Genomic DNA, 144,179 nt, shown 5'->3' with positions numbered 1-144,179 from the left:
ATTCACCTGCATAAATAAAGGTTTGAAATTAAATGAAATTTCAAGAAGGGCTCAGAGTCAACGGCCCATTATCACAGGAGGACAGCCACACAGAGAGAAAAGAGAGAACAGAAGATGGCCTGAGGGGGAATAAACCCGCACAATGACATACACACACAAGCACATGCAGCGTTGCATCCTGGGTGCAGGGGTAGCCCGAGGGCTGCAGCTAAGTCGTTTCATTATGTTTCATCGGTTCATAATGTTGATGTGAAGAGCATCGGAGGGGCACAACGTCTCCTTTTTGTCTCTCAACAGAGGGGAAAGTCAAACCGTGGAGATGCTAAAGGACATCTCACAAATACATGTGGGGACTGCAACTGCGCCTATCATTGTAAAAGAGCTTTAATTACCGTCTGCTAGCCTTTCAAGTTAAATCATTCGTAATTTAGAGAGGAGGGGACTGGCTCCGTCTGTGATGTATGTATCACTTAACATGCTGAAATATACCTACATCCAGGCCTTTTCTTTCCTGCCTACATCTGGCACTATTTCTGGCACTTTGACTGTGCAAACCCCCATCTTAAAAGGGTATATGAAGAATAAATCACACACAGTATAGTGTGGCATGCAATTACATATTTTGGAAAGCTGACCCAGAAGATAGCATCGTAAGTGCTCCCTCGAAAAAAAGTGATAAACTCTGCCGCAAACACACGTTTTTTTATATGTACATTAAAACCACTTTACGATTTTTTTTAAAGCATAAATGCAATAGCCTAAATCCCCACGGCTAAGCTAAAGGCAAATTAGTTTCGGTGTGATGATGCTTATTCGTTTATTTACTTGTTGGTAACAACCGTTTTTAAGACACATTGAAGCTTCAGACATTCACGGTTGGGGTTAATTACTGATGTATTTTATGTTAAAACGTTAATATGTCTTAAGCCTGCATTAACCACAGATCATTTCCGACACCTAACGAAGACCTAGTCAAAAATCTATTGACTTTCGTAACGAGTAAACGTAAAATGCTAACTAATTTGCGATGTTCTTTTATTTATCATGTAGAACAGTGAGTTTTGATCTCAGTATACATTTACCCGTTGGCGGTTCTAGTGTTAACACTAGAACCGCCAACGGGTAAAATGCTAACTCAAATTTCACAGGTTTTAAGACTCATTCCTGTATCACTCTATGCTGCTTTTGCACTACACTCTGTGGCTTTAAATTCAACACCTTTCACTTCTGCCCGTATTGCAGGCAGTGGAAACAAGTGCTCTGCTCTTGACGCAGATGTTAAACACCTTGAAGAAATTCACTTTTATATCAGAAAGATTGATATACTGTATGTAAAATGTCTGAGCACGGCATTCTCTTAAGACTTACATGTATTTTTTTCCCCGTCTTTTGCCCGAATTATTTTACAGCTGTGTGATGAAGATGAAGTGACGTTCACATAAAGCACAGAACCTTCCAATAATTGCGATCACAGGGAATCAGGGGTTCATTTATTTCCAGGATTAAATATGTATTTTATTTTAAACAGAAGCTTCTTCCTTCAATATGCAATTCAATTCAAGGATCCAGTGGAAATAAATGAACAAAGGCACTTCGGGAAGCAGAGGGAACAAAGGATTAATGGAGTGAAGAAAGAACCAGGACTGGAGTTCCTTTTTTATGGATGTAATAAAGTGGAAGCTAATTACTCTCTATTAACCCACCGCCCAGATTACAAGGCTACAGGGCAAATTTCTGCCTGTTCTGACACTCGGAACAAGGACACACACAAGATGTATGCATAACAACACACCGGCAGGCATAATTCAGTATGTCCTGTGTGTAACAGGGTGAACTCAGAGGGAGTATTGTTAGGTGATGTGTCCTCTTGTTGACACCCAGGGCGATGAATCCCCGCTTGTTCAAAACAACTCAGCTCTTTGTGCTCGTTAGATAACTGAAGATAAGATTCTGCTTTTCCCGTAAAATAGAAAAAAAAAACTGCAAAAAAAACCCATAAAAAGAAAGCGTGAGCCCCTCTTAGCTTTAAATTGTAAATGTCAAAGGAGAGCAGTAACAATCGTTCACAAAAATGGGAGATAGTAAAGCATTGGTTTCAGTGACAGTTAACCCATTCATCTTAGGCTCATTTTAAGGTAGTAAACTGTTTCAGTCCCATAGGCCATTGTAAGCAGTTAATTAGAATACATCTAATTTCATTTTAGTCATTAGTATTCATTAATAGAAACATTCCACAGCAACAGCATTAGCCCCATTGCATGAAGTCCCGTCAAACATGGGTAGGCTATATCACACAAATGATATAGCGTTACAACGGAAATAAATTAGGGGCGAAAAATTAAAGGAGGAAGTGTTGACATTCTATTCTGAACATTTAGATTTATCCTCAAAATGTTTGATTTATCCTCGAAATGCAAAGGAGAAAAGATCATCCCCCTCTGGTCTATGGTAATGATATATGACTTTATTCTTAAAGAATATCTTCCTCCTAATGGTTTTACCCTTATTCCTGGCCCTATTTCCCTTCCATGCTTTACTTTGATTATAGAGGTAAAAGAACATGAAAAGGGACCAGGCTAATTTCTGGTCTTTCAGTTGTTACTCCACCCCTTTTAGCCCCTGGACTAATCTAGCATATTTCTAGTGGACATGTTAGACTTTTTCTGTCTTCAAATTATAATCTAGCACACTCAGTGTTACTGAAAGAAGTTATTGCAACGCATAACAACGTAATGCACTGCCGTCCAATTCTGCTCCAGGGTAAGTAACATTGAGCCCTTGATACCAAAACATGTATATGAAGTGTTTAAAAAAGCCCTTTTTACAGTATCCAACTCATTATTAGAAAAATAATAACAAACTGTTAACAACATTAGGTTTTTTGTCTCATTGGGTCCCATTACTGTTAACTCTATTAAACCCCTCTCACTCAATATCCCTTTGTTATGTTCCATTTGTTGGAGGTTTTTTGAGTCTGTATATGATCCCCAATAAAAAACGTTTCTGTCTCCATTGCAGACCAAACTTTTGGAGTCATGTAGGGTTTCAGTGTTCGATGTTTGATGCCTCCGGGGGCTTGAACATGAGCCAGAGGACTGTCTCAGTACTCACAAGGCTTGCCTACTGCTCCTCGTATCTTAGGCGTGATATTGAGATAGCTTTGCCATCACATGGCATGGGGAGCATTTCACAGTTCTACATGCCATTTTGGGAAGAGAGGCACACGTGTGGTTGACGGACAAATAGGGATATTGTTGTCGAAAGGAAGAAGGGCGGGTATGAGGGAACGTTTTTGACTAGCTGTGGGATGTAGTTGATCTACAAATTTTAAAAACTGAAGGATTAAATAAACTTCCAATACAATTACAACGTAATAGATTGTGAAGGGTCTGAAATCTTTCTCCATTTTTAAGCATTCAGCCACATTTCTGGGTTTAATCAGATAATTGAGTCTTCAGATTTGTTCGATAAACACCATTCAGATATCAATAGCTTACATCTATACTGTACTGTATATTAGACAATAGACTAGCAAGTGTTATAACATTTTATTTATTATTAATGCATGAGGAAGTACTGTAGTATGTTGTTGGTCTAGCCAGTGATAATCCTAATTAGTTTGTATACTGTTGGACAATTAAATCTATAACCTGTATGCATATTATAAAAAAAGTATTACATACTGTACTGCATATTCAAAATATATATTTCTTAAGGTACCAGTAAATACAGCTGTCAAAGGAATGTAATATATTCAACTTTTCTCGTAAAGTTGCAATTCATCTTTCCCTGCCCTTACATATTTTCACTGTTACATTACTTCCCCTTTTCTAACCCCGCAATCATTTTCATACAGTCCCTTCATTTATCACATCAGCTGTAGAGGGATCAAGTTGAGCATACCATGCAGTTCAAGTGAGTAGAACACCACTGTAACAACGATAAGAATCACTTTCCCCTGAACTCTCCTGCTGAAGTGCCAGACTGCAGTAAAACAGAAGAAAAATACATAATAGAAGTTTTTAGGGCTCCACTGAGATGGTAATCTATCACCAGAGAAACACATCTGGTGCTGAAGGCTGTCTGGCCTGTGAGTAAGAGTTTTCAGAGAAAATATGTGCCTCACAGGGAGGATCAGCACAATGCCAGCACAGGTGTGGTCCAGACAGCTTAAAGGACACACCTAAAATCATTAATATAAAGTTATAACAAATATTTGTAGCAGGATTACTGTCATAAGGCAAAAACAAAGGACTATAGGCAAGGGTGCTACTGTAATGTAAACTGAATTTTACACAGTGTGTCATTGGATCCATATGTGACCAGAAAATTGTAGAGAATGGATGTAGAGAATGGAAGAACTTAAAGGGTGACAGCAAAAACATACAAGTCATCCATAGGAATCCCGAACCCAATAAAATACCCAATATTAGCGGTGTGTGTGTCTGCCCAAGGACAATTTAAGGTAAAACCTAATAGAGGTGTCATACATAATAACCTAATAAAAGTAAATGTAACAACTACTACAGTGCAACAAAACAGGAAGATTAAATGTGGTCTCTTAAACATAAGATCTCTAGCATCTAAAGCAATATTGGTAAATGATTTAATATCAGATTATAATATTGATATATGCTGTCTCACTGAAACTTGGTTGAGACATGAAGAATATGTCAGCATAAATGAGGCCACTCCACCCAGCCATGTCAACACTCATATTGCTCGAGGCACGGGCCGAGGAGGTGGAGTTGCAGCAATCTTTGACTCAAGTTTACTTATCAATACTAAACCAAAATGTAATTATACCTCTTTTGAAAGCCTCGTTTTTAGTCTTATGCATCCGACCTGGAAAACTTTGCAGCCAATCTTATTTGTTACAGTGTATCGTGCACCAGGTCCTTATTCAGAATTCTTATCAGAATTCTCTGAGTTTTTATCAACTTTGGTTCTTAAAACAGACAAAGTAATTATCGTAGGTGACTTTAATATTCATGTTGACGATGATAAAAATAGCCTTACTGTTGCATTTAACTCTATATTAGATTCTGTTGGTTTCTGTCAGAGTGTAAATAAACCAACCCACTGTTATAATCACACTCTCGACCTTGTTCTGACTTATGGTATTGAAATTGAGCAACTATTAGTCGAACCGCATAATCCTGCTTTATCCGACCATTTCTTAGTAACTTTTGAAGTACTGTTACTAGACTACAAAGCATTAGTCAAAAGCTCTTGCAGCAGAAACCTATCTGTTAGTGCTATAGCCACATTTAAGGAAGAGATTCAACCAATACTTAACTCGATAGCATGTCTGCATGTAGGGGAGGAAACTTATACAAAATGTACACCACCCCAAATTGATCATGTTGTTGATAGTGCTATAGATGCGCTGCGAATAAAATTAGACTCTGTTGCTCCTTTGAAAAAGAAGAAAATAAAACAACATAGATTAGCTCCATGGCATAATGCCGAAACCCGCAAAATAAAGCAAAAGTCTAGACAACTTGAAAGGATATGGCGTTCCACTAAACTTGAAGAATCTCGTTTAATTTGGCATATTACTCTCAATGAATATAAGAAAGCACTGCGTAAAGCGAGAGCAGCCTACTACTCTTCATTAATAGATGAGAATAAGAATAATGCAAGATTTCTTTTCAGCACTGTAGCCAGGCTGACAGAGAGCCACAGCTCGATTGAGCCTTCTATTCCCATAGCACTCAGTAGTAATGATTTTATGTGCTTTTTTAACGATAAAATTGTTACTCTTAGAAACAAAATTAATGACCTCTTGCCTTTGACCAGTATAGTGTTATCAACAGCTCCCGGAATCGTAAGTTCTAATATTACACTAGATAGTAAACTAGAATGCTTTTCAGCCATTAACCTTGAACAATTACATTCAATGATTCTCTCTTCTAAACCATCCACGTGCATGTTAGACCCAATTCCAACTAAGCTGTTGAAGGAAGTTTTTCCATTAATTAGCACTTCTTTATTAAATATTATGAATATGTCTTTATTATCAGGCTATGTTCCACAATCATTCAAAGTAGCAGTGATACAACCGCTTCTTAAAAAGCACAACCTCGATCCAGAGGTGTTAGCCAACTATAGACCTATTTCTAATCTTCCGTTCCTCTCAAAAATTCTTGAGAAAGCGGTCGCAAAACAGTTGTGTGATTACTTAAAAAACAATGATTTATTTGAAGATTTTCAGTCTGGCTTTAGAACACATCATAGCACAGAGACAGCTCTGGTTAAAGTCACAAATGATATTCTAATAGCCTCAGACAAGGGACTTGTCTCTATTCTTGTTTTGCTCGATCTTAGTGCTGCATTTGATACTATCGACCATGATATCCTATTGCAAAGACTAGAGCACTTAGTTGGCATACAGGGAACTGCTTTAGGCTGGTTTAGGTCCTATCTATCTGAACGCTCTCAGTTTGTACGTGTTAACGATGAATCTTCCACGCAAACCAAAGTTAGCCATGGAGTGCCACAGGGCTCAGTGCTCGGACCTATTTTGTTCACATTATATATGCTTCCGTTAGGCAATATTATAAGGAATCATTCTGTAAACTTTCATTGTTATGCGGATGATACTCAACTATATTTATCAATCAAGCCTGATGAAATTAATCATCTAAATAAAATTCAAGACTGCCTTAAGGACTTAAAAACGTGGATGACCTTAAACTTTTTGATGTTAAACACGACCAAAACTGAAGTTATTGTACTTGGCCCGAAGAATCTACGAAACAAATTATCTAAAGACATACTAACTATGGATGGCATTAATTTGGCCTCCAGTGAGACTGTAAGGAATCTTGGTGTTATATTTGATCAGGATTTATCCTTTAACGCCCACATAAAATCAATTTCAAGGACCGCCTACTTCCATCTACGTAACATTGCAAAAATCAGGCATATCTTGCCTCAAAACGATGCAGAGAAACTAGTCCATGCATTTGTTACTTCTAGGCTGGATTATTGTAACTCTCTATTATCAGGGAGTACTAAGAAGTCAATCAAGTCGCTTCAGCTGATTCAAAATGCTGCGGCTCGTGTACTAACCAGAGTTAGGAAAAGGGACCACATTACTCCTATTCTGGCTGCCTTACACTGGCTCCCTATAGAACACAGGATAGAATTTAAAATTCTTCTTCTCGCCTACAAAGCCCTTAATGGGCAGGCGCCATCTTACCTTAAAGAACTCATTATACCCTACTGTCCTACTAGGGCATTGCGTTCCAAGAATGCAGGGTTGTTGGTTGTTCCTAGAATCTTTAAAAGTACAATGGGAGCCAGAGCCTTTTCTTATCAAGCTCCACATTTGTGGAATCAGCTTCCAGTTTGTGTTCGGGCGGCAGACACCCTATCCGTTTTTAAGAGTGCGCTTAAGACCTTCCTTTTTGATAAAGCTTATAGTTAGGGCTGATTAGATTCAGCCCCTAGTTTTGCTGATATAGGCTTAGTTTGTCGGGGGACATCTTACTTCTTCCTTCTCTCTGTCTATACCCGTGTACACTCATGTTCCGATTAACCCAGCTTCCCCAAATGTCTTTCTTTTTGGTGTCTATATACGCTGGGATCCGGAGTCATGGATGATCCTGCGGTCCTGTGTCCTGGATCGCGAGCGCTGGATCTTGAGTCGTGGCTGTGGTCCTGGATCATAGGTCCTGGATGGATATCCTCGTGGATTCATCTTCCTATTATACACACATGCATTTCCAAACATTTGGACTACCTATGTTGCAAATGTATTATCTTTTCAATTTACACACGGCATCTATTGCACGTCTGTCCGTCCTGGGAGAGGGATCCCTCCTCTGTTGCTCTCCCTGAGGTTTCTCCCATTTTTCCCTTTAAACTGGGTTTTCTTTGGAAGTTTTTCCTTGTGCGATGTGAGGGTCTAAGGACAGAGGGTGTCGTATTGTCATACTGATATTCTGTACACACTGTGAAGACCACTGAGACAAATGTAACATTTGTGATATTGGGCTATATAAATAAACATTGATTGATTGATTGACAAGCATGTTTACCATTGTCAGTCAAAGAGAGAAAAGAAATGCACGTGGAAAAGATCAGGGTGAAGAGAGGAGAAACCACCCTTAGGAATCGAAAGCCCTGATCATCTTAAACCAAAAGTAACAACGTCTAAAAATCCACCAGTTTGGTCCAGATTGAAATATCTCCAACAATATTGGATGGATTGCCATGATGAAAGTTTTGTAATGCTTATGGTCCTGTTGACTTTGAAATCCTTTCACTTTTTATAGAAATGATTATTTTTGACAATGTTTGGTTTTAAGTAATGTGTTTCAATGGCATGGAAATTGGATATAAACTCTCATTGTCCAGCAAAAAATTCTCCAAATGTAGCACCTAGGTTTACATATGTCAAATTTGGGTTCCTTTAGCTCAAGGTAAGTACAATTATAGAATTTGTTTTTTCTTAATGCCACTTGAAATCATATACATTTGTTATGGTAAATATTGCCTGAATGTTAATGGTAGCATAACTATAGGTTACTTACGTAACCCCAGTCTTCAGAGTAACATGAAGTGAGATGTCTCACTATGGGATGCGCTTCATCGCGGAGCAAACAGAAGCATCAATCTCATTACGCCAATCCTGATTGGCTGGTGACGTCAGGGAATTCACCCCCTATAAGTAGCTTGCGCCACGACGCATGCGTCATTCAAAATAAGCACCTCTTCTCACCATAGCAAGGAGGGCCGTCTGGTGAGACATCTCACTTCATGTTACTCTGAGGCCTGGGGTTACGTAAGTAACCTATAGTTCTCATTCATAACACTCCGTTCGATGTCTCACTATGGGAAATTGTAGCTCCTGTATTGCCAGACGAGCTTATCTTGAAAATCACCGATCAACCAGAACTTAACAGGTAGAGTCCCGACTCAACAAGCTGCCCAGCACTGCTCGGGCCACGCTTGGAGCGGAGACGTCTAGCCTGTAAAAGCAGACAACAGTGAGCGGCGAGGACCAGCTCGCCGCTGCACAGATGTCTTGGATGGAAACACCCTTGAACAAAGCCCAGGATGTAGCCAGGCCCCGAGTCGAGTGAGCCCGCAGACCCGAAGGTGCTTGCAAACTCTGACTCGTATAGGCCAAAGCAATTGCCTCCACAATCCAGTGGGAGAGCCGTTGCTTAGTAACAGGCTTACCCTTGTGAGGGTTAGACCAGGACACAAAGAGTTGGTCATTAAGACGAAGCTCCTTTGATCTGTCCATATATGTTTGTAAAGCCCGGACTGGACACAACAGATCCTGCTGCTGCTCCCCGGAGGAAACCAGCGGCGGAGGAAATGCCTCAATGTCAATTGGGGTACACGAACCAACCACCTTTGGTGTAAAGGCAGGGCTGGGCTTCAACAACACTCTCGTTTGCCCTGGGGCGAACTGAGTGCATGAGGGATGTACAGACAGTGCATGAATATCACTGACCCGCTTGGCGGATGCCAGGGCCAGTAACAGCACTGTCTTGAGTGACAGATGTTTCATGTCAGCTCCTTCCAGGGGTTCAAATGGGGTCATTCTGAGCCCATTCAAAACCACTGCCAGGTCCCATAAGGGCACCAGTGACCTGGAGACAGGGAGGAGCCTGCGAGTTCCCTTCATAAAACGGCAAACCAAAGGATGTTGGCTAGCCGTCTTACCCTCAAAGCCCACATGGCATGCAGCAATAGCAGCCAGGTATACCTTGATCGTGGAGAAAGCTCTGTGTTTATCGATCAAGTCCTGTAGAAATGATAAAATCACCCCGACAGGACATTGAAAAGAGATGTGCCCTTCTTGAAGGCACCACTCCTCAAACACCCTCCACTTACAGTCGTAAAGAGACCTGGTGGAGGAAGCTCTCGCACTCTGAGTAGTGTTTATCACCTTCTGAGGGAGCCCCACTGTATTCAGATTGTACCACTCACGGGTCAGGCCCATAGTGCCCCACGCTCTGGGCGTGGGTGAAGGATCGCCCCCCCCGCCTGAGACAATCTGTCCTTGCGTGGTGGGGGCTGCCATGGCTGCCCGCACAACAGCTGATATATCTCCGCCAGCCCGTACGTTGCGGGCTATGGCGGAGCCATCAGGATAAGTGTGTGGCGTTGCTCCTTCACTCTGGCCAGAGTTGGGGGTATCAGAGCCGGGGGTGGGAACGCGTACAGAAGACCCGGAGGTCAATCGTGTACGAGTGCGTCCCCGCCTAACAGTGCGTTTCAATCGTGCATTAAAGAGAACAGCTGTCATTGAGCATTTTTTCTTTATGCGAACAGATTTAACGCGGCTCTGCCGTAACGCACCCACAGCGGACTCACGATCCTTGGATGAGGAGTCCAGTCTGCATAGAGTGGTGCACCTCTGGACAGTAGTTCTGTCCCGAGGTGCATCACTCCCGGTACCTGTGTCGCTCTCAGAGAGAGGAGACGTCTGCCGCTCCAAGGGATCTGTGTGTGTGACTAGAGACAACGCAACCTCCCCTGGCGGTTCATACACGATATCGTGTTGTCTGTCCTCACGAGGACATGGTGTCCTCTGAGAGAAGGCAGGAAGCGTTTTAGGGTGGGGAACACCGCTAAAAGCTCCGGGTAGTTTACGTGCGCCCGCTGGAGGTCTCTGCTCCAGAGACCCCTCACCGGGCAACCTTCGTAAATACCCTATCAGCCTGTCTGACATGCGTCCGTGGTGACCACCTTCCGTGAAAGGACAGCACCCGTAGGCGCGTCCCGTATTAGAAAAGTTGGGTGTAGTGCCACTACGCATTACATAATAACCAATACTCTCCGCACGCCGTGGCGCGCGGGGTTTAGTTTTGTTATGAGACCCATGTTGAGCGGGTGTTTTACGAGGACATTTGTCTGCGTAATCTGACTCTGCTCGGCGGGCATTACAGATAAAACCCTCCTTTCTAGGAGAGAGAGAACCTCCCTCTCCAGAATATGGGTTGACTCTCTCCGGGCTTGTGAAAACAGATAGTGTGTAACTGTTTTGAGAAACCCAGGAAGATGTCGTGAGTATCTCCTGCTGTATGCTCCTTAGAGCCAGCTGAGATGTCACGCTTACGGCTCCAGCCGGCACTGCGCTCGGGAACGATGGGCATATCCAGCACATCCTCTTTTTCCCGGTCAGGGAGGTTGGTGAGGTTGAGCCATCTCGCTCTTTCCTGCACCACCATGATCCCCATTACCTTGCCTGTGGCCTGGACGGCGCAGCGTTGGACGCGGAGGCAAATGTCCGTGACCGCTGCCATCTCGTCCAGAGTGGCTGCCCCCGGGTTACCCAACAGGTCCTCGCAGAGCTCCGCTTGGTAGGCGGTTAGCAGCGAGGACACGTTCAGGGCCCTGGCGGACAACGCTGCAGCTTTGTAGGACTTTTCAGTCATTGTAGACTGAAAGCGGTCCGACTTTGCTGGCAGCGTGGGGTTTCTGCTCGGTGACGGGCCCACCTTCGGTAGGAGGTGGGCTGCTACCAGCGGTTCCATGGGCTGTATGCGGAGCAGGCCGAGCTTCTCCATTCCGTCGCAGTCTAGGGAGGAGGCACCCTGGATTGGGACCTTGTTGCTGAAGGGCCGGTCTCTCCACGAGACCGACACCTCATCTCCGGGAAGACCGGAAGGAGTTGCCTCTTTTTGCCCGCTGCTTGGGGAAGATGTTTTCCCTCGTAGCGGGACCTGGAGGTCTCCTTGGCCATTTCAGGCCACGGGACGTTGAGTCTGGACGCAGCGCGTTTGCACAGGGCCTGCAGGTCCATGCTCAGCCCGGGCGAAGCTGGTGTGCTATCGCCCGGGAGAGCAGCCCTCGCTCCAGGCTTTGCAGCCTGGGCCGATGACACGAAGGTGTCCTCTTCTTGTTCATCCGACTCGGACAGGAGGAACGCCAGGGCGTCCTCAGGTGTGCAACAGGTGTGCTGCTAGCTTGAAAAAATCGGACCTACCTTACTTTCTCGGGTAAGAGAAGGGCGAGGTCGATTTTAAATACTAACAGCGTTAGTACTACCGTCTTCCAGCAAAGCAGAAGGAGTAGCCGGCGAGCGCCCGTCGACCAAAATGGGTATTTGGGTTCAGTCTGTGGACAGTGAAGCTTGTCCGGCTACTATAGAGATGTGCTCTGAAGCGAGAAGAGGTGTTTGAATGACGCATGCGTCGTGGCACAAGCTACTTATAGGGGGTGAATTCCCTGACGCTGACGTCAAGATCACCAGCCAATCAGGATTGGCGTAATGAGATTGATGCTTCTGTTTGCTCCGCGATGAGGCGCATCCCATAGTGAGACATCGAACGGAGTGTTATGAATGAGAACAAATGTTTCCATGAACGTTGTAGCTAGCAGACAACCATTGCTGATCTTGTCACCAAAATGAAAATACTATTTTTGCTACCTACATTGTCTGGGCATTTTTAAGTTTGAAAGATTATTAACCATTATAGCCTTATTATAAGATTTTATGAATTCAATTACTTTTAAGGTTCCGCAGGAAGGAACTGCTCTATATGTGTAATTATGAAGCCCAATGCTTTTATAGGCGAGTTACAATGCTACGCAGGGCCAAGAATAGCAATGGGATTTATAATAACGCATACATTATGTAAAGTGCTAATTAGCTAACGTTAACTAGCTAACAAACAAACATTCTTGTAAACATTCAATCTAAATAAATATTAGCTTGTTAGCAACCACTGCTGTGGCAAAGTCCTAGCTAGCTTAGCGCTTGTTAAGGATTCAAGGTGCACCAATCTTCACAGCTTTATATTATAAATGAGTGGACAAAGACATTTATTTTTTCAAATGTGTTTCTTCCCTAAAATGTTCAACTGCCAAACCGTTACTTTTTGAGGTTGTATATTCAAAACTACTTTTCAAATATTTTACTTTGACTACTCAATTTATGTTGTGTGGTCTCTTTTCCAGACATTTGAAATACATTTTGATAACAATTATTTGCAAATACTTAAGACTTACCGGATGAAATGTTCTAGTGTAAAGACTAATGTGTTTTCTGCCGCTTTCTTGATGTGATTTTTCACATTACAATTAGTAACAGCTTGGCCTACATATTGCAACATCCTGCCTGCCTTCCTCTGTCTTCCTCCACCCCCTTCTCCCCATCAGACGAGGAGGGGGTGGAGGGCAGGGATCAAACTCAGCAGACTCTTGAGACTGTGTACACTGAGACAGTACCGGAGAGCAGTGAACTACGAGAGGCCGACTGGAGCAGAGAGCCGCAGCTTTTTCCCTTTGACACCAGTGGCAGAGAGGACAGCTGCTGGTGGAGATGACTGCACTGTCACTTCAGAAACAGCATCCCTCCAATTTGGGAACTTTTCTCTGTCCTAAGAGCTTGAAAGTTACTGGGAGTGTTTAAACGAAGAGGCACAATTATTGGAGGATTTCTACCTCAGCTTGGAGTTAGGTAAGTAAGAGTTTAAACGGCGAACTGGAGAACATTGATTGACTGGTTTGGGGACTCCAATAAAATGATTGAGTTGGTTAGGGGGGGCGGTTGTTTCAATTTAAAAAAGGTGTTTTCCCAAGTTACTTAACCTTCTTCAGGGTTATTGATGTTTACTTTAACCTGTATTGACTTGAAACTGCGAAACCCAACCTACATGTCAAGGACAATATAACAGTGGTTATGACTTCTTTAATCATGTACCTATCTTATTAGAACTTCTAATGAACGTCATCAGTGTAAACATTAATACAACTGTTATCAATACATTGAATTTGTTTCCTTTGAAAAGGTGCACCTTGACAAACTATATAAATGTGAAAATAAAATATTTGGATTTAATTTTTTACTTAGTGGGGAACCATTTACTAAGGGAAGTTAAAATAATGAAAATAAAGATCTTCCCCAACACTCCCAAAAAAGCCGAAACTCTAATAAGCATTCATTCACAAACCAGACTTACTCTATTTCAAATAGAGTAGGTCTGTCCAGCAGGGAATCGGCTCTATGGTATGCACCAAAACATTTGTCCATGGTGTTGTTTGTGCCTTACGGCTCTTAATTTAGCGTTTAAGTGAGTTTATATAAGAATGTCAGCTGCGTTGGCTGTACTCACATAATAAACCCTTGAGCCTAATATCCCTACAACAGATTCAATCGGTTTTTTTATGTTCCTGAAGACAAATTATAATAAAGTACTTTCTTGCAATTTGTGTTCCAGGCACACTCGAAGAGGGTCAGTTTCAGACGTGTTGGATAAAAACATATTGACAACCATCTTCCAGGATGAAGACTCATCTCCTCTGCTTGGAGGTGCTCCTCTTGGCGGGTTATGTCCTTGTGGTCAGTGGGCAGTTGAAGCCAAAGGAAGTAGCGCCCCAGGACCTTTTTGCTGTCACCCAAAGACCTGAGCTTGTGGAGAGAGATGCACAAGGTGTGGTGAGACCCAACATTACCATGCCCCGCCGCCGGCTACCTCCTATGTGCACCGGACCCACGGAAATCCGAGACACGTTCAAGTACATCAACACGTTGGTGTCCTGCCTGGTGTTTGTCGTGGGTATTATTGGCAATTCGACTCTGCTGAGAATCATCTATAAGAATAAGTGCATGCGTAATGGGCCGAACATCCTGATCGGCAGCCTGGCACTGGGAGACCTGTTGCACATCATCATCGCAATTCCCATTAATGTTTATAAGGTGAGCTGGGTTTATTATTTTGGCCTTAAAATGTTTTTTTAATCCAGTAAGTTCAAAAGTCCCTTGGATTTTCAATGGAATGTTGGTTATTTAATGTTCTTAAGTTCATTATAGTATATTTTAAAGTCATATGCAAATGATTGTGCTGCATATTGGATATTAAACCCTTAACAAACAGACACAACCTTTCCTAATGCACACAACATGTGGGTGCTCACACAGTCTTTGAAAGGGGGCTTTTGCAATGTTATTACTTTACTGGATTCTGAGCCCCTCCAGATCCCCTTATGTCTCCGGTATGTTATTATCTGTTGGGCTCATTTTGTGTGTGTGAGAGAAAAAGAGGGAGTGAGAGAGAAAAGTCCAAAGTATATTTGGGTAAGGGGGCAAGCATGTTAAAACAACTGGCTGCTGTTGCATACCAGAGCAGAGACAGGAGAGACACGGTGGTTTGGGGAGATACCACGCTACATATGATTCCAATTGATCTATACTCACATTCCAGTCGCTCATCCAAAGTAGACATGAAAAGTCTTAAGACTGTACGGGTTTAGCATTGTTTTGTTCTCGAGGACCTACTGCACCTGTCTGGGTTACCTTGCCTTGAGGCTAAACAGAGGCCTCACTTTGTTTTCATGAAAAGATCAGAAGTATGTAACCGAAAAACGAGGGGAAAAAAAGTGCGTGGTCAACACTGGATGCCTGAGGGATGGGGAGAACAGTGTGTAGGCCAGACAATTTGCTTCACTCCCTCTCATGGTTTCAATCCATCATCAACTATTCATGCCTCTTTCTTCAGCTCTTGGCAGAGGACTGGCCTTTTGGAGTGACTCTGTGCAAGCTGGTGCCGTTTGTCCAGAAAGCCTCAGTGGGGATCACAGTGCTGAGTCTGTGCGCTTTGAGTATTGACAGGTAATCATTACACATGATACTTCCTCAGGTGAAATCAACAGTAAGGAAACATTGTCAGACAAATTACTTTTGACCCGAGTTAACTTTGCTGTTTACATTGCCACTTATTTTATCGCATGTGTTAAGATTGTCTGTATTTAACTGCCAACTACATTCCTATAGAAGGCCTACTTTAGAAATAGCTGTAATGTACAGTACATATCAGTTTTGTCTGTGGAGAAGGATGTCTGATGCTATAATTACTTAAAGGGGACCTATCATGCAAAATGCACTTTTGTACGTCTTTTATACATGAATATGTGTCCCCGGTGTGTCAGGGAACTCACCAAGTGTCAGAAAACACAACCCTCTCTATTTTCCTCTATACCCAAATCTCTAAAAACGGGCCTGCAACGGAGCTGATACAGATTTGAATTCTTCTGATGTCAGAAAAGGGGTGCTCCGCCTATATGGGCAACTCACCTATCAGGGGAATGGGGGGTTGGGCCACGGCCATTGCCGCTCGAAAACGCTGGAGACGCTGTAGTACATATGCCAGGCCTGTAAGTTGCGCTGTAGTCTGCCACAAAAGCAGCGAAGAAGACTTCTCACAGAATCAGCCCTTGCAAAAACAGGGCTGGAAAAGAGCAAATAGAGCGAAATGAGGCATGGCTAAAATGCATGATCTGTTTGGTATTTTGTAAAAAAAACTTCACAGACATGTTTTATATAGGTATGGCCCTACAATATATTATTCAAATATAGCATGATAGGTCCACTTTAAAGAATTAGTGCAAACATTTTTTAAATACACAATACCTTTCCGACTACCCTCATGTCAGTATGGTACATTTAACGTTATCCTTTTTCGGAACATTGTCGATTGGTCTAAACGTTGCTGCTGCTAATAAACCATCACATTGTGAAAAAAAGGTCCAAGCCAAGACCACAAACTTGATATTCCCTTCACCCAGACAAAGGCCGCCTATACCAGATTCATCTCTTCCGTTCGTGCCTTTCACGAAAAAAAGCCCAAAACAAATAAACCACACAACTGTTTACCAGAGGGAGCTCAAATTCACTCATATTTGATATAGCTACAACAGTTAGCCTTGGACAGACTGCTCTGGGTCAATATGATTCTGCCAGTTGGTCTGAGCAAATCTATTTGATTGTTTCATTGAAGAAACTGTATGAACAGTTTTTTTTCGGGTTGCTTATTTGTCATGAAGTAATCAATCAATTCACAAATTGTATCTGGTTTCATAAGCAGGGGTCCAAAAAAAGGAATAAATAGCATGTAGTGGTTTTGGGTAGCTTGAATGTGCTAGTTAGCTCAGTTAAGCTAACTCACTGCTGGTTTATGAAACATTTAATGTACAGAAATGAAAGGGGCATCGATCTTCTGAGCTATCTCTCATGAATTAGCTCAGAAGAGCTGAAATGATTATTGTTTCCCAAAAAGTCAAACCATCCCTTTAACTTCTAATATTAGGAAGATTGACTGACTGCAAATGTTGAATATTCCAGGTATCGTGCAGTGGCCTCGTGGAACCGCATCAAAGGGATCGGAGTTCCAAAGTGGATGGCTATCGAGATCGCGCTTATCTGGATAATATCCATCATCCTAGCTGTGCCCGAGGCAATAGCCTTCGACATGATCACCATGGAATACAAAGGAGAACACTTGAGGATCTGTTTGCTGCACCCCATGCAGAACACGAATTTCATGAGGGTGAGCTGTGACACACAGACCCTATGAAGCTTATAATTCAGTGTGGGGAAAAAACGGTGTGTGTTGACACAGCTGTGTATGCCCCAAACCTGCACATGTAATACATACTGACACGTAAAAACGCAAGAGGAGAAGTGCAACCATGCTGATTTGTGTGTGAATATATGTGCATATTAACTATACTGGGAAGGAGTTCCTGGCTAGATCAGGGTTAGACTGAGTTGAAAGACAGTTAAGCTATGTAACATAAAATAATGTATTCCAGCAGTTATCGCTCTTTTGGCTGACATAAAACAGTGCAGTTCCTGTGAGGGTGCGTAATGTGTTCAAGAGGCTTCCATCCTAAAATAAGAACAATGATCCACTGAGGTACTTTAATGAATTGATTTTTGAATGCAAGTGAATTTAAGATACGCCCTTGAGTCCCTTAATGCGGCGCAGGACAGACTGGGGATACACGCTGTTACATTTTCCTCTGACATGTTTCACCTTATGCTCCCTCCTACAAATGCTTGTGTATAACTCATTGCTGTTCTCCTATTTCTTCCCTGTAGTTTTATAAATCAGCGAAGGACTGGTGGCTGTTCAGTGCATATTTCTGTCTGCCGTTGGTCTGCACGGCTATTTTCTACACCTTGATGACCTGTGAGATGCTGAGGAAGAAGAATGGAGTCCAGATTGCTCTCAGTGACCACCTCAAACAGGTTCGCTGATGGCTTTTTATCTCATTTAGTCACCATTTTAGTCATCACTAACAGTCTTCATATCTTGTGTTAAAATATTACATTTATCAACTATAGTGGAACAAAAACAATCTTTTGTGTTCAAAACTTGACAGAAGACCATTCATACACTCTCAGTGTGTTAAATTAGAGCTACAAAATACTGTTGTGTCTTTTTCACTACCCCAGCTTAAAACTTTAATGACCTTTAGGCAAAAATATCTCAACGATGTTAGACTTCTTTGTCCCTACATTTCACCATGTCCCCATCTGGCTTAGAGCTGTCAGGACAAACTGTACCGATTGATGTGTGTTTGTGTGTGTTCAGCGAAGGGAGGTGGCTAAGACCGTGTTTTGTCTGGTTCTGGTCTTCGCTCTGTGCTGGCTGCCGCTCCACCTCAGCCGTATCCTGAAGCTAACTATCTACGATGAAAAAGATCCAAACAGATGCGAACTGCTCAGGTATACAAGACAACACATAATCTGCAGTACACAAGAAAATATGGGACAGAGAAGACTGGAGAATTCAGTGGAATAATGATTCACCCTGCAGGAAGGCAGAGTTATGGTATACTAATTTGTCTCTGTAACCCTTTTAGTTTCTTTTTGGTGTTGGACTACATTGGCATCAACATGGCGTCTGTAAACTCCTGCATCAACCCAATCGCCCTCTACATTGTCAGCAAGCGCTTCAAGAACTGCTTCAGGGTAAGGGTGTACCATATGCAATGAGTCAAAACGTCCAAAAGAATAGATCGACATTTTGAGAAATAAACTCAAAACAGATTTCCTGCCAAGTTTGCCAACAGACACAGAAAAACAGAGGTGACTCTCTACTTTTGAGGCAGTCGTTAAGTCTGAATATGTTTCCATGAGAATCCTCTTTGTAAAATAATCAAGCCATTTTTTATAACATTTAATCCAAGTTGTGAACATTGTCATGTGAAGTCCATTTCTCTCAGCTGACTGAAAAAAATAAATTCTCATTCTAGTTCATTTTTTTAAGTATATTCTTTCAGATTTTTTAGCGATGGAAACACATTCAATTATTTCTATGCTAAGCTAAGCTAACCAATTGCATACCCTATATTTATTTTGAATTTTCTTGAAAAAACTAACAAAATACTTGTATTGGTACTTTTAGCTAACTTTAAGCTTTCAAACTATTTCAACTACCTCTAGGCCTCAAACCACCAAGACACACAAAGTGCGGTGGTGGTGTTTCGATGGTAGATGTGTTAGGTCTAGCCAGCAGCTAGCTTGTTAGCAGCTTGACCTCGCAAGAGCTACAGAGTATGAGATAGGTAATTATTATCTCATGTTGTGATAGTGTTGTTTGAGCCACTGTTGAGAAATAAAAGGAGGGAAAGATAGAGAGACAGAACATGTTAAAAAATTACGTTTGTAGTGACGCAAGTCGGAGTAAACAGCATCAAAAGAGAAAAAGGAACCACTTGCTTTTCTATTAGTTCTGAACAATGTATGCTAAATTATTTCTCTATCAACGTGGCTCCCTCCTCTAGTCATGCCTGTGCTGCTGGTGCCTACCAGCTGAGATGTTGATGGATGAGAAGCAGTCGTGCATGAAGCTGAAAGTCACCGATCGAGCCTCCGACCAGAGCCACTCCCGCATGACCAACAAGTCCACTACGGCCTGAGGAGGGAGGTAACGTAAAAGAGGAGTAGATATGATGACAAAAATAAGTATGGATGACTGAATGAGGATACATGCCTATTCTTGTCTCGTCAAAAACATCATATAAAGTCTCCTCCATTTTTAGAAGACATCCTTTGGAAATCAGAGAGGGGAAACTCCTTTAAACAAAAAACTCGGAACACTTGCCATTATGGACTGCTGCACACTCTCCCTGTTCAAGAAGAAACATGTGCTCTCCAAAAGCGGTATTTTTGGATATAAGCGTGAGATGTGTATGAAGCAGGCAAAAGAAGTGTTCGAAACGACAAAAATCGAAAACTAAATGGTGGGGGAAGTTCAGCACAAGTGTTGTGTAAAATGTGAGAATCAAGGGTCTATTAGCCAAGACAGCTCATCAGCCTTGCAGCTGAATATTACTTTGACGTTTTGAATCTTGCAATAACTTCTGCATTGTACGGATGACATTATAGTGTTACGCTGTGTTGCTACCACTCACTGCAGCAACTTTGAACATTTTAAACAGTGAAACTTTGCTCTTCTTCGAGATTTGTTTACGTTTTTGTTGTATTTCCTTTATATTGAATACTTTTCCGCATGTGACATTATTGCTTTTAAATGCATCGTATTTGTAATTTTTCCACCAGTTATTGAACTACTGATGTTGATGTGATTTGTGTGACCATTCCGCTATTGTATGATACTGTTCAATATTTGGCCTGTTCTTGAGGCTTCATGTGTTTTGTGATAGCATTTGCTCCACATTATCTTACTCTGACTCCTAAACTATAGCTGGTACAAGACATAAGGGTTTCTTTTTGGAATAAATTTACAACTGAATATAATAAAGTAAAAATTAGTCACTTGTCATTTTGAAATAAAGAAAAAACATACATTTTCAAGCAGATTTGTGTTCAGACACACCATCGTAATCATTGATGACTGTGATTGTTCTAGCTTTGTCTTTTATCTTGGCCTGACTCTGGTTGTGTATGAGAGGGTTTGATTTAAGTGTGACGGCAGGCGGCATCATGTGATGGTGCATGCTAACACAGAACATTACTGTGATCACTCCATTTTTTTCCCCACACACACACACACACACACACACACACACACACACACACACACACACACACACACACACACACACACACACACACACACACACACACACACACACAGCTCTGACCTGGGAATGTTCCTTCAGGCTAAACCAGTGTCACACATGTCACTTTAGCTCAAAGAAGCTCTCTGTCCTGTGATCTCTAACCACCTCGCCTCGGTTCATGTCTTCGTCCGCTTTCCATGCCTTCTCACTCTCTCCACATTGATGTCTTCACTCCTCCCAATAAACTCTGTTGCCTCCGTTCTTCCATTATGGTTTCAAACAATTCAGTGTGGTTGGACATCAAATCAAACCCAGTGCTGTAAGCAGACTTTAGTAAAATCAATCAAATTCAGTACATTCCTCCCTTAACTCACTCCTTTCTTCTCTCAACAGAGTTATTGATGTATCTGCTTGTGGGTACTGGCATCGGCTCTCTGCTTATGTGATTGATTTTCCTCTTACGATCCCTGCTACAAAAAGAAAAAGGCCTAGAAAGTTGCAAACGTTGCTTAGTGAGCTACTTACCGAACGGTCTATATTTCAAAGTGTAATTAGTTCAGAGTCAATTTAGAATCTCTTAATTTGCTTTACAAAATGTGTGACTGGTGATTTAGAAAGCAGTAAGAACAGTTAATCTATTATAAATTAATCTATGATAGAGTGCTAATGCTTACAGATTCATTGGGTCAATTTGCATTAAATAAATAATTAGACACGTTTACTAGAAATGTGCTTATTTGCTTTCCGGACGAGATAATACATCAGATAATGGATACCACAAATGTATGTTCTGCTACACCAGGGGTGCCCAACCTTTTTTGAACCGAGAGCTACTTTTAAAGTTGCCAGTCTGCAGAGATCTACCAGTCCAAATAGAGAGGCGTAGCCATTACTGACAGCCTACTGCCAGGTAAATACACACTTCTACTTGTATAAAACTGACCTTTGTACGATTAATACTTCATAAAATACTGCAGATTCTTTATTTCACCTCTTTCTAATCTACACACATACAAGTATTTAACTGAAGTTACACAACAGTGTTGTTGATACAGAATTGGAGTTTATTCACACGTCACATACTACAGTGGGTAATGTTTTCAAGAAACATTGAACAGTGCTGCCACATATGACACAGGAAAAAAAGAAAAGACTCTGAACCCTTTCTTTGCCATTATATAAAAACAGTGTTGCTACAAAAGTATACATTCGGCTTACTAATAAGACAACTCAGATCTGAAGCTACACAGGAATCTGCTGCCAAAGTGCAATAAAAAAGACAACATTAATAGAATCAAACCCTTTTTTGTTGCATTTTAGTCGAGTATAAAAAGAAATGCCTTTTTAAAATAGGATGCAAGCAACACTAGTTTCTTAACCTGAATTGATAATAGACTATAATCAATTTAAACAGAACAGATCTTAATGTTTGCATTCTTATACCATGTTGTACAATAATTATAATGAATAAGTTCAAACAAACTAAAACTTACAGCTGATTTAATAACGGTATCTAACTTGAGTTTTTATTATATCAAAAACCTGTTGAAATGCTACTGTTATTTTTACTGTCCCCCAAAAGTCCGTCGGCAGCCTCCAGGAAAGCTTCTTTCACAACTTCGCCGTCTTTGAAAGACTTCATGTGTTTCGCAAGAACGTGACTGACACGATAAGATGCTATAGAGAGGCGAAGTCCCTCCCTTTCCGGGAGCCTCCATGGGACCCCGGAAGCGTAAAATTATACATTGAAGTCAATGGAGAGAGAAAGGTTATCTTTTGATCCCGTTTGAATTGTGCCACGAATGACACATATGATGTTTGTCAATTTAAAAGAATATTTTGCAAGTCAAAAAAATTAAAATGTGTCGTAAAACTGTGAAGTTACACATTTTTTTGTGTGAAACCGCTGAGTGAACTACAGGTCTCTAGTCTCGCACAATACGCGTCACCATCACAAAGACGGCCGTCACGTTGGCAAATTTCACCTGTTTCTTTCAGAATGAGAATAAAAGTATAAAACGTGGTGAACATCACTACAAGTCTGGACACGTTGAGAGCAGGGTTTCCGTTAGCCGGTAATTACCGGTTTTTAGCTGGTAACATTTATAAAAAAAACGGTAAATTCAAAACCTGACGGTCAAAATGTCTGGTAATAATTAGGGAGGCTCCGATCGATCGGCCGCCGGTCATTATCGGCCGATATTCACTCTTAATAGTTTGATCGGTGCTCTCTATAAAGGCCGATCAGGAGAGCTGGATCTGATCGATATGGACATAAACGCGAGTGAAGTGTAACCGGAGCGAGAGAGAGATCAGATCAGCTGCTGAGTCTGACCGAGACACGCAGCTCTGCATAATCACCTGAAGCCCCGCCCTCTGTTTAGCGAGCTGCAGGAGCTGCTTGAGAAACTGACGTGCTGTCAGGAGAGAGAGGGAGGGAAAGAGAGGATCCGTTTCTCCCGTGTTATTATTCAAAGTTGATGTAAACTTCTGAATAATGTACGTTATCTACTACAAGTAGTTTGTTTGAATGTAATAATTATGTTGTTTGTGGAATCATTTATTGAAAAATGAATCAGAATTTTTCGATCTGTTACGATTATAAACTGAAACAATATACAAATGAGCCCCGTGAACTGAGTTTTAAACTGAAGCATATCTGCTCATAGTCCGGTAATTACCTGCTAACGGAAACTCTGCTACACAACTATTATTATTATTATTGAAATATGACCGGTAAGTTTCAAATTAGTCCGGTAAAATAAATTCTGCCCGGACATTTGACCGGCGAGAAAAAATCCTAGCGGAAACCCTGGTTGAGAGCTGTACATACACGAAAGGGGAGTTAGTCGGTTCTGTAAGAGCAGCGGGACCGGCTTTACAAGATGTTGGTGAGTAATATGAGTGCAATGTGTAACGTTAATGTCAGCGAGCTAACATTAGCTAACAAGGTACACTAACGTGTTTTGTTTCAGGAACTAGTTTTCTCCTTAAGAACTTCGTGGTCTCTGTGTGTATGCTGTGGATAACATTAGTGTTCACAAGAACAAGGTACACTCCCGTGTTTTGTTTTAGTTGCTCTTCAGATTGAAGCGGACAGTTTTATATCGACTATACTGTATGTGTGATCTCCTTTTACATCTCGTTGTGTCATTTGAGTTTATTTGCTGTGTGTAGATTCAAGGGTTTTGGTTATCTTGTCAATTTGTTTGGTTATCCAGGCACAGCTGTGTGTGACTCCCTCTGGTACACTGGTATGTGTTTTCCTAATGTAGAGAGCATTGATTAATTAATAAACTACACACTGAGTCTAGATCCTGACCAAATCCTTTTTTATTGTTGATCAAATGTTTTTCAAAAATGTATTCATACACATTTAGAAAAATACAATGTACAATCACAACCAGTACAACACACATTACAAAAAATACAGAAAAAACAAACAATAACAACAATCAGACAAGAGGACAAAATTATGGAAAAATAACCCCTCCCACCCCCAGATCCGGACCATCCTTGTATTATTGCTCATTCAAGCTATTATAGCATGCTAACAAACATGGTACTTACTTTATTTGTACAGATCTGCATGGGAGACGATGGCGCGATGCAGAGCGCTGTCTGTGATTGTGTACGGGGGATGTACAAATGCAGCCATGCTGCAGCATTGGCAATATGTGCCATGTGGCAGATCAGCTCCACAGACGTTGAGTGCCAGTGGAGGAAGCCTGGCACTTCCAAAGTAGTCCAGCCGGTGTCTCAACTCTACCAACAGTGAGAGGAGACATACAACCCACTGGCCAGAGACATCGCCACTCAGGATGTAGACTGGTTCAGGTCTGCACTGAGGGGCGCACAGTGTGGCATGGCATGGCTTTTGTCACCTGAGCCAGAGCCGCAGCCTCAACATCAGGCCATTGTCACCGTGCCGGAGCTGGTGAAGGGGCATGGGGGTCGGGGGCTTGAGGCAATGCTTGCCTCAATGCGACTGAGCAGAGACCAGCAAGCTGCCATCCAGACAGTGAAGTGTCCACCATCATTATACATGATGGTGTATATAGGATATATATATATATATATATATTTGTATACATATCTGTAAATTGTATAATTTTATTTGATTTAAAAGTCTTTTTGATCTCTCTGTCTATAAACACAAACTGAGTAAGATTGACAATAAAGTTGACTTTGAAAAATATATATATTCTTTATGAAAATAGTTGATTGTTGGAGAAATTAATTGATTTGATTTTCTGAAGTTAATTTAACTTTGGTGACCATGTAAGGTCATTATTAAAAAGGTACAATCAATTTGTTTAGGGTTGACTAAAATAATGATAAACATTTCATTTGGATAATTTACTGACAGAATAAGAAACTCAATAATGCTCTACTCACCTGTTCCTTTTTATAAAGTGAAACAGTTGAAACGATAGATTTTAGTAAACTTAAAAACAACCTTCTCCAAAAGCTATCAAGGAATATACCGAATACTTATTTTAGAACGTTATTACATATTATTTGTATATAGTTTGAATGATCCATAATTGACAGAAGCTTGTGTTTACACTGAACTGTTACTCATATATTAATGTCTTTGTAACTTCTGTAAACCACTACCTCACTCATTTCTTTCATTCATCACAGTTCACTAAACTAAGTGATACATGAACCAGTTTAATCATTATAATAACGTAGGATTGCAACTCTTTGAAACTGTAAGTGGCTCTTAAAAGAGCCGTTGTGTTTGGGTGTGCTGGTCTCAGGTCAGTCTAAGCCCTCTCTAGCGGATGCAGCGGGCCCTCTTTGCTTGGTTCATCTTACTGGGGGCAGCTACATGGATGTCGGTGCAGTCCACAGTCATTGTGCAGTTGAAGGCAGAATGGATTTATTATTGACTCCGAATGAAGCACAACTTCATGTCATACAATACATTGACTTTATTTGTAATTGTGTAAAAAAATAAAGCATTGATTAGCAAGCAGGACCTGCAGGAACAGAGCACGGTGATGGATGGAGCTGGGAAGAGAGAAGAATAAAGAAAACGGAACAACTTTATTATCGGATATTAAAAATTCAATTTCAAAACAAGTTGCCGCTCCTACAGTTTTCTAGTGTGTAAAGATGATTTCACATGACCTATGCACAATATCACACTCAATACATGTGTGTCTCTGGGGGGTGCATTGTGCCTTTGATGTATATAAATAATATACCATAACCAAATACTATTACGTACAGTGGAAATCAGGTTGCCAGAGCAGGTCAGTGTGCATGTTCCTCAGGGTCTCAGCAGTTACAGGTGAGGGAAAGGAAATAAAAGAGAAAAAGGTCAGTAACAACACTTTAAAGTAACAACACTTTGAATAATTATCTCTTCTAATAATTTTCTCTCAGTAATCACTCAACCCTTACTGTCATCACAATGAAACACGTCCAGAAGAATGTCATGCAAAGCTATCAGTACTTGAGATTATATTGGCCCCAAAAAGAACCTTGAAAAGGACATGTGTGTGTTTGGTAAGATGAAGTGTGTGTGTGCGTGTGCGTGTGTGTGTGTGTGTGTTGGTCAGGGAGTGTATTGTGTGTGTCAGGGTGTCTGGGAAAGTGTATGTGTGTGTGTGTTGATATCTTGGTCAGGGAGTGTTGTGTGTGTGTGTGTGTGTGTGTGTGTGTGTGTGTGTGTGTGTGTGTGTGTGTGTGTGTGTGTGTGTGTGTGTGTGTGTGTGTGTGTGTGTGTGTGTGTGTGTGTGTGTGTGTGTGTGTGTGTGTGTGTGTGTGTGTGTGTGTGTGTGTGTGTGTGTGTGTGTGTGTGTGTGTGTGTCAGGGTGTCTGGGAAAGTGTATGTAAGAAGGTTTATATATATAGGATTACTTTAAAACAGTCCCAAATAATACATGTTCACTTCAATACAGTTCAAGATAATACCGGTTTACTTTAATACAGTTTAGAACAATATCTGTTTGCTCTAGTTTACTTCATGTAATAAAATAATAATTTCATGGTAAGGCTACCATTACTAAAGTAATGTAATGCTAACTAACGTGCTCGCTACTCGTCGCTACTGGCTAGGTAGCTAACTTGACTGTGTTCCATGCACAACATGTGCATTACCTGATATGTCTGATCCGGCGACTCCTGGTCCTTTCATCAGACGGGAATCGATAGAACGAGCAAGTGGTATGATCACTTATGTGATTACAACCTGGTACAAAGCACACAGGCATCTTGTAAAAGTGAATTTATTTTTAGCAATCTCTTATTTATTGGAGGGAATAAATCAGTTATGAGATCTTCTTCTTCTTCTTCTTCTTCGCTTTAATTACGAGTCGCAACCACTTGGAGCATTATCGCCTGTGACATCACTTACGCGAGCCAGAATGGGATTTGGGATTTGTAGTCTTTGTAGTCGCGTATTTTTCATAGTCTTATATTTCAACAGTTTTACGACAAAATGTGACTTTTTTGACATGGAACTTATTGTTTAAGATTGACAAACATCATATGTGTAGTTCGTGGCACAATTCAAACGGGATCAAAAGATACGTTTTCTCTCTCCATTGAATTCAATGTAAATGTTTCGCTTCCGGGGTCCCATGGGCCGGAAGTAGATGGGCGTGACTTCGCCTCTCTATGGGAGCAGCCTTGCTCTTGTTGTTGGGCCTGGTGAAAATGGACTGCTGTGCATTTAGCTGTCCTCTCAGGCCCCTCCCCTTTTGGGAGCGTAGGGCAGAATTAGGAGGGAATTCCGTCTCGTAGCGTTTGTGCACTGTTTTGAAATGCCGCTCCTAAATTACCCTTCTTCGATAAAGCCACGCTCGCATTGCAGATGAGACAGATGGACTTTCAATTGGAATAGATACAAAAATAATCATCCTCCCACTCGGAGTGAACATTATATATTTTGGGCTTTTTTGCTTCTGCCATAATTGCGATATTGTGTGTGTGCGGACTGTCACTCCTGTTGGACAACAACGTCAGCGAAATAGTGCCCACTGCCCACCAGCCACGCCCCGACACATGGGGTCACGCCGGCCAATCACAAAGCTTTGATGCGTTCAAGTGCATTATTCTGGCACAGGAACATTATGTTACAGGACATTAACGATAAAACAGAATGTTGTTGTTCTATTTTTAGACACATCTCGCGATCGACTGAGAATCTCCTCGATTGGTTGGGCACCCCTGTGCTACACAGAGGAGCCATTAAGCCTATAAAGGTAACATATTTTTGCATTTCATACATTTGAACCCTGATTAATCTGTACTGAAGATATGAGTTTGTGGTTTTAATGAGTTATGTCACCATTTCTTGGATGGGTGCAGTAACTGACCCTGAGCCGCCGAATCCCTCTGAACATCATAAAATCCATTTTCAACGGTTTTCTGGTGAAAGATTAACTAGGCTACTGGATGAAATAATATGACTGGTATAGGTGCAAAAAATAAACACTTTTTGAAAAAAATATTATGATAAAATATTTGTATATATTTATAATTCTGCAAATATTACGATAAACTCACAGCTATTTTGCGGCCCGGCAGTAACACCTCCGCGGCCCGGTACCGGTCCGCGGACCGGGGGTTGGGAACCCCTAGAAGGCCCGCTAGTTAACTGGCTCGGGACAGAGGATCTACATGAATGCGACGAAGCAATTCATGCCATTTTATTGTTTTTAACGTTAAAGTGACAAGTGCAACAGGTGAAGATGAAGTTGTTGCGGAAGGGGGGGCGGGGTGTGTGTGTGTCTACAGAAGGTACAGTTGTGATAGACACGGTTCGCCACTGGTATACACTCTCCACAAATCAGCCAAAGCTAACATAATGTTACAGCAGTCTTTGTAGGGAGTTAATTTCACTTTTATTGCTATTGGGAGAAAATAGAGACGAGACCTTGCAGCGGATCAAAGCCAAAAGGTTAATGACATAAAGTGCTATATAATTAGCCATAAAAACTACTGTAAACTCCTCCCCACGGGTATAGAAGCTAGCATAAATCGCTCAAAAGGATTGGATGGTAGATAGTTGTGGGTTGTGTGTCTCAGGCGTTGGGGTGTGTACAGACCTGGTTTGGCCCTTTTCTCCTCTCTCTTCTCCAAATATTCTTTCATGTTATTGCACCACAAATAAATAATTTCTAATATTTGGCAGTATAGTTGCTCCTTCTCATGGAAAAATCCTGCATGGCAGACCCAGATATGCAGATATAAGACACGTATAGTTCTATCGGTTATTTAGGAAAATATCACATCCTCTCTTTTTACCTAATTTGAACTGTGCCTGCTAGAAATGTATGTTTTTAATCTTTTAGCACCATCTGGAGTCCTCATTTTTGTATTCATTTATTCTGGATTAATAGCACAAGGAGTCTGGATTAGCTTCGTTTTGGAAGGCCCAAAGAAAACATGCTTTAATAACATTGAAACAGAGTGTGTGTGTGTGTGTGTGTGTGTGTGTGTGTGTGTGTGTGTGTGTGTGTGTGTGTGTGTGTGTGTGTGTGTGTGTGTGTGTGTGTGTGTGTGTGTGTGTGTGTGTGTGTGTGTGTGTGTGTGTGTGTGTGTGTGTGTGTGTGTGTGTGTGTGTGTGTGTGTGTGTGTGTGTGTGTGTGTTTGGCCGTGTGTGTATTTGGCCATGAAAAATCTTCATGGGAAAATGTCAAACCAAACTGAAGTGAAGACCCTCATGCTGCCTACAAGAAAGCAAAACAAAACAAATGGTATGCGAGTGGGGGTCTCTGTATCAGTGCGTCACTGAGTGTGTGTCGACACCAAGGTCTCTGTGCATGCTTGTGTGCACGTTTGTGAAAAGCCTTTCTGCGTATTTGCCTCATTTGATGTACAGTTTATGGTCACATGCCATTGATTTCACACTTGAAGGAATGGCTGATAAATGACACAAAATCACGACTCCTCACTCACTTTCACAGATGTATAAATGTCACACGGTTGCATACATGGATAGAAAACACACCCACACTTGCACACACACATGGTGCAGCAGTAGAAGCAACAGAAGGTGAGCAGACGTGGCCAGCAGAAGGAATTTCTTTCATCTACTTCTCCCTCAGTTTTACATCCAAACATGGTGTCACAATCTTACACTGTTACTGTTCCTTCTATGTATTGCTTGTGGGACAGTATGATGACAAATATATGGAGCTGTGTAGCAGTGTGTCTGTTAGTCCTTATTTACCAGACTTTGATCAGTAAAATCTGTTGAATTCCGAAAAATTTAAATAGTTTCCCGTAAAAGAAAAGCACAGTTTGAATCGTACTCAAAACATTATAATGTATTTTTGATTATTAACAAAGCACTTTTTATTCTATTTATTTGTATCTAAAAATATTTAGTACGGAAGTTGAGGGAAATTATTTGTATTAAGAGTTTGGACGTAGCCCTTTGTAATATGTAGTATTTTGTAATATAATGTTGTCTTTTGGATGTTACAATCTAACCATTTACTTTATTGTAGGGAAGGTTAACCTGTTAAGCCCTGAGCCTGTTGTTCAGGTCCAACCCTGTCTCCTAAAAATTACGTTCCCACAGAACTAAACTGCATTCTCAATTACGTTTAGCTAGAAACGTATTTTCTCCTACGTCACATTTGTTATGAACGTATCTCAAATACGTTTATTTTCTACATATCTTTGCCATTTATTGTCTTGCTTATAATAATGATAATAGTCATTTATAAATATCATATTAGAGCACACATTTGAAATCGAGAATCGGGCTCGATATATGGTTAAATTAAAATCAGTAGGCGAGGCTGTAATTTCTCCAGCTGTTCCTCTCATGAGCGAGGCAGAAAATAATAGTTTTAACATGACAAAAATCTGCTGTGTCGTTTATTGCACCTCAAACATTAAAACAAATCCAGAGTTACGTGTTTCTGTATTTCCTCTATAGAAAGGACAGTAACAGAAGATCTCTGTGGATTCAGGCTTGATCGCCGTTCAAATGACAGCGTTGGTTTCCCCAAAAGTGGGCTGTAAAGTGACGTAGATTTTACTCTCATCTATTATTCAAAACCATTCTATTTATTCTAACGTAAATTACATGCCAGTGTTTTAACTTTTTATTTATTTGTTTTTATTTTAAATCGTATAATGTCGGACTTTTTTTCCCGTCTATGAGGAAAAGAAATGGCTCAGAGCCTCAAAATACTGAAATCTGTATTTTTTTTTAAATCTTTTCCTTCTAATTTGTTATTCTTTTCTAAATAACACACTGTTATTTACTCAACAATAACACACAATTATCCTTGTTTTTATTTATTCATTTAATTCTATAATCTTGGGCTTTTTAGCCGTAAATAAAGTCACCGGAAACAGACGGGACATTTCGAGCGATACACACCACAAACCCACCAAACTGATTACCCAAGATCCTCAGCTTGAAGCTCGTTGATTGGATGTTTTAGCCGCAATGCACGCTGGTATATGGTGTTAATAAGATATGATATCCGACAACGAAAAATAAAATAATATCTAATTCAGAGTGTTCTTGCTTTTCTCTTTGGAAGTCATCACATCACGGCATTGTAATACACGGTTCGGCTGCATTAAATATTACACATCTGCCGTAGTTCTTTATTTATAGAGCCCTGATGAGAATATTGCTTTCCTGCAATGTTAACTATGTTGAAGCACTTATTTTAACTGACATTATACACATTAATTATACTCTTATGTATGTAGTAGATAGTATAAAAAATGTGCAGAATATGACAGTTTAATGGTGGAGGTACACACATATTGATAGATGTCTTGTAATGCACTGTTGAGGAACCTGCGACCCAAGTTGTGTATAAGATCAATAAACCTTAGAAAATCTTGAAATCTTGAAAGGGATGTGCAAAATAGCCATTATACAGTTTTTAATGAACTATTAGTAGAGAATAACGAGTAATGAATATACTTTATAAAGATCTGAAGATAAATGTTTAGTCTTCTCAAGCACCAACTATCAAATATCTCTCCTGATTGTTGGCACTTGACAATCACCTTCCCTGCATTTTACTCAGGTGTAACTAAAGTCTGCTTTAAGGGTTGTTTATATTCCACATCATTAATCAGAATCTGCAAAGTAACTAAACTAAATGTAGTGAAGTAAAAATACCAGGTTAACCTCTGAATTGTAGTGGAGTAGAATTACAAAGTAACAATGAGCTGTCATGTGGGTATATATTAATGCTGCCCATTATGGATACAAGCGATTTTCACCCATTTAGTAATTACATGTTTTAAATGTGTACACACCAATGTGTTTCCTATCGCCTAAACCTCCAGGGCTGTACACCGTTTAATACTGTCAACTTCTAAATTTGGGAAAAACGTCTTTTAAAACTACAATTCCCAGTAGAGACGTGCCATAGAGAACATGTTGCGAAACACAATAGCCAGCATGTGTAGTTCTCGGGGGGCGTTCGAGTCCAGTTTTGAATAGGTTTCGTTCCATTTTCAAAGAGCTTGAAGCTCGGCGTAACCTTGGCGCAACATCACGGGGTTTGTCAACGGGACTAGGGGTCGACCGATTATCAGCCAGGCCGATTATCGGGGCCGATATTCCTCATTTGACCGATTATCGGTATCGGCCTTTTTTTTATAAAATTGCCGATAACACTTTGGCTCTGATGCGGCCGTTTCTCTGTCTGCAGTCACCACTCTCTGTACACGAGCAATGTCCCGCCCACAGCGCTATCTGATAGGCTATTACTGAAGTGTCAATCAACACTGAAGATTTTCCGGGCGGGAGCCAGCCATAGAGGCGGGACCTTCTCAGATTACAGGCAGGTGCGAAGAACGCAGACACAGACTGAGGCAAGCAGCAGCGCTGAGCGGCAGAGCCATACATGTGTTTTGAAGGTAAATCAGTTGAAAGCCGAAGTTCAATAAACATCCCAATCCCCTATGCTGAAGTTGCAAAAACAGCACGACGGGAAGTCAGTCAGCGTGCAGCGTCTCGCAGCGGAACTGTGGTGCGGAGGGGGGGCTGCGAGTGAAGCCTCGCAGTTTTTCAGGTTGATATGTGAAGCTCATTAGCTAGCCAACATGTATCTTGCTAATGTTTAGCAAAATATTAGAAGTGAGGCTACTAGTCTAACGTTAGGTCTACTGTAATAGCCTCACTTTTTTAGTTTGCAAAACATTAGCTAGCACTAGTGTTTTGCAGTTGCTAGCAGCTTATTGGGATTTTATGCTAGATAGACAGGCATTGGTTTGATATAATAAATTAAGCATTATTGTTAGTTAAGCATGTCAGCCTGCAGCCCTACTTCTTGTCTCTCTCTAACTCATAGCAGATGGCTGCACTAAAGAAAAGGGCACAGAGAGGAAACCAGTTGTAAGATGTTTAAAAGTTCATTAAACATAATATAGGCTATGCTTAAATGCATTTCAAAGAAGTTGTGTTGAGTTGTGTTGGAGTTTGTGTTATTCTACATTTTGACACCAAGATTTTCTGATTTTACTGCAAATGTATATCGGTTCCAAATATCGGTTATCGGTCTCCTTGATTACTAATAATCGGTATCGGTATCGGCTTTGAAAAAGCCATATCGGTCGATCCCTAAACGGGACCCAAACGAGAGCTGGGGATTATGGGTAGTGTAGTGTCTTCGGCCATCCTAAATCTTGAAATGTCCCGTCTGTTTCTGGTGACTTTATTTACAGCTAAAAAGCATGCTAAAAAGCATGCTAAAAAGCCCAAGATTATAGAATTAAACGAATAAATAAAAACAAGGATAATTGTGTGAAAGAGATTTAAAAAAATTCAGATTTCAGTATTTTGAGGCTCTAAACCCCATTTATTTTCCTCAAAGACGACAAAAAAAGTCCGACATTATACGATTTAAAATAAAAACAAATAAATAAAAAGATAAAACACTGGCATGTAATTTACGTTAGAATAAATAGAATGGTTTTGAATAATAGATGAGAGTAAAATCTACTTCACTTTACAGCCCCGCCCACTTTTGGGGAAACCAACGCTGTCATTTGAACAGCGATCAAATCTGAAGCCACAGAGATCTTCTGTTACTGTCCTTTCTTCTTAGAGGAAGTACAGAAACACGTAACTCTGGATTTGTTTTAATGTTTGAGGTGCAATAAACGACACAGCAGCTTTTTGTCATGTTAAAACTATTATTTTCTGCCTCGCTCATGAGAGTAACAGCTGGCGAAATTACAGCCTCGCCTACTGATTCTAATTTAACCATATATCGAGCCCGATTGTCGATTTCAAAGGTATGCTCTAAAATGATATTTATAAATGACTATTATCATTATTATAAGCAAGACAATAAATGGCAAAGATATGTAGAAAATAAACGTATTTAAGATACGTTCATAACGAACGTAACGTGGGAGTAAATAAGTTTCTAGCTAAACGTAATTCAGAATGCAGTTTAGTTCTGTGGGAACGTAATTTTTAGGAGACAGGGTTGTCAGGTCTCAGACTCGAAAATGACATTCCCAGAACAAATGACTATAACTTCACTTCTAAAAGGGGTAAATTAAAAATCTTTTTTCTCAAAGCAATGATAAACCTGTGAGTTGGATGTAGAAAAGTCAGAATCAATATAAATCTTTTTATTTTAAAGTAAATTCAGATTGAACATTTACAGATAGTAAACAAATAAAAATTATAGTGTCTGTCAAAAAACATTACTCATAGTGAAAACCACCCTTGAATGATGGAATAGTAGACTAAAAGCTTTAGGAATCCAAACTATAACATATAATAACCCTGTATCAAGATTGAAGCAAAACAAATTTGACCTTTTTAGAGAGATTTAGAAGAAGAAAAAAAACACTTTGGGGTCATTTGGGTGGATTTGCCATTTCTTTGGAACCCATTTGTCGATTTTGGTGATTGACATCTCTTTTGAACCGTTAGAGCCAATAGAATCGAAGGGGGAGTTCCACATACACACACACACATTACCATTGAGGAGTGAGAGTGACGCGCACGCAGTCGAAAGCTATGTTACACTCTGGAAAACTGAAACCTAGACTCAAACTAGTAAATATGAAGATGGATTATCAGTAATCATTATCAAGTGACACAGAGACATTGAATTAACCTTCAGCAGCGTTTTTATCGTTTTGATGCCATTGAACACAACTGTTGATCAGAAACAGCAAAAGGTAAGACAAATTGGCCGTGTTTGCTCCGTAAAGCTCCGTGTTGTGATGTCTGTATTTGCTTCCCCTGTCGCGATTCTGGAATCTGTGGAATCTTAGCTTGCTAATCAATATCTTATTTGTGCAGATCTGATATGTAATAAGGGTATTTATACCTAGAGTTCTGTGTTAAGTGTGTTAGCATTTTTCCGCTCAGGGCTCATTTAGACGCTTCTTGTGAGACTTGTGTTTTGTTTCGGTAAAAATGGTTCGTATCGTCAGTTCAATCAGGAGAGACGTGATGTATGAAATACATGTTTATTATCGGTCACATTATATAAATGAAACATAATGATGACAGTTTATAACAAGTGAATGAAATGTGTTTTGGCGACTAGGCCCAGGTTTTGTAGGACATCATTCGGGAAGGGAAAGAACCGTTTCCGATGAACCCCCCTGGGTCTAGACCTGGTGGTGGTGATAAGTGGTTAGGTCCGGTTGGAAGGGAGAAGGTTGAGCTTGGCCCTGAGTTGGAAGCAGGAGGCGAAGGGGTGGAGGAGGGTTGCGCGTTGACGCCTGAAAGACAGCTGATAGCAAAGGGGAGAGCATATATAGAGGGTTTAACAGGTGCGATAATTAGGCTTGTGAATGAAGGGAAGTGATATGTTGGCTAAGGAGTGGCGCTCCCTGTCATCCAGTGGAGGGAGCGAGTATTGCCATGACGAGCAATACGGAGTGTTAGGTCTTCCTGTCTGAACTTGCGCTCAGCTTCATTTCAATCAGGAGAGACGTGATGTATGGAATACATATTTATTATCGGTCACATTATATAAATGAAACATAATGATGACAGTTTATAACAAGTGAATGAAATGTGTTTTGGCGACTAGGCCCAGGTTTTGTAGGACATCATTCGGGAAGGGAAAGAACCGTTTCCGATGAACCCCCAAAAGAATGAAGTATGAAGTACTGAACGTGAAGACATCTTACCTTGTGGGATGCAGTGGAAATCTATGGATGAAAATGAGAGGTTAATACATGTGGGAATTTAGACGTACTGATGCCTCCCAGGCGTCCTTCCTGGCCGTACGGGGCATCCCGGCCGTACGGGCAATAATATTAAACATGAACACAGACCCGGAGGTCACAACCTGACGTGCAGGGTTAAACATGAACACGAACCCGGAGGTCACGACCTGACGTGCAGGGTTAAACATGAACACGAACCCGGAGGTCACGACCTGACGTGCAGGGTTAAACATGAACACGGACCCGGAGGTCACAACCTGACGTGCAGGGTTAAACATGAACACAGTGACACGTATGCTGACGTGCTATGAAACCACCACCACCAGTATAGGCATAATTACCATTCTTTTAGTGTTTGAGAGACCTTGGATAGCCAGCACGCGCTGATGTCCGGCGAATGTGGGATGTGAAGGCGGAGGAGGACCACCGCCCGAGTTGCAGGGATGAGGGAGAAATGCCTGATTGCAGCAGAGGTGCTGCGCCTATCTGAACGAAAGCCCTGATATGCTATTAAGACGCCACAACCAGTTATGCATTATTTACCATCGGTAAACTGAAGAGCTCTTAGATTGCAGCACGAGCCGATGTCCGGGCGAAGAGGGAGATGTAAATAAGTAAGCACGAGCTGTTAGCTGGAGTACAGTAATGCATGAATATCATAGCCTGGATTGATGCGAGCCAAGTGAGCAAACCCGAGAATATGAATGAAGTGCAGAATGCACGCAGAAAAGACGTACATTTAGTTAAATGCTGAGACATGACCCACGATATAGTATAGCTTAATAGCAGTTAAGTGCGCCAGGATGAGTCATAGATGCTGATAAACTGATTGAGTGATTAAGATTGTCTTCCATCATCTGAGTGAGGATGGTGGGAGGAAGGGGAGAGCAGATTTAAAGGGGTTAGCAGGTGCGATGATTGGCTACCCGGGGCGTAATGCCCCTGATCACTTATTGAGATAACGTGTGACGCCCGATGATGTTGTCTTCCTGATTGAACTTACGCTGAGCTACATTTCAACCAGAAGAGACGTGATGTATGAGTACATGTTTATTACCGGGACACATGATATGCGGGAATAGTGATGACGTATTACGATAAGTAACTGTAATGATGTTTTGGCGATTAGGCCCCGGGTTTGCAGGATGATCATTCAGGAGGGAAAGAACCGCTCTGATGAACCCCCAAAAGAAGTGAAGTATGAAGTACGGAGCTGTGAGCAATCCTTACCTTGCGGCTGGCTGCGGAGATCTATGGATGAAAAGGAGATTAACATGGGGACATGATGAGCGCCGGAATCGCTTCCGGGCTGCGGGGTTAGTCATGTGCGGGACCACTGCCCGAAACCTGCACGCAGGTTTAACATGGCGCAGACCCACTGGACGCAACCTGCGCCCACAGGGTTAAACCTAAGCGCGGACCTGTGTCCGCAACTTGGCTCAGACCCACGTTCGCGACCTGCACTTGCGGGATTAGCATACGCAGATCCGGAGTCATAGCCTGACAGATCCGGAACCGTAGACACGTATACATGCTGACGTGTTACCACACCAGTTATAGGTATATTTACCATCTTTTAGTGTGGATGGACCTTTGGATAGCCAGCACGGCACTGATGTCCGGGCGGATGTAGGATGTGAAGGCAGAGGAGGACCATCGTCCGAGTTGTTGCAGGGATGAGGACGAGACGCCTTGATTAGCAGCGGAGGTAGCTGCGCCTATCCTGAACGAATGCCCCGAGAATAATTTTAGTTAGAGTTAAGGGAATATCCCCTGAAATAAGAAATAGTGGTGAGAGAGGATTAATGAAAAAGGTCTAAAATGCAGAATTTGATCATGGATTTATAAGGGCAGAACGGGGAATCGTTGCGATTTTCGTTTTTTAGCAATATACATGACATGGCCTATTATAGATGTCTCCGGTACCGATAAAAGACCAATACGTTGGAGCTTAACGGCGCGTAAAACACACGTGATGACATCACCAATGAATCGACGACTGAATAAGTTGGCAACTAATTTGGTAATCAATTTTGATCGATTAAGACGATTAGTTGTTGCACCCCTACTGCCGAGGAGATGTTGTTGTAGCAGATTCAGCCGTTGGTGCACCGAGAAACGGAACATTATTATTATTATTTATTTATTTTTGGGGAAGAAAAAAGAGAAAAATACGATCATTTAGTCAATAATCATTAAATTAATATTGGGAGTGAATTCCTAATTAATTTAGTATCTGGTCGTGTCATAACCAGGATAATGTGCAGCGACTTGTCATTAAGGAGAAGAAGCCCTACGAAACACCATTCATTTCAGGTAATATTGTGTTGAAGCTTGAAACTGCGTTAGTTACTGAGCATTGTAATGGGTAGTAATTACCCGAACTGCATTAGTAATGCATTACGTTCTTCGTACGCAAGTAATACGTTACTGCAACTCCATACTGTAACACGTTACACCCAACACTGCCTGGAACTCACCTTAACTAAAGTAGAAATGTATAGTGTTGAATTTCCTGTCGGCTCCCAGACCGTAGTCGTGGAAACGGGGGGGGGATTGACTCTCTGTCGTCTCCCAGCAGAAGCAACACGCTTCGGGTTCAATAACCCATTTTATCGGAAAGACTGGAGAGAGGCGAGCTCTTCTTGGGAGGTCGTTGCATTTATTTAGCTCTTCTGTTTCGCGAGATAGATTCGCAAGATCACAGACCTATCCTTTTTCTGCTGCCTTGTTTACTAATAGAAAACATGTATCCCGCTCGCTCGCTCTACCATACCCACGCACACATGCACGCGTCACGCCCCTCTCTTAAAGGGGTAGCGATCTCGCTCTGCATGACCCTAATGTCATAACAATATAACGAAACATCTCGTGAATTTGTTGCAACTGCCTTTTGCCAGCGCTACCCTGACGCCTGTTTTAGAGGTGAGGCGCAGGAGGAAGTAACTTCAATGGGATGTAGCTTATAGTGATGGGAATTCCGATTCCCTTCGGGGACACGAATCTTTTGATTCAGTTCACTTGAAAGATTCGTTCACTGATTCGTTCACCGGTTCGCGAACGACATCTGGTGATTTGCACGTTCGCGAACGATTCGTCTTTGTACTTAGTGAGTCTTCACTACTGCCGAAGTCCGTACAAGAAGTTTGCTGGCGTAACATTTATGATATTAAAACACATTTTACACCTCACCTTGTTGCCCCATGAATTATGCTCTGGGAATAGGCTACATATTATTTAAGAAATATAATTGGCCATTGTTAAATCTCTCATAAATGTGTGCCTGACTATACGATGTATTACAGCAGGCTAGCACGTTATACTTTCAAACCCATGCATGGACTATGTGCTTAAATCCAAAAGCATTAAACTCCATTTGGGCGAGTTCAAAGTGAATACAAAAATATATCCTCTACATCGGTGACGATTTATTCATATTCTATAGTATGTACCCATCTATGTTTACCTTTAGCTAGCGGCTAAGCTAGTGGGACGCTACGGAGCCCAGATATCCGCCCTCTGAAGCTTTTAGGGCCGACAGGGAGAGGAGAATGTCCCGCTAACGCGGTGTGTGTGTTTCACATGAGCGGGACGCTATGGAGCTCAGGTATCCGCCATCTGAAGCTTTTAGGGCCGACAGGGGGAGGAGAATACAACGCTGTGTGTATTTATTGCTAAGCTAGCGGCTAAGCTAGCTGGACGCTACGGAGCCCAGCTATCCGCCCTCTGAAGCTTTTAGTGCCGACAGGGGGAGGAGAATGTCCCGCTAACGCTGTGTGTGTTTTTCACATTAGCGGGACGCTATGGAGCTCAGGTATCCACCATCTGAAGCTGTTAGGGCCGACAGGGGGAGGAGAATACAAAGATGTGTGTATTTATCGCTAAGCTAGCTGGACGCTACGGTTCAGGTATCCGTCCTCTTTATTGCGGACAGGTTGAGGAGGATGTCCCGCTTCTCTGTGTGTGTGTGTGTGTGTGTGTGTGTGTGTGTGTGTGTGTGTGTGTGTGTGTGTGTGTGTGTGTGTGTGTGTGTGTGTGTGTGTGTGTGTGTGTGTGTGTGTGTGTGTGTGTGTGTGTGTGTGTGTGTGTGTGTGTGTGTGTGTGTGTGTGTGTGTGTGTGTGTGTGTGTGTGTGTCGGAGCTCAGGCTCTGATTACAGTAGCTACACTGTAGGAAACAGTTCTGAACTGTTTCCGCCAGTTCTTTAAGTTCGTCGTTCGCGAAAAGCGAACGAATCGTTTTGTGGGAGGAATCAGTTCATCTCGTTCACTTCAAAGATTCGTTCAAAAAGAACGAATCGTTCGCGAACGACCCATCACTAGTAGCTTAACCCCTGCCTGCCTGCCTGCAGGAGGGGTTGTGGTTGAAGCCAGAATGGGTAAAGCTTCGCTTGCGATGAGGACCGTTCCGCGTGAAGCCGGAAGCGCCGCATTTGAGCCAGTGATGCCCTCTCGGGAGACTGAAGGCGTGCGTCAATTGTTTGCGTGAAGAAGCCCATTTCCATTAAGCCCGGAGGAACTTCCGTGGAGCCCGATTTCCTTGTTTTTTCCTCCCGCGTCCGGGTTTGCGGGGCGGCCGGCTGGACCCGCTAGCCGAACTGGGGAACGCCGTCTGTAGCTTAATCCGCCAGACTGCGGAGCTGATGAATAATGCCTGGAGCTGGGACGAAGCTCTGCTGCTGCTTGCGCGTTGACGCCTGAAAGACAGCTGATAGCAAAGGGGAGAGCATATATAGAGGGTTTAACAGGTGCGATAATTAGGCTTGTGAATGGAGGGAAGTGATATGTTGGCTGAGGAGTGGCGCTCCCTGTCATCCAGTGGAGGGAGCGAGTATTGCCATGACGAGCAATACGGAGTGTTAGGTCTTCCTGTCTGAACTTGCGCTCAGCTTCATTTAGCTGAGATTCTTCCCGTTAAGTGGGTGACACATTACATTACATGTTACTTGTTAGCAGGGGTTAAGTTGGGATTTGATATGTGGGGGGGCTGTGTTTTTTTTGGGGGGGGAGCAATATATGATGCCCAATCCTAAAGCAACTGCTCCTGTATTAGATGCACTATTTCATGCCACCAATCAAGAAAGTAAACATAGAAAGTATGTCAAATAGACCGTCTTTTTATTTGCATTATTTAACTGGAATGAATTTACATTTGAAATTATTAATATATACACAAACGTTTTTCACAAATTACAGACCTTTAAATTGCCATTTTAAGTCAACATTTATCTGCACACTTACTCAAAAACATTCAAAAACAACTATGTGAGTACAGAGCCATATTATCTGAATTGATTGAGGAATGAAAGTCCACATCAATATAAGCAGTTCAACAACATTACTGTATGTACGACCAGCTACTTCATCAAATCCCCGATGGGCTGATAGGGAGAAGCCTGTGTAGTCGTGCATCTTTGTCTACAGGCTAAATGGTCTGCAGACCTTCTGGTAGCTACCCACTTCCTCACATATTTTGTGGGGTCCCAAGAGGTAAGAGGAGGTCCAACCATTTGAATGAACATTAGAGCAGAGACATTTTGAGTTTTCAGTTGTGAGCGCATTGATGTTACAACTGCATTCATTTCTGAGAAACCCCTCTGACACTCTGCATTGCTCACAGCAATGGTTCACTTCATTCTTAAGCTTTAGAAGGGACATGTGCATCGGCACACTGGCATTCTCCTTAAAATCCTTAAAGTAAATATAGGATAATTAACAAAGGAACTTATGGTGAATAAATAAAAGATACAAATGGCTTTGACACGCGAAGTAGCAGTGATGTCTTGCATACCTTTTAAAGAAGTCTGTAAGTTTCCTCCTTTTTGCTTCACTCATTTCTGCATCATGCCTTACTTTAAACTCTGAAACTTTCAAAGAGAAAGGAAATAAATATATGCATATCTCAGCTTTATGCACTCACATACATAGCATCAGGCTGGGTCCAGTTATTTCAAGAGAGGGGTACAATAAAAGCGGGTTAAATTGACAAAGACAGTATAAAGTAATTTTGTAAAATAAACATAAAATACAATAATTGGTATTTGTTTTGGTAAATTTAAGTGACAATTTAATTAAAAAACATAAACAGTATTTGCTTTTATAAGGTAATGAACAGTTTAATCTCCACTGTACATCCGGGTCTCTGATTTGATTTAATTCCAATAAATCGTGATATTGTAAACTTTTTTTGGAGGGGAGCCATAGGGGGGGCACTGGCCCCTGTTTATTAGGATTAGTGTGAACAACTAGTTCAAAAACTAGTACATGTTAGGCTAACAGTGCCTTGGTTAAAGAGCCTGTTGTTTATTTATAGCTTTGAATTCTTTAAAACCAATATTATCTTCTTAAACTTGTATGGTAGTCAGGAGCATCACTTTCTAATGTTTATTGATATATTTAGAGGGAGGGGATCTAAAGTAATGCTTTAAAACTCAGATTAGATTAATTTCTACCATTTTCTTAAATTCATGGTAGTTTCAGTAATCCCATGGTAATTGAGGACACAAGTTATCTAAATGACTAATGTCATCTTTATGGCTTTCAGAAAGGACAGGAGACCGACAGGTGACTATCAAAGGACTAGCAGCAGCAGCATGATGATGATGTTAAATGTGTTGTTTTAGGAACATCCATTGCAAATACATGGAATTCAATAAACATTGAATAGCATATCATGCAGTTTGTCTGTGCCTTTTCCTCCGTGTTGTCCTGGTTTGCTGTGCTGCCTCCTAGTCGCCACCATGGTTTGCTGTGCTGCCTGGGGATGCTCCAATCGCTCAGAGAAAGGAGTACGAATGTACGGCTTCCCCACTGACATAGAGCGGAGGAAGCAGGAGCAATTTCACGACCAACAGCAAAAAAATATGTGATTTATATACAAACACTGCATTTGCACTTTTTCACAAAACGAAAACCACACCATTGGGAAAGCTTAATGTTTTGTTTAATACAAAAAAAACAGGGAAAGGCTTGAAAAACACTGAGAGTTGAGACTCAGGGTGCAGGGTGAGGGTCTCAGTGCAGGTATTCAGGCTCCATTGAATCCCCCTCTGGTTCTTGTGCTGAAAGAGGGAGTAACAGACAGGAGAAAGGGTTATACAAACCTATATAGCACACCTATTGGATGGGAAATTGCCTTGGGGAGATAAGGTGTGGTCTCTGTTCCCAACTGAAGTTATGGAACTTTATTATTTGTGAGTTTAACAAAGTATGACAAATGGCATCAGTAACAGATGTGATATGAATTTATATAAAGTTGTCTCACATTCTTGGTCATATTTTATATACAGTATGTAATGAGTATAACATGTCCAGTAAGTATAAAGTGTTTCCTAATACTGTGTATTCAACCACTATGGAATATGTATGTGGGCAGACAAAACTGAGTTGTTCTGTGTGTGAAGTAACCTCAAGTCACTCGTTTGTCAAGACAAAAAAGGGCAAGACTAGGCTGAGAGCAGAGGCTATACCCACCATCTTCGTGCATTGCCCTGTGGTCAAAAAGAGAAGGGCCCCTGTATCTACAAAGCCCATAGCTCATGATCACAGTGATAGTGTGAAAGGTGACACAGGTATAATAAGTATGAACTCTTAGTAACAAAAGTAATATTTCTTATTTTTAAGTGGTATAATATTTTAAATGTTCGAACATTTACAGTGCCATGTCTTCTACTTACATTAGTCTCAAAGATTGAAGGAAGAAGGGAAGGGATCACTGCCCTCCACCTGCCAGCACCCAGCCAGAGGAGCGCAAACAACAAAAACAAGCAAGGTGTCCCGTCATGTACCTGGAAGTTTGGGTTGGCAAAATGGAGTAAGAGAGGGACTTGAAAAACCTTGGTGGCTCTCTACTCATGTTGTTACAGTTGTCTTGGTTACAGCTCTCAAGTTTTTTTTGGTGCCATTTCCACATCTTTAGAAAATATGAAAAAATTGAAGTGAAATCAACCTCTTCTCTGGAGAACACACTTTGATTTCTCTGTCTTGTGAGTTTGCAGTCTTGCAGTTTTGCTCCTCCACCTGTAACATCACTGCCATACAGTAGGTTAGTAACAAGATTACTTATATAATACAGTGATAGAATACATGTTTAGTATGCTTACTTATATAAAACAGTAGTATTAAACTTACCTTGTGTTTTCACTCTCACTTAAGTCCCTCTCCCTTTGCCATCAATCCAAAATCAGCTGAGCTGCAACATTATACAGACAGGTAATAATCAACATAATCACAAGGACACAATATGGCTCTGCTAAAAACACTCACTCTTACACGCACCAAAGTTATATTTATCTAATATTTAACTCCCTCCACCCCCGCATACAATCCAGTTTAGAAGCCCCTCTTCTCTAATTCAACAACGTTGGACGAAATGACATTAAGAGAACGGAATTTACAATTGAAAGGCTGTTCAACGTGTGTTGCTAACTTGCTTCGGTATCCTAGCTTGATCTGTTATCTGTAAACGTTCCCTAAATCTACTAATTTAGGGATAATCCACTGACATCCTTTAATACACATGTTCATTTGAATCAGATGTACTGATAATATCCGCAATATAAATCTTTAAACTTCTTCTTACCTTTAAAAGTCCGTCACGAACGGTCTATTATGCTGCAACTCCACAGCTCTGCCAGCCTTGGCGCTAACTTCCGGGGAACGATTGAGAGGCTCCACGATCCGCAATTGCTGTAAAAAAGTGGTCCATTGGAGTGAACGGAGATGTCGTAACTCTTCTATTATATGGCTCTGCGACAAACTATAGCTGGTCGCAGAGATCTGCTATTCTAAAGTAAAGTCAACAATATCGACCATTGGCTGGTGTCTTTCTCTTAGTTTAAGAAACGCTTGATTTGATCAAAAGTTAGTTAAAACAAAAAAAACGTTATTTAACTTAATGGTAGTCGAACGTAAAACCAGAATATCAGACGAATTCATGTTAAGAAACCTGTCAGCGTATTACCTATTTTTCTCCACACTTTTTCCCGGATTCACCTGTCACTCTGCTGGCTGTCTGTGTCGCGTCATCTTATTTATGTTCCCAATAGCTAGAAAGAGTGTTTTATTGATTTTTCCAATTATTAAGAACCTTAAACATATAGAAAGAAAGGTTTTAACATGTATATATTTTTTGTGTAGACATATGATATAGGCATGCTGCATACATTGTTAAAATATGCGAGGGGCATGACGTCAGAGCATTTTCCTATGTGCCGGTGCTTAGCCCCGGACAGCCCCGGCCCAATTTAACCCCTGCTTGTTAGACGCTTTTATCCAAAGCGACTTACATACTCAATACTGTGAGCAATCCCCACAGGAGCAATTTGGGGTGAAGTGTCTTGCCCAGGGACACAACGACATGCTGACTGCAGTGTTTGAACCTGTGCTCCCCTGATCCGAACACCAACGCTCTATCCACTGCGCCACACGCCTCCCTGACACATTAATAGGTTTTTAAATGTTAAGAAGCCCTGAGACACAGTTTCGTGCGGGGGCCTCCGGGTTGAACAGATTAAAGAGATTACGAAATGAAGGACAATACTGTTCTTATTACGATAATATACACTATTATTAATGGAAAATCATTTGCCTTTAATGACAATGATACCTCTGTGACGAACCAGCACCTTACCGTGGTAGAGAGGTTTGTGTGCCCTGATGAACCTGGGGGCTGTGTTGTCTGGAACCTTGTGTTCCTGGTAGGGTCTCCCATGGCAAATTGGTCTCAGGAAGGGGCCAGACTAAGATTGGTTCGAAAGACGACACAGGAAGTGAGGATACCCGGCCCGGAGGAAGCCTGGGGTCCCCTTCTGGAGCCAGGTCCAGAAGGAGGACTCGTCGGCGAGCGTCTGGTGGCCGGCTTGCCACGGAGCCCGGCCGGGCCCAGCCAGAAAAGGCAACGTGGGCAACACCTCCGCTTCTTCATCCCGTGGGCCCACCACCTACGGGAAACAGCGATGGGGTCGGGTGCGCTGCCAGAAGGGTGGGCAGTGAAAGCAGAGGGTCTCGACGGACCAGACCCGGGCGACAGAAGCTGGCTTTGGGGACGTGGAACGTCAGCTCTCTGGGGGGGAAGGAGCCGGAGCTTGTGCGGGAGGTGGAGCGGTACCAGTTGGATCTGGTTGGGCTCACCTCTACGCACAGCGTCGGCTCTGGAACCTTACTTCTGGATAGGGGTTGGACTCTATTCTTCTCCGGAGTTGCTCAAGGTGTGAGGCGCCGGGCGGGTGTGGGGATACTCACAAGTCCCCGGTTAGGTGCTTCGTTGTTGGAGTTTACCCCAGTGGACGAGAGGGTCGCCTCCTTATGCCTGCGGGTTATGGGGGGGGGGGGGAAACTCTGACTGTTGTGTGTGCTTATGCCCCAAACAGCAGTTCAGAGTATACGGCCTTCTTGTAGACCCTGGAAAGAGTCCTGTATGAGGCTCCTGAAGGGGACTCCTTAGTCTTGCTGGGAGACTTCAACGCACATGTGGGCAATAATGGAGACACTTGGAGGGGCGTGATTGGGAGGAACAGCCCCCCTGATCTGAACCGGAGTGGCGGTTTGTTACTGGACTTCTGTGCTAGTCATGGATTGGCCATAACAAATACCATGTTCGAACATAAGGATGCTCATAAGTGTACGTGGTACCAGAGCACCCTAGGCAGAAGGTCCATGATCGATTTCGTTATTGTATCATCGGACCTGAGACCGTATGTTTTGGACACTCGGGTAAAGAGAGGGGCGGAGTTGTCAACTGATCACCATCTGGTGGTGAGTTGGGTCGAGTGGCGGGGGAAGCCTCTGGATAGACCTGGTAAGCCCAAACGTGTAGTTTGGGTGAACTGGGAACGTCTGGAGGAGGCCCAACTTCAGGAGGCCTTCAACTCACACCTCCGGCGGAGCTTTTCGGGCATTCCTGTGGAGGTTGGGGACATTGAACCAGAGTGGGCGGTGTTCAAAGCCTCTATTGCCGAAGCGGGGAGCTGTGGTCTCAAGGTCTTAGGTGCCTCTAGGGGCGGTAACTCTCGAACCTCCTGGTGGACACCGGTGGTCAGGGAAGCCGTCCAACTGAAGAAGGAGGCCTTCAGGGATTTGTTATCCCGGGGGACTCCCGAAGGGCAGCAGCCTCAGCCGTGGCCGAGGCAAAGCAGCGGGTGTGGGAGAAGTTCGGAGAAGACATGGAAAAGGACTTTCGGGCGGCACCAAAGTTGTTCTGGAAAACTGTCCGACACCTCAGGAGGGGGAAGCAGGGAACCATCCAAGCTGTGTACAGTAAGGATGGGACGTTGTTGACCTCAACTGATGGAATGTTAGGGCGTTGGAAGGAACACTTTGAGGAACTCCTGAACCCGACAACTCCGCCCTTTATGTTAGAGGCAGAGCTGGAGTATGATGGGGATCAACACCAACTTGGAGACTTGGAGAAGGCGTATGACCGAGTTCCCAGGGAGTTACTGTGGGAGGTGCTGCGGGAGTATGGGGTGAGGGGGTCTCTACTCAGGGCCATCCAATCTCTGTACTCCCAAAGCGAGAACTGTGTCCGGGTCCTCTGCAGTAAATCGGACCCATTTCCGGTGAGGGTTGGCCTCCGCCAGGGCTGCGCTTTGTCACCAATCCTGTTTGTAATATACATGGATAGGATTTTGAGGCGTAGTCGTGGGGGAGGGGGTCTGCAGTTTGGTGAACTATGGATTGCACCACTGCTTTTTGCAGATTATGTGGTTCTAATGGCTTCATCGGTCTGCGACCTTCAGCACTCACTGGATCGGTTCGCCACCGAGTGTGAAGCGGCTGGGATGAGGATCAGCACCTCCAAAGTAGGGAATGAGTCCTTACCCCAAGTGAAGGAGTTCAAGTATCTCGGGGTTTGTTCTCGAGTGAGGGAACAATGGAGTGTGAGATGGGCCGGAGAATCGGAGCAGCGGGAGCGGTACTGCAGTCACTTTACCGCACAGTTGTGACGGCTCATTTTCGTTCCTACCCTCACCTATGGTCATGAAGGATGGGTCATGACTGAAAGAACGAGATTGCGGATACAAGCGGCCGAGATGGGTTTTCTCCGCAGGGTGGCTGGTGTCTCCCTTAGGGATAAGGTGAGAAGTTCAGTCATCCGGGAGGGACTCGGAGTTGAACAGTTCCTCCTTCGCGTCGAAAGGAGCCAGTTGAGGTGGTTCAGGCACCTAGTAAGGATACCACCTGGGCGCCTCCCTAGGGAGGTGTTCCAGGCACATCCAGCTGGGAAGAGACCAAGGGGTAGACCTAGGACCAGGCGGAGGAATTATATCTCTTCGCTGGCCTGGGAACGCCTTGGGATCCCGGTCAGAGCTGGTTGATGTGGCCAGGGAAAATAAAGTTTGTGGCTCTCTGCTGGAACTGCTACCCCCGCGACCCGACCACGGATAAGCGGGAGAAGATGGGTGGCTGGATGGACAATATGCCCGTTAGATCATGCGGGCGAGTCTAACGTGGTGGAACCATACCAGTTTGAGCCACAGTATTCAAGTAGCGGTAGAAATACAGACTGGAGCGAACATGGGGATGATGATCCTGGATTTGGCGGAGATCCGGTGCGGCAACAGGAAACAGACTGGTATATACATTTGACTTTAATTCATAGAGATTTTCAATAAATAGTAAATCAATAATAATACATCGTAATGTAGCAGGCACACTTGGCTCAGGCAACAGAACACAGACTGGTATATACATTTGACCATAATTCATAGAGATTCTCAATAAATAATAATAACTCTTTAGCTCTTAAAGCTTACATCAATTTAGCTGGTCAGGCTGGTGTAAATTGACCAGCCAGTAGATATTAGGCTAGAATGGTTGGCTGGTTTAGAGGACTTTTGGACACTTTAGCTGGCCAGGATGGCTGGTTTATCCATCTATCACCAACTTATGTTTAATAATAGTATTAAATACACCATGCTGGGAGCTTACCAGGATTCCAGGTGACCAGCATACATTAAATACTGGTATGATTATTTAAACAAGAGAACATAAATATATTACAAAGATTCATTGTGTCATGTCTTCTGATATCTACCAAAATAAAGACATTGTATAGTGTTCATTACAGTATTTTTAATTGAATAAATAGCTAGTTAATATAATAAAATACACAGTACATTACATTGCATTTAGCTGACGCTTTTATCCAAAGTGACTTACAATAAGTGCATTCGATCAACAAGATACAAACTTGAAGAAAACAGAATCATATAAGTACATGAGGTTTCATAGAGCTAACACATTTCAAGTGCTACTAACAATACAATAATTATACAAATAACAACCAACCTACAAATCAAGCTACAGTGTATACATCAAAAATAAATATATTATCTAAAACCGGTGCATTTGATTTAAAATAAAATTAATACATAGAATTCAATATTTAAGTGGTAACAAAAACAGTAACACTATGATAAGAAAAAGGCAACAAAGAAAGTGTTTTTGGCTTTTCCTTGTTCATGTCCATAATGTTTCCTGTTGTGTAGCGTCCAGCCTTTCCCAATCTGGCCTGCATTTCTGTCTGCTTGAAGCAAACTGAAAATAAATGTACAGATATAAGTACACTGTAAAAAGAAAACTTGACATTTACGTTAACATTTGGGCTGCTGTGGTTGCCAGAACTTGACCGTTAAAGTATAGTAAAATACATTACAAATTACAGTCGATTGGCAGAGACGTTACAGTCAACAATTGCTTATGGTTATTTACAATGGCAAAAAACAATAGAGCTAGTGTACACTACACGGTGCAGCTGTATTATCTTGGAAATAGAAGAATCGGATCAGGATTCGGTATTGGCAGACAATCAATATAAAATGAATCGGATCATTATTAGCATCAGCACTTGATCACCTTTGTCGAGCCTAAATACAAAGATAACTCCACTCCTCTCCTACCACTCTTACCTCCAATAAGCCTTGGTAGAACTAGTGTCCGAGTCATAGGGTCCAGAATGGACTGAAGACATGTAGAACAGAGGACAGGCATGGTTCCATGTACAGGGAACTGGAACTTTGAACCTGCCTGAATATTCACAAGTTCTTGATCAGGTGTTTGATGTGGGCTGGCATGATCCTTTCTGCAGTGATGAATAAAGAAAACAAAGAAAACATTTTTAATAATACTAATGATGGTATCAACAATAATATTAGTATAACTATTTATATAGCACTGACACAATTGCAAAGTGATTCTCACAACAGAAATACAGAACAAAACAATAAAAAAACTAATTAGTATAGGAATGTTAAGAGACAAAGAAATGCTAAACATTCTGAGAGGCCGACTACAAAAGGTAGACTCAATGGCTTTTGATGACATCAATGAGCAGTCCCAATAGATGCTGTGGTATAAAAATAAATAGGTCAAGATTTCTTCTATTTTGTGTTGGATGGTTTGTTTTATTGATTGCGGATGGATGTTAAGATGTGTTTTACAATTATAACACAAATATTATTGTAATTGGAATCAAAAAGATTGCAAATCATAGTTTTAATAAAATCACTAGCAATATAGGGTTTATTCAACAGCAGTAAAGCATTAAATTGCTAGATTAACGTACATTGAACTTTCGAACAATTTACCACTATTTAAGAAAGACTGATCAGAAGGATTGACTAGTAGGACAGCAAAAAGATGGAGGAGGTCTCTGTCATAAACAACCATTGGTAGATGTGACACCTGAAAGAAAGATAAGGAAATAGGAGAAGACAGGAGGACAAACATCCTCTTAATTAAAAGAACAAATCAAGTCAAGCTTTAACCTGTTAAGCCCCGAGCCTGTTTTTTCAGTCATTACAATGCACTGTAGGAAATGACCTTCCAAAGGCTAAATTCAAACTCAATACCATAAATAACTGGGTACCAAAGTGCTTTACCTGATAGAACACGTTCCACACGAGCAGCAACCATCCGGTTGGGCCTTTTGCTGCAGATCATCTCCTCCCTCTCTCTCTCTGGTGTTAGGTTCCAGTAGATCTCTACTATTCCTTCTCCCATACACCCAGACCCTCTGGCAGAGGAGGTGGCACTGGTCTCCTGCTCTCTCCCAAATGGAGCTTTTCCCTCTTCAAGCTACCTAACTTCGCTCCTTCCACCTTTGAATTCCATGCCGTCACAGTAACCCATCCTATACAATTAACCATTGTTGTTCTCTACCGTCCACCAGGCGCCTTGGGGGACTTCTTGGAGGAATCAGATAATCTCCTCTCACACATCTCTGAATCTGGCCCTCCCGCTGTACTTCAACCTCCAGACGGGGACGATAGACGAACTAACATCTCTGTTAACCACCTTTGCTTTCTCACTGTCTCCATCCCCACCGACTCATAAAGCTGGCAATGTCCTTGATCTCATATTCTCAAGGAACTGCACTACTTCTAACCTCTCTGTAAACCCGCTCCACACATCCGATCACTTCTTCATTTCATTCTCTCTACCCCTTTCCAAACACAACAAACTAATCTCTTCTCATCCTGCACCTGTCCGCCGTAACCTTCGTTCCCTCTCCCCCTCTACCTTTGCCTCATCGGTGCTCTCAGCCCTCCCTTCCTCTGACTCGTTCCAACTCCTACCTCCAAACTCTGCTGCAGAAACTCTCCTCTCTACTCTCTCATCCTCTCTGGACTCTCTCTGTCCTCTCACATCTCGGCAGGCTCGTCAGTCCTCTCCTGCTCCCTGGCTAAATGACGCACTGCGTGCTAATAGAACCGTCCTTAGGGCAGCAGAGCGGAAACGGTGGAAATCCAAACACCATGACGACCTCCTAACCTATCAGGCTCTCCTCTCCTCTTTCTCTGCTTCGATCTCTCAGGCAAAAAGCACTTTCTTTCAAGATAAGATCCAATCTTCCTATTCCAATCCTAAAAAACTATTTTCCATCTTCTCCACCCTCTTGGACCCCCCCAAAGCCCCTCCCCCCTCCTCACTTCTGTCAAGCGACTTTGTTAACCACTTTGAAAAAAAGGTTGATGATATTCGCTCTTCTTTTTCTGACTCACCTTTTTACTCACCGCTGGGTCACCAGACCCTCCTTTCACCCACACACTGACCACCTTTTCCCCTCTCTCGCCAAGTGAGGTTCTTACCCTCATTACCTCTGCCCGCCCTACCACCTGTCCTCTGGACCCTATCCCTTCAAACCTCCTTCAGACTATCGCTCCTGATATTCTACCGTTTCTCACCCATTTCATCAACACTTCTCTAACTTCTGGTCACTTTCCAAACAGTCTCAAGGAGGCAAGAGTAAACCCTCTCCTAAAGAAACCCACTCTCAACCCGTCAGATGTTATAAACTACAGGCCTGTCTCTCTCCTCCCGTTCCTGTCTAAAACACTTGAACGCGCTGTCTTTAAACAACTCTCCTGTTATCTCCATCAGAACAACCTTCTGGATCCGCACCAGTCTGGTTTCAAGGCAGGTCACTCCACAGAAACTGCCCTCCTTGCTGTCTCTGAGGAACTGCACACGGCTAAAGCAGCCTCCCTCTCCTCTGTCATCATCCTGTTGGACCTGTCTGCTGCATTTGACACGGTGAACCATCAGATCCTCCTTCGCACTCTCCAAGAACTTGGAGTTTCAGGCTCTGCACTTTCCCTCCTCACCTCATACCTCAAAGACCGCACCTACAGGGTAACTTGGAGAGGGTCCGAGTCCGACCCTTGTCAATTAACTACAGGGGTCCCTCAGGGCTCTGTTCTTGGTCCCCTCCTCTTCTCCTTGTACACAAACTCGCTCGGATCAGTCATTAGCCCGCATGGTTTTTCATACCACTGCTACGCTGACGACACCCAATTAATTCTGTCCTTTCCCCGCTCAGAGACCCAGGTTGTCGCACGCATCTCTGCTTGTCTAGCTGACATCTCTCAGTGTCTGCTCATCACCTCAAGCTCAACCTTGACAAGACTGAACTGCTTTTCCTTCCGGGAAAAGATTGTCCCACTCTTGACCTAACAATCAACATCGGCACCTCTGTTGTTTCCCCGACTCAGACTGCAAGGAATCTGGGTGTGATCCTAGATAACAACCTGTCCTTCACTGCAAACATAGCTGCTACAACCCACTGCTGCAAATACACGCTTTACAACATCAGGAGGATACGTCCCCAGCTGACCCAGAAAGCGACGCAGGTTCTGGTCCAGGCTCTCGTCATCTCACGCCTAGACTACTGCAACTCCCTCCTGGCTGGTCTACCTGCATGTGCCATCCGACCTCTGCAGCTCATCCAGAATGCAGCGGCTCGTCTGGTCTTCAACCTTCCTAAATTCTCCCACACCACGCCGCTCCTCCGCTCCCTCCACTGGCTTCCGGTAACGGCTAGAATCCACTTCAAGACAATGGTACTTGCGTACCATGCTGCGAATGGATCTGGCCCTTCCTACATCCAGGACATGGTTAAACCGTACATCCCAGCACGTGCACTCCGCATCAACAAAACGGCTCGCTGCACCCTCGCTGCGAAGGGGACCCAAGTTCCCATCAGCAAAAACACGTGGGTTTGCTATCCTGGCTCCAAAATGGTGGAATAAGCTCCCCATTGACATCAGGACAGCAGAAAGCTTACACACCTTCCGGCGCAGACTGAAAACTCATCTCTTTCGACTCCACTTCGAGCGATAGAACTATTAACAAAGCACTTATATACTAATAAAGGACTGGCTTACCTAAAGCCAGTTGAGTAGCACTTGAAATGTTTTTGCTCTATGAAACCTGATGTACTTATATGATTCTGTTTTCTTCAAGTTTGTATTTTGTTGGTCGAACGCACTTATTGTAAGTCGCTTTGCATAAAAGCGTCAGCTAAATGCAATGTAATGTAATGTAATAATGTAATCAAATAAAACTGAAATTACCGAAAAAAAATCATATTAAAAAAGTTAAAAACAATAACTTGCTTTTGGCATTGAAATGGATTAGAATCTCACCTTTTTCCTTGATGCCAGGAAGGCCAGGAAGTTGTTCCCTTCAAGTCCGCAACCAGTCATAGGAGTTCAAATGCAAAGCCTGAACGATGACAAGAGCAGGAGACTTACATTTTACAATTATATTTTTAACTCATACCAGAGTAGTGTGTACAGGCCCTGTACGACATGCAGAGAACAGATAAAATCCCCTCACAGACTCACACACTTTGGTGATGTCCTCATCTGATAATGTTTCATTTTTTAGCAGCAAAGTAACATTACTCAAAGTATATGTCGGACCCAACTCATTTACAGTATGTTTTGCATCTCCTCAACAATTGTCTGTATCATTGAGTAGAAAAAAACTGTCCCCACAATTTCAGGTAGATTTGACACATTTGTAAGAAAAGTTTACAGTGTGTGTTAATCGCAATGAAGCACAAAAACCCTCTTTGTATTAAGCGTACAGCTTAACATGCTAACCTTTGGTGAGCTACAGTAAGCCAACTTCATGTTCAACACAAAACCATTAACGTGCATTACTGTACATTGACGATTTTAAACAAAACTTAACTCTCTCTCTACTTGTAAGATAACTTTTAGTTAACTTACCCTTAAATAACTACATCACGTTTTTCAGTGGAAGCACAAACTGCAAAAAACGTTAGCCGCTCACTGTTGTTAGCTAAGACAGCTAGCTATAGCCTCGTGGTAAACTTAAGGTTGAGTTAACATTAACGTAACGTTGTAAGAAAGCAAAACAAACCTTCGAGAAAGCTTTTACTCTCTCTCCTTAGCGGGCATTGTTGATTGTTCGAAACACGATCTCTTGAAGTGCTGCCCACAAATCGTCGGTTTCATCGACCCCGGATTACCTGGTACAGCAAAGTCCACCTCGTACGACGCACTTGTTTTGCAGTTTGCGAAATTTTACAATTGTTTGGCCACAAATACATCCCATAACCAGATGTTGAGACGGCCCCACATCCCCATACAACACATTGCTTGCCGATTATTCTTGGCGTCTTATTGCTGTGCATCCTTTGTCATAATATTTGGCCCTTCAATGCATTCAAACGGGACAGAGCTCAACTGTGTTCTACTCATGACGTCACCGCCGGAAATGACCGAAGTTGATGTTTCTGGCGCGACGAACGATTGTTACTAACTGACAACTTTTGTATGCTGTTATAATCGTGATTTATTAAAAATACATCAATAATAAAAAAATCATATGGCACATTTCACAATATAAATGCAACCTCTATCATATACCAAGCCTGGCATGGTATAATGGCATGTGAAATATAGGGTCTCTAAATAAAAACAAGCTTCAGAATTGTGATGATTACCTAAACTGAATATAATGACTGGACTTTAACTTGGGGTCCATTGGATTACTTGCAGGAAAATCATATTTTGTTCAGTGATGATACCTTTCTCCCTTGTACTCACACATACACACATTGCAACAATAAAATACCCTCTGCTTCTGTATAAAAACATTATGGGAGTTAACATTTTTGAGCCAAACCAGCACATTCTTGAAGCTGCCTGGTGTTGCAAAAGTGAGCGGGGAAAAAGGGGATACAATTAAGGAATGAAGCTTGATTTATTCTGCTTTATCACACACCACCCACCCACAGATAGAAAATGCTGTTCCCTGCACATATTCAAAAGATGAAAATGTTAAAATACTCAAAACCCAGTTTTGTAATAAATAAGTGACTATCACTACTAAAGATCAGTTTCTAGATCTCGTCATATGACACACTTACCACAGCAAAAATCATATGAGAAGTTTTAATAAACAAGTTCTCACACTACTACATCCATTCTTTATCTATTTGCGGACATATGACTGTAATGCATGACAAGCTATACAGTAGCTTCTCTTATATGAGGTTCACAGACAGGGTAGTTATATAACCGGTACAGCTATGACGGTATACAGAGACAGCCTGGCTGGCTGCAGAAGGGCCCATTCTCATGAGAGCGTGGTAGATTTTTAAGAAACAGTGTGAATCAGTGATCGTAAAGCCTGTACCAGACCCATGAGAAACACTTAACCACAGTGGCGGGTTTTTATATACGTTTTTTCATTATTAAAAAAAAAGAGGGAGGAAGCGAGGACATAGGAAGATTGCTCAACCTTGTTGTTAGGGTGTTAGTGCAGTGTTTTCCCACTAGGGTGCATCAGGGACTGGATAAAGACAGATGTGATTTGTACAGATGTATCTGTACCCTGAAGACTTTGTGGTTAAGAATAAACAAAACAAAAACAATTTGATCTTTAAATCAAAAAAGTACTGAATTTTCACAACAATATAACAATAAGAATTCTGTATTGATTTGGAGTGATAATATGGATGGAAGCAATACAAAAGTCCTGAATTTTGAAAGAAAATTGCGTATGTTTTATATATATATACGTATATACAGTGTTTCCCACAGATCTGAAATATACTTGGGGGGGTGGTGGTAGCGGGGGGGTGGGGGTTGAGGTGACGTGCCTTTGTGACGTGCAACAACATTAACACTAACCTTTCTGTTGGGCGCTTGTTGGCAGACCCTTCACGCGATGGCAGAGCGAACAGGTACAGGCAGGGTCCATAGTGATAGCCCTATAGTTTAAATCTACTACCCACAAATAAACATATGGACATGGGTTACTATTTAAATTTTTTTTTAAATGTATTTAGGAACCTGTCCATGTGATTTTAAGTGGGGGTGGACCTCAAATTCTCTAAGGGGGCATGCTCCCCCAGTAAGATTTTTTTTTTTTTGGAGTGAAATGCATCAATCTGGTGCACTTTGAGGGGAAAATAAAGAGGCTAGATCTATGGGAACACCTATATGAAACAGAACTGTATACATTTCAATAAACATAAAATCATGGCCATAACCAATAACATACCATTTCCAATATGAAAAAACACTGACACCCTCAAATGGAAATATGTGTTCCATTTGGTGACCAAACCATTTGAGACCCACTGAGAACTTAGACTAACTTAACTATCTAAACACTCAGAGTCCTTTACCTCACCTGAGCTGAGGTTATCCTGAGCTTGAATGACACACAGAGACCAATCAAGGGCTTTGATTTATGATCTGTATGACAGTGGCCATGTCGGCAGGCCACATCATGTAGACAGCCAGTCACCCTGTGTGAGGCAGGCCACTTAACAGGCCAGGCCATCGGGAAACCCCCCGGTCCTCCCGATGGCCAGTCCGGGACTGGGTACAGGAGGCGTAGAGCGAGGGATCATTGTCCACAAGTTAATCAATCGCAGATGGCGTCGTGGTCACGGACGAATACAATTTTGAAAAAAAATTAAAAAACCTAAATGGGCTTATATATTGGGTTAATATACCTGGGCGGCCCGCCCAAGTAAAGTCTATGTGTGGGAAACCCTGATATAGGTAATCCTAAAATGTGTGTATTTCATAATGAGTTGGTTTCTTTCTTCTTCTTTTTTAAATACATTAAGTTAATGAAAAGTAGAATGCAACACAATTGAACAATTGACTTTCTTTTAAATATGATTTACATAAAAAGCCCCATCTCTTTGATGTATTTCATTTTTATTTATTTTATATTTTATTCTCTTCCTAAATTACAATTATCGACTGTATTTGATTAATGTGTTTTGCACCTGATCCTATTAGTCTATTGTAAAAAATATTTTCTCCCAAAAAGTCTGCATGTCTTTTATTTCATATTTTGATCCTTATTTTTAACCCTTATTGTACCCAGTTTGTTAAGATTAACTGTCAAACATAACCCCTTCATATTCTATCATATAAGGCTTAGCTGGAGGTGACCAACTGATCTAAAATGATATGTAGGGAGGTCATCACACTCCACAGGGCTGTTTACAGATAGGTTGCTCTGCTCTCTGCTGCTTTACATTGCAAATACACCCGTGTTTACATTTGCTTCACACTGACAATGGTCACTATGGGTTACCTTGAGTCACAACACAGGTAACCAATCAGAACTCACAAGGGGGGCAGTTCTCTGAGTAAAAAAAAAAGAGGAAGCAATAACTGGCAAGGTCTGAAGGCAAGAAGGAAAACTAAACCTACACTGATCTAAAGCCAATGTGGCACCTTCCTTGATGACAGTGTATTCTCGAGAGGAAGCGAATCCAGGTCTGTACGCACATGAAGGTTCACTGTTTGCCAAAAGGGTTGAGAACAATTTCCGTTCCTCTTCTGGATCCTGCGGCCAGCTGCTGCTCTGTCAGACACATGCTGTAAACACAAGGTAAGCCCACTGCTTCTTATTCAATAAAACAGGCCCACTACTCTGTATAAAGAAGAATAAAGCTACAGAAAGTGCTAGTCGTGTGTTGAAGGCCTTGTGCTGAAAGGAAAGTGAAAGTATTTTTCAGAAAGTGAGTGTGAGTTTTTCAGCATGGCTTTTTGATACATTTGACCCACATGTGTTTTGGAAAAAAGTACAATTTCGCTTTCAATGACGGCTAAACCACAAGCATGTGTACACAAGGACCCCCCAAAAAAGCGAGGTGTGTTGTGACCACCTCCACCAATCTCCTGCTCTCCGCACACAGACACCATTTTTCACTGTGTTCATTTAACAAGGCCCTAGAGCAACAAGAAGGGCTTATCAGCAGCTCATTTGCTTGCCATACTGTTATCAGACTGGCCTAGTTCACACACACACACACACACACACCCACACAAATGTACACACTCTCTCCCCATTTCTGTCAAACACAGCCGCCGCACTCTTTCTATCGCTGACACTCTCTCACACACACATGTACGCGCAAACTGGGGAATGAATGTTATGGGGGGCTTATCAGTGTCCTTAGGGGCCTGGCAACCACTTCACAGACTCAGATCCCAGAGCCGAGGCCACAGAGAAGAACCTATGTGACCGGAGTGCTGATGAACAAAGGCTGTGTGCTGTTCAGACTCCTCCATAGAAGCAGCAGGCTGCAGGGCACGCTAACAATGCACATACTGTATGTACACACGGCACAAAGGCAGGCAGTAGTGGCTACCACTCGAAAAAAAGCCAAATATGCAAGCAGCTTCGTGTATGTTCATTGATAGTAAAAACACATAGAACCGGATTTACAGGTTATGAAGTGGAGAGTATAGCTGTTAATTAATGTTGTTTAACCAAACTTGACATTCAGAACACACAGGGAAACATCTCAGTTTCTGTTAAACATTAAAAACATGATTCATATTAAATAATCTCCCTTTGGGCTGCAACTTCAAAAACAAATCTAGAATAGATATTGACAAAAGCCTTTGACTTTCCCAATGCCCAAAACCCAACAAGTTAAGACGAACTACTATGTTAGTAGACTATTGTATTCACATTTTGTTCAGCTTCAGCTGTAATCTTTCCACCAGTAAATCTTTTTATACAGCATACAAAACATTACAGTAAGTAAGTAGTAGAGAACTCCTGATATGTCTTACCTTTAAATTAGAAAGACGAGACATATTGTGCACATTTTTAGGCTATTATTTGTATTTTTAGGTTTCAACTAGATCATGTTTACATGCTTTGTTTTTCTCATACTGTCCGTCTGAATATACCCGTAATCCCCCCTTTTCTGAAACGCTTCGTTCAAACGCCTGTCCATTTAAGAACTTGTCCGAAAAGCACAGTAAAATAATTCTCAAGTCATTAATGGAAATGAAGATTCTAATTAGCCTTCATGTGACATACGAAGTAAAGCCAAGTCTGAATGGCTTGTTTAATTGTTCTGACAGTGGCAGTCCATAAAAGAGTGTTGTCATGGGTGGGCACTCCAGAGAGTTGAATGGATGTGCACAAGCAGTGAAAAGGAGTTTATTCATAATAAGTTCCCCTTTTAAAGATTTAATCATCACGAAAACTGTTGCGGTTTACATTTTTCAGTTCTTATCTCTGCACTAATAAAGCTTTGCATATTGAATACATTACATTCAAACAAAGGTTTATTTATCCTCACTAACTTGAAAACAATGCTCAGAGAAACTATCCTCTATTTAACTTGTGTCCTAAATCATTGAGCACAAAAGTAAACACATCAGAGGAAGCTGAAAAATGTAGAAGGCCATTGCTGGCAGATGATGTTGGCAGCGGTTTGGCACAGGAACTCAGGAAGCGGTGCCTCCTAAACTGAGCTGTGCTTCCTGTGTGATAACTGACCCAAACATGTTGTGCCTCCATCTCTCTCTCACACACACACACACACACACACACACACACACACACACACACACACACACACACACACACACACACACACACACACACACACACACACACACACACACACACACACACACACACACACACACACACACACACACACACACACACACACACACACACACACACACACACACACACACACACACACACACACACACACACACACACACACACACACACTTTGGCTGCTGGTGTTATCTTCAGAAGAGGAAGGTAAGCAGGTGTTGCAACAGTGTTTACAACTTGAATTTGACAGTTGTGAGGGGGAGGGAACAGAAACAGTAAATTCACCCAAAGGTTAACTTAATATCAGAGGTACAAGCTTAAAGGGATTAATGTTATTTGAATTGTCAGAATAAAAAGGAATTGGCCAGAGGAAGTGAAGAAAATCAAGTGACGGGTAGGGAACAAGGAGGGGTAGATAACGTTTTTTTGTTCTAAACGGCCGATTCACAGTCATGTTGGAATGTGCTCATAACGGCCAGGAAACCTTGAACGTCGTGCAAAATGATGTTTTAAGTTCAACGCCAGCTGCCTCCCCCCTGCTCGTACCACACACACACAGACACATTGCAGTGCAAACGCTTCCTTCCTGTTGCTGGTTTAGCCTCTTTTAGAGACAAGATAAGAGCAAAAGCATGATATATATCAAGGGGGAAGTTTAGTGGGCTGTTTTCCCCGCCCTCTCAGATCAGAGTGACCAAATGTTTTTTATTCAGACATTTTGTTTGAAAACTGGCAACCACCTGATACTCACTGCAGGTGTGGTACGCTCACTTTTGACGTGTTTTTGTATCAAGCAGCTCACACATTTCCTCTTGTTCTCTCTTTTGCTATCTCGCAGGTTTGGTCAGACCACAGGGTTGTTTAGCAGCCCCCACTTCCTCATCGAGAGTCGAAGCAGAGCACCAGCTTCCTGTGACGCCTCTGAGTCTCTGGTCAATTAGTTTACGCACATCACTGCTGGATTGAGCCGCATGGAAGAAGATCGGCCTCATCGCTGCATCCTGTGTGGGGGTTTCTGCTAGATCTGCACTGGTATTTGAAGCTTCTCTTCAAAAGCTGGATCTGTCGGGAGTCCTCGGGACATACAAACACATTCATTAGTAATCTTCATATGACAGCTGTGATGCTGTTTTCACAGAGTTAAGGTTGTGTGTGTTTGGAATATTCGGCCATGCTACAGCAGTCGGAGCTCATCTTTGACTTTGCTAGTGACCATGTTAACATGTCACAGGTAAGCAACAGTTTCTCTTTGTGTATTGAAACTGAGCACACATCTAAATCCGACAAATTGTAATCTGATTAAATCTAATCTGATTGTCTTTTTGTTGCAGTTGGGGCCTTACTCGGATTACCCTGCGGTGATTGTGGAGCAGCTTCCCCATCCACACCTGCTCTCATATGGAGGGCTAGCGTGTGAACAGTCACAGCATCACCAGCAGCTGTTCAAAGGTCAGTACAAACAACACAAACACACACACACACACACACACACACACACACACACACACACACACACACACACACACACACACACACACACACACACACACACACACACACACACACAACCCCGGCCTTTCTTTACCTGTTGCTGCACATTTGTTTTTATTATTTTTAAATCTTCTTTTAATTTTGGAAGACCTATCATATATGCTATGTTAAGCTTGGAATACACCATTAGAATAAGGATAGCCTCAAGGTAACTGGAGGAACCTAACAACTCAAAAGGGCCCCGGAAGAAATGTGTTTATTCTGAAATCTATTTATGAGAATACAGAAGGACTTCCTCCTGTGAAATCTAAACAGAATAGTAGCCGTTAGAAAAACAATTAGGCAACCAAATCTTTCTGAAAAGACATGGTTCTATTTATCTTAGCTTCTGAGGTTACTCAGGTAACAGAAATAAGAAAAGTGTGGTGTTAAAATTGCATTTTAGCTAAGGTAAATCATTTGTAAATCTTGAGTAAATCAATTAAATAGATCTTTATCCCATAACTCAAAAAGTCATCAACGACTTGGCTCTAATACCACTTGTTGACTTAAACAGCATAACTACAAACAGTAATCGTGTCATCAGGGTGTCTTTAAGATGCCTTGTTACAACTGTGTGTCTTTTTTCAATCTCTAAACAGCATGCCCTGTTTCTGTTTCTGTTCTGATGTATTATAGGCAGTGGTGTGGTAACTAAGTACATTTACTCACGCACTGTACTTAAGTACAATGTGCAGGTACTCTTACTTTACTTGAGTATTTCCATGTTCTGCTACTTCTACTCCACTACAATTCAGAGGTGCAACGTGTACTCCACCACATTTATTTATTACCTTTAGTTACTTTGCACATTTGTATTAATGATGTGATATATAATCAACACTTCAATCAGACTTTAGTCACACCTGGAGTAAATACACAAGCTACCATGCATGCAGTATACAAAGTCATTCAAACTAGCTGCACCTTTACCATCTTTGATAAACACATCAATAATTATAATCAAAACCTGTAATGTATATTATTCTGAATCTGCATAATGACTACTTTTACTGTTATATATATATATATATATAAGTATATTTTGATGCTAATACCTTTTTACTTTAACTTGAGTAACATTTTGAATGCAGGACTTTTAACAGAGTATTCCTACACTCTGGTACTTCTACTTTTACTAAAGTACAAGATCTGAGTACTTTTCCCACCCCTGATTATAGGAGGCCTTTTGTAACACAGGTGAAAATAGACTTTAAGCTAATGCTGGCTTTCATTATGTATACATGTACCATTTGTATTTCCTCATTTGCATGTCATCCGATAGTCCAATTAAATTACTATTATCGGTCTAAACTTTATTCCTACTATATTAAAAGTCCCACTAGATGTATACCATGGATGTATGTATAATAACAACATAGAAGAGAAGCAAGGGACGCATATGCGCAGTCGCAACCCTCGCACATGGATGAAACACCCTCGGCAAAAAAATCAGGAAGTGAAACAAAACATTCCTGGCTTGTGTTTGGGATAGACCGTTAATGAATCACGACATAAGGATGTAGACTTGGTCATTTCGGGCTACAGCACACATGCTATAGCTAGTTCCTCACCCGTGCTGGAAATTAAAAGTAAGTTATATCACTATATCGTGTTGTCTTTCGACTTTACTCCAGTTAGAGCAAGCAGTTGAAGTTGGGCATGGCAAGGCTCGGATAACAAGCTAATAGTGAGTGTCATCGCTTGCACACCGTCATAGACAATTTACTTCAAGATTACTTCAAACATGTTTTTAGGGCAGCAACTTACCTGCCGTGTTTGTATAAACATGGCTTTCTGTTTTGACATATCGTATGCTGGTTTTATCGGCGGCAGAGCGTGTTAGAGCCCACGACACACAGCTGTTAGCTAGCATATGTTCACTAGCCCACCGCCTCCCAGCCTGTTCACGTCACATACATTAATGCGCAGAAAACAATTCACTCCCTTTGATGATATTAAGCTTCGGTGACATGCACATGCATGTGGAAAATAACTACGCTGATGTGTGATAAACTACAGAAGCCCAACTATGCCAATGTTTTTGTTGAAGTACAAACAATATAAGCAGTGGTGGAAGAACTATTCAAAATCTTACTTTAATAAAAGTAAAGAAGTATTATCTGCAGTAGGCCTATGTACTTTAAGTTTGAATTATTCAGGAAAATGCCCTCCTTGAATGCCCTATTTGAAACACTTAAACAGCTAGGCAATTTATTTATTGTTTGGAAGATGCATTCTGTTAACATTTCTGAAAAGTTGCTAAAAATGTTGAATACATGTAGTGGGGTAAAAGTACAATATCTACCAATGAGATGTCTTGGAGTAGAAGTATAAATTAGGCCACCTAAACAGGACACACTTACTTTCATACCGATATGGGCCAGTTTTAGCACCTCGACCCTAATGTTGTGATTGAGAATGTGTTAAAACTAGTTAAATAGCAGAAAGGTCTGACAAGTAAGCTAAAGGATAAACGGTGTATTGTCCGATTTCTGCCTCCGCCAAGTGGCAATTGCATTAATGCTAACTTGCCCAGGTCTACTGTCACAGAAACAATATATTTGATTGCCATCTTGCACGCATACATGTTTGCGCAACCGTAGGTACATTTTTGCAATAATTTTCTCTGTGGTGGACTACTCACTCTGGAGGTGGAAATCCCAACATATCAAGATGCTTCATCACATCAATGTTGCTTTCAACCTTTCATAAATGTAATTCAGTTCTACCGATTTGTATTGGGGTAGCAGGACAATGTACACAGCCTCTTGCGCTGCTTACTAAAACCACCTGCATTGCTAGATATCTCTAGCTGTGAGAGGATGTTTCTTGTAATTTGTCTCAACCTTAAACCTCTGTCCTGCCAGTTTTTCTCATGTTGAATTATTACTAAATGCCACCCTCCTTCAACTGGTAATAAAATGTTTTTGTTTGTCACTCCCTTCTCTATGTCCTGCAGTGGAGCAATATGAAAGTGGAGAGGAAGAAACCATGGAGACACTTGTTGCTGCTGACTTGCTTCTTAACATGGACTGCCCTGACACCTTGTCACTTGAACACTACTGTAAGCACACACACCTATGTTAACATACACATGAACAGAGTGAAGATGAATAAAAGCGTGCCGCTGCTTTTTGATGCAGGACATGTTTGACTGCGCGTTGTTATTTTTAGACATGGTGGTCACAGTGCTGTTCTCTTTCATTAAATCAGTTTGTGCCCCCCTGCAGCCCAGACCTTCCTACCGTCACTGGGTGATGTCATCACAACTCCTGTTACCCAGGTGACCGTCTCAGCAGAGGGGTTTGTGGGAGCTATTGACCAGCAGCAATGGCACTCGCTGCACACCAAGAAGCCTGTGTCACAGCTGCAGTCAAAAAAGAGAGGTCAGATACTTTCAAACGTTGTTGGCGTAATAATAAATAACTGGTATTATATAAAATATCTTGTAAATGACTTCTGCTTTTGTTCTTTCAAAAACTCAGCGAGAAAACCACGACATAGAAGGGCAGAGTCTCCAACACCGGATATTGTAGTGAAGAAGGACAAATACAACAAAGGTATTTTCACATATGACACCTATTATGATTTTTGGGGTTTTTCCTTGTGATATAAAAATTAAAATGTCACTAAGTCAGCCCCAGTAAAGTTTCCATAACACACCCGCCCAACATCAGTATTGGCCTTGTTAAATGCAATCGGCAAAAATCTGAAAACAAGATGCCATTCGCAGATAGCAGTGGCTGATATTAATCTTTTGTGTGGCAACATTTTCCACCCAGTAATGTTGTTTTACACGAAAGCGTGTGGTATTGGACAAAGCTCGCACACCTAGCTACTGAGCAGAAGCCACTCGCTGAACACGACTCATGCATGACCTACATCATATCCGGTGCCAGGTTGTCTGTGGCTTGTTTAGAAAATAATTAATGAAAATGATGGTTGGGTTGTATCAGTCAACGTTTATTTTTTTAGAAATGCATGATGAGAAGAGCAACAGGAAGAGATACTCACAGTGTATTGTATAGCTTGCTAAGCATAACTACTTGTAAAGCAGGCTAAGAAGAACTAATTTATTTATCAATTATTTTTAGAATCTTGTGTATGTATCTTATGTGGAAGGTTGTTTATACATTTGTATGATTGAAATAGTGGTCATACAAAGAATAATGTTATTATATTTGTATATAGGAAATGCCAACATGGGGATCATCCTTGATTTATACTGGCTCAAGTCTGAAATAAATGCTGCCTGTGTTACATTAAGGCCACTGCGGTACATGCTCAGTGAGATTAAAGAAACCAATGTGCATCCCAGGGGTTCAATAACATTTCAACAAAGCTTTTACAACAGTAATTCCTAATGTTGTTTCTTCGTCTTTCCTTTTCCATCATGTTTCCTGTGTTTGTGCTTCAGGAGGAAACACGCTGTACCTGTGGCAGTTCCTGATGGAGTTGCTCCAGGACCGACAGGTCTGCCCTCGCTATATTAAGTGGACTAATCCCCAGACGGGCATCTTCAAGTTAGTCAACTCAAAAGCGGTGGCCAGACTCTGGGGCAAACACAAGAACAAGCCAGATATGAATTATGAGACGATGGGCAGAGCTCTTAGGTAAACTACCAAAAGAAGTCTAATGCTGCTTAAAAATACAAACACATTCTGTGTCTCAAATTGCGTACTTCTGAACTTACATGTGCTGTTTTTAATACATAAGTGCATCCCAATGTTAAGTGTGGTAAATGCCATTGGTACTCGGATTGTGCACTCGTAACATTCCAAACGTTGAGTGTGGAACGCTGGACACTTCTTGCACTAAACAATCACAATCTTGGCTGTAGCAGAAATTACACGGCTATCTGCGAATGTGAATGCTTCAGTAAACACAGCACAACAAAAATAAGAGTTATGTATGGTTTTTATGTTTTTTAAATGTAAGTCACAGAACACCATACTGGTGTTGAGAGGATGCAACCTATATTTTTCTAGGGTTAATCGAGAAATCTGTAATGATTTGGTACCACAAACGATAGTTGCTAGCTAGCTAGCTAGCTAACAGCAGCAATCATCGCTTCCGCACACACTGCATAAGTGTTCACAGTGCACAACATGGTGATGTAGTAACTAAAGTATTCAATGTGAGACGCAGCAACGGTCATAACTCTACTTTATGGAAAATATTTGTGTTTATGCTTTATATGTTTTTGTTAACGGTAATTCTTTCTGTTGGTGTAGGTACTACTACCAGAGAGGCATACTGAATAAAGTTGAAGGCCAGCGTCTGGTGTACCAGTTCACCTCTCTGCCTAATCATATGATCTACATCACCGATGGAGATGGTATCAAAGAAGAAGAAGAAGACGATGAAGACATTGATGAGGGTGTGAGCGATGACTCAGATGACAGCACCGTGCCTTCTAGCGACCAATCGGTGGAGGATGAGGAAGATTCTCCCCCACCGCAGAAGAAAACTTCGAGCTATGTCCGACCCCCAGCTCCTCAGCGGACCAGGCCGGCTCCCCGATCCTCAGCACTGCGAGACGGTGTCACGCGTTCTGCCACCAACAGCATGATCCAGGAACAGCATTTGCCTATCGTGTCAGCAGAGATGCTGCGGACCCTGCAGAACCTGCAGAAGGTCCGGTCCCTGCACCCTGCTGGTCACGCCTCCGTCTTCAAAACCGCTCAGCTGCTGGGCAGTTTGTGCGAGCGGCAGGCTGCGGCTGAGGGGGGCGTGTACGATGCACCTGATGGAAAGTCATACCCGGGACTCAAAACGTCACAAGTGGAGACGCCACTGCTGGTGCCTTTAACTAGCTCTGACCAATAGAGTGGTGCAGCGAGCATTTATTTAGGCAAACCCGGGAATTAGCATAACAAGGGGGTCCCTCAACAACAAGTAATTGGATTTTTCCATTGGATTTTGGAATATTGCCAGAAATTAGATCATGATACTTTGTTCAGCAAGATAATATCCACATCTTAACACCACTTTTATGATTTTTGAAGCGTTAATGCAATCAGCAGAAGGGAAAAGCTATATTAGGCCATAAACTAACAACATCCATTCCTAAGACCTTAGGTTTGGTACTCTCATTTAGACACTTGTTAGCAACTGCCGTTTTTATGACACATAGAATCTACAGACATTCACAAGAATTATATTTCCTTACGTATATTATTTTGTGGAACAAAACCTGACTATCTCTTCAGGTTGTGTTATCCACAGACCTTATTTCAGGCCTCTACCCAACAAAAACTCCATAAAAACATGAAATTATTGAAGAAGGAACCAGAGGTGTTCAAATGCCTACTTATTCCCGGGTTTTAGGACTCACTCCTGCACCACTCTATTAAAATAAAAGCTTATACACACACACGCATGTACACTCCACTGACTCAGGACCAGTTACAGAGCTGCACTCCGCTGTGACGATGTGGCACTGATCCTGGATTATTTTTGTATTTTAGAATCCATTATATTACAGTAACAAAAGTAATTCTCGATCACTGCTGCCTCCCTCACATCCGAGTTTGCAGGAAACCAAAATTCCACAACATTTAGCAGTTTATCTTGTAAGAGACTTTAAATAAAAGCTTGTGCGCCTTATCTCAGCCTTTCAATCTCAGCAGCCGTTAATCATAAGACACCAAAGACGACATGCACTGGATCCTGCAGCCGCTCTGCAGACACACCCTCCGCTTGCACTCCACCTCCAGCGCCATGGAGCCAATTATCTGAGCAGCACACTATGGCCTCCTTCTAAGTCTTCTCTCTCGCTTTTCTTTTTTCTTTTACTATCACATGCTGAATCATTCCTCTGCCTTAAAAGTGGCTTTGCACTAATGTTTACCCCTGCTGTACGTTTCTTCTCCAAGTGCCTGACGATTCTCAGTCCATCCTGTCTCTGCATCCTTGTAATCGTGAGGTTATTAAGGGAAAACATTCCATATTATTATTGTTTTTTTATACATTTTTCTATCAATCTAAATTATGTTTGTATTGTGACATGTTGAAAACAAGGGATCACTGTTGTTTCTAGAATAGTAATTTAGACCGCTACTATTTAGCCGTGCACACAATCTGTTCTTGTTATTATTACACGTATATATATATATGCATATATGGACCTGTAAAGCCTTGATATCTGTATGTATTGTGTGTTATATAATGTATCTTGTCTGTGAACATGCTCGACGTTGTGCCTTGTTGCCATTTTCTCCCTCAGGTTCGTTGAAAATTAGTTTTACTCTGCAAGGAGTAAAACTGCAGACCCTTTTTTTATAATGAAATAATGCTTCTGTGTTTTCCCTTCAGTTGATCGTAGTTTAGCCTCACAAACCTCACTCCAAATTAAAGTGTGTGAGATTCAGGCCGACCGCTGTGAGGCTCAGCTTGATTCTGGAGATGCTTGTAATTGTGCCTTTGCCCCCAAGGGAACCCTATGCAAAACAGTTTTCACTTTATTACCGAGCAAACCATTTATTTGGAATCCGCTCTCTTTGCTTTATCTGCAGGCCTCTTGATACTGTAAGTTTTACTGCTATTGATAAGTGAGCTTGTAGCAGAGGGAGAGGTGGAGTTTCTTTTGCCTTATTGGTGTTTGCTTTCATACAGAAACGTTGAAAAGAAAATGTTCTGTTATATGAAATAAACTTAATTTTGTCATTGTCTGTGAGAAATTCATTGTCACTCATTTATCAGCGTATGTGGTTTATTTATGTTCTGCACATACCAACATTTTGAGGTATTTGTACTTTATTAAAGTATTCTGCTACATTATACTTATATTCCTCTTTACACGTCTATTTTATACTTTGTATTACATGTCAGTTCTTTTAAAGGTGAAGATACTTTGCAGATACAAATAAAATGTGTTTATACAAAATAATCAATGTATTAATTATTATATTTAAGTTATAACATTATAACTTATTTTGTTTGATTAAGATAATGTATTGATTCCTATGAGAAAAAGTAACTAGCCCCACCTCGACTAACTGCACCATTTAAAGTGATGTACACATGAATGCATCAATACATATAATCCACATTATTCATATTATTCTGAGGACTTTCCATCTAAGTTAGCATTTTACTTAAATTAACTTGTGAATACAGTGTTTTTATTTTATCAATCAATCAATGTTTATTTATATAGCCCAATATCACAAATGTTACATTTGTCTCAGTGGTCTTCACAGTTTGTACAGAATATCAGTATGACAATACGACACTCTCTGTCCTTAGACCCTCTGTCCTTAGACCCTCACATCGTACAAGGAAAAGGGTAGCAAGTAAGAAGTAGAAGTCTAAACTTCTGGCTTCTTCCACCACTGCTATTTTTTAACCAGTTTAACATTAATCAATTAAAATGTGAATTACCAAACAAGAACCAGCGTTTACATTATGATGTATTAATTAGACCAATGAAACTACGTTATGTAGGAGACAAATCAGTCGAAATTAGCTCCCCTTTTTCTCAAACTATTAAAACGACATACAGTCGAACAGTTTCATATGTAGGCCTATTGTTGAACATGTTTGTGAACATGTTTTGCCTTTTTAATATGTCTTCATGAATATACCAAGCAATATATCTGCTAAATTCGCTATTTACACCATAACCATGTCCGTTATTGTTGTCTGTAGACTAATGTGAATGTTGTACTATTATATTGTTTGTATTTTGTTATGTTATTTCATGGAGAGGTTTGCCTGTGGCGGCGCTGTGGCAGAATGGGCGCTGTGCACCCGGATGTTGACAGGCCTGCTGCTGTGGCTGCTACTGCTGCCGCTATCACGTTTCCAGAAGTCCCCTCATTTTACTAGAACTTTCCTGTCACTCCAGAAACACTGCACACACCCACAGCAAACCCATGGCAACCGAAAGGCAAGTTAAACGTAACATATGAATGAGCTTTTATTACATTTGATATCATTAGTTTCTCCTACTCTGGTTAACGTGTGGTCTCTCTTTTTGCTTTAGTAGCTTCCCCGATAGCTTCATTGACGAAGACCCACAGAAAGCTCTGGAGGTAAACATTACAGTTAGCGAATCATAAATATATACTAAATATCAGATACATATTTCTTATCACATATCCCTGTTCTTCTGACCTGCTGTTTTTCAAAGGAAATGAGGGCGATGTTATTGTTTCTGTCGGTAGCACCGGTTTTGACACTGTAACTAGCTAGCCCAGTTAGCTAACGTTTCCTGCTAGCATCACTGAGAATAACTTTATAGCAGTATTATTTCTACCTTTGCAGGACACTTATTTACTTAAAATTGAGCATCATTACAAATGAAATAGGTTTTAGTCATAAGGCGCTATTACTTCACACTGGTTAGTGATAAGCCTTCGTTTTTTAGACATGTCATTATGTTAGCATGATTAGCACACACTGTGAACAGGTCCGACTACAAGTCAGTGACCAACTCTAATTCCTAGATGTATTGACTTGTGAAACACCTCTGCTCCTTTGTTCATTCTGTCAATAATGGAGACTGTTGACTGTTGAGACTATGATATCTCATTGATGCTAATCACCTGCGTTTTGCCAAATAGATCCCAGAATAATACATTTTTTTTAAATGCTTGTTGATTGTTAGCTGTAATTGGCCCTGTCATAGTCTATATGAGATTTCTTTGAGTTTGTCTATGTTCTACTCTTTTTTTTAATAGTATTTATTATTTTCACATTATGTGCAATGCCTTGTTGCTGCTGTGACAACAACAATCCCAAATTAGGATCAATAAAGTAAACCTAATCTAACTGTCAACATAATGGTGACAGTGCAACACATATAGAACTCAAAAAAACATGTCAGCCCTTTTGTTAATGTTAGGATGCTAACATTGCGACAACTCTTTCTGAATCCAACAGTACTGTGAGCTGTCAACTTAAATCCCATGTATGTCCTTGTAGGAACTGAATGAGGCCTTGCAAGGAGACTCTGACAACGCTCAGTGGTTTTGCCAGCGTGCGTATGCCCACATACTCCTCAAAAACTACAGCTGTGAGTCTGAGATTACTCGTTTAAAAAAAAATACTTTAGTATGCATGAATGTTATTCTTTGCTAGGAATAAAAATGTCTTTATATTCTGTTGTAAACAGTATTGTTGTGTTTTTGATAACTGCCTAATGCAGACTTTAGAAAATAACATCACCTAGGAGATCCTTGAAATAATAATCTTATACCAGTCAGCAATCACTAGAGGAAATTAGGGTAGCATGAATATTCATTCTCTAAGTGACACAGGGTGGATGATCGTATCATAAACAGTGTTGTTTCCTCTCCGCAGGCGCTGTTGATGATGCCAAAAAAGCACAGCAGCTAAAACCCAGCCTTCCCCTTGCTTTCATGCGAACAGGGTGTGTACTATGATAACAAGAATGATCCATTTATAGGTGTTTCATGTATGTGTTCAACTTAAGCTGCTGTTGATAGACCTATGATACTAGTTTGTGCCGCACAATCCGAAATATATATTCACATTCCTGTTATGCACTTTTAAAGAAAAGCTAAGGTCAACATTTCTCTCCAACCAGAGATAAAGTTTGTGAACTGTAATTGCTTTAGTTATTTTTACTTATTTCACAAGGAATATGATCCAAATTGTGGCAAAATAAGTTATACCTGAGACTGTCTGATCTAAGTATTTGTTGTTTCCTCTCTTTATTTCAGAATAGCAGAATACCACCTGAAGCTCTTTGAGTCAGCACATGCAGCTTTCACTCAGGGACACCAACTGGATGGTAAGTACACTTCCCATCATCCCACTCTGGACCAAACCTTGTTTGCAACAATATCTTGTAGGGCTGTGCAATTAATCGTATTTTAATCGCGATTACGATTATGGTTTGCGACAATTATGAAAACAGTATAATTGACAAAATATGATTATTTTGCTGGGTGCGCTTTCGCCCCTCCCTAAAAGCCCACTCGGCCACGTGGGAGTGACATGTGTTGAGTGTTCAGCGCGAGCGAATATGTCAGAACAAGAGCAGCAACTCGTTAAAAAGAAGCTTACAACTATTTCCACTATTTGGAAGTACTTTGGCTTTCAGGAGTCCGACGTGGAGCAAAACAAAGTACAGTGCAGGATTTGTTACCAGGTTGTGTTGGCACCACACGCTAACACAACCAATCTCTTTAATCATCTGAAATACAACCACAAAGTGCAATGCGACCAGGCAATACTACAACAAAAAGCAGATGCCCGCTTGACATCATCACAGTCATCGATTCAGGACGCATTGTACAGAGCAACGGCCTACGCGACGAGCTCGCAGAGACACAGAGATATTACAGGTGCCATTACATTTCACATCGCAAAAGATATGTGCCCAGTTAGCACTGTTAGCAACCAGGGCTTTAAGCATCTTGTCAACACGTTGGACAAGCGTGACGCGATGCCGTCTCGGTATTATTTCAGCAGGTCTGCGCTGCCTGCGCTATATGACAAATGCCGTGGGGAAGTTGAGAGAGATGTGGCTTCAGCTGACTACCACAACCTATCCCAGGGGTGCCCAACCAGTCGATCGCGAGATGTGTCTAAAAATAGAACAACAATATTCTGTGTTATCGTTAATGTCCTGTAACATAATCTTCCTGTGCCAGAATAATGCACTTGAACGCATCAAAGCTTTGTGATTGGCCGGCGTCACCCCATGTGTCGGGGCGTGGCTGAGGGTCTTCAGTACAGGTGGCTTGTCACCTGCCTGCGCTCATCTCTGAAACCAGACTATGTAAACAGGCTGGTGTTTCTTACAAAAAATCTTTAAGAGATGACATGAGCAGCCCTACCAGCATTTGCCATGGTGGCCAACATTTTTTTATTTCGTCTTAAATTGTAGTTCAACATTTATTTCCTGTTACTTCTGGACCATGATGGTTGGCCAGCCTTCAACGTTTAACTGAGTGGAATATGTTGAATATGTTTTACCAGAATGTTGCCTATATGTTAAGGAGTTTTCAGTAGGTTGTGACACTGCATCATATTTGATTTAATTTGGTCTAATTTATTTTTATTTATCATATTAATAATATATGTTTAGTATGGTTTAGGAAGTGCGCTACAACATATTTGTTGATCTTGTTTATTGGTAAAATATTATTTGTTTTAAAGTTCAATAAATGGTCAATGAATAATCGTGATATCAATTATTGACCCAAATAATCGTGATTATGATTTTTGCCATAATCGCACAGCCGTAATATCTTGTCTGTTTCACTGTCCTCTTTTAGTATAAAATGATTAAACTCTGTCATTTAGCTTTACAGATTACAATTCTGTAGGAATCTCTAACATACAGATTGTATTTATTACTTTCACTATGACTATTACGTGCTTTATTAAAACTGTGCGGGCTGTGGGTCAAACTCAAGGCAAATAAATCTAGCAAATGTATAATGTTTGTTTTGATAGTTGCATTGTGGTAGTATTTGTCTCCACCTTGTCCATTATATTTGTATACCATAAAAAAACGGAACAAAAAAACCTCCATAGCATATAGAGTTCAGAAACAGTGCTTTTTTATAGAGGCTTTAATATTCTACATATTGATATATGTATTATGATCACACACAATAAATACTTGAGCATGTGTTGTCAAGCTAGATGCTGCTGAATGTTTGCTACTATAATATGTTACAGTTTGCAAACATTGACCTTAAGTTGGCCTTCTATATTGTGCAATCAGCTGCAACCAAATATTGATCATAAGAAGTGGACTTAGTCACTGTTACATTACCCACTGGTTTGTGGACTTTTGAAGCCTCAATTTAGCTTTTTGGCCGATGCGATATTGGTTTTTTGACCAGAAGTCAAACAAAAGGGTGAAACAAAGTATGAACAAACACTAGACGGCATATTTTTTGTTGATTGAAATGTACTTTCATGCATTAAAAGTACCTTTTGGAAAAGGTTTAAGTTAAGAATCAAAAGTGAACAAAAAATTATAATTTTGTTATGCAATCTTATAGACTTCTATACAATCAGACTTCTTGTTGTAATCAGTGGACTCGCCCCTTACTGCTGGACATTAGAAATAATTCAGGTTGGTGCTTCGGTAAAACCAACAATTATTTTCAGAAGAAGTCAGTGCGTCTCACTTTGGTTATTTTTCATTTCCCCGCTCCTCGGGCTCTGTATCACCGGAAGTGGATTTGTCTGCGCCATCTTGAGTAGCGTTCCCAGTGGCCTTATTTTTGCCTGAGGAGCGATAATCGAGGAACTACCAGACCATCCTCCGGTGAAATCCTCAGACACTCGCCCCACCCTCTTACTGTGTATCGCTCACTGATTGGACGATGCAGCGCATGCACTGATCTGGCTGCTGTCAGACGATCAGCTGTGCGGCATCATCACAAACGGACATCGCTTCACGTGACGCTCCGGAGGAAACGACGTCCCATTGCTCTTAAAACTCATTTCCCTGCTTCTCGTAGTTTCCTTGCGTCTCTCCATGCTTCCCTGGTGGGAGGGATTAGTCGCAGGGAAACGACGCAAGTGAGGGACGCAAGGAATCCATTTAACCGAAGTGAGATGCAGCCTTAGACAGCACTGTATTAGTGGACACGCCTTAAAGCATACCCTGCTTTATTGTCTATTCTTGCATAAATGGCACCATAGTCAACAAAATGAACATCATTTTGTATTTAAGACTTCAAATGAACAATTGAGACCATTAACTCGTTTTTTTCATAGACTTCTTTTTGCTACCAGTGGAGTCGCCCCCTGCTGGATATTAGAAATAATTGAGGTTGATAAAGTCAGATTAAAAATGTTTCACTACCGACTTTTAAATAATTGTAAAAAGTTAGATTATTTCCTAGCTGGAGGTATTGCATCAAATCCTTTAGCAGGACTGAATGGGTTTGATGGCTTTGTTTGATTTCAGTTAAGTAACATCAGGCCACATGACGATGTTATAAAAGAGCTGTTGTGCTATTTAGGCCTTAAGATCAAATGGAGCCAGATTGGGTTTGGCCCGAGGGATCCCTCCAAAATAACAGATAAGCTTTCAAATATGTTTTTTAGGAAACTAAGTGTATTAGTACACATCCAGATCATGCAAGCCAATAGAGCCTGTGTCTGTTTGTCAACACTGATAACAACTGTAGCCACGGTCAGCCTATACACTATAACTAGGGCTGCTCGATTATGGCAAAAATAATAATCTCGATTATTTGGGTCAATAATTGATATGACGATTATTAAAAACGATTATCCATTTACTTTGAAAACATCAATTTATTGAAAAGAAAAATCTTAACAGTATGTTTTTAACAGTTGAACTTTAAGTATAATTCAACTGAAAAACCAATACATTTTTTTATTTAAAAATAAAATAAATAATCGTTGCAAGCCAAAATCGTAATTGCGATTTAAAATATGATTAATTGAGCAGCCCTAACTATAACCACTGTTTTCAATGTCAATTTATGTCTTTGACTACAATTAATTATTCTCTGTTCATTAAACTGAAAACACAAAAGCAATGGCTGCAACATCGTCACTGTCCTTAGTCACATGAATACATTTTAATAGATATATATCTACAGAAATACCTCCATCCGTCCATCCATCTTCTCCCGCTTATCCGTGGTCGGGTCGCGGGGTTGCAGTTCCAGCAGAGAGCCCCAAACTTTCTTTTCCCTGGCGACATCAACCAGCTCTGACTGGAGGATCCCAAGGCGCTCCCAGGCCAGCGAAGAGATATAATCCCTCCACCTGGTCCTAGGTCTACCCCTTGGTCTCTTCCCAGCTGGACGTGCCTGGAACACCTCCCTAGGGAGGCGCCCAGGTGGCATCCTAACTAGGTGCCCGAACCACCTCAACTGGCTCCTTTCGACGCGAAGGAGGAGCGGCTCAACTCCGAGTCCCTCCCTGATGACCGAACTTCTCACCTTATCCCTAAGGGAGACACCAGCCACCCTGCGGAGGAAACCCATCTCGGCCGCTTGTATCCGAGATCTCGTTCTTTCGGTCATGACCCATCCTTCGCGACGAAAATGGCCCGGTAGGAACGAAAATGGCCCGGTAGACAGAGAGCTTTGCCTTCTGGCTCAGCTCCCTTTTCATCACAACGGTGCGGTAAAACGACTGCAGTACCGCTCCTGCTGCTCCGATTCTCCGCCCATCTCACGCTCCATTGTTCCCTCACTCGAGAACAAGACCCTGAGATACTTGAACTCCTTCACTTGGGGTAAGGACTCATTCCCTACTTGGAGTGGACAGTCCATCGGTTTCCTGCTGAGAACCATGGCCTCAGATTTGGAGGTGCTGATCCTCATCCCAGCCGCTTCACACTCGGTTGCGAACCGATCCAGTGAGTGCTGAAGGTCGCAGACCGATGAAGCCATCAGAACCACATCATCTGCAAAAAGCAGTGGTGCAATCCTTAGTCCACCGAACTGCAGACCCCCCCCCCCCACGACTACGCCTCGAAATCCGATCCATGTATATTACAAACAGGATTGGTGACAAAGCGCAGCCCTGGCGGAGGCCAACCCTCACCGGAAAAGGGTCCGACTTACTGCCGAGGACCCGGACACAGCTCTCGCTTTGGGAGTACAGAGATTGGATGGCCCTGAGTAGAGACCCCCTCACCCCATACTCCCGCAGCACCTCCCACAGTAACTCCCTGGGAACTCGGTCATACGCCTTCTCCAAGTCTACAAAACACATGTAGACCGGATAAGCGTACTCCCAGGCCCCCTCCAGGATCCTTGCGAGAGTAAAAAGCTGATCCGTCGTTCCACGACCAGGACGGAATCCGCATTGTTCCTCCTCAATCTGAGGTTCGACAATCGGCCTGACCCTCCTTTCGAGTACCTTGGAGTAAACTTTCCCGGGGAGGCTGAGTAGTGTGATGCCTCTGTAATTGGCACACACCCTCTGATCCCCCTTTTTGAAAAGGGGGACCACCACCCCGGTCTGCCACTCCTTCGGTACTGTTTCCGACTTCCACGCAACGTTGATGAGACGTGTCAACCATGACAGTCCCTCAACACCCAGAGCCTTCAGCATTTCCGGGCGGATCTCATCCACCCCCGGGGCTTTGCCACTGTGGAGTTGCTTAACGACCTCAGTGACCTCCCCCCGGGAGATTGGTGTTGATCCCCCGTCATACTCCAGCTCTGCCTCTAACATAGAGGGCGGAGTTGTCGGGTTCAGGAGTTCCTCAAAGTGTTCCTTTTGAGGAACACTTGAGGTCAACAACGTCCCATCCTTACTGTACACAGCTTGGATGGTTCCCTGCTTCCCCCTCCTGAGGTGTCGGACAATTTTCCAGAACAACTTTGGTGCCGCCCGAAAGTCCTTCTCCATGTCTTCTCCGAACTTCTCCCACACCCGCTGCTTTGCCTCGGCCACGTCCTTCGGGCCTGTCGGTACCTTGCAACTGCCTCGGGAGTCCCCCGGGATAACAAATCCCTGAAGGCCTCCTTCTTCAGTCGGACGGCTTCCCTGACCACCGGTGTCCACCAGGAGGTTCGAGGGTTACCACCCCTTGAGGCACCTAGGACCTTGAGACCACAGCTCCCCGCCGCGGCTTCGGCAATAGAGGCTTTGAACACCGACCACCACTACAGAAATACCAAACAAGCTGTTATTATGTTAAAAAATGTACTTTTTTGGATTGACATCTGGATAAGTAGTTAGACGTAAATCAATGATATTGTGGAAAATTCATTAACACAAATAACCATCACTTTCAAAAGAGCTGTGAATCCATTTTCCAACATATTTTGAGTTAATGCAGTTTGCTTGTAAATTGTGCATCGCCTTAGGCTGCTGATAAAACCAGTGATAAGGTATCAAACATGTCTTTGAGTAGTATCTGCTTTGTAAACAGACCTAGAAAATGTACGACTGCAGCATTCTCAAGCAATTAATAAAACCACTGTAGCCAGGAATAACTCAAATATTTATATTGAATACTCTAATTAAGCTTCTTTTTGTAATAAGATATATTGTAACCGTTATTGTTTTTGATGATTCCTGCAGTTTCTGACAAATCATTTGAGGTCTGGATCAAGCAGTGTGAAGAAATGATGGGGGGTAAGTAGAAAATCTGAGCTGCATGTATTTTTATTAAGGTTAGACCAGTATTTAGAGCCAATGGTGGTCCCATGAGGTATAATAAGATCATCTGAACAGGGTCCGATCTTATGTCAAGCTTTTATCACACACATGGAGGTATGGTATTGTGAATCTGTCCTCTGAAAGTCTGGTGACAAAATAAAATGATGCAAATATGTTACAGCAAGGACATTCAGGGTCTCCAATGGTGATTAAAACTGTGAATACAACCCTCCCTTTGAACAGAGTGTGAGAATGTAGAAAACAACCTGTAAAATTCCACGCCATGCAACATCTTCCATGCTCGCCTTCTATCGTGTGTGGAAGTGGACAAGTTGAAGTGCCATCCACATGTTTACCCATCACATCGTTTATTAGCATAATGTGTATCGAAGCGAAAGAGAGAGTGGCGATGGGTAAATGCCCTCAGAGCAGATTAGCTGTTGGCGAGTATAGCAGAGAAGAAATATGCTATAAAGTTGTGTTATTTATTAAATAAACAGTGTGTCACACAAGCACTACACACACATTTGTTGGCCCTGCCACTTTTTGGCATCTCTGATTATCAGAGAAATAAATAATGTGCGTCAATAGTAATAAAGACATCACAACACCAGTGATAAACAGTCTTCTTAAAGTTGATTTCAAATGTCTAAAAGTAATAAATATTGGTCGACAATATTGCCTAAGGCTCTATTAAAATAGTTTCAGACTTCCAAATCCATTACCAGTTGCTCCAGCTTCAATATGCTGTTTACTCCCTGTCATCAAACACTGCGCTAAATGGCCCAGTCAGGGAGCTCATCAGCCCATCTGATCAAACAAATGAGCTCGCGCACATCCACCAGATCCACAGTGCGAGTGTGTTTAGGCCGAGCTGCTCGGTCCAATAAAAGATGCATGCCACGTCTGCGGTGGTGTGTTTCTGTTTGCAGGCGATGCCGGGGCCCTCTGGATCATCTAAACAAGAGCACGAGTTTTGACAAACGAGCTTCACACCCGCCTGCACACGCACTCCCAGGAGCGGTGTGATTCATCAGAGTTAACGTTCCTGATGTTTGAACACCTCCCGATGGGACCCCACTCCTTCACAGACGGCATCCACACACACAGGAAAATCCACCGGGGTGCACATGACCCCCCTTAAAACTTTAAAGTACCCTACTTGCACTTGCTCACACCAGCAGCTGTTGTTTCTTCCGGTGACAGCATGTTTACTACACCTGGTTATTCCGTCACACGTGGCTCCCTGCATGTTTAAAAAAAAAAACCTCAGAAACGCAGTCGTTCTCTCAAAACAGCCCCTTCCTCTTCACCATTTCAAACGCGACCTCATTAAGACTACACTAACACTCCTCCCGTCATCTCTCCCTCTCTGTAATGAACTCAGTGAATAATGTATGATAGCATGCTGCTAAACGGTGATCAGGCCTGCTCGGGCTCACAGGGCTTTTAATGGGCGTGGATGGACCAGTAAACAAACTGGTGGAGGAGAGAGTGTATGTGGGGGGGGAATCTGCTATCTGTTGACAAATGTGTTAAAACGTATGTTCTTGCCATTTTGCCATCATCATATTTAAAGAGACTGCAATTAGATTCAGGCAGCTTAAGGGGCTGTATTACATGTTCCCACCTGCCACTCACAACAAAAACCTTTATTTTTCCTGTATTTCCAGAGCAGATCAGCAGCGGCGACGACATGGTGAGTGTCTCTGCGCGGCCACTAGGGGGCAGTGTTGCTCTCAGCATCAGACTTGTTTATGTTCAAAGAAGGGAGCCTTACTAAGCCTCTTTTGTTATGTTTTTCTCTAATTTTGTCCCTTTTTTGTTTCATCCCTCTGTCTTTTCGCCACATCCAATTGTCATCCTTTCTGGGGGGGCGGAGCAGAAGCTAGCAGCTCCACCTGTGAAGTAAGTGCAGAAATTGAAATACTAGGCATCTTTGTTTTTTGTTATGATTAACCAAGGCGTAGAGTGTCAAAATGGTCTGCTTTTTTTCTTTGAAGTTCTTTATGGAGTTTATATATTCATAGCAGTAGTGGTGGAAAAACAAAAGGTCTTCACACTTGCTAATCTGTTTTCTTTTGTTGTGTTTTTCTTGCAGACATGACTGGTACCAAACAGAGTCTCAAGTCATTGTCACAGTCATGGCAAAAAATGTACCCAAGGATGGTGTGTGTGTCAACTACATGGAGAGAGAGGTATAAACACACTTAGAGCAGAGAGTGTTCTCTCTATTTGTCTGCAGCAGAGATGGGTTAGCTTTCCTCAGGGGGGGGCCATTAGAAGGGTCTCACACACATGCACACAATAACACACACTCCCCATGGACCCAACTATGCCTCCAGTGGTGCCTTGTTAACATTGCCCCCAAAGTACAGATCTAAGAACAATTTACCATCCCCAGCTTCTCCAACCTCCTAATTGTCTGGAGAAAGACAGCATAACTGATCTAGGATCAGCTGCAGAGCCCTCCGGGGACCTCCCTCCCTTCTTTTGCGTTTTCTCTTTTTCCCTTCTCTTCTTCCCCTCTCTCTCTGAGGGGTAACTGCAGGGCACCCCAGGGAGTGCCTTTGTCTTTCCTAATAGAATAACAAACTGAGTTTACCCCCGTTTCAAACTAAATAGTTAACTCGCAGAGAATCCGACAGTCACTTCACAAGCTCCCTCCATGGTGTGAAGTACAGATAAGTTCATATATTCTTTACTAGGTCAGTATATACAAAAGAAATTAAAGATGAAAGGCGGTGGTTCCAGCTCTGCTCCCGGGTGACTGAGCATGCAGAAGCTGTATACCTACAGACGGCACAGGAATTCAACTGCAAATGAATATTACGCCTTTGATAGTTTTGTGCAATTGCCCAAAAGCTACTTTAGCTAACTTTCGAAGCTTTCATCCCCGACAAACTACTTCTTACATAAATGTAGTCCCAAATCAGAAAGTCTTCTACCTTAACTGAAGGTGTTAGAAAACGGAATGTTCCTCTGCGACATAAAAAAACCCAGATTTTGAGAAAATGGCAGTTATTCTCAAGTGGGCAGGGATTTTTTCTATATGAGGGCAGTGTTTGCCAAATGACAAGTGTGTGGGAGTTTGAGGATTTGGGCCACAGCCGAGTCCTTGTCCCTCTAAACCAACAATCCACCCACCCAGCCCCAGTGAGTGACAGGCTGTTAGGAGCTGTCTCACCCCCCCCCAACTCATCTCTGGTCACTCTGGGGCTGCAGGGGACAGGGCGACGATACTCCTGGCCGACAAAGCAGCCACATCAGATCATTATTCTCACAAGCTGACACCTGCACCCCCCTAACAAGTGCTACCCCCCCCCACACACACACACTCCTTTTCTTTCTTTTTCTTTTGTGTGTTTTCTTATGACTGCAGTTAAAGGGATGGATAAGATGTTTGGAAGTGGTGTTGTTGTTCTTATATGTAGTCAATATATTACCTACAGTAAAGGAAGCAAAGCAATGAAGTGCTGCAGTAGGGATCTTCTGAAAAACATATTTTAGCTACTTTAAACAATGACCACCTCAAAACTCAATATCAGTTTAATTGCAAGTGATTTTTTAGCCTTTACCTTGCTGTCAGACATCTCTTCCCACCACGAGGAACTGAAGCCCTAATATCCATCTATGCTCAGGCCAAAGCCACCAGACTCCCTTCATAAAAACTCATTGTAGCTCACTGGAGAAAGGGGTTGCTTGCCTCGATCGGCTATAGTTTGTTGCTGCAGCTTAATAATAAATGAAGCAGAATCTTTTAAAAAATGCTGATTAAACAGGGCTCAACGCTAACTTTTAAAAGTGGTTGCCGGGCTGGCAACCAGGCATCAGCTTTTGGTTGCCAAAACCGAAATACGGTTGCCATTTTTAGTCACCTTATATTTTAAATAATTAAGATACCATACAGTCATACATCAACTTAATAATGAACATGTGACACAAAAGAATGTTCAAATGCTTTACAATAAGTAATTAACACAATTATTTGAAACTTAAGTGGTAGTAAACTTGTCCACCCTCAATTGCTGGTATACAAAACACCAGTAGTGCAGTCTTGGATTGACCAGACTAATACATTTCTAATGTTAAATAAATGAAAACTATTCACAGTTAAGAATTAGATATTAATTATTAATGCTGTAAATTACCTTTAATATGTCTAAATATATAACTATATTTATTTATTTAGAAGTGATTATATTTGTATGCCAATATGTTCCTATGGTAAAGTTTCGTTTTGCACTTTTATTTTGGTAGTAATAAGATCGGGACTCTTATTTTGAAGGAACCTTTACCGGAAGTGAATGGACAATTGAGCAGAATGTTTCGCCTCCCAAGACTTTACACATTTCCTCTTTGCTTTTCGTTCGGGTTCACCTTGCGCTTTATCAGTTGAATCACTATGAACATTCGTTTGAGATGTTAACGGGTTGGCCGAACTTTTTACCGCACAGGACTTAATTTGCAACTTAACAACTTAATTTGCTTCTCCATTTTTTGTCAAACGCAAAACATGCACCGCTTTTTGGCGCGAGTAAGCATGCATCGCTTTCTGGCTCCGTAATCACACCAATGCACGTGCAACTTAAGTATCAGGTTCCGACTGGTCACAACAATAATTAAATATCACTCTTAATTAGGGGTGTAACGGTTCACAGAAGTCACGGTTCGGTTCATACCTCGGTTTGGTGGTCACGGTTCGGTACAACAAGGAAAAGCAAAAAAAAAGTCCCAATTGCATATTTTTTTTTGCTGTTATTTATTTTTAACAGTCGTGCAAGTTTTGGTATGAAAATAAGGAACTCTAACATTTTGAATCATTAACTTTATTACACAGTTAAAAACAAACCACAAACAGTAACACACACACTCAGATGGCCATATTATTTATATTGGCTGATGTCAAACAAAAAGGTTAAATAAGCTGTACAACTAAAAAGAATGTCTTGAACATATTAAAATAAATAATAAGAAAATGAAAATCTGTACCTTTAGGAGCAATGTCTAACATGTGTAATTAACTTGTGAGTGTTTGAGGCCATTATGCCTAAATAAAGGTACTCAAGCTTTACTCTATTTTCAAGTTTTTCTTCAAAAAGATGAGTTTGTCTACGTTGTCAGCAGTGAGGGCAGATCTGTTGGCGGTAACTATGTCACCTGCCGTCGAGAAAAAACCCTCTCGCTGGGGACTGAGACTGACTCGGATGTGATTGAGCATGTTTGACGTGTTACCACTAGCATACCGCACCGCTGTCGAACAACGCTGACACACCGTCGCCGTCCGATCCACAACTCGCACCCCATCATTGTTGTAGTCCACAGGGAACCGAAATGTTCCCACACAGCTGATTTAAAAGAAGCAGGTGGGTCTTCTAGCTGTGTGTTGTGCTACTACATTTTCTTCTTCATATATTGTGTTCATTTTGTTGTGTTTTGTTCTTGTTCTTCATTTGTTATTTACGGGCGGCTGGCTTTTAGGCGCAATACCGCCCCATGGATTATATATAGTGTAATACTGCCCTGAGTGACAGACTTTTTTCTCACTCGTAAAAAAAGGCGTATTCACCGTGTGACTGCATGTGCCGAACCGTGACGTCTGAACCGTGACGGTACGGGACGAATACGGATACCGTTACACCCCTACTCTTAATACAACAAATAATTAACATTTATCTATTTTGGGGTGCACATTTTGCTGTTTTGCTAGTTCTTTATGTTAAAAACTGGTTGCCACTGATGGCAACCAAAGGCCAAGAAGTGGTTGAACATTTTTCTGAATGGTTGCCAATGGCAACCTGGCAACCGTTACTGTCGAGCCCTGTAAAAGAACCAATGATTTCTACAATATGTTGTTTTACTAATTGCCAATGAGGCGTGGTGTCTAATCCCTGGTGTCTGTGTTCTCTTCAGCTCTCTGCCACGATGACGCTGGCATCAGGGGAGAACTACAACCTGGACCTCCACTTCCTCCACTCCATCATCCCTCAACAGAGCAACTTCAAGATCCTCACCACCAAGGTACCACACTCATTCAGCTAGTCTAGTCTGTAGAGGCTTCTCAATACTCAAATTACCCCTCCTCGACTCCCCTCCTCGACTCCCCTCCTCGATACTTAGACCCGCCCACAGGAGATGCGAGCGGAGGACCGAGGAGGGGAACCGAGGAGAGAGGAGGGGAAGCAGCAGACGTTTAAAGAAATGAGAACTCCTCTCCTCTGAGCGGTCATATTAAAGCGACGTCCGTTCATGATTACGTGGCAACAGCTGCATCAGCTGTCAGTGTTTTGTCATATTTTATAATCTCTGTTAGATCAGCTGAACATTGTTCCCCCACATATTTACTTTGAATTCATTGAGAGTGCGGTATAATGAGACAATAACAGGCTACAGATGCGGACACACACACACAAATATATTTATATAAATCTATGCAATTTAAAGTATGAGAGCACTCTCATAATAACGTAACACAATCAGAGACTGGATATATCCCCCCCCCCCCCTCTCTCTAGTCGCTGAAATGGGGAATTGAAATTACAGGCCAAAAGTTGTATTTGCAATTTAAAAGTAAGCAGAGGACACCAAACCAACTAAGACCTGTCTGTCCGCCGCATCTGCGCACACACTGTACCGCACACACACCTACACACTGTACAGGACACACCTACACACTGTACCACACACACACACACACCTACACACTGAACCACACACACCTACAGCTCCTAAAGCATAATCAGGCTACAGCCGTTGTGTATTTTATTATGTGAAGCACTAAATGGTTTTAGAAAAATATCGACTCTTTGTTTGTAGATATCTACTAAACTAAAGCAAATAAAGAGAGTAGGCCTGTTATACTGAGTGATATTTATTTTACACACTGCTCTGCTTTCTGCAGGACCTCACAGCTGTTCTCACTGTAAACATCGCGTTGCGATGAGAGCAGTTTCTAAAATAATATCCAGGGGATGCATGCAGAGCTGTCATTGGCTGAGATAAGTCCGACCGTGTGTCACGCCTCCACCGTTCCCGGAAATGCATCCGCGGAGGAGCCGTGGAGGAACCATCAGTGTATCCTCGGTTATAGCTCCTCCAGAGAGCCTCCTCGACGCTCGATCCTCGGTCCTCGGTGTACATTTAGAGAAATGAGACGTCCTTCAAAATGGCGCGCTGAAATTCATTTCCGGGTCACTACCGGAGGACCGAGGAGTCGAGGAGTCGAGGAGGGGAAATTTGAGTATTGAGAAGCCTCTTGTGTGTTGTGGAAACGTTCTAAATCAACAGGAAGTGCCATTTCTAGAAAGATAATGTTGATATTTTGCATTCTGGCTAGGGCTGCTCAATTAATCGTATTTTTATCGCAATTACGATTATGGCTTGCATCGATTATGAAAACAACGTAATCGAAATAAAACGATTATTTTTTTATTATTATTATTTATTTATTTTTGGTTTTCAGTTGAATTATACTTAAAGTTCAGGGTAATCAACTGTTAAAAACATACTGTTCACATTTTTTTTTTTCAATAAATTGATGTTTTCAAAGTAAATGGATAATCGTTTTTAATAATCGTGATATCAATTATTGACCCAAATAATCCAGATTATGATTTTTGCCATAATCGAGCAGCCCTAATTCTGGCATACATTTGTGTTAATTTTTACTGGTTTTTGACACATGTATAATAAATGTGGCCTTGAAAGATGACATGCTAAAACAGCAGGAACAATCACCAGTTGTGTTAAACCAGGGGTCTCCAAACTTTCTTCATCTGAGAGCTACTTTGAAAAACACATAGCACTCATCGGTTGAATTAAGCTACTTTAGTACATGTGTGAAATTGCAATACCCAAAGCTTATCAAAAATCTTAATTTCCCATCAAGGTCCCAGAAAACGATAATTTCTCACATATTATTATGGCCCACATAGTAAATACATCACTGAAAATTCACATAAATGTCCTTGATCACCACCTTACAAGCATCTTATGGCACATGTGTAAAATAAGTGGCATTCACTCAAAAAGAGTGACACACATCTCACAATTAGTGAGATGACTGGCACTGCATGGAGTCAACCATAGAGTGTGTGCTGGAGTGTACCCACTTAGGTTCACTCTAATAGTCATTTACATGTTCATCAGTCGGTCTTGTTCTGTATTTAGATTTCATGACATTCATGTCAGAAAAAGCTGCTTCACAAAGGTCTGTAGAGCCAAATAAAGCAGACATTTTCAGTGCTGCTTGGTGATGTTCTTATCGTTTTCTGGGTCTACAAGGTTCCAGAAATGTTGTGAGTTTTGCTGAGACTTAAGCTGAACATGATTTTGGAGATTTATAACCTCCATCTCCACAGGATTGACACTGAACAGTTCAGCCATCTTCTTCTTCGTCTTGACATGAAATTAACTATAATAAATCAACTGTATAGGTCTAGCCTCCCTATATATTCAAGATGAGGGCAAGTGTGTAAATATTGAACTTACTCTGTGTGGAGTCATAAAATAACCAGGGAATTTAACAAATGGGTCATTATACAGATCTCATATATATTGTATGAGATGGAGGTTTAAAGATATTTACAGCCCAGCTGTAGTGGAATATAGAACTATTTACCACTTTCTGAACTAGAAAACATCAACAAACAGGAAATAAACAACATTTTTAGGTCATCGACGCACTCCAACTTAGTTTTTGAAAGACGACAGTTATTAGATTTTACGCAGAATCACAGCGAGGAACACCGCATATAGCCTTGGCGTCTCAACAATAAAGGAGCAGACTATTAAATATGTCAGGGAACTGTTTTTACATCCCTATAAAGAAAATATAATGCAGTAATGTCACACACTGGAGAAACGCTGGTACTTTTCTGACCATGCTTCGAATCTCTGAACTGCAGTTTTGCCAGAGAGTGTCAAATGTCTGTAATATTATATCTCTGTGTATCTGGGATATCATTGTCTTAATAGCTCATCATTGATCATTTTTGTGTCTTCGTTACCAACGGTAATTACTCAAAATGTCACATAATAGTAAAAAAGGCAGCGCCAATGCGAATTTAAGTAGCTCGCTGATCATTACTCGGGTTACCACTCTGAGATTAACTCCTTAATCTCTTCAATAATTTAAGGCAGCGTAAAGTAGGCTGCCACTACCTATAATTCCTTAATGCTAGTAAAGCTTACTGTAGAATGGAAATGAGGAAATCCACTCTCGCTGTATACAAAGACGTTAGCGCAGTTCATCTGAGCGGCTAACAGGAGATTCAAACACATTTATTATAGTCGTACTCTCTTACAGTTCTTCAGCACTCTTTAATGTGATTATGGGCCTAATGAGTAGGAAGGGCACTCCTTACTATACACTAATTAGTGTGTATTATAGATGATGTGGGCTAATGAGTGTATACGGGCAAAGTGTGCTGATTCAGGGTTTAGACCACTGTCAGGTTTTAGCCCGAGGATCAAGAGGCAGGTTTTTGTGTGAGTTCTTTTGATTGTTTTTGTAATCGTTAAGGAGCAGGGATTAGGGCTGCACGATTTTGGGAAAAAATCTAATTGCGATTTCTCTGACAAATATTGCGATTGCGATTCGAATTGCGATATTTATTTTTAAGCGACCCAACGGAAGTTTATTGTAAAATGCAGCCATAACTCCGGCTAGGAAGGTCGTATCAACGTACTCCCGTCTCTAGCACCCCTGAGCTACGAGTGAAATAACTAAACTTACATGAAACTTCCGTTGGGTTGCTTTAAAGTCAAGCTTCAGTTTAAGATTCACCCTGTAATAGAAACATGTGATGGAGCATCACTAACCTGACTCAGATGGTTTGTTTCACCAAGCCATCTAGGAAAGCTGCATTGGAAGCCATTTGGAAAGGGCAGGCACTTTCAAAAATACTTGGCAGGTGATTGGATCAATCTGTCTATCACCTTCTATCATGGGCCACTTCTGATTGATTAACAATGGCTGGTACATGTGGAGCACAGCACTTCTGATTGGTGTGGATGACAGACACACAAGAAGAAAAGTTAAAAAAAATCGCAGGCTTTGCGATTTGATAATCGCATCATTTCAAATCGCGATTTCGATTTAAAATCGATTAATCGTTCAGCCCTAGCAGGGATTCATCTTTAGAGGCATTGATCATGCTGCTCTTGCCAACTGGAAAACTGGAAAGCTCTGCCTTCTTCATTAGGACTCTGTGTATTCCTAAGAACTAAATCTCTGATGGTGATGGATTAACTTTCCACAGTTTTTTGGACAAAGCCTCTTCCAAAACATAGCAATTCAAGAAAAACTCATTAGATTGGAAATTATAGTTAGTAAAAGCATAATAAAGGTAATATCTTACACACGTTTTACATTACTGTTAGGGGTGTAACAGAAGTCACGGTTCGGTTCGTTCCTCGGTTTGGGGGTCACGGTTCGGTACGGGTTCGGTACAACAAGAAAAAGCAAAAAAAAGTCCCAAATGCATAATTCCAGGTTTGTTGTTATTTATTTTTGAACAGTAGTGTAAGTTTCAGTTTAAAAATAAGGAACTCTGACATTTTCGATAATTAACTGTATTAAACAGTTAAAAACAAACCACAAACAGTACCACACACACTCAGATGGCCATATTATCTATAATGGCTGATGTCAAACAAAAAGGTTTCATCAAGCTGTAAAACTAAAAAGAATGTCTTGAAAATATTACATCATAAATAATAAGAAAGTGTTTCAAGAGCGCATAGCCGTTGAAATATATGCCAAAATCTTCCGTTATTTATTTTGGTCTCATGGCTTTCATGTCTATTGGTTTATTAAAAACAACGGGGATCAGCTGTTGAACTGCTGTTGTCTTTTGCCGGGCTCCTGTGATTGGCAAATCTGGCTGATGCCTTCCGATATGATTTAGCATGTTTGGCGTGTGTCTCCATTAGCATACCGCACTGCTATCAAACAACGCCGACACACCGTCCTCGTCCGATCCACCACTCGCACACTTCATCGTTATTTAGTCCACAGGGAACGATAGTTACGGCTGTAACTACGGTTCTATGAGTCCCGGATGACCGCCAGAGGCGGTGCTTTAGCACTGGATATTAGGGGTGTTGAAAATAATCGTTTCTACGATGCATTGCGATGCGGACGTGGACGATTCGGTCTCGATGCAGTGACGGAAGATAATCGGTTATAGAGTAGTAACGTTGCTTCCTGATTTTCCGGCCGCGGCTTTACTATAACGTTTTTTCTGTCACTTTAATATCAAATCGGTCGGTGACGCAGAGATCAGGGAACATACGTGACAGCGGCACAGCAACACCGAACACGGAGCAGTCTGCTTTATCCACCAACACAAGAACACCAGTCCAGAACCCACAGCAGAAGGACCCGCTCTGAATCACTCCGTGTTGCTGCGGCTCAGAGACACAGACAGGGATTTATGTTTTTCAAAAATAATCGCGTTACAATCATGTCAGGTTTTTGGTGGATTTAATTAAGTCTTGGATTGCAGAGTATGAATGTCCTCTAGCAATTTTCAGATGATATATACGTGTGTAAAGTTTGTGAAGGCAGGAGGAAAAAAGCTTCCGCGATCACCGTCTCCTCTCCGTTCCTCCAAGCCCCGCCCCCTCCCTGAAAATAATGAGTGACATGCTGATAGTGACCCGATAGAAACTTTATTATTCACTTAATCACTGAGATATAATGAAGCTAATTTTATCTTTCATTCATTGGATTTATGTAACAGTAAAACAGAGAATGTAAGTGTGCACCCACATGCAGTATTTTAGTTTGTATATGCTGTTGTAAATACTCCTGTTGTCTGCTGTGTTCAGACTCACGTCCTGTGTGTGATGCCTCATTCAGGACATTCAGTGTCCTTTCTTAACAGAAGGCCGTGGCTAGAAGCTGCAGCTAGACTGCAGAAGCATTAGCTTTTTGTTTTTGAGGATGGAACAACTTCACACACGGAGGCTAGACCTATACAATTCATTTATTTTGGTTTATAAATGAATGTCAAGACATTTATGTTATTGATTTCTGAAGCACTTTCTAAATAATAAAAAGAGAGTTCATATGTATTGACTGCATGTATGCATTGATGAAAAATAAGCCATGTGCAGTAATCTAGAAAATTGAGGATGCAACGCATTGGTATGAATCGAGATGCACCGGGATGCACCGGGATATCGAACCGAATCGAATCGTTGACAGGATAATCGTAATCGAATCGTGAGACCAGTGAAGATGCACAGCCCTACTGGATATGTCCATCGCGCGCATGCGCAGCTCGAGTACCAATAACAACAAAGTCACCTGTGACCCACGTGACACCGGCTACATCAGCCGGTGTCGACAGAGGATCTGTTCCCAGAATCTTCTCGCGAGCACACAAGAATTCTGAGTGACAGGAAACTCTGGCGGTCATCCGGGACTCATAGAACCGTAGTTACAGCCGTAACTATCGTTCTATTTCGTCCCTACTGACCGCCAGAGGCGGTGCTTTAGCACTGGATGACCTATACCAACCATGTCATGAAGAATCCAAGCACTTACTCACCTAGTTGGAAGCAGCGGAGCTTGGCCACAAGACCACCCCCAGGGGGTGAGGAGTGGCGACATTGACCCGGTAGAACCTGGAGAATGTGCCAGAAGACGCCCATGACGCCGCGGCGCAGATGGTCTCCAGGGGCACCCCTCTTAGGGCAGCCCATGATGTTGAGACGCCTCTTGTAGAGTGGCATCTGGCCCCTGATGGCGGGGGGCGGCCACTGGCCCCATAGGCACATGTGATGGTATCCACCACCCAGTGGGACAGCCGCTGCTTCGAGAGAGCACGACCCTTCCTAGTGCCGCCATGGCAAACGAAGAGCTGCTCTGACTGTCGTATACAGGCCGTAGCATCAATATACGCCCTCAGGGCACGCACAGGGCACAGCAACTCAGGTGTGCCGTTCTCCTGTGGAATGTTAAAGCGTGCCAGCTGGATAGGCCGATTGGAGTGGGCTAGTGGAAGCACCTTGGGCAAGAACGCCACATTCGGCCAGAGGGTGACACCCGAGCCATCGGAGTTCCACCTCAGGCATGTACTGCTTACGGAGAGGGCATGAAGCTCTCCGACTCGCTTCCCTGAGGTTATGGCAAGCAGAAATGCTGCCTTCAGGGACAGCCATTTAAGCCCGACCTGGGCCAAGGGTTCGAAGGGAGGAGATGATAGTGCATCCAACACTAGGGGCAGGTCCCAAGCCGGGGCCCTTGGGGTGCTAAGGGGGCGCTGCCGTAGAGCCCCTCTTAGAAAGAGGGACACCAACCTGTGGCGCCCCACTGTGGCGCCATCGACTCCGACATGTCGGGCAGAGATAGCAGCCATATACACCTTCAAAGTGGAGTGAGAACGTCCACTATCCAGAACGGACTGCAGAAACTCTAAAATGGTGGCCACGGAGCAATGTCCCGGATTCTCAGCCTTACTCACACACCAGTGGGAGAAGAGCCTCCATTTGCACTCATACTGTGCCCGAGTGGATGGAGCTCTGGCATTCAGGATAGTTTCCCTGACATATGCCGTGACACCGCTCAACAGTGGGTTGGGCCCTGCAGAGGCCAAACCCAGAGCTGAAGGCGGCGAGGGTCGGGATGCCAGATCTGACCCTTGAGCTGTGACAGGAGGTCCTTCCTGTCGGGGAGACGCCACGGTGGGCTGCCGCAGAGACTGCGTAGCAGTGGGAACCAGACTCTCCCCGGCCAGCGGGGGGCGACTAGAAGGAGCCTGTGCCCCTGGGTAAGGACCCTCTGAAGCGTCTGAAGTATCAGAGGCAACGGCGGGAAGGCATACAGGAGAGTGTCCGGCCAGTCGTGCGCCAGGGCATCCTGACCCAATGGGCTGGTCACCTCCGACCAGGAGAACCAGAGGGGGCAGTGCCTCGAGTCTTCCGAGGCAAAGAGGTCCACCTCGGCCCTGCCGAAGAGGCTCCAAATTATCTCCACCACCTCCGGGTGAAGCCTCCACTCCCCCGGTGGAGGCTTGCGCCGTGAGAGGAAATCTGCGACCTGATTCAGGTCCCCTGGCAGAAAAACTGCCCGCAGACTGGTGAGGCGGGGGAGCGCCCAAGGCAAGAGGCTCTGCGAAACGCGGAGCAGCTGTGCGGACCTGGCGCCCCCCTGGTGGTTGATTTGGGCAACTGCGGACATGTTGTCCGAACGAACGAGCACATGCCTGCCCGCCAGTTGGGGTAAAAAGTGCATGAGTGCGAGCAACACCGCTCGAAGCTCCAGCACATTGATATGGCGTGCACCTTCCTGGGCAGACCACTGACCCTGCACAGTCCTGCCCTGCCACACCGCACCCCACCCCGAGAGACACGCATCCACAGTGACAGTCTCCCGGCGGGATGGGATGGTGCCCATGGGCACACCCCTCAGGAGATAGGCCCTGTCCCTCCAGCGGGACATAGAGTGGAGGCACCGCTGAGACACCCTGACTCTCTTGTGCCTGTGCCGCTTGGCGTCCAAGTGACGGCTGTTCAGCCACATCTGCATGGGGCGCAGTGACAACAGGCCCAAGGGCACGACGGCTGAGGCAGCTGTCAGTCTGCCTAAGAGCCGGAGGAACTGTATGTAAGGCACCCTCTTGCCTAGTCTGAAGATGCGAAGATGGTGGGAAATGTCGTCCACACGACGAGGTGTCAAGTAGGCCCTCATGGTGACCGAATCTAGGACCATCCCCAGATAAGTGACCTGCTGGGAAGGGTCCAGGCAACTCTTCCCGGTGTTCACTGTCAGGCCCAACCGGGCAACGTGGGATGAGAGGCGCGCCGTATCCTGGGCCCCTTGGGCCCGGGACGGCGCGCAAACCAGCCAGTCGTCCAGGTATGGCAGGACCTTCATGCCCTGTGCCTGCAGGGGAGCGAATGCTGTCGCAACAACCCTGGTGAACACCCTTGGGGAGAGGGAGAGACCAAAGGGAAGCACCCGAAACTGATAATGTCGACCCTGAAAGGCGAACCTCAAGAACCTCCGGTGATGGGATGCAATTGGCACGTGGAAATAGGCGTCCCTCAAGTCCACGGTTGTGAACCACTCCCCCTGTGTGACAACACGAAGGGTGTCTGCTGTGGTTAGCATATGGAAGGGTAGTACCCTCAGGAATCTGTTGATTCCCCTGAGGTCCAGAACTGGACGGAATCCGCCAACTTTCTTGCTCACAAGAAAGTACGTCGAGTAGAACCCCCCGCTCTGACGCAGGGGGTCCACTGGCTCGATTGCGCCTTTGGCTCGAAGGCGGTTTAGCGTCTACCAGGAGCGGGGGCGAGAACACTGCCTTCACTGGTTAATTTACAGACAAATGCCAGATGCAGCGTAACCGGGAGCGGGTGCGGGAACACAGCCTTCACCAGCTACCTGCTTAACAGAAAACACCAGGCAGTTTAGCGTCTACCAGGCAGTTTAGCGTCTACCAGGAGCGGGGGCGAGAACACTGCCTTCACTGGTTAATTTACAGACGAATGCCAGACGCAGCGTAACCGGGAGCGGGTGCGGGAGCACAGCCTTCACCAGCTACCTGCTTAACGGAAAAAACCAGGCCGTTTAGCGCCTACCAGGAGCGGGGGCGCAAACACTGCCTTCACTGGTTAATTTACAGACGAACGCCAGATGCAGCGTAACCGGGAGCGGGTGCGGGAACACAGCCTTCACCAGCTACCTGCTTAACAGAAAACACCAGGCAGTTTAGCGTCTACCAGGAGCGGGGGCGAGAACACTGCCTTCACTGGTTAATTTACAGACGAATGCCAGACGCAGCGTAACCGGGAGCGGGTGCGGGAGCACAGCCTTCACCAGCTACCTGCTTAACGGAAAAAACCAGGCCGTTTAGCGCCTACCAGGAGCGGGGGCGCAAACACTGCCTTCACTGGTTAATTTACAGACGAACGCCAGATGCAGCGTAACCGGGAGCGGGTGTGGGAACACAGACTTCACCAGCTACTTGTTTAACAGGATAAACACGGCAACTTTAGCGTTAAATCAAAGGCGAATGCCAGCTGTAGCTAAAGAAAAAAGAACGGCACGGGAAACTCCGGTGCTCAACCCGGCGTCCGCCGAGTGGCTGCAGCCGCTACTGCTAACTAGCCAGTACAGCTCAATGCCAATAAAGTTTAGCTCAATGCTAATGAAGTTTAGCTCAATGCTAATGAAGTTTAGCTCAATGCTAATGAGGTTTAGCTCAATGCTAATGACGTTTGGCTCAGCGCCGCGGCCAAAACAGTACAAAAGCACAGCAATACTCCTGGGAGAGGGAGCGAAAACACCTCCGTCACCAAAAGACTCAGCAAACAGACAGAAATCAGGACAACTAGGCTGGGAGAGGGAGTAGAAACACTGCCGTCGCCAACCAAGCCGACACCAACCTGTCCGAACGAAGTCTCTGCGCAGCCAGCCGCAGCTCCTGGAGGACGGGTAATCCCGCGGCCCCGACTGGATGAGTCGCGAAGCTACACGCAGCCAGCTGTTTGCAGAGAATCCTTAACAAATGTTCCGAACGAACGAACGCTGTAGGCTACAAAAAATGTAGCCAAGGTACTCTCGCGCAGCGAGAAGATGAAAAGGAACAGATCCTCTGTCGACACCGGCTGATGTAGCCGGTGTCACGTGGGTCACAGGTGACTTTGTTGTTATTGGTACTCGAGCTGCGCATGCGCGCGATGGACATATCCAGTGCTAAAGCACCGCCTCTGGCGGTCAGTAGGGACGAAATAGAACCCGACATGTTCCCACACAGCTGATTTAAAAAGAAGCAGGTGGGTTCTAGCTTCTGTGTGTTATCTGAAATCGCCATACTAACTTTTCTTCTTCTTGTATTTTGTTCATTTTGTTGTTGTGTTTCTTCTTGTTCTTCATTTGTTGTTTAAGGGCGGCTGGCAAACAGCTTTTAGGCGCAATACCGCCCCCTGGAATATAAATAGTGTAGTGGATACTGCCCTGAATGACAGACTTTTTTCCCACTCGTAAAAAAAAACGCGTATTCGTCGTGTGACTGCATGTGCCGAACCGTGACGGTACGGGACAAATACGGATACCGTTACACCCCTAATTACTGTTCATTTCCTCAGCTACTTAATTTAGTCTTAGTCTTAAACCTGTATAAAATATCCTTTTTTGTTGTTTCATATTTAGTCAACCTTATCCTGTTTTTGTTAAGTACATTTTACTTAAAGTCTGGGCATTTAAATCTTATCTTGTCAAAGAAAACCAACTAGTTTTGACATATTTTTGTCGCTCAAAGCTGTAGACATTTTAGTATTTTTATTTACAAAAAGAAACAATTGATACAATTTCACACAAATGTCTAATAGGATAAAACATAGATGTGATGACATCTTGAATAGATAGTGATATGACCTTTAACTTGACTTGTTGGTAGAAATACAGTTATACTAATATATTAATTATTTTGTTCAATCTAGCCTAGTTACAAATCAATAATTTTGGCAGTTTATAGATTTGTTTCAAATAAGATATCGTCTCATCCTTATCTGCTGACAAAGACATGTTGAATGATAATAATTCATCCTCCTCCCCCTGACAGTACTCACATTAATACATATCCAAACGGATAAGGGAGAAACTGCAACGCTATATATCACACAGGCTCCGCCCTCTACTGGACTCTATGGATACTACTCTCTATCATGCTATGCGGGCATTTACCTACTGAGTTGCATAAACGTAGCCGGCCAATCAGGGCGAGCCTACCTGAATGCGCGCGCAGGCCCATAGTATAAGGCGGCTACGCCTCCCGACTGTCATCCTTTTTCTCTTCAGCGAGCAGCAACAACTGAAGCTAAACGTAGCTAAAGATAAAGAAATGGGAAAAGAATATGGACTCACCACTCCTTGAACCTCGGCTTTGCCCTACATGCCCTGGCTTAATTGCGGGCTCTGATCCCCACCGCTTGTGCTTCGAGTGTTTGGGGCCCGACCACGCTGTGGCCAAAGCAGGGTCCTGCACGGGTCTGATTTTCAAGACACGCTCCCGGCCCGCACCCGCGACTTGCAATACCGAACCCGCCCCGCTACCCGCTCATATTGCCATATATTGCCTCTCCATATTAGTTCCGCAACCCGACCCGTCGGCACAAGATCCGCAACCCGACCCGATCCCGCATATATATGAGCAGTGAAAACCTGCAATTATTAACACACGCAGTTGTATATTTGTCTCAAACAGCGTGGGATGTTGGTTCTTTTCTCCATCTAGGATGACACCAAAAGCCTCCCAGACGTTAGATTTCGCTCTTGAGGAAGTGTTATTGAAAATGCTGTATTCTCCGCTATAGAGCTTCAACTCAGCCATTTCGAATATTACGCACTCAGCAGCAGATTGATAAGCTGCAGAGGTTATGATTATGCGCGGGGGAGAGGTCTGAAGAATTTAATATATTAATTATGCAACACCCGCGACCCAACCCGCATCATCTTTGTTTTACCCAGAACCGAACCCGGAAAAAAGCATTTGAAAAAGTACCACCCGTTAATCACTTTTTTTGCGGGTCACCCGGCGGGTACCCGACCCGATGCAGGACTCTGGGCCACAGTGGGATCATGGCACGTGTGGTTGGGACTCACGCCTCTCTCCAAGAAGGACCGTGATGATCTCCTTGGAGCCCCCGTATCCACGGAAGGGCTCCTCGGATCGATCATCTCGGTCACGCAGCGCTTCAGCCGTTTGGAGGAAGAAAGAGCTCAGCCGTATTCTGCCGCTGGCTCTTCCTCAGCGGGGTGAGTGTGAAGCCACGGTAAGAAGGAGAGAGAGGCGCAGGTACAGAGCACCCACAGCTCCCGCTGCCTCTCCTGCTCCCTCGGGCTGGTTCTGCGGGGCGGGTTCAATTCCAGCACCCGCGGGTTTAGGCTGGGCGATTCCGACAGGCCTCCGTCCCGGCTCCGCATCAGCAGATGACGGGCAGTGGGAGGAAGTGTCCCGGCGGAGATGGCTTTCTCCACCCAGGACGCGAGGGGGAATCCCGCCTCCTCCCTCTATGATGTTTCAGTGCTGAAAAATGCCTTTTAATAAAGATGATTGCATTTATCCCAGTCTAAGAGTCATTCCTCTCCACAATTACACACTTCACCATAATGTTGTCTGTACAGATTCCCCACTCGCCGCCCCAGTTGTAACTCCAGTAAAGGAGGCAACCAGCGGGCGCACTCCCACAAGAGCATGCCGCGGTGTGTTCAAGGACCTCAGTGGAAAATCGGCCCTTTCTGGGTCAGCCCCCCATGGGCCAAACTTCCTTTTATGGAGGGTTTGGCGGCGGAGTGGGCCACCAGAGAATACCACAGCTTCTTAGCTGCGGCTCCACAGCTGATTGCATGTCCCCTAACGCAGTGTTAGGGGGGGGGTGGACGCATTTGCACACGAGCCATGGCCAAGAAAGCTGCTTTACGCCGCTCTGACGGCAGGTCAGCCGCTTATGTCGCGGTTTTTGCAAGGGGTCAGGAGGCAGCGCCCAGTAGTGCACGCCTCCTCCCCGCAGTGGGACCTGCCGTTGGTGCTTGAGGCTCTGGTCACAGCACCATTTGAGCCTCTGGAGCTCTCCTCCCTGAAAGCACTGTCATGGAAGACAGCGTTGCTACTTGCCTTGACTTCGGCCAAGAGAGTGTCCGAGCTGACCGCTTTGTCTGTGCACCCAAGTTGCTTTTTGATCCGGGGCGACACTCCCCGGGGCGAACCCCTCCTTTTCTCCCAAGAGCCTAAAGAGCTCGTTTAGGTCAAGGGCTATTCAGTTAGGTGGCTTTAATCTTCCACCCCATATTGGGGCCAGGGAGGCTAAATTGTACCTCCTCTGCCCGGTGCGTACGCTGGCATGTTATGTAGAGCGCACGGCTGCCATTAGGCGCACTGCACAGCTGTTTGTGTGCTTTGGGGATGGTGTGGCTGGAAAAGCTCTCTCCAAGAGGCGCCTGACAGGATGGCTCTGCAAGTGCATTACACATGCCTATGGACGGGCGGGGAGAGCCCTCCCCACTGGGGGTCCGTGCACACTCTACGCGGGCTATGGCTGTGTCAACAGCATTATTCAACGGTGTGAGTGTGGAGGATATATGCACAGCGGCGTCTTGGTCTACGCCAGGCCCCTTCATAAAGTGTTATCTCTTGGACATGTCTGGCTCCTTCTCGTCGTCTGTGCTGTGGCTGACCACCCCCCCCCCCCCCCCCCCCCCCTCCCCGGGATAGAGTGCACTTAGGTTTTTCCCATGCTCCTTAGGGACCTGGGGAACATGATGCGCAGTAAGCTCCATACAGAGTCTTCCGCACAATTGTTTCCATGCACACTCCACACGAGGTAAGGGTGTGTGAGTGTGCCTTATCCAAGTTGCGGCCCCGACTTCTCCACGGTCACAACCGGATGGGAGAAAGTGGAGGTGCGGTGGCTGTTAACCAAAGGCCGGTCAGGGGCAGTGTGATGGGTTGATGTTGTTGGACGACATGGCGTTTATACATCGGGGCTCCACCCACTGTACCTATAGAGTCCAGTAGAGGGCTGTGATATATAACGGGGGGTTACGTATTGTAACACTAGGTATATAAGCACAGGCTGAGCCCTCTACCTGGAGGCCCTGTCTTTCCTATGCCGCTCGCTGAAGAGGGTGTAGGATGACAATCGGGAGGCGTAGCCACCTTATATACTGTGGGCCTGCGCGCTCATTCAGGTAGGCGCACCCAATTGGCCGGCTACGTTTATGCAACTCAGTAAGTGAATGCCCGCATAGCATGATAGAGAGTAGTACCCATAGAGTCCAGTAGAGGGCTCCGCCTGTGCTTATATACCTAGGGTTACAATACGTAACCCCCTCGTTTTGCGCAATCAACTATCTGAACCATAGAAGATCTGCACATGTTATGCTTGATAGTAGCAATTGAGACAGACTTGGCTGAGGCGTACAGTACAGACAATAATATGTTGGTAGTCTGGTCATATTTTGTCTGCAGTTTATCATGATATCGTCATAATTGCTGTTTAAAGACGTTGCTGCCATTGTCGCAAGCAGTTGTCTTTTAATTTTTCGCTTCCACTGCATATATTTAGGTCCTTATTTATTTAGGCAGCATCTTATAACACCTTCAGGTCCTGGACTGATCCTGGGGCTGGCCTCCAGGTTCTGCAGCCTAGAAACAAATAAATGTTAATTTCGTGTTCTTCTTGACTTCACAAAGTTTGCCTTGACCTATGTGAAACTCCACATGAGGAAAAAAAAGTGTTACTCATAAGATTATAATATAGAATTAATGTAGGGAGACAGGTGACCTTTATGAAACATGAAATGCATTGAGACACACAAAACGTACATAAGACACGTACACGAGTATAACAGAGTGAGGATGACATTGATACCGTTGATAGTGAGATAAATGCATTTTGTAAATGTCAAGAAACAGAATAGTAAAGCCTCAAGTTATGTTAAACGACTTAAAAAACCTTAAAGAAACTAAACTGGCCTACTGAACCACTTCGACCACTTGGGGAAGCTATAATAAGTTGTGAAAACATATTGACATATCACAGACTGAATAAAATTCCTATATTCTCTCACTTTTTGCTATTTTTTTGGTGTCCTCCCTCTGCTGAGGGAAATATCTGTCTCTTTAGCTGCTGAATGCTCCACTGTGTTATTCAGCTAGTGGCTAGCTGTGTAGTGTGGTTCTTAGCAGGTAGTGTACTGTGGGTTCTACAGAGCTTTTACTCTGAAAACACCTGCATGCTGTGGCTAAAGACGACACTATGAGAGCTGTGAAGCGAAAGAAAAGAGTTTGTTCTGATTATTTAGCTGGCTGGTTCTGTTGTGATTGGTCAACTGCTTAGAGCCTTGTCAATTAACTACAGGGGTCCCTCAGGGCTCTGTTCTTGGTCCCCTCCTCTTCTCCTTGTACACCAACTCGCTCCGATCAGTCATTAGCCCGCATGATTTTTCGTACCACTGCTACGATGACGACACCCAATTAATTCTGTCCTTTCCCCGCTCAGAGACCCAGGTCGTTGCACGCATCTCTGCTTGTCTAGCTGACATCTCTCAGTGGATGTCTGCTCACCACCTCAAGCTCAACCTTGACAAGACTGAACTGCTTTTCCTTCCGGGAAAAGATTGTCCCACTCTTGACCTAACAATCATCATCGGCACCTCTGTTGTTTCCCCGACTCAGACTGCAAGGAATCTGGGTGTGACCCTAGATAACAACCTGTCCTTCACTGCAAACATAGCTGCTACAACCCGCTGCTGCAGATACACACTTTACAACATCAGGAGGATACGTCCCCAGCTGACCCAGAAAGCGACGCAGGTTCTAGTCCAGGCTCTCGTCAGCTCACGCCTAGACTACTGCAACTCCCTCCTGGCTGGTCTACCTGCATGTGCCATCCGACCTCTGCAGCTCATCCAGAATGCAGCTGCTCGTCTGGTCTTCAACCTTCCTAAATTCTCCCACACCACGCCGCTCCTCCGCTCCCTTCACTGGCTTCCGGTAACTGCTAGAATCCACTTCAAGACAATGGTACTTGCGTACCATGCTGCGAATGGATCTGGCCCTTCTTACATCCAGGACATGGTTAAACCGTACACCCCAGCACGTGCATTCCGCTCTGCATCAGCCAAACAGCTCGCTGCACCCTCACTGCGAGGGGGACCCAAGTTCCCATCAGCAAAAACACGTGGGTTTGCTATCCTGGCTCCAAAATGGTGGAATGAGCTCCCCATTGACATCAGGACAGCAGAAAGCTTACACATCTTCCGGCGCAGACTGAAAACTCATCTCTTTCGACTCCACTTCGAGCGATAGAATTACTAACAAAGCACTTATATACTAATAAAGGACTGGCTTATCTAAAGCCAGTTGAGTAGCACTTGAAATGTTTTTGCTCTATGAAGCCTGATGTACTTATATGATTCCGTTTTCTTCAAGTTTGTATTTTGTTGGTCGAACGCACTTATTGTAAGTCGCTTTGGATAAAAGCGTCAGCCAAAGGTAATGTAATGTAGAGATGTCCTGCCCCTTAGCCTATCAACTACAATGTGCTTGACCACTAGCAAACAAAGGTGCAGCTGTTACATTGTGATGTCATTATGTTATAAGTAAATAAAGTGTATAGATAAGTGTGTGGGAGAGAATCTCCCTCTGGAGGAAACTTTGGGATTTTAGCCTTTTCAGACCATTGACATGCATAAAAACCCATAAAACACAAAAAGGCATAATAAGGCCCCTTTAAGGATAGTGGTTTTAAGAGGTTAGGATACTTTTGTGAAGAAGAAATCCTGAAAAAACATATTTCTATCTTTATATATGCCATGGTATTAACTTTCATGAACAAGCCAAGACATAGAGCCTCTAAAAGCAATACTGATATTTATTCTAGTTTATTTTACAGAAGGCCACAGGGGAATGGAAAGGGCAGCACATTATCACACAGGTGCTGAAAATATCCCCTGTATGGTGCCACGGTAGCAAAAATTTGATTAGCAGCGTTACATAACTTGACATCTATATTGTGTGCATTATATCCACCAGCTACACTGTGCCGAGTGCAGACTGACCTGCACAGAAACTGCCCCCTCTCAAAAAAAAAGCACTCACTCACTTTCACACTTTTCCATGGCAACAGTAGATACTGCATACCAGAGGTGCACGTGGGTTGCAGCTTAAACAAGGGCTCAGTCTTAGAGAGACCACAGCTGAAGACGGTCTCACACTCTCTCATCGCTCTCTGCTGTAGCTTTTTTTTGCTCTTTCTTCCTCATTTATCTTTGTTTTGTCCATCCCTCACAGGCACCTGACACACGCACACACACACACACACACACACACACACCTTATTTCTGACTTTCTCTCTGTCTTGCACACACACACGCACGCATGCACGCATCTCTACCTCTAGGATAACGAGAGAGTGTTCAAACCCTCCTCCTACTCTCCCACAAAGCCCTGACTGTTCCCTGGTCCACTGGGCTCCTCTGGTACACATGGCCCTTATACACACACACACACACACACACACACACACACACACACACACACACACACACACACACACACACACACACACACACACACACACACACACACCACACACACACACACACACACACACACACACACACACACAACCACCCAACCAAGCTCTTAAGCCCCCATAGCAGCACTCAAATGTTCAAGATAGCAAAACGGCACCTTTTACATCCCCATAGAGATGTGTTCCCACAATGTCAGAGACCCCGACAAACTGAGCAGCTTTTAACTTCTGTCTCTTTTAAATATTTCAGAGCTGTTTCATTTTCCTGAAGCCAGGGAGCCACTAGGGGAAAAACCAACATTCAAATGAACAACAGCATCAGCAAATCAACTTTCTCCAGATTGGCATGCATCCCTAATGAGCGTTTTGGGGGAAAAGAAAAATATGCATTGCCCTCGGAGCTGTTGATTCCCAACCAATGCCGGCCTCTGTAATAGGCTGCCCTGCACTCTTCGCTCCACAATGTTTACGCTTCATCTCCTCGCTGTCTTTAAAGACAACTTAGCAGGGGGAGGCTAAGCCGGCCGTGCGTGTACAAGCGCGCGCACGCACACACACACCCAGTTAATAAACAGAAGCTGAACAGTAATCTTTCAACACACTTGTGTCATTTACACAAAGTATTTGCAGTGTGTGTGTGTGTGTGTGTGTGTGTGTGTGTGTGTGTGTGTGCCCACGCCTGTGTCGTCCGTAGCACATTATCGTCAGAGCGACCTCCTCCTGTCCTCCACCACGACAGACATTCCAACCGCAGGGGTCACCGCGACAACGGGGAGCCAATTACACACCAGCGTGTTTGATCAGAACAGACGGCTGACGCACACACGGCGACGCGTGCTCAAACACACTTCGCACACATTTTCGGATCCACACTCGCTCCAAACTCATCTCTCTATTTTGGCAAATAGCTAAAGTGGCGTCTCTTTAATTTGCACGCCTGTCAAACGTCTAAGAATGTTTATATTTATTACATTTTTGCCTCGTGTCTTTCTCGCCGAATTTGTTTTGAAATCAGCGGGGATCTGGAGAAAAAAAAAATAGGAAGGGAGAAGATGCTGGGTGAGGAGTCGTGGCAGGGGGGAAGGAGGGGGGTCGGGGGGTGACGGCTCCAAACACATGTGACAAACGATGCGGGACCCCACTGACCCTCTGTAAATAGCATGTGTGTGTCCACATTTGTGTCTGCGTCTGTAGTGCAAGATTGTATAGTCTGGGTCCTGTGGATGGTGGCCCCTGTATGTGGCTCTGCAGTCACATCCCTTTACGAGCCATCTTTTCGCCTGTCACACACACAGAAGCGCACACACAGAGACACACACACGGCGCCTGGCCTGCCATGTCCCTTAAAAGCCAGGAAGCACAGATGTGGCAGCAGATTAATGTTGTATGGCACACTAGGATCATACCATTATGTGAAAGAAGGGTGGGGGGCAGACGCTCCAAAGACAGCAGGTGTAGTGGTACAGGCCAGCTACAGAGCGACGTGGAGACGGGGAGCCGGATTTAAATGCAAGCGCGTCGGAAAAAGTCAAGAAATGAGCGAAAACCGAAAAAAGAAGCAGCATCTGGCTGCATTTGAATGATATTGGAGAAAGCAAAGCTGAGTGCAGGATTTGTAAAATGAAAATAACCTTCAGAGCAGGTTTTTTTTTTTGGTAACCACTAACCACTCAGGATTTATTGTCAGAGGTGGGAGAAGTTCAGATCTTGTACTTGAGTAAAAGTATCCGAGTGTAGGAATCGGTTACAATAAAAAGTCCTGCATTCAAAATGTTATAAGTAAAAGTACAAAAGTATTAGCATAAAAATATACTTAAAGTATCACCTGCAGAGGGATCTAGATTCAGGTGTTCTTTTCCATAGAGACCGCCTCGCTGCACATTATCCCTTGCATAAAGATAGATTGTGGGTCCCTTATTGGAAATAAACATTCTGGTCACCTTAACATCAGGGATCTTATACATTAAACTCCTTCTAAATCAAACCGTCACGGTAGCCTTACCTTACTGATCCCTCTTAAAATAGAAAAAACATGTTGCTTTACCAGCAGAAAGAAAATTGATTATTACTGTATTAATGTGACTAATAAAGAGCAGTTTGGTTATTAAGTATTATTCTGTTGATCGATGTCATTACATTTGGTGAAAAGCAGCACATAATGACTTGCTTAAGACTTGTTTTGTCAAAGTTTAGGACTTGGACTTGACTTGAACTTGCCCAACCTGACTTGAGACTTGACTTGGACTTGAGCACAAAGACTTGAGACTTGACTCGGACTTGAGCGCAAAGACTTGAGACTTGACTCGGACTTGCAAAACAATGACTTGGTCCCACCTCTGGAGATTACCCATCATGCCTGGCTGTCAGAGCAGAAGAACCCGTATGTGCGCTCACAGAGCATGCACCCCTTAAGCCCCGCCCCCCCCCCCCCCGAGCTCCCACTCTCGGCTCAGTAGAATGAATGGAGACAGGAAATAAATCTAGATTCGGCTTTTAGTGCATTTTACAACTTTAAGGACCGCATGATTATAATAAGGGCTATAAAATAGTTCATACTGGGTAATTTAATTCGTTTTCTTTTTTTAAAGTATCCGCTGAATTACAGACGTCTCTTTCCCAATGTTAGTCAATGGGGAAAACTCTTTCTGGGCCCAGTGACGTCACGGACTGATATGGAAATTGTAGTACCGCCGTTTGGACACAACGAATATTTTCATCAGAGTCCGGTACACTTCCTGGGGGATTGGTCAACACTGCCAAGCTATAGGTGGGCTTGTGTTTGTCGTGGTGATGTTTACAAGCTTCAGACACTCATGAATGGGGTAATAACTGATGATTTTTCTTGTTAAATTAAACCACATATCCAAAATCACTTTTTTCTCAAAATAATAGAACCCTTTCACAAAATGTAAGAAAATACATGTTGTGTATGTTTTTAACATAAGCTTAAATCTTACTGAAACAGTCATTTAAGTCCAGTGGTTAATTCATTAATTACATTAATAAATTAATAATTGAGGTGAATAGTTGCCACATGCACATTTTGAGAGGTTAGTATACTAAAACGAGAGACAAGAGAAGGGCAGAGAAAAGTCAACAGGTGTAGATATATATACTCAAGATATATGAGAAAATTCCATTTACAAGAAAACAAATGTTCAAAAGCATTACAGAATGCCTGAGAGTTTTACTTTTACATAAGATATTTACACTTTAAATGTGTGCAAAAATTCATCATAATGTTGAAAAGAAACTCGCAACAGCCTGCTGTTTCCGATTAATTAATAACACCTAATTACATGTCAATGAGTAAATATGATATTTCTTACTTTTTGTTTAATATTATTTCTATTCACATGGCTTTTTGCTCCCTGGGAAACTAATGATTTTGTTATTCCATCTGTCCAGTTTAGCCAAATCTGTGATTTTCCATTCAATGACATGCTTTTTTAACGATTTAACACAGAATGATTCTCAACAGTGATATGCAGGGAAAACAATTAGCCCACTTTTTTGATCGATGGGGGCGGTAAGGGACCTCAATCAGGGATGGGGGGGCTTGACGAATAATGGGTGAGAACCCAGTCCTACAGTCTTTCCATCTTTAATCTTCTTTGACTTAATTTCTGCATTTATGATGATTGACAATTCAATGTTAGGTGTTTAATTTAAACTCAATCTATATAGGCCAGATAGTAACTAGGTTAAGATTATTATAAGAGTTAATACCAGAATATGTTCGTCTACTTCTAACAACTGCATCATAAAAAAATCAAGAAAACATTTTAAAGAAATCCAACCAACACACACATTAGTTTGAACGCCAATTAGCAGTTTGAACGCTAATTAGCAGTATTTGTCAGCCATTAGAGCAGGTAGGAAAATCTGCCCTTTGATAATAACTGAAGTCTTGAAAGCAACATGAGACCCCTGACAGAGCTCAAATTAGCTTCTGTGCCCTGAATGCAGGTGCATCTGTCAAAGAAATTATATAATATTCCAGGAGGAGCTGTCTCAAAAATCGATTGAAATCAGTTTATAAAACACAAACAGTCCCGACTGATCAACAGAGTTTAATGAATCATCAGAAAAATACTACAATTCTTCTGAGAGGCTGAAGCTAGAGAAGGTTTGGCATTTTCTGCTCGGGAAAAGTAGCGATTAATTAATTAAAAAAAACATTGCAGATGAACCATCTGCTGATCATCTAATAATAACCATTATTTTCTTGTCATAAATAAACATGGTCCATCACTGGTGCACATGGTGAGGAAAAAGTGTGTTGTCAGGGCAAGCCAGAATAGACTCTGATAAACTCATCTTTAAAGGGGCCCTATCAACCTTCTTTGGGTTTCCCTTTCCTGTAGTATTTCATATAGGTTTTTGTGGATTTAAATGGTATGCCAAGACAAAAGTTCCCGGAGTTCCCTTCAGAACTTCCCCCTGCCTGAAACCCCTCGACTGGACACCTTACGATGTGACATCACACTGTTACACTTGCGCTTCTATTAGCTAGCGCTCCAACACATTGTACACATTTTATGTGATATGCAAAAGGGGGCGAAATCTCTAAGTGGTTGACCAATCACAACATAGCCGGCCAGCTAACCAATCAGAGCAGACTGGGCTCTGGTTTCAGACAGAGGGTGAAAAGAGGTGCTGCAGCACAGGCAGTATGAGAACAATAAAGAGCTTTTTGAACATTAAAGCATGGAAACATATCACAGTAGAGGTTAAGCTTCCAAATATGAACCTGAAAATGAGCAGAATAGGGTCCCTTCAAGTTTATTTATTTAAACCAAACACAGGTACATAGTTGTGGAATCAATCCGCATTCAACTTAAAGGGGACATATCATGCTATATTTGAACAATATATTGTAGGGCCATACCTATATAAAGTATATAAATATAGTTTTTTTTTCAAAATACCAAACAGATCCTGCATTTTAGCCATGCCTCATTTCGCTCTATTTGCTCTTTCCAGCGCTGTTTTTGCAGGGGGCTGATTCTGTGAGCTGCAGCTGACCACGCCCCCCTGAAGGAGAGGGGAGCGTGCTCTGAGATCAGCTGCTGGGCTGTCAGAAGAGGGGGAGAAAAAGAGAGCTCCGTCCTCCGTGTTTTATTCTTATAGAAGTAAGAAGAGAAGTGATGGGGCAGAAACCCTCCTTTTTACGCAGCGGTCCAGACATAGACATCAAACGGTGACACATATTCAGTTGCCAGTTCCTTTTGAATTAGGGCAGGGACATCTAGATACTTCCCAAGGTTTGACATAATGAATTGTGCTACTTTTAAAGCAAGCAACGATGTTTTCAAATCTGTAATCAAAAAGCTCCTCAAAAACACTATCGAAGCAGTTCCTGCCGTTGCTACGTTAGTTCAAACAGTAACAACGGACTATTTTTCTTAGCAGATGCATGTCAATTTAAATCAATACATACAACTATTTTTTTAAACCAATAAAATCATTTTCTAAATCCATAAAAGCATTTCAATTAATATTGGGAGTCATATCGTTACTTTGTCGAGAATGTGGCCATGTAATAAGCGGGATAATAACCTTCATGCCGATCTAGATTCCTCCGCTTCGCGTCGGGCTCCTGATCAGCCCGTCGGTGTTCTTTCCCCCATAATGACCGCGTCGCTGCACATTATCCCTGACATATGATTATATAGTCATTATTCATTTGTTTTAAAGCAGGAGGCACAAACGCTTGCCTCTGGGAGGGAGAAAAAGAGCCACAGCGGAGAATAAACAGAAGGGCAACCATGCAAGGGAAGTCTTCTTCGCTGCTTTTGTGGCAGACTACAGCGCCACTTACAGGCCTGGCATATATACTACAGCGTCTCCAGCGCTTTCGAGCGGCAATGGCTGGCCGTGGCCCAACCTCTCATTCCCCTGATAGGTGGAGAATTGACCACTAAGCGGAGCACCCCTTTTGTGACGTAGAAAATAATTCAAATCTGGATCAGTCTGTATCAGATCCATTATAGCCCCTTTTTTAGAGATTTGGGTTTAGAGGAAAAGAGAGAGGGTTGTGTTTTCTCACACTCGGTGAGTTCCCTGACACACCGGGGACACATATTCATGTGTAAAAGACGTACAAGAGTGCATTTTGCATGATAGGTCCCCTTTAAAATCCGAAAGTGAACTTAGTTTAAGATGCTGAATGTGTTAAAATAGTTTTAAAACCTTCTTTCTGCTCAATGTTAGTAGTGCCTTTCAAAATGCAACATTTTTGTTAACTTCTCTTCTCAGATTTTTAAGCACACAATTTACACACTGCCGTTAAGTTTTATCAAAGAACCAAACATTTACTGAAAGGGTAACACTTTTTTCTATTGATGACTCATCCAGAAGTTTCAGGCTTATTTCATCTTTTGAAGTTCTTCAACAGATGGTAACCTTACTTTAAAATGTATTCATAAAACAAGTGTCCCTCCAGAACCCTGGACACCCAAAATAACTCCCCCCTCGACACTCTTTGGGGGTTGACATGCTTTTTGTTGGCCATTTAGTAAAATCGGAAGTCATTTCTCATGCAATGTTTTGTCCTTGTATGGACAATGTGTTATGCTTGGATGTCAAAGATCTAAAACTGATCTAAACAGCCATTTGAAAGCGGGTTGAAATGAGGGGCAAGATGTGATGAATTATTTAAATGTTGCTACATCGACACACACTGTCAGGCAGTCTTTCCTTAAAGGCATTCACTCCTGTTGTCCAGTTAAACAACCTGCTTACTTTCTCACCTCTTCACACCTTAATAATCACGGTGTGAAGTGTCTGATTATTGTTTCCGGAAAGCACCGAGACATTTCAGAGGGATGTCCTAAATTAACTCACAGAATCAGATTTAAACTTGCAAAAAAAGTTATTTTGTAAGGACACCTATAAATAATTGGGCTATTTTCTCAGCGGAGCCCCAATTCTTTTGTTTCAGTGTCTTAGCCCTCTTCGCAGGTGAGCCAAAAAGTTAATTTCGGACACTGCACCGATGCCTCGCTGTGCACCAGGCCCCGTCGTGGCCCAGAAAGCGCTGACGCATGCCAAAGCGATCCATCAGAGTGCTCTTCGCTCTCTCATCACCCCGGTGGAGAAGGCAGCGGCGGCGGGGCGATGATGGCATCTTATTCCCCTCAATCAGTGCGCCAGTCAACCCTCTCTAACCTTGTCTACCTCTCGGCTCCCTCTCCTCCTCCGGCACACTCATAAATGAATCATCGCATCGCACAGCAGAGCAGAATTGTTCCGTAATTGCAGCAACATAACCAGCGCCGTCTTTCACAAGCACGCATATCAAACGCACCCGCCGCTAATGGGTGATGGGGTGTGTGAGGAGGAGGAGTGGGGTGCGCGTGTGTCGCTGGTATGTGCCCTGTCAATGCTGCTCAGTGTTAAAATGTCCTCTCTCCCCTCATTGTGTTTTTCCTTTTTTTTTGTTCTGCTTCTCCCATGTTCTCCTGATGTAATGATTTGGATCAGAAGCTGCTATGTGGAATTAGGATCTCCCCCTTCTTCCTCCCTCCCTCCCTCTCCATCTCTCACACTGGCCCTCTGGCTGACAGGCATCTCGTTAGTGCAGTATGTCTGTCAGTGAGGTTCGAGATTGAGCTGTGCCCCCGCATATCCCTGATGTCTCTCTCTCTCTCTCACACACACACACACACACACACACACACACACACACACACACACACACACACACACACACACACACACACACACACACACGACTTGACTCCGAAACAGACAGACTCTGGCCTCCATAATGATCTGATGTCCTGTACTTTTTTTTAAGTGTTATTTTGGTCACAAAGAAGATTATTTGTCTCTAAACATTATCTCCCTTGTCCCCTCTTCTTCTCTCCCCCCCCCCCCCCCCTCTCCTCATCATCCTTCTCTTCTGTCAGGTGGAGTTCAAGATGAAGAAAGCCGATGCCATTAGATGGGAGAAGCTGGAGGGAGAAGGACAGGAGTCCAACATCAAACACTTCAATCCAAGTCAGTCCACAGCGTCGGCATTATACACTCTTCCCCCACAACGATCCTCCTGTCTCTGCTCTCATCTCTCCCTCGTCTCCCTCACCCTCTTTTCTTATCTCTCCCTGTTTTCGCTCTTTCTCTGCAAAGATCAATATAAGCTCCTGTGTTTGTCTGAAATGAGAGTGGGCAGGCGAGCTAGTCCTTCATTAGTCTGACGGCCAAAGTATACAGAGAGAGCGAAAGGTATGACAGCGGAATATGACTAAGTATTCTAGCCCACACGTTCCCATTACTGACAGGATTAATTGCTTATGTAAGTGTGTATGGAAGTGGGAGTCGAAAGTGGGCTGCAAAAAAGAAACCGATCCTATCCATGCATCAGCTCAGCCTCCAGAACGCCCCGGTTATTATAAGTGCCTGCTTATAACTCGGACTACGCTCACATTTTAAAACACGATCGTTGACATCTAATTTGTATGGGATCACATCGCCCGCATGTCCACCCTTGGCCTGAATGTGTCTACCGTGCGTCTGGCAGTGTGTTTATGTAAATCTGCGTCTGGATTACATTTCCCGCTCCCCATCTCTTGTCGGGATTACAGTGGGCGTATTTCCGTCCTGGAAATGAAGGAATCACAATGCGATCCTTCAGCGTCCGAGTCGATGATTCAGTGAGCAAAAATAATTCAGTTAATACATGATTAGATGATAAAGAGGAGGTATTTAACTGGATTCCATTTAACGTCTCAATGAAAAACAATTATAAACACTTGTACTGTTTTAGAAACGCAAAAGGCTGTTTGTTTCTGTGTGATTAAAATGCTCTGCCGTCCGTCTATCCCAGGGGTCTGCAAGCTTTTTGACCAAAAGAGCCATTTTGCTTCCTTTTCGAAGAAAAAAATGTTGTCTGAAGCCGCAAAAGATATTTCATAGCTTGATAGCTTATAAAGTTGTATTTATTGTTATATCATAGACAAAAACTACAGTTTTGTTGCATTTATTATTCATTACATTATATAAAGGCGTGTGGCGTAGTGGGTTAGTGTATTGGTGTTCGGATCAGGGGAGCACAGGTTCAAACCCCACTGCAGTCAGCATGTCGTTGTGTCCCTGAGACATTTCACCCCAAGTTGCTCCTGTGGGGATTGCCCACAGTATTGAGTATGTAAGTCGCTTTGTATAAAAGCGTCTAACATGTAATAAAACTGTTAACCTCTAATAAGAAACAAAGAACTCCTATAAGGAGAATTACAAATAATACACAGGCCTACTTTAAAATAAATTAAACACAGCACTTGGGGAGTCCTCTGCACATTTGAAGGAAAATATATATAATTAAAATGGTCCCACTTTGAAATAAATAAAATATATAGCTGCACCCTAAAAAGAGTTAAAGGTAGGGTAGGTAAGAATGGAGAAACCAGCTCGAGTGCGCTGGAATTTGAAAATACACAACCGGAAAAAATCTGCCTCTTCCTTCAGACTTCCTTACAGAGTCCCTCCTCCAACACACACGAACGCGCACATGACCAATGAGGGTACGAGATAAGTTTGTGCACAGATGGAAGGCTGACAGGCAGGTAGGCCATCCAGTTGCTAAAATGATTGGTCGTGCTTTTTACAGCGCTACGGCTTCCACAGATGACATTTTTTAATGTATTTATTGTCAAAGCATTTAATATATTCTTTGCTATCGGGACGTTAAGAGCATTCCATGGAATATAACAAAAAGTGTTTTCTGAAATAAATGACATACCCCATTGAATTATGACTGAAGATCGTCAGCTGTCTTCCTCTCCCGTGTTGTTCCCTATATATACAGTCTATGGTTGTTCCTCGATACGTAAAGGCTGCAGCACCTTTGACAACTTCTCTCTACATATCAAACATACCGGTAAACCAGCATCGTTTGCTGTGAAAGCATATCTCTGTCCACGCAGAATTAAATCCTGTGTTCCTCCGGTACTTTTCTTTTCTTTGATTTATCCATAGTGCCCTCATCGAGCCGGGGGTCAGGTTATTCACCTGCAAGAAAAGGCGCTGGCGCGGGACCGTAGCAGGATGTGACGCATATTTTAGTTGACCTAATTAAAACCGTTTTTTATTTGTGTCACAGTATCACCTCAAAAGGTGTGGACTCGAGTCACATGACTTGGACTCGAGTCACCAATTTGATGACTTGAGACTCGACTTGACAAAATCACAAATCACTTGCGACTCGACTTGGACTTGAACACCAATGACTCGGGACTTGACTTGGACTCGAGCCTTCTGACTTGAGGTGACTTGATCATTTAATTCAGGGGTCTCCAACACGCCGATCGCGAGATGCCGCTAGAAGAGAAGACTCCCGTCGGGGAGAGCAGAATCTTCAGCCGCTCCTACTCTTGCTGAGAATCCTTGCAGGCAGGGGCAGGACTTTATTTAGCTGGGCCACCATGCGGCCAATCATATGTGAGGACACACTAGGATCATACCATTATGTGAAAGAAGGGTGGGGGGCACAGCAGGTGTAGTGGTACAGGCCAGCTGCACAGAGCGACGGGGAGACGGATTTAAATGCAAGCGCGTCGGAAAAATCAAGAAATGAGCGAAAACCGAAAAAAGAAGCAGCGTCTGGCTGCTTTTCAGTGATATTGGAGAAAGCAAAGCTGAGTGCAGGATTTGTAAAATGAAAATAACCTTTTTTGGTTACCTTTATTTTGGTAACCACTCAGGATTTATTGTCAGGTGGGAGAAGTTCAGATCTTGTACTTGAGTAAAAGTACCAGAGTGTAGGAATACTCGGTTACAATAAAAAGTCCTGCATTCAAAATGTTACTCAAGTAAAAGTAGAAAAGTATTAGCATCAAAATATAGTTAAAGTACCACCTGCAGAGGGATCTAGATGCCGGTGTTCTCTTCCCCATAGAGACCGCCTCGCTGCACATCATCCCTTGCATAAAGATAGATTCTGGGTCCCTTATAACATGTTGTACACAGTGGAAATAAATATTCTGGTCACCTCAACATCAGGGATCTTATACATTAAACTCCTTCTGAATCAAACCGTCACGGTAGCCTTACCTTACTGATCCCTCTTAAAATAGAAAAAAAACACGTTAATTTACCAGCAGAGAGAAAATGGATTATTAAATTATTAATGTGACTAATAAAGAGCAGTTTGATTATTAAGTATTATTCTGTTGATCGGTGTCATTACATTTGGTGAAAAGCACATAATGACTTGTTTATGACTCGTTTTGTCAAAGTTTAGGACTTGGACTTGACTTGAACTTGCCCAACCTGACTTGAGACTCGACTCGGACTTGCAAAACAATGACTTGGTCCCACCTCTGCCTCAAAATACAAGATACGAAACATTTTCAACCGTGCAACAAAATATAAATAGTCCTACAAATACTTTTATTTTATTTCCTTCTTATTTTTGTCTAAGCTCAAGGGAGCCCGAGCAGAGGGCTTGAAGAGCCGCATGGGGCCCGAGAGCCGCGGGTTGCCGACCCCTGGTCTAGCCAAATGCCTCTCAGCTGCTTTAAAATCCATCCTTCTTGGTCTAATTGTACAAGAGCTAGACAATGGTCGATTAATGCCATGAGGAGATGATGAGAATCTACTCTCTCACGTGAGGACTGCACTCACCATGGTGATAATTAAAGGGGCCATATTATGTCAATTTTCATCATATTTGTATTTTGTGTCTATTTTTTACATGTCTCCATGCTTTAATGTTCAAAAAGCTCTTTATTTTTCTCATACTGCCTGTGCTGCAGCACCTCTTTTCACCCTCTGTCTGAAACCAGAGCCCAGTCTGCTCTGATTGGTTAGCTGGCCGGCTCTGTTGTGATTGGTCAACCCCTTAGAAATGTCCCTCCCCTTAGCCTTTCACATACAACTTGTTGGAGCTCTAGCCAATAGAAGCACGAGTGTTACGTAGTGATGTCAATAGTTTTTTATTCATTTCATTATTATTTTTTAAAGTTACTGTTTTTTGATTACATGTGGACATTAATTCAGTTGATCATTTTTTAAATTCTAAATAAGTGCATTCTGGACTCAAACAAATGGAGACCATAACAGTGGTAAATGGATGTTGCGGAGGCGTGTGGTGCTCTGCAGTCAGCATGTCGTTGTGTCCCTGAGACACTTCACCCCAAATTGCTCCTGTGGGGATTGTCCACAGTACTGAGTATGTAAGTCACTTTGGATAAAAGCGTCTAACATGTAACATGTAATGTTGAGCATCTTTTTTGTCTCCTTTTTTATTATTGTTAAATAATAACTTTTCTAAGCTTCTAAGCTGTTGCTCAACTTTTAAGCAACAGCTTCTAACTTTTAAGCTGTTGCATTGTTAACACTGCTTACGTTCTCCATCAGATGACTACCCATCATCATCCCAAGGCGCACGCAAATGGGACAAGATAATGGTGGACATCGGCGAGGAGGAGAAGAATGAGAAGCTGGAGGGAGACGCAGCGCTCAACAAGCTCTTCCAACAGATCTACTGCGATGGAACAGACGAGGTCAAGCGAGCCATGAACAAGTCCTTCGTGAGTACTTTATACTTCAGTTACGAGTAGTCACTTAAACCAGGGGTTCTCAAACTTCGATAAGCCAGGAAACTCTTGTATTTCTCAAGGTACCCCTGATAATCGTGACAGCCTACAAGCTTATTCTTTGTTCGCTTGGATGCCATTTAAACCCTTTTTATTCTACAGTCTTTTTAAATCTAAACACTTTTCATATTGATAAACTGAAACATATTTTAATTAATTTTGGTTTCCCGTCACTGTTCACAAACTCGATAGTTTTTGTAATTGATGCATCTTGTGTCGATCAGATCAAAGCTAACGTAAGCGGGACCAATGGGCACAATATGTTTGTTTATTGTCGTGAATGATCCTTATTCGTGGAAATGCAATTTTTAATCAAATAGCACATTTTTATAATATAAGACATTATTTTGCAGACCCTCTGAAAGGTTGCCACAAAGCCAGAATGTGTGGATCACTGAACTAAAAGACAGTGGCCATAGTAGCCAACGATTGTTGCTACCAAAGATTTGGTAAGACTATATTTGTTGTCATAAACTTAAGCGACAAATGAAGCCATCGTGGAGGGCCAGAAACCGCAACAAGAAAATAGAAACCTGAAATGGCTCCAAAAATGATATGATTTATGCTGTACAACCTAAAAGTGGTGTTTTTGACCTTCAGTCATCATTGCACTTGGTTTAAACCAGCTATTCTCAACCACAGCGAGACACCCGAACATTTATTGTCCTCACTTCAGCTAACACATATTTACAGCACAGTTTATTTCACGTGATGGTTTTTTTCGTATCTATTTTATTTGTTAGCAATCAGAATAAAGCATAGGGTTGAGAACCCCTGGTTTCACTTGGCACACTCAGTACCGTAGAGAATATATAAGGTGAGTTCATATAGAAATGCGCATTTTTTATTAATTATATTCCTACTTTTATAGAAAGCTAGATATTTGTTACCGGTAAAGAAATCCCCCTTTATATTAATACTTGTGGAGTCGATGATGAGTAATCTCAGCCCTGAGCCTGTTTAAGTAGAGAGACAGTGTTGCTTAACTACAGTACCCCTCCTCCTTGTGCAGATGGAGTCGGCGGGAACAGTCCTGAGCACCAACTGGACCGATGTGGGCAAGAGAAAAGTGGATATGAACCCACCGGACGACGTAGACTACAAGAAGTACTGAGCACCTCTCTCCCTCCTCCTCTCTGCCTCTCTTTGTTTGACATCATCTTTCTTCACATCTGTCTGGCGGGAGTCCTTGTTGCCATGCGGTCCTCTTCCCACCCCTCAGTTGTGCTCCGGTGTTTTCACTAAGTGCTGTGTTCCCACTTTTCACTCCTGGCCCACTCTCTGCAATAACTCGCCTAGTATGAAAAATCTGTTGAACAGATTGATTTGCAGATTTTTTTAAAGGCCAAAGGAAAGTCTGAATTCAAATGTGACTGACAGACATGAAATTCTCCAATTCCACTTTCCCATCACCCTCCCCTCCTCTGCTCTGCTTTTCCTGGTTTTCTCAAATAATAAACGCCCGCAGCCTTTCTAGTCGGGAGCCTTTTACATGTTCCTATTATCAGCACTTGTATAAAAATGTAAAAGAAAATCAGAACAACTTGAGATGTTTAAATGATAACTATGATTGCATTTCTTTGCTCCTGCAGTTTCCTTTCTCTACGCTCAGTAAAAAGTCAACAGCAACACTCTGACTTGTTGGGAATGTTGTGCGACACGTCGGCTTAGCACGTTCCTTCCGTGTGATTCAAGCTTCAGTGTAAATAAAAGAATTGTTGTTTGGCTCACAAACGCTGCCTTCTGTTTTGTGTGTTTTTCTCTCCGGAAAGGAAAGAAAAAAGAAAAAAAAGGCAATATTTGACGACATGCTCTGTGATTGTGTGAAATGTGGTATTACTGATATGAGTGCGGCAGGATGGGTTTAGGTATCGTGGTGCGATAAGTATCAACACACAGCCGCGAGAGTTTTGTCCAGCAGGCTCAGTGGGGGGGGGGGGGGTGATCTACAGCAGGCACCTTTGCCCGTTCTCCAACCACATATATCCAGCTGCTGCAGCAGCAGTGAGGGGGCGTCCTGCCGCGGCATGAGGGCATTAATATGGATCAGCCTCCTAACCGCATCATCAAGCCTCTCGCGCCGAGTTAAATGTTAAATGCATCACACATCGTTTCATCTCTCGTGACGATCAAAAGCCCGTTTGTGGCTCTAGATGGAACTCTGAGCTCCACAACACACACACACACACACACACACACACTCCTCCACGATCCCTGACACACACACAAAAACACACCGCCCCCATCCTTACCCCCTACCCCTGCCCGAGGCGGCTCTGCGACATCAAAAGGAGCTAAGCGCTTTGCATCGTGGGTAAGATCTGGGAGCGTGACGGCTGCAGTCTTTAGTCTCATTAAAGAGTTCTCGAGCTGCAACTCTCACATTAAAGAACTCTGAGAACTTCATTCTGCTCGTCACTTCGGAGCAGCACCCAGATGTGAAGCACCCAGATGTGAAGCATCTCAAAACTGAGAGATTCTGGGATGTTCCCAAATGATAGGATATTATATCATTAGCAATAAGTATTAACAAACAGGATATGAGGTCAATAACCACAGGGAACCGGGGTGACACTTAAAAGTTTCCTTACAAAAAGTTTATTCAGAGATATTGCACTTTGAGAGAGCCTCTTCAATGCAGATGAAAGAACATTGAGATGAAAGTTTGAGAGACCGTACGGTACATTGTTTTAATGAGCCACTCGTGAAGATTTCAAATAAATGGCTTGAGAACACACAACATATTTCTCACTAGACTGAAATTTAAACAAACAATAGGTGCTATTTAAGCCAGCTGACTGCTATTGAAATATGTTGCACCATATACATTTATTTACATTAAAGAATGAACTAAAATAAATGATTACCAGCTCTATAAATACAAGCTTACCTGCCTTTTTGTCTATGAATAGATGGATGGCATTCTACATCAAATCAATGGATGTTTTGCATCATAACCTCAGTTCTCCTGACGGCATGTTGCACTGCAGCTGAGCTGGATCTAAATCCATAGCAGGTATGTGTTTTTAATAAGACAAGCTGTGCAGCATGCAGCCACTGCTTACTCCTACTGTACATGTGAGAACATGTCTGTCCTCGATTCGGCTTCATGCATTTCTAAAGTGTGGGCACCACTCGGTTCTGCTCAGACCGGCAGGGAACTACAGTAAATTACAAGCAGAAGCCACCAACTCCCTTGCATAGACTTATCCCATCACCCCCCCTTCCCTTAAAATCCCATCTGCGTTGCCATATCGAAAATGTTCATACCAGAGGCGTAAAATCATTGTAAATGAGTTATAATGACGAATACAAATACGTTAATGTGTACTTTTTGTATTTTACCAAACGTGTGTTTAGATGATTTGTTTGTGTCTTCTTTAAGCACGCTAATGTAGCTACGATGTAGCTATGTCTCATGCAAACTCGTCAAATGAGGTTGGTAGAGAAAATGACCTGTTAGCGTTTATAAATATCCAAGCATGTGAATAGATGCGTAATACAGACCGCATAGACGAAAACCAACGACTCGTTCAAAATATCGTACATTATGGCACTTTTGGTATATTTGATAATACATTGTATAGAGGGCATAAATCGTACAAAGGCGATAAATATCGTACATCTGGCACCGCTGAACCCGCCCCACCCTGGTATCTTCTCTCCTGGACTCTAGCATCTCCCAAGGTCTTCGGGGGTGCTTACACCAGGCCCATGATGCGGGCCACCCACCAGTTGCAGGGCATGATGACTCTACATGCCACCCTGCAGCCGCGGTAGTGGTACGGGTACGGGTGGTACCCCCCCAGCGGCTCGCAGATCCTCTGGCAGTGGGTGTAGCTGCGGCGGCACTCGTGACAGCAGATGCCCTCGTGGTCCAGCATCGGGTCGATGTTCATGGAGCCCTGCTCGCCCTCCAGGCCGCTCTGAGAGGAGAGGGAGAAGACAGCGGTCAGAGAGCGCACTGTGTGTGTGGCACTGTGCCATGTACTGTACGTCTTTAGCGCCGGGGAAGACTCTTCTCAAACCAATTAAAAATGTATTTCCCACAGGCGGGGATGGGGAGGAGGGGATGTTGTCAGATGTTGGTTTTTGTTGTAAAAAAAACATCTGACCCCCCCCCTCTGTGGTTGTCAGGAGTGTGTAGCAGGGGATGGGGGATGCTTAGAGAGGGATTAGGAAAAATGGGGGGTAAGGACGGAAGGGGAAGGGGGTAGTGCATGTATGGGGAGTCTGTGTGTGCTCAGCAGGGCGAAGGGCTGCAGTGGAGTATGGGGGGGGGTGATGGGGAATTATTCATACAGCCCAATGCTGAAAGGAAAGCTTTGGACAGCCTTACACAGAGAAACTCATGCTCTGAAAACACACCCACGCAAATACTCAGATTTGCAGTGACACGCCGGGCCCCTCCGCCGTGACCCCGGCATCTGCTGCCGCTCGCACAGCTGAGAGAAACTCCTCGGTGAAAGTCTTCTCAGGTAGCCCTCAGATGTGAACGGACAGCGGGACGTGAATGGAACAGTAGAGGAGTGTGTGTGTGACTCACCTGATAGGGGTTCTCCGGGTTGATCTCTGCCTCCACATCCTCTTCCTCTGCGGCCGCCTGGCGGCGGGGGGCTGCCCTCCTCTTCCTCTGTCCGCCTGCACACATCACAGTCTCAGTTTCTGACAGCAAACCAAATGTAGGAGCCGAGTGGCACTAATGTGGCTGATTGCACAGCCGTCTCTCCGGCAGCATTTTGAATTTGTCAGATGAAATAGAATAAAATTGTGTTTTGAGGACTTTTGACCCCCAGCACGCTAAAAATGGTACGCTCCGTAGCTCTGCAACTTCAAAAGGACTTTTTCTTTTAAGCTTGTTTTCCTTTCTGTGGCTTTTACAACTGCGATGGTAAATGGAAATGTAGAGACCGTTTGACCCATATCCTCTTTGTTTCACTTTTACTTTTCTTAGGATTTACATTTGAATGTCTTTGCCACAAGCTGTTTTGTTGCTTACTGGTTGAGTAGGTGGGTCGGAGCCAGAAGATCGGCAGCCCTCCACACAAGTCCTTTATCTTGCTGCTCAGGAAGGCGGAGTCTGAGATGGGGGCGCCAGCGGCCACCAAGATCAGATCTTCATCAAATTTGGCCGGCATCACCTCGTCCTCCTTTAAGGAGTGAAGAAAGTGAGGAGAAAATTAGCACACACTCAAACAAACATGACAACAAAGCGTCTGAAGACGCCTGCTGAAGGCTTAAAATCACACTTTTGTACGGTTCTTGTTACTAGCCTTCCCCTTTAAATAGCACACAGTATTTGCATTCTGTCCGAGTCTAATCTGCATTAATGCCGTGCTGTTAATGCTCCTTATCACGACATAAAAACAAGTAGTAATAAAAAAAGCCCTTGAGGCTTCAGTACACAGATTCCCTCTTCAATAACATTTAGCTGTATGCAGGATGTCAGCACTCATCAAGATCAGAAGGGGTGGAGAGATTGGATGGCCTAAATGTGCAGTTTTCTGCAAATAAACTAATGAGGTTTCCAGAGGAGAGGCTGTGTAAACATATAGTCTGTATCAACAGCCTGCAGGTACTAGGGGAATTCTGTGGGGATGCTTTGCCCAGAGGCGCTTGTTCCTGAGGGGTGCAGCGCACTAGCCACAGCCATGTTTAAGGGAACGATATCCTCCAACCTTTCAGAAATGCAGTTTTTTTTTCTTCTCCCCCAACTCAAATGGTTTGCTGGAGGGACAAATAGAAGCGGGGGTCCTTCTCCACTGATAACAGATATCTGACCCACTCTCTGGATGGGGACGCATATGTGTGTGTGCTTATCTGACCCATATTTGCCATCACTCTAAATGATAGCAAATGACCAGCCTGCAGCTATTACAGCAACATCTCCCTGTCTCCACACACACACACACACACACACACACACATGAATGTGAGCCAAACGATCATTTATGAGGCAAAGAGAGGCGATAACCCAAACACACACAAAGGCACAAACGTGAAATAAATGATCTGTTATGAGGCAGAGAGAGACAATAAGAGCAGCCCTGCGTGATAATGAATTGTGTGTGTGTGTGTGTGTGTGTGCGTGCGTGTGTGTGTGTGCGTGCGTGCGTGTGTGTGTGTGTGTGATTCTGGTGATGTGGATTTATGTGGATGTGTGGCTTATGCAGCGCTAAATGATTTTAATTATCAGACAGCCTCAATTGAGCAATCACAGGCGGTGGTGTTGGTGGGATGTGACAATCCACACACACACACACACACACACACACACTCACACACACTCACGTATGGCATATTCAATGTAGTCTTCTGTTTTGTTGTTGGAGCCCACCAAGCTGTTATGTGCTGGGAACCCTCATAAAAGTCGCCCATGTGCTCCCAGTTTATCGCTGGCTTGGGTGAGTTATACTAATACCTAAGCATACACTATAGCTTTGACCTTGCAGGGTAAATAGCTTTAAGTATATTGGTTTTACAAATACGCTCTCTAGATTTATTAATATAGATGTATATTATAAATTATCAATAAGCAATTTTGAAGAATGATGTCTGGGTTGCGTGGAATGGATGTGTATCCTCCAGTCGCAGACTCGCAGTATGTGTCTTGTAATGAGAAGGTGAAAATGTGCCTTTAGTATTGACCTACTAACATTTGTATTTTCAGATTCAATGCTTTTGTTAATAAAGGGTTCATGTATCTGCGGCTGTTATTATTGTTTCTGAGAAGTGTTTTTTTTGTTTATTAATGAATACTTTCAAACCAAGTTGAAATAGTAAGAAACAAAAAGGTAATTCAATTGTTTCCAGAATCCTTTTAACCTTGACAAAGGCCGCATTTACATAATGCTCGTCTCACCCTTTCACAATAATAGCCCTAACATTTAACAGAAACTGTACATAAGTAAGCAATTAGTCGCAACTCCGTAAAAAAACTGTTAAGCTTGTGAAGCGGTAATTGGCTATTGATGAAAAAAACCTTTAAAGCACTTTGGGGAAAAGCTGCTTTTTTCAGGACATGAAACTAGGGCTGCACGATATATCGTGTCGTGACGCTAATCGTGTTATGCGCCTGCGCGATATTGACATCGCAGGACGTGCGATTTATTTTTTTAAATGTACATTTTTCTTTTTTATTAAGTAGGCAAATGAACTCAAACACGTCATGTTACAATTATTTTGCTGCTTGCTACAAAAGGAAAACCCGGGCGGCTCTCATGTCAGGGGTACTGGAGTGAGTGACATGCAGGCTCTGCATGCACAGCAAGCCACCAATCACAACCATTCTTGATCAGATCACAGCAGGATAACCGAGCTAGCTCAGCTTGTTGCTCTGATAACTTCAGATCCAGAAGTCCGTGACTAAAATCCTTCATCCGGTTAAATATTGTTAAAAAAATACCAATTGTATAGCATTAAAGTTCAAGAAAGGATGGTTTGCGGACCAAAAAAACTGTATTTTCTTCAATTCCTGTATTTTTTCATATCGCAGGGGAAGAAAATATCGCAATGTCAGTTTTTTCCAATATCGTGCAGCCCTACATGAAACCCACCAGGTCGAATGTCATGGAGTCCTTGTTGAGAGCCTCCACATCAGGCAGCTGGGCCTTCACCTGGGTCTTGATGTAGCACTTCTCTCCTCCTGAGAAGCGGATCCCTGTGATCCCCTGTAGAGGTCACGAGACAAACAAAGAGCAGCAAGTTAGAGCCTAATGCATCTCTAAGTGTCTGTGAACATATAACAGCTGATTTTGATACCACTTTGAAACGTTGCTGCATTACGTTCTAGATTTCACAAAAATCACACCATGATTAAAGGTCAAAATTGTAATAATTAAAAGGCCAAAAGTGCTGCTTCACTAGTCTGATTGGCCTGATTGGGGTGCAATAATTAAAGGTCAGAAACCACCAGTCCGCGTTTAATGAAACATGGAGGGACGATGCTTCTGACACTGATTGGCCTAAAGGGGGGATAATGTTTACTTGCTGCAATCTACCCACAAGGGTCTTCAAAATGTTCAAGAAATCTGATCCACCTCTTCCCTGATGCTCCTGAATGGAGTTCAGAAGAGGACAGATCAATGTGTTGATGATTCAGCTGTAATGCTTCCACCTCCAGATACTTTAGGATTATGTTGTGCCTGACTCACAATCTGGAAGTCATGGACCTCCACAGCCTCATCCGCCCCGCTGCCGGTGCTGAATCTCTCCATGTTATTGGCAGCGTCGATCTCCATTGTGCCCTCCTCCACTTTGCCATTGATGCTCATGCTGTAGTGGACATTGTAGACCTAAACACACAAGCACACACAGGGTTTCAGACTGGCATGTAAGGTATGAGAGTCCTGAGTCACCCCACCCCCAGCCCCCCTCTATTTCAACACTCCTATTCAACCTCCCCCTCTGACTTTTCCTCACATACAGCCTCTCTTTTCTTGATTTTTCTTTTAGACTCCCACATTCATTTAAACTTGGTCAGAAGAATACAATCTGTGCAGCTCTGGGTTATTATTATGACCCTTCCACACAGCCGTTTCATCATGTCTTAATAGCATTTTCTAACTTGATACGGTAAGAAAAAACACTCGCAACGGTACATTTTTTTACTTTCATCTCGTCCACCTCTTGCCCCCGGAGCATCAGCCGGACCAAAGAGCCCCCCACCTCCTCCTCCCCACCACCACCTCTCCACCCTGCCAGGATCCTCCACACAGACACACACAACGCCTCCATTCACCAAGGAGGGTTTCATTTAGATTTTGCTGTTTGCCTACACTGCGGAAAAAAATCCATATTGGAGAACTGTTTTTCTTTTGAGTCTCCTTTTTAATTTCAAGTTAAAAATCACTGAGAACTTATTGACACAAAAGAAGCTTGTTTCAAGGATTTTTCCTTTTTAGTCAAGAGACATTTGTATAGGGTATGAATATGTTTTCCTCTATAGCTGTGGCAGTCATTTTAGATAAGGCGTTTTGAAAGTCCACTGATAGGACAAAATATAATCTAGCAGATTATACTACTACATCGTAAAGGATTGTACAGAAGTAAATGTGGTAGCAAGCGAGGCATAACCCTATAGTTTCCTTTGTAATAATGATAGAAGATTAACATGGTTATTCATGATTGCTTAGAATAGCTTTTTCGTACGTGTCACCAATGTATCCCACTGCATAAAAACCTGACTCAGAGACATTACACTACAAAGTGCATTTTTATTAACCATGTAGCAAGTTTAAGTTTTCTCTTTGATCCATCTAGGAAACAAAGGTTGACCAAACCTAAATACACAATGACAATGAACTCAAAACACCCACCCAGCTCTCCAAAAAAAGTAAAAGTACCAAATGACAACCCCCATACCTCCCTTCAAATAATTTGTGTACAGTCCCTAATAAAACCCTTCATTTGCCGTGTATGTGAGCATTGATATAATAAATATGTCTTACGTGTTTTTCATTGTTGTTCCAGAAGTAGAACGCTCCGACTGCCCCCAGTAGCAGTAGGAGAGTCCCGGCGATGAGCACCGCGATCCCGGCCTTCAGCAGGCAGCCGGTGGCGGCGGGCTTCACGGCCACGGCAGAGTATGCCTAACGTTAAACAAACACACCGAGAAAATGACCTCGTGTCAAAAGCCAAAACAACCTCATGCTCTGATATAACACAATCAACATTAATTTGTCTCGTCTGTCCATCATATGGAAGATCAATGTCAGAACGACGTGGCCTCTCTATTACCCTTTGCATGTACCTAGGCACCTTTTTTATTACATAACTCCATATCCCGGGATAATCCGGTCCCATTGGTCCTGTATGAAAACTTACCGGGGGCATGAAGTTATGCAGATCCTCTGGTCCCGCCGAGGCGATCGGTACTTTCTCTGAGTTCCCGTCCATGACTGTAGCTAAACACCTAAATGAACCCCAGTCCACTAACTTTTCTTCCCCCCCCATTCTCTCTCTCTCCCTCCCTCCCTCCCTCCCTCTCTCTCAGGAGGAGGAGGATGGGCAGTCCGTGTTTTGCACTCCACTGTTGGAACTGCGCATCCAACTTGTGAAACCGTGAAACATACAGTAAACTCCAGCTGGTCGCTCACAGTAGCCACTAATTAAAGCCAAAAGTGTGTAGCTTTCTGCCATAAAGCACTCATCGTGTTTTCCCTTTGAAGAGCTGCTCATGCGACTTCCATGACTTTGATTCCTGCGAATATCCTCAGGAGTTTTTCATATCATTAAGCTGTATGGCAACCTCAGTGTGTGGACTATAAGATCTATTTGGTAATTAAGAAAAAGAAGATGATGAAGGGTGAGGTTGTCTCCTCAACTCACCTTAGCAGCCCCCCCTTTCCTTTCTCAATGCCCTCACAATGCCCTCACAGACGGCTGCAGGTCAAAGGTGACTTTGGCGGAATGTCGCATGTTTTCTCCAGTTTGGAGACAGTGTTGGCATGAAAGCAGCAGCTTGTTGGACAGATTTAGATCTTGTTGATGGATTGTTTATTTTTTTAATCAGAGTCCAGACCTGCGATTCTGTCGTGAGAAATGCCCTGAACCCATTAATGGTAATAGGGAGATGACGTAAAGGGCGAAGTGTGCGTGTTTGGCAGATGGACAAAAAAACATCCTGACAGGACAGAAGGAGGATTTTCTCACTGACTTCTTGTTCCGTGACAAAAAAAATCACCTGTGTTTGGTTTTGGATGTTTATCATCATCGTTGTTAGGCTGTTTAACTTCCTCTCGTGAATGTTATCGAAGACGAACAGTAAATGCGCATCTCATTATGACCTCTTCTGCGCACATTTCAGGTAGTATTAATGATTTATGTAACAGGGAGTGAGTAAAATGAGAACGAATAAGTCTGAAGGTGGTCTCTCTTGATATGCATGAGGAAAATGTGCTAGAAAACCTTGGCGTCTGCTCTGGCATCTCCCCAGAGACATCGTAAAAAGAAGGGAAGCTCAACTGACCTTCCTCGGGCTGCAAGGACAGAGGCTCGCTGCTGCAATAACAGCGACGCCTGTTGGCTTTCACTGTAGTGACTGGTCTGACTCATGCTCCTGAAAAAACACTCAAGTACTCATATGTTTCAGAACAGTATTTCAAAGTTTATTTCCTCTCCGAACATTGTGATAATAAAAAAGAAATCTGTACAATTACTTATTATTGCATTCAAATAAATCCATATTGTTATCAACTTGATACATTGTGGGTCACCGGCCCTCCAACTGCACAGTTTATGGGGCCAATTTTAAATAGTCAGCGTGCTTAAAGTTCAATAATTACAATTCCTATGTACATATCTTTCCTTAATTATTACTTTTATAAAAAATAAAACCTCTGTATGTACAAAACTTGCATATAATACACTTCATGTCCATCAAAATGTCTCAAAGTGATTGAATGGCCATCACATGTGGCTTTTTACAATTACAATTAAAAGAAACACACAAATATTAGGATATAAACTTATATATGCAACAAAGAACCTCCAAAAGGTTCAGTATTTCTCATTGTCATTGAATCATAAATTAAAACATTGAATATACATTTCTTTTAGAGTGAGCTTGTGCAATGTCTGTTAGACCTCCTCGATGGGACAGTGTGTCAGGGTGGGGGTGTAGACGGGGATGGTGATGTCGCTGATGTCGCTGATCTCCTGCACCCTCACAGGTGGGGTGACCAGAACGTAGTCGTACTCCCTGTGCAGCACCTTCTCGTACACGCTCTGCAGACCCACTGTTTTAGGGATCTGGGCCGGGTAGACGTTGTCCCGGCGGTTGGGGTCCCGGGGCAAGGAGGCTGTTTTGGAGTGGCTGCTGAAGGAGGAGAGGGTGGGGGCTGGAGATGGAGCTGCATGGGCTCTGACTGCTGAGGGGCTCCAGCAGCGATCTGAGTGACCCAGGACCTTACATTCACTGGTGCAAGCCCACAGAGCTGCAGAAGAGAAGAAAGAAATAAGTTAGAACTAGAACCAAAGCATGAATCAACATTTATTCATTTGAAATCTAATTGTTTGTTCTTTTGCTCTTACCATTTTGGCCACCCATGGGAGGAACCACTGCTCCGTCTTTCTTCAGTCCAGTGTCTCCACTGACTTCACTGTCACTGTCATTGAAGTCACTGTCCCCCTTGCCACTGTCTTTGCCACTGAAGGCGGGGTCCCTGGCAGAGATGGTGGTGTAAGAGTTCCCCTTCCAGATAGTGATGGGCCTCACTGCCTCTTTACCGTTCCCATAGCCAGGCAGAGTAGAGTATCCCTGCAGGAGGAGAGAAATAAAGGAAGAAAGGTTAGCGTCTGGTTGATAAACACATTTCATATTACTCATTGTTGTGTGCGTGTGCGTGCGTGTGTGTGTGTGTGTGTGTGTGTGTGTGTGTGTGTGTGTGTGTGTGTGTGTGTGTGTGTGTGTGTGTGTGTGTGTGTGTGTGTGTGTGTGTGTGTGTGTGTGTGTGTGTGCGCGTGTGTGTGTGTGTGTGTGTGTGTCCCCTCCCAACAATGTCCTGAAGCTGCCTCTCACCTCGTGTTTACTCCTTCGAGGCTTGCTGTTGGTGTCTGAGTCATACACACAGGGCACCTCGCTGCCGTCATCTGAGGCCGAGCACATGTCGATTCCCCCGGGGTGAGCCGAGGTGAAGCCCCCGGGCTGGCTGCTGTAGGAGTGACCCTCAAAGCCAGCTTCTCCCCCGGCCGCGTGCAGAGGCAGGAGCGGGTTGTCTGCCACGTGGTTCCTGGCCCGCTCCAGCGTGCCCTTCTCCCCGTATGAGTCGCTGTCGTCTCCGCTCTTGTCGCGTTTGCGCCGGTTGCAGGTGGTGGCGATGAGGATGATGGCGAGCAGCAGGAGCGTGCAGCTCCCCGCGAGGACAACGATAATCACCACGGACAGGTCCCACTGCGCGTGCACATCGTCCACGCTGCCGGCCTGGTACACTGTCCTGTCGCTCGGCGGGGAGCCTGCGATGATGAGGAAGTGGAGCGTGGCGGTGGAGGTGAGCGCGGGCCTCCCGTTGTCGCTCACCGTTAAGGTCACGCTCAGGGTTTCGTCCACGTCGTGGCTGAGCACCTGGTTGAGGTAGATCTCCCCGGTGCGTTTGTTCACGGAGAACATGGAGGGCTCGCCAGTGGCCAGCCCGTATGACAGCTCTGCGTTCACACCTTCATCTGCATCCCGCGCGTCCACTCGGGTGATGACGTAGCCAGTCGGTGCGTCCCGGGGCAGCAGGACCTCCGCGGAGCCGTTATTGAGAGGTGGCTGGATGATCACCGGTGCGTTATCGTTCTGGTCCACTACCCTTATGTACACGTTGGAGCTGCCGGTCAGAGGAGGGGAGCCGCCGTCGCTGGCCGTGACGCGCAGCTCCAGCTGTTTCACCACCTCATAGTTGAAGCTGCGCAGCGCGTAAAGCGAGCCGCTGGCGGGGTCCAGAGACACGAAGGTGGAGATGGGGGAGCCCATAAAGTATGTGTCCGCAAGTTTGTAGCTGACCTTCCCGTTTGACCCCATGTCCATGTCCCGCGCCACCACAGTGGTGATGTATGCACCGGGCGCGTTGTTCTCCACCACGGATACCTCATACACACGTTTACTGAACACCGGAGCGTTGTCGTTCTCGTCTGTCAGTCTGATGGTGTACTGAGTGATGGTCCTGAAGGGCGGGGAGCCCAGGTCCTCCGCCACTACTGTGAGGTTATATTCGGGGATTTTCTCCCGGTCTAAGGGCATCGTGCTCACGATCATGAAGCTGTCCTCGTACGCCTGCTGGAGTCTGAAGTGATCGTGTCCGTACAGCGTGCAGTGCACCTGCCCGTTAGCGCCCGAGTCTCTGTCGGAGGTGCTGACCAGAGCCACGAAACTCTCTCTGGCCGCAGTCTCGGTGATGTACGCGATCCCTGCCGTGATGGACGTCATCGGGGTGATGGAGATCTCCGGTGCGTTGTCGTTCACGTCCTGCACCTGCACTACGATTTTGCAGATGGCAGGGCTCGGGTTCGGACCCAGATCGGTTGCCTGGACGTCAAACTCGTACGTGGTTTTACTTTCAAAGTCAATCTGACTCTCCAGGGTGAGCCGTCCGGTCTTCCGGTCGACTCTGAAGAGTTGCCTTATATCTGCAGGCACCTGGTGACCGAACCCGTACACCACCTCTCCGTTCATCCCCTCGTCCGGGTCCTCCGCGTTCAGGTCCAGCAGGAGGAAGCCAACTGGTGCGTCCTCGGTCAGATCCACGGAGAAGCTGGCCCGGTCGAACACCGGGCTGTTGTCGTTGTAATCTTTCACCTTGACGTTGATGCGCGTTGTTCCGGTGCGGGACGGGTTGCCTCCGTCCATAGCGACCAGCTCCAGCGCGTAAGAAGCCTGCGTCTCCCGGTCCAGCTCCTTCATAAGCACCAGCTCTGCATATTTAACCCCGTCGGCCCTGCTGAGCACGTCGATTGAAAAGTGGCTGTTAACTGAGATCTGGTAGCTTTGGATGTAGTTCGAGCCCACGTCCTCATCCACCGCAAAGTCCAGCGGGATCCGCGTGCCCACCGCTGTGTTCTCGGAGATCTCCAGACTCGACTCTTTCCGGGGGAACTTGGGGGAGTTGTCGTTGATGTCCTTGACCTCCACCTCTACGTGTACGAGTTTGAATTGCTCCTTGGCGAAGCTGACCACGTCGAAAGCGATGAGGCAGTGCAGGATGTGTTTGCAGATCCGCTCCCTGTCTATCCTCTCCCCGATGCTCAGCTGTCCGTCGCTCTCCCTCAGACGGATGAAAGAGGAGTTGAACTGTTTCATCATCCTGAAATTGGTCCTGGGGCCCCCCGAGGAGAAGGCTGTGGAGGAAATGTCCTTGGCCAAGTTTCCAATCACTGTCCCCGGTGCGTCTTCTTCAAATGTCTGATATTTCACCGTTTTCCCCTGCGTGATAGCAGCCAGGCTTACCAAAGACACGCACATAAGCGCCAACAGCCCGTTCCACCCTGCTTCTCCCATCCTGACACCTTCACTCCAGAATAATCTGAGAAAACTGTCCGAATTAAAGTTGAAAAACAAAACTGCAAAAAGCTATTCCTCCCCGGCTCTCCGGGTTGTTTGTTTCTCTATATAAAGCCAGTAATACATATTCCATATGTCTTTCAATGCGCACTCTGGATGCGCTCCTCTCTTTCTCTTTCTCTCTCTCTACTGGAGGTGTGCTGCTCTCTCAGCGCAAGAGGGCTGCAGTGTCTACGGGAGGGTTTATACGGCGAGGCATGCAAATGAGCCGCACTGTGACCAATCCGGGTTTTTGAGAGAGGAGGGGAGGGGGGGAATGGGGACATCTGAAAGACCTCTAAACCCTGTTTAGAGATTCCTGGACTGTGCAGGGACACTTGGCACCCAATATGTGGGCTAAACTCGGGGCTTGATTTAATACAGCTATAGTTTCCGTTGCTTGTTTATGTTCCTCGGGCTGTTAAATGAGTCTGCGCACTGACACATGGGGGGGGGGGGGAGCACAGAGATGCGCAGTGTCCCTGAGCTAGAGGACAAAGCTTTTGAATAGGAGTATCTGTTCAGGATGCTATAGCACATAGGCGTACTTTCACTATAAAGAGATTTATGCTTAAACACAGTTCGGTTGGATCCCCACACGTGCGGAAAACAGAGAAAGGCAGAGCAGAGAAAGTGCCCGCTCCAATAGTGGGGAAAGAACTTCATGCAGCAGGAATATGATGTCATTTGTCCTTTTCTCCAACTTTTAGAGTACCCTGATCCACTCACCCAGACAGATAAGATTTCATTAATGTGGACCCATAATGCTGAGACAGCATGCTGAATAATGGCTGTGCCATTCAAAGAATGTGGCGTAACTGGTGGTAATAGCATCGTTTTATTACTAATTTTACCCTCATTAATAAATTCCATATTTCTTTCTCCGTTTTATATTATTCAACCCGCCAGTGTGTTGTAATCCAATAATTGTTTTCTTATCAGATCATATCTGGAAAATGACTATATCCACTTAAACATTGATTTGATTCAAATTCTCTCCCAAGCTCAGATCGGCTCACGAGATGTCCCGTGCTCAAAGGGGGGATTTATGTATAAGCAAGTGTAACGTCCCGGCTTTACATGGGACTCGGAGTGGCCTCGCCTGCCAGAACAGAACAGGTGAAGACGACACACACACACACACACACACACACACACACACACACACACACACACACACACACACACACACACACACACACACACACACACACACACACACACACACACACACACACACACACACACACACACACACACACACACACACACACACACACACAGGCGGTTATGAACGCACTCACACGATCTCCCGCACACCCGTTACAAATGGGATTTGGCTGTAAACGCAGGAGGGATTTATCAGGATTTCAATAGTGAGATTATATCAAAGGCGTATGAAGCCCTCGTTAGTAGCGGTGGGATAATGTCATGGCAGGGTCTCCCTTTGCAGACGGCTATGCCGGCATTGTGGCCCTTTAGGCTGGGTCTGTGGGGGCCCCTAACCCCCGCTGCCTCCATCCAGCCCTCCGTCTAACTGCAGCATAATGAGGCTAAGCCACATGCAGCCTTTGTATCCTCTATCCCCACTCCCCCACCCTCCATGGTCCAGGCCACGACTCCTTTCATTACAGGGAGATTGGAGATGAATTGCCCTGGACATCAGGGTCCCTCCTATTAAAATACATTTAGAGAGAGACCAGGGCCCCGTCACGGCTCTTAAGAGATTTTCTCATTCTCCCTCATTGGACGTTCCCTCTCTTCCTTACTCAGCCCGCACCCTCCCCCCCCCCCCCCCCCCCTCACACAGCTTTTCAGGGGCAACACTTGCCTTGCAGTAGAAGCTAATATCAGTTGACATGTTCTATAAAGAACCCATCTGCCACAGAAAGTCAAATAGGAGACACCTGAATGGACAACATCTAGTCGAGCAGCTTGCATATAGTTAGACACAGTCAGGCCTGTCCCAAACGATAAGGAGACGTTATTCTCTGATTAATTAAGGACATTACAGCAAAAAGATATCAGCCCTTGTAATGCGTTAAATATTTATTGTATAATTCTTTTACGTCAGGCATCGTAGCAAAGAGATCATGAGAAGTGACTGACGGGCAATACATCTTAAAATATAGCTTTTTAGATCAGTTTTGATCCTGGAGAGGGTATTTCTCCCCCTCTTATCCGTAATTTGCATTTTTTTTTCAGACTTTCTGTTAATGGTTACATATTGTTACAGAAAATAATCAAAATGCCACTTGCCACATCCCTCATATTGTTGCTCGGCAGACCCAGTATCAGACCTTTTGTTTTCGTGTAAACGTTGCACAGAATAAGACTATAAATGATTGATTAAATACATTTTCGACATGTTGTGGGAGGACGTTACAGTTTCTCTCTAACACAAGATGACAGTTGAAGATAAGTATTAATAACACTGCAGAGAGATTGTCTTTCTCTTACAAAGTGGAACATAGAAAGTTAAAGGGATAGTTCACCAACAAATGATAATTTGAGAATCAATACTCACCAGTGTTACATTGAATTTGTGAATACAAATGTGTTTTTAAATAGTAAATGGAGAATCCGAAAACTGACAATTATTATTATAATTATTGATGCAGTTAATGTGTTTATCAAAGCTGGTAAAGGTGCAGCTAGTTTGAATTACTTTGTATACTGCAGGGTAGATTATTAATTTTACTCCATGTGTAACTAAAGTCTGATTTTATTTTACATTATTGATCAAAATATGCAAAGTAACTAAAGGTATTAAATAAATGTAGTAGCCTACTGAATTGTAGAAGTACAAAGTAACATAACATGAAAATACTCAGTCTAAATTGTGCTTAAGTACAGTATTGAGTCAATGTACTTAGGTACTTCCCACCCCTGGTTATAAGTAAATTATTTATAAATGGTGCAAAGCATCAGTAACTGCTGAATTAGTGTCAGCAACAACATGAAGTCTGATCCCAAAGATCCCACTTTCCCTCCAAAGCTTTATGAAGAGTGCATTGTGTCCCAGCTGAAAGCAATAATAATAATAAGGCGCCCACAGTGGGGCAGTTTGTATTCCGCCCTGTGAGAACCGTGCTGTTTATTCTCATCCCTGTATAGTGTTTAGAGCACAGGACTCTAATACCGCTCAGCATTCTCTCACACAGACAGAAAGACAGAGCAATCAAAGGCAAAGTACACTAGTCTCGCCTCGCGGATTAAACTCCCTGCACGTGCATGAGCTCCTGCATTGGACAGACTTTTTGTTTCTCTCCCCACAATGTTTGACGGGCTTCTCCAGCCTCACCCAAATCTGTCGTTTGAAAGAGACACATACCTAACAAAAAAATATATCTCTCACGTGACCAGCGTGTCGATCTCGTCCGTCTGCACGCGAGTTCAACAAAAGCAGAATTAGAGGGTCTCCAAAATCCCCTCTATTCTTCACGAGACATATTAGCATTTTCTTTAACGTATATAAATATGTCTTTAGAGGACCCCCCTCCTTTCCCTCCCTCTCCTCTTTTTCTTTATCCTCCCCACCATTGTGGTCCCATTTACTCTAGTGATCGCCGGGTATTTGGGGTCTGAAGCGGGTCGCCCGATCCCTTGCCTCTCGTCGGGGCTTAACTCTTTGAGATGGAAATCGGCGATTTGGTGTCTTTTGTCCCACAGATAAGCGATGGAAGGAGAAAGTGGGGGGAGAGAGAGAACATGAGGGTGAGAAGGGAGTATGTGTGTGTATGGGAAGGTGGGGGGGGGTTTAAGATGATCGATCAGAAGCCCCTCTCCCCCCCTCCTCCTTCCCCACTCAGCTAACCTTTGCTTAACTCGCGTGCCATCACAAGCACAAAGTCCTAATTGGTCGCCTGCACTAATTATCCAATTATCACCTCTCAGGCGCAGCACCTCACTCCAGGGCCCTGTCTGCCTCCGCGCTATTGATGAACATGATTAGCAGTGAATGCGAGCATTAGCTGCAGAGTGCAACACTTGAGAAACTCGTGTCAGGCTCCTGTGTGGAGGTCTTAAGGCCCTGACACACCAAAGAAAACTCGATTGTTGTGTTGCCTCACGTCTCCTGCGTCTTGGCCAAAGAGTCGCACTGGAACACACCGCAAAGACTTCAGCCGAAGGCCAAGTAGCACGTACGCACTGCGCATGTGTGAGTGGCAATAACTCTCCTTACCAGCAAGCGACGGTAGTGTGTATTCTTAATTCAAAAAAGGCAACCGGAAGACACACTGCATGATATACAAACAACAAATGGCGTGCGTTCCATTTTCACTCTCGTCCATCACAGACTGTTTCACATAACGACTTGTAATTGAAAACATGTTTAGTGCGGTAATGGAAAAAGAAAAAATAATAGCCGTCTGTGTGTGCCTTCTTCACTTCCGTTTCGCTTCTCATGCACTGATTCGCTAAGCTGAACAGCCAATCAGAGTGATTTATTTTGCCGACAGGAGCGGAAGGTGTCGGCACGGCCGAAAAGACACAACGGTGCTGGACACACCAATCTGAGTAGGGCGACAGGACGCTCATCGACGGCCAGACATCTATTGATGGCCCTGATATAAACAAACAACAAATAGCGTGTGCGTTCCATTTTCACTCTACAACGAGAAGCTCATGGGTCTTTCCTGAACCTGTGTCGATTGCTGGAGTTAAATGAAATCTCAGATGTGCCTCCTTAATCGTTTGTTTGAGTCGCTCACTTCCATTTTGCTTCTCATGCACTGATTCGCTAAGCTGAACAGCCAATCAGAGTGATTTCTTTGGCCGACGGCCTTTAGCCGACAGCCTCCCGATTCAACATGTCGAATCGATAGCGGAAGGTGTCTGCACGGCCGAAAAGACACGACGGTGCGGGACACACCAATCTGAGTAGGGCGACAGGACGCTCATCGACGGCCAACATTGGGTTGGTGTGTCTGGGCCTTTAAGAGAGGATCGCACTTCATAGACAGAGGGCTAATGGGTCCATTCAACCTGCATTATTACTGAACCCTTATCGAAAATTGGACGCATGATAAAGTGGTGTGCAGGTTAATTAGGGCCCTTTGTGTGTCCCTACAAGCTGACAAATAAAAGTTATAGCCTGAGACCCGAGTATGACACACGTGCAAAGGTCATCTCATGGTGAATTAGTTACATAGGCCTATGCCATTTCTTGTGTCAAAAGTGACAACTTATTTGAACATTGTTTAAGAGATTCTTCCAGGGATTTGTAGGTGTTGCCTGAACCTTATAAGGTGTAAATCTGAGATGATAAATAGATTACAAATCTAATAATTTTTCACTCAAGCAAAACAACAAACATTTGCTCGAGCTTTTCTGCTGTGATAATTGGATGCTTTTCTTTCATTTATCTGGTTGGACAAAAGAAGGGATTTAGAGATGTCACCTTGCTTTTGATGATATTTCTTTGTGCTAATTCTGACATTTTATCGACGTAACATTGAATCAAGTTAATACAAAAAATTGGTACATGCAGCCCTAACGTCGTCCTTGAATCTTTATCTTTACATATCCCCGATAGTACATTGAAAATATTCCTGCTCATAGGACTGTGTGTTATCATTAACTCGTAAATATTCATAGTGCTCTTTCACAATAATACAGGAATGGTATTGGACTTATGGTCCAGAATCGTACTTCATAATTGCATAATTGTGCATTTACTAATATTTTAGATTTAATAAGCACTTAGGGTGACTAGATATATCTGCCTCTGGAATTTCAGTACTTCCCTTAAAGCAACAAATGAGCACTTGAAGTAACTTATAATCACATTGTAACATTGATTGTGATGCATTATAACTATGGGACTTATAATACACTCAGCCAGTGACAATGAAAAAGAGGTTTGTATCTTTTTGCTTTATATGTGGTATAATTCATGTTATAGAGAATTGTGAACATTTGCTTACAGATACAGAACACTTTAAAGCATGCTATACTTGGGTTAATAGAAAGTGCAAACATAATAAATGGAGCACTCCAATTTAAACTTCATATCTTAAAGGAATTTTGGACAACTGAAAAAATAATCCAAAAATGTCTGACTCAGCCGAATAAGAAGTTACAACCCCTACCCAACTGTGTTGTAAATATGCTCGATTTAATGAAGACAGCCTTATTGACAATGCTATATATACAGCTATTGTGATTTCACCAACAGAGTACATGTGATTGAGCCACATTCAGGTCTGAATGCAGCAGCAGGCATGGACAGGCACCAGAACGCCACCAGATTGATAACGTCCAGTTACACTAAACATTTATTGTCCTTTCTCCATCTCTTTTTCCTTTAGTTAACTTCTGCTCCGATCCATCACCCTCCAGCCCATCTGTCGCTGATAGCAGCAACACTTTGAATAAATTCCTCCCGACAAACAAAGCGGTTAACATCTCATGAATGCAGCTTTTTACACCCCACATACAGATTGTGGGGAAACTTTAGGGCCAGTGGAATAACCAGTGCAAAGAAATCTGTCCTGGGACACTCCCTCTTAGCTTCCACTTCATTACCGGTATTGTGCTCGGGAGCGCGCAATCTGTGCGGCCGTCTCCGCCCGGCCCCGCCAGCTTTCTAATGACTTTCCAATGGTGATTTAGAAGCGCACAGGACGGTTTCCCCTGCGAACTCCTCCCACCTCCCCTCTTCATTCTTCCTTTCACTGCTTTTCAGTCTCATCTGCTTTTGTTTAGCTGTTTCCAACACGGCATGTGATTCAGTGGAGGTCAGGAGGAGCGCACATACAGATTCACACATCAGGCACGAATAAAGGAACGATATATTGGGGAGTAACACGTTTGGCCCCTGCCTGTCTAGTGGGGGAATCAAGAGAAATAATTAGAGGTTGGGGTCTGGTCTGAGGATGTTTGCTCCGAGTGCTTTGTACCCTTATTTTGAAGACAAACAGGGGCTTAAAGTCGGTGCGTGAGGTAATAAAAGGCTGGAGGGGGGGTTGTGCGCACACCTGATGGTTGTAGTGCGCCAGATTGTGCCGTGCTTCGACTGAACAGATGGGGGTGGATGAGTTAAGAGAAGCAGGGGGGGGGGGTGGCAGACGTCTGCATATCATTCATGTGAAGTTATGTCTCCCCTTCTTCTCCCCCCTTTGCATGGTCTCTGTGCATTCAAAAATAATCAGGCACCTGCATATAGATGAGCTTTCGTGTGTGAGGTTGATGTAGCCGGAAGAAGGTTGGTGGCCATAAGTGCCTGTGATAATAATTCATCAATCAATGAGACATTGTCTGAGGCTCATAGGGATCTATAGGGAAGCATTTAACTGGCCAAATGGCTCACTTAACAGGACATTAGTAATCTATAGACACAGCAGTAACACATCGCTGCATGAAAGATGAATATTAAGCTAAAGTGTGACTGGTATTCATGTTATGTAAGAGTATTAAAGTAACACTTCTCAACAGCTGTTCCAGAAACAGATCAGCTCTATCACATTTTATCCAGAGCTGACAAGTGTTAACTCTGAAATATGTGTTTCTTCCTTAGCCATGCTAGCTCAATGACCAGTGAATGAGATGGAATACAATTTTGAACAGACATTCACGGTCCCCAGAGAAGTCCAGTCATACGGCACAGTTTAGGTGGAGCAAAAGATGGAAAGGTGACACCTTTTTGCTTTTTTGTTTTCTTTTAATGTGAGTATAATGTATGGGTGCATGTAGGGAATAAAGGTTTTTTTGTTTTTAGTTTAAGTTAAAAAAAAAAAGAAGAAGAATGTAGTATCCTGCTTCATTGTTGACAAAGTCTACAGTTTGCCATGATTTATTCTCATTACGTTCATCCTTTTTGTATTATGAAATATCCCTACAAAATGATGGATTGCAGTTCGGTTGACGGGTTCATGGTGCCAAGATGATGAATCCAAGTAAACTTGATCACACCTGGAATTTCCGTCTGAAGTCATGGGACAACAGATCAGTAAAATGTCTTCTCCGCACAAAATACTTGTACATTCATGTATCCTTATACCTTAGTGATCCCCAAACTATTTACTTCATGACGTTTATATTTGTGGATATAATGAAATTACATTAATGTTCCTCTTACGATCTTGTATGTTGTATGTGAGGGGACTGAGGATGGAAATTAGCTTAAAGCTAAAATCCGGCTCATTTATGCTTGTAAGCATTGTTTTGTTTTAAAGTGTTCATCGATGTGCACTGTCCCGGTTGAAATAAACAATAAAAAAAAAAAAATTGTTATCATTTTGGTGATCTCTAAACTTTGCATCAAGCACAATCATCCTATCAAAATGTTGGTCATTTGTGTCAGCTTCAACTAGTTTGTGTATCGCGATAATCAGAGAATGTTAGCATGATACAAGGCTGCACTTAGATTTTATGCATATTCCAGGCTAAACACTTGCTGTGAGCATGTTAGCATTGTTACTGCGCTTGTCAATCAATCAATCAATGTTTATTTATATAGCCCAATATCACAAATGTTACATTTGTCTCAGTGCCAGTGGACTTCACAGTTTGTACAGAATATCAGTATGACATTACGACACCCTCTGTCCTTTGACCCTCACATCATACAAGGAAAAACTTCCAAAGAAAACCCACAGTTTAAGGGGAAAATGGGAGAAACCTGAGGGAGAGCAACAGAGGAGGGATCCCTCTCCCAGGATGGACAGATGTGCAATAGATGCCGTGTGTAAATTGAAAAGATAATACATTTGCAACATAGGTAGTCCAAATGTTTGGAAATGCATGTGTGTATAATAAGAAGATGAATCCAAGAGGATATCCATCCAGGACCACAGCAACAGGCATGGCCACGACTCAAGATCCAGGGCTCGCGATCCAGGACTCCGGACCACAGCAACAGGATCATCCATGACTCCGGATCCCGGCGTATATAGACACCAAAAAGAAAGACATTTGGGGAAGCTGGGTTAATCGGAACATGAGAGTACACAGGTATAGACAGAGAGAAGGAAGAAGTAAGATGTCCCCCGACAAACTAAGCCTATATCAGCAAAACTAGGGGCTGAATCTAATCAGCCCTAACTATAAGCTTTATCAAAAAGGAAGGTCTTAAGCGCACTCTTAAAAACGGATAGGGTGTCTGCCGCCCGAACACAAACTGGAAGCTGATTCCACAAATGTGAAGCTTGATAAGAAAAGGCTCTGGCTCCCATTGTACTTTTAGAGACTCTAGGAACAACAACCAACGTAGGACAGTAGGGTATAATGAGTTCTTTAAGGTAAGATGGCGCCTGCCCATGGCTTGCATGCTTGTAAGCATGCTCATGTTACAGCCTGTCCTCCTACAAAAAAGACCATATAGGCCGATTGTTCATGCCCTTATTACGACCCAGAGACACGTTTTAAAGTGTATGTTGTTTCTTAAACGACCACTAGAGGTGCTCTAGTGGTCGTTTAAGAAACAACATGCTCCCGGCCCGTTCATTGCAAACGCTCCGGAGGGACGTTTGTTCACAAATAATAATCTATAGTTTGATAGATATTACAAAGATGATTTGAGGTCTCGCCAGGATAACGCGTATGCAGCTTCCATGTAAAGCTAGCGTGGGTGAAAACAGTTTTTCCGGTCTCGAAGTTTTCATAATAAAATCGGATATATTCCCCATACTGTGAAATGATTACACAATGATATCTGCATTACTTATGAAGGTAGATATGGTGCAAAATGTGAGAGCGTGTAAAACCTGATGTGAGCACTTGCAGAAAAAAAATCTGAGCTTGTGTGCTTACATTTACACTTGTATAAAATATCCACGTAACTGTGAACCAAATGTAAACTTGTATACAAATATCCACGTAACTGTGAACCAAATGTACACTTGTATACAAATATCCACGTAACTGTGAATCAAATGTACACTTGTAAAAAATATCCACGTAACTGTGAACCAAATTTGAAGTCACAGAAGAAAAAAAAAAGTGTTGTAGCTTGTAGAAAAAAAATGAACTTAGAGATGAAATGTTCACTTGAAGAAAAATACATATTTTTTAAATATATTTTCCATTACAACTGCAACTTTATTTATTACAACCTCTCAAATCAGTCATTACAACTTGACGAATCTGCTCTGTGGCAGTATAAATCGACGAATCTGCGGTCTTGACTTTTGCTACACTTCTTGCGATAAATGTCAACAGTCAACTTTATATTTCTTATTGTCTAAAGCATTTATTATTTTCATTTTCCCCCTCTCATATTCAGTGTGGACAGATTGAGACAGCGTGGTGTCCAGAGGGCTGCAGAGACTTCAGAGAGAAACCTCCGTGTGATGGACGTCCTGTCTGTTGGTTTGGAGAGGACTGAGGGTCTTTCCTCAGCGAGGAGGACCAGGCCTGATGGAGGAGCCCATGCTGGGCATAGCTGATACCAACTGCACAGGCCTAGTCTGTCACTTTATTTGACTAAATGTGTTTACTTATACATTTAATAGGTTTACACCTTCTGTCCATATGTGCTTTTTATTTAAAACATTTGATTAACTTTTGGTTCACATTTCAATAAATTGTATTTGCACTCCTTTTGTCCATTATTCTTACTGAAAATGTTATATTACACATTCACATCACATCTGACTGAAGATTGGCCCCATTTATTTGTGATGTTGCAAACTCTGCGGTACAAGGCACAGGTGATGTGAAGCTCATAAAGTGAGGCAAATAGAAATAATCAGCAGATGGAGTGTAGATGTGGAAATAGGTGCATTCGATCAGCTGACTATGTTTTTCGCCACACTTTATAAGCCTGACTATAACCACCCCTTCTCTGAGGTGCAGGCAGTGTCACAAACAAATGATGGTCATGATAGACTACAAAAATATTCGGTGTGCAGATCTTTGTTTTCACAATAAAAGTAGTTTCTTAGTGAATGTCCTGTACTGGTCTTAAAATCTCATAACATCAGCTTTTAATGTTGCTCTTGGATGTTCTTCTTGACCCTCAGAGAAGGAGAAGATGTCGTGTCTTTCGGGCATGTCCTTTCCTAACAAAAATTACAAGAAACTTAAAACATTATTGCAGAACAAGTGTGTTATTTATGAAAGAGGTCTGTTTGTGTGTTATGGGGCTGTTGATATAATTATTTTTTAATTGTAATCAGTTTATGAATGAACAGTATGAAATTCATCAACATTGAAATATATGTTATTATCAAAATAATATTTAACTTATCAAAACGTAGTGCAACTGTAGAAGCTTGCTCTGTTGTCTCACTAAAAGAATAACTTTTACCACGTTTTTTACAGACAATATTGAGAGATAAATAGTAGCAGTTCTCACTATGTGTTAAATATCTTTACCTTCAATACATTAAATTAGAAAGCTGACAGTCATATTGCTTGTTAACATCTAAATGTAACTTTTTGCATGGAAAAAAAACCTCAACTTAACTGATGTGTAGGTGATCTAGTATTTAGTATTGTTTAATGGAATGTATATCAGTGTATTAAAGTCAATACTTCATTCATTTAAACCAATATCTTTCTTGATTCTTTGTACAGTATGAAAAAAGAGTCTTTGTACCTGTGCTGAAGTTCACTGCTGTGAGGAGTCCAGTTCTGTCTCTCACTCTCTGGTCCAGCCTGTCTGCATCACCTAGACACTTTAAACAAACAGATATATATGTAAAGTACCATGTGTACAAACAATATAACTGATTCTCTTCTGTTGAACATGTTGGATAGTGTATTGTCCGAGTCAGGGTCCTTTTTATTTTACTGTAACTTTGGAAATTGTGTTACCAATGCTTACTGTTTATTTGATATCAATTTGTAATACAATTAATAAAAAGCACAAGGTTTGGGTTCGTTATTCAGATGACTGTGACGTTAACTTGTAAGCTCAATAATGAACTCCAGCTCAACCAACCGTATTGTAATCATCTTGAAATATGACATTAATAATTGTAATATACACACATCTTATTGTGAGGTTGATTTCACATACACTACTTCGACGTTAGCTAAATAGAAAATAGCATGGCTAATTTACAAAGGCTTTAAAAACACAGCAGGAGCAATTATACAATTATAAAACGTGTCATTATTTCAGTACAGTTCAATTGGTTTTATTTTCATAAACGGTTATCAACCGTTAGTGCCAAAGCAGTAGGCTATAATATATGAATTGAATTACTGCTGTATATTAATGGCCAAACTATCCTACAATTTAGGATTTTACAGAGAGGGTTATTTGTGAATAAACGGGAGCACTAGAGGGCGAAAACTTTAAAACGTAATTATAGGACGTATTAAGCGTTTGAACAATCGTCCCATTTGGTCGTATGAGTTGGAGGACTTGTTGTCATGTTAGCATGGCTTTGTTTGCATTTAGCTCAAAGCCCCGCTGTGTCCATTAGATCTTCACAGAGCTGCTAGTTGTTTTGTTGGGTGACTTATGACATTGAGTATAGAATTGCATTAAAAGGTCCACTTTCTAGCTTTTGTGGCGTTAACTACATCCAAGAGCCATGATTCAGCGCATTACGCTAGCTCAGATGTCACACATGATCTAAGTGGCGTCTAACTTTGGTTCCATAACAACCATAGTATGCGTGTTAATAGTTTTTCTCCCTACTGAATAGCTTCACTGCTCTTGTGTCAGATTCTCCATTTTAAAAGGCTGTGAAGTGCTACATTTGTCATATGGCAGTGCTACGCTCAAATGCCTTCTTTATTCTTTTCAGAGACATAAAGTGCTCCTGATGAGATCAAACATTTCCATCTGCGTCTAACAAACAAATAAGTCATGTTTCTGCTGTGTGGGCTTATAGCATTTTGTTTTTAATGACACATTTCATCATCACAGACAAGCTTTGCGACAGATTTCTTTACTGCTGGATGACTCCCATCATGAAGAAAAACATTCTGATGCTTAGCCTATACCGGTATTAGCTCTTAAACTTTAAGCAATAACCCACTAACCTACTTTATAGCTTTTATGAGTCACAGAAGACAATCACCAAGTGCATTGCAGCTAAGGTGGAAACGCTTCTTAAACTTTTGATAGGCAACAGAACACCCACTCTCACTTACTTTGTAATTCCTCTCTCTTATCCCCTCTCCCACTCCTCTTCCATCTTACCTCTTTCTATTTCTCTCTCATTTGCCTACTTCTGCTTGCTGTTTCAAGTCCCCACAGTGCTATTTACAGCATGGCGCGGGGCTATATTAATGTGACTAAAGAGGATTGTACAGGTAACACAAGTCCAGCTGGCAGTAAGCTCGGCGATGCGGCTCCTCTCTCAGAGAGCATTAAAGCTGCCCTGTTTATGGAGTCACCCTCCATAAACAATACTTCATAATTCTCTTTGAACGTTGCAGCACATGGCTCGTATAAAACAACACAAAATATGAGGGGACACCATGCACACACACACACACACACACACACACACACACACACACGCACGCACGCACGCACGCACGCACGCACACACACACACACACACACACACACACACACACACACACACACACACACACACACACACACAGAGAAGGCAGGCTGCACAAAAACACAACCGTGGCATTATGTGGACTCTCTGCATCTGCCAGCAAGACTTGAAGGGAAGGCATTGTTTTACCCCCGGGAGTAAACAGCCACACAGACAAATAACTACAACAAATAGTCCATATGCACCAAAAACGGCCCACACCAAAAAAAAGTAGTTGCTGCTCACTATAGATTTAATCAATATTTCAGCAGCCCAGCCCCGATTGTTCATGCGGGCCATGAGAGGGCTAATGA

The 144,179-nt window shown here is 43.1% G+C and overlaps 5 protein-coding genes and 1 long non-coding RNA gene across 9 annotated transcripts; 3 read left to right on the top strand and 3 right to left on the bottom strand.

Annotated features, from left to right (window-relative positions):
* Positions 1-13,170: 13,170 nt before the first annotated feature.
* ednrba (endothelin receptor Ba) lies at positions 13,171-20,608 on the top strand. Of its 2 annotated transcripts, XM_034103783.2 has the most exons (9): positions 13,171-13,432; positions 14,193-14,671; positions 15,471-15,583; positions 17,093-17,297; positions 17,852-18,001; positions 18,348-18,481; positions 18,619-18,727; positions 19,543-19,685; positions 19,801-20,608. In XM_034103783.2, the coding sequence occupies exons 2-8, from the start codon at positions 14,258-14,260 to the stop codon at positions 19,675-19,677; spliced, it is 1,260 nt and encodes a 419-aa protein (XP_033959674.1). In that variant the 5' UTR covers positions 13,171-13,432; positions 14,193-14,257; the 3' UTR covers positions 19,678-19,685; positions 19,801-20,608. The 2 variants fall into 2 exon arrangements, with proteins under 2 accessions (XP_033959674.1, XP_033959673.1); XM_034103782.2 differs by having other exon boundaries at positions 13,172-13,432; positions 19,543-20,607.
* Positions 20,609-42,863: 22,255 nt separating this feature from the next.
* LOC139435627 (uncharacterized) lies at positions 42,864-43,965 on the bottom strand. The gene is made up of 2 exons (XR_011644846.1): positions 43,615-43,965; positions 42,864-42,999 (listed from the first exon to the last, which is right to left on the bottom strand). It is a non-coding gene; the product is annotated as an uncharacterized lncRNA (long non-coding RNA).
* A 13,924-nt stretch (positions 43,966-57,889) lies between these two features.
* On the top strand, positions 57,890-69,306 carry LOC117462195 (ETS-related transcription factor Elf-1-like). Of its 2 annotated transcripts, XM_034104308.2 has the most exons (8): positions 57,890-58,117; positions 60,939-61,331; positions 61,432-61,549; positions 64,593-64,697; positions 64,864-65,019; positions 65,119-65,193; positions 66,051-66,246; positions 66,868-69,306. In XM_034104308.2, exons 2-8 carry the CDS (start codon positions 61,272-61,274, stop codon positions 67,460-67,462), a joined length of 1,305 nt encoding a protein of 434 aa, XP_033960199.1. In that variant the 5' UTR covers positions 57,890-58,117; positions 60,939-61,271; the 3' UTR covers positions 67,463-69,306. The 2 variants fall into 2 exon arrangements, with proteins under 2 accessions (XP_033960199.1, XP_033960200.1); XM_034104309.2 differs by lacking the exons at positions 57,890-58,117; positions 60,939-61,331; positions 61,432-61,549 and adding an exon at positions 63,065-63,222.
* A 1,073-nt stretch (positions 69,307-70,379) lies between these two features.
* sugt1 (SGT1 homolog, MIS12 kinetochore complex assembly cochaperone) lies at positions 70,380-117,123 on the top strand. Of its 2 annotated transcripts, none has more exons than XM_034105057.2 (13): positions 70,380-70,526; positions 70,626-70,671; positions 71,564-71,654; positions 71,942-72,011; positions 72,325-72,395; positions 78,653-78,706; positions 80,404-80,429; positions 80,616-80,638; positions 80,832-80,928; positions 84,644-84,751; positions 110,704-110,794; positions 115,151-115,323; positions 116,402-117,123. In XM_034105057.2, the coding sequence occupies exons 1-13, from the start codon at positions 70,513-70,515 to the stop codon at positions 116,501-116,503; spliced, it is 966 nt and encodes a 321-aa protein (XP_033960948.1). In that variant the 5' UTR covers positions 70,380-70,512; the 3' UTR covers positions 116,504-117,123. The 2 variants fall into 2 exon arrangements, with proteins under 2 accessions (XP_033960948.1, XP_033960947.1); XM_034105056.2 differs by having other exon boundaries at positions 70,623-70,671.
* An 835-nt stretch (positions 117,124-117,958) lies between these two features.
* On the bottom strand, positions 117,959-125,332 carry LOC117462485 (leukocyte cell-derived chemotaxin 1-like). Its single transcript, XM_034104727.1, has 7 exons — positions 125,215-125,332; positions 124,839-124,979; positions 123,543-123,683; positions 122,946-123,059; positions 120,389-120,539; positions 119,936-120,030; positions 117,959-119,315 (listed from the first exon to the last, which is right to left on the bottom strand). Exons 1-7 carry the CDS (start codon positions 125,284-125,286, stop codon positions 119,091-119,093), a joined length of 939 nt encoding a protein of 312 aa, XP_033960618.1. The 5' UTR covers positions 125,287-125,332; the 3' UTR covers positions 117,959-119,090.
* A 1,143-nt stretch (positions 125,333-126,475) lies between these two features.
* On the bottom strand, positions 126,476-130,568 carry LOC117461855 (protocadherin-8-like). The gene is made up of 3 exons (XM_034103833.1): positions 127,910-130,568; positions 127,423-127,648; positions 126,476-127,325 (listed from the first exon to the last, which is right to left on the bottom strand). The coding sequence occupies exons 1-3, from the start codon at positions 130,364-130,366 to the stop codon at positions 126,970-126,972; spliced, it is 3,039 nt and encodes a 1,012-aa protein (XP_033959724.1). The 5' UTR covers positions 130,367-130,568; the 3' UTR covers positions 126,476-126,969.
* Between the last annotated feature and the right edge of the window lie 13,611 nt (positions 130,569-144,179).

The sequence above is a fragment of the Pseudochaenichthys georgianus genome, chromosome 17 (assembly GCF_902827115.2).
Source record: "Pseudochaenichthys georgianus chromosome 17, fPseGeo1.2, whole genome shotgun sequence".
Classification (NCBI taxonomy): Eukaryota; Metazoa; Chordata; class Actinopteri; order Perciformes; family Channichthyidae; genus Pseudochaenichthys; species Pseudochaenichthys georgianus.
This window is presented reverse-complemented; position numbering and strand designations above follow the sequence as displayed.

Excerpts from the sequence above, each read along its gene's own strand:
- ednrba (XM_034103783.2), top strand. The coding sequence starts at position 14,258 with ATGAAGACTCATCTCCTCTGCTTGGAGGTGCTCCTCTTGGCGGGTTAT. Across the intron at positions 15,584-17,092 it reads TGCGCTTTGAGTATTGACAG|GTATCGTGCAGTGGCCTCGT; the intron begins GTAATCATTACA and ends TGAATATTCCAG. Across the intron at positions 18,482-18,618 it reads AACAGATGCGAACTGCTCAG|TTTCTTTTTGGTGTTGGACT; the intron begins GTATACAAGACA and ends TAACCCTTTTAG.
- LOC117461855 (XM_034103833.1), bottom strand. The coding sequence starts at position 130,366 with ATGGGAGAAGCAGGGTGGAACGGGCTGTTGGCGCTTATGTGCGTGTCT. Across the intron at positions 127,649-127,909 it reads CTCGAAGGAGTAAACACGAG|GGATACTCTACTCTGCCTGG; the intron begins GTGAGAGGCAGC and ends CTCCTCCTGCAG. Across the intron at positions 127,326-127,422 it reads TCCCATGGGTGGCCAAAATG|CTCTGTGGGCTTGCACCAGT; the intron begins GTAAGAGCAAAA and ends TCTCTTCTGCAG.
- LOC117462195 (XM_034104308.2), top strand. The coding sequence starts at position 61,272 with ATGCTACAGCAGTCGGAGCTCATCTTTGACTTTGCTAGTGACCATGTT. Across the intron at positions 61,332-61,431 it reads ACCATGTTAACATGTCACAG|TTGGGGCCTTACTCGGATTA; the intron begins GTAAGCAACAGT and ends TTTTTGTTGCAG. Across the intron at positions 61,550-64,592 it reads TCACCAGCAGCTGTTCAAAG|TGGAGCAATATGAAAGTGGA; the intron begins GTCAGTACAAAC and ends TATGTCCTGCAG.
- LOC117462485 (XM_034104727.1), bottom strand. The coding sequence starts at position 125,286 with ATGGACGGGAACTCAGAGAAAGTACCGATCGCCTCGGCGGGACCAGAG. Across the intron at positions 123,684-124,838 it reads GGAACAACAATGAAAAACAC|GTCTACAATGTCCACTACAG; the intron begins GTAAGACATATT and ends TTGTGTGTTTAG. Across the intron at positions 119,316-119,935 it reads ACCCGGAGAACCCCTATCAG|AGCGGCCTGGAGGGCGAGCA; the intron begins GTGAGTCACACA and ends CTCTCCTCTCAG.
- sugt1 (XM_034105056.2), top strand. Across the intron at positions 80,430-80,615 it reads TCAGCAGCGGCGACGACATG|AAGCTAGCAGCTCCACCTGT; the intron begins GTGAGTGTCTCT and ends GGGGCGGAGCAG. Across the intron at positions 80,639-80,831 it reads CTAGCAGCTCCACCTGTGAA|ACATGACTGGTACCAAACAG; the intron begins GTAAGTGCAGAA and ends TTTTTCTTGCAG.